Below are 123,801 nucleotides of genomic sequence, written 5' to 3'. Positions count from 1 at the left end.
ACTGCACTGAATTTCTCGTTACTAGTGTTGCCTTATTTAAATTCGAGTTATTTAAATGGTAATATTGCGTAAATAATCGATTATATCCGGGAATTTTTCATTTTTTTTTTGTCAATTTTTTTGTAAATTAATTAATGTATTAAATCGGAATGTATTAAATCAATCGTGATTGATATAGTAATTTTTCTATTTTTTAAAAAAAATATTAGTTTATTAGTGTTGCGATACGAAATGAATATTCCACTCGCGGTTTATTGTTCGAATTTATTTCGAGTAGAAGATATTTTTGTTTGTAGCCCTTCTGGCTACTAAATTGTTTCCTTTTTCAGCAATTCTTTTCACATTCTGCGTTTGCTGTAACATGTAAGTATATTTCTCTTTGTCATTGTTGAGAACTTTTCCAAATCTTTTAAAATGTCTAATTTAAATTCGTTTGACTAAATCTTTTGGCAATAATTGTGAATGTTCGTTATAACATTTTATTTTTGTTACTATTCCATAGTCATATTTATTGAATCGCTCTTTACTTTTTTTTAATTATTTTTTTAATTATATTGATCTTCTAAATAAGTAACGTTTCATATTAATTATTAGTTATGTTTAGAGAAAATATAATTTTCGAAGTTTTCATCAATTCGAAAGTAAGTATATTTTGTATAATTTTTATTAATCCTTTTCCCTTTTTTTTTAAAGACTGTACTAGTATACAATAGAATACTAGTACACAGTAATAAAGAATAATTGTGTTTTGTGTAATTCCCTTCATTTTATTGAGATTTTTCTCTAAATAGGCTCTCTAAAATTTTTATATATGGGAAAATTGTATTTTTAAATTTGTACTACACAACCTATTTAGTTAGTGGATAAAAACTATAAAAAATTGTAGGCTTAGATGAGAATATTTTAAGATATAATTTTCTTCTTGAGAATCGTATTCGAAGACTAGGATGATGTTTCTTCTTAAGAATCGAAATTATCTTTATCAATTAGGATATTTTTTAAGTTTAGTGAAGTTTAAAGAATCGTGAAATTTTAGAATAAAGGTAGTAAAAGTTTTAGAATGTAAGTAGATGGCTTTTAGAACTGCTGTTATAGAAATGCTGCTTTGGGTGGAATATATGTGATTGCATGTACAATAACATGTACAATAATAGTAATAGTAATATTACTACTATTATAATATAATTAATAGAATATAATATAATAGTAATGATATTATTATGAATACTGTTGAAATTAAAAATGGTTGTGGTCAATAATATGTTACGTAATTTTGCATTTTTATTTTGCTTTTAAATTTTAAATATCAATTTTTTATATTTTCATGACAATGAATATATAAAATATTGATATATATATGAAGTATGTATTATGTTTTATATAGTATTTGTTATTTGTATAGTATTTGTTGTTGTTGTTTGTATAGTATTTGTTATTTGTAGTTTATTTGTAGTTATTTGTAGTTTTGTTATATAGAATTATATACAATTAGATTATCTTATAATTTTATTTTCGAGTGTAATTTATCGCATAAGTTTTGCTTATAACTTCTTTTATTATTTGTTTTGCAAAATCAATGATTGACTGTTTTGCGAAGCTTATATTGAGAAGTATTTATAAGGAATGTTTTTTTGTATTTTTAGTTGTATTTTTAGTTATTAAATTATATGAAAATTAATAGCATTTAAATCGGAATATGAATTGAAATGTTTATTATAATTTTTTCTAGTATTCTTTTTATATTTATAATATATTATCGTAGCTTATTGCTGTATTCTATAAAAAATGAGGATTTTTTTGTAATGTTTATGTCTTTTTTTTCTTTTTCTTTTTGATGATAAAATGAATATAGTTTCTTTGTTGATTCCAGTATATCACAGATGGCGTAACAAACATTGTTTTTTCGTCGATATTTAAGAACATAGGACGCGGAATTAATATATAATCTCTATATAATAGACAACAAAGCTACGATAACATATTATAAATATAAAAAGAACACTAGAATAATTGTAATATATATTTTAATTCATATTCTAATTTAAATGCTACTAATTTTTATATAATTTAACATCTAAAAATATGATTTACTACAAAAGATACATAGTCTCTTAGAATGTCGTTTCTTTTCATAGTTAGTTTTGTTAAGTTAAGATGTCACTAGTAATATAGATACATCTGCGCCATCTAGTAATGTTTAAAACTAATGATTAAACATATGAGTTTATCTCCAGTGTTGACCGTTTTTGGATATACGGTTAGAGTGTGCGGAAAATCGTTGATTTCGATTAATTTTTATAGTAAATAATTTAAAATGTCAGAAGTTTCGATGACAGAAACGCCACATTTACAAAAAATAGATTTAACAACCTTAAATCTTCAACAACTTACAATGTTAAAACAGCAATTAGATCAAGAACTCGGTGTTTTCCAAGATTCGTTACAAACATTAAAAATTGCTCAAAGTAAGTTTCAAGAATCAGGTTCATGTCTTGAAAAAATTAGCCCATCTTTGGAAGGTAAGTTTAATTAATTTTGTATTATATAAATTTTAATGTAAAAATTATATAAGTTCTAATGTTTAATTTTTTAATATTTTCTTAGAGGTTAGAAAATGTGAATCTTTAACCTATATTATATTAATAAAATTGTTGAATTTCTTTTAAGGAAACGAAATTCTTGTGCCATTAACTGGCTCGATGTACGTAGTTGGAAAACTAGTAGAAACTGATAATGTTCTAATTGATATTGGAACTGGTTATTATGCTCAAAAAAAAGTTATAGATGCAAAGGATTACTTTGATAGAAGAGTAGCTTATGTTACCGAACAAATGGAAAAAATTCAACAATTGGGCCTTGAGAAAAGTAAAGTTAGAGATGCAACTGTGGATGTAATAGAAATGAAACTTCAAAATCAAGTGCCGAAAGAAGATTAAGAATGAAAACACTAATGTTTCTAAATTAAATGCTCTTATGTAATTTGCTCTTTATTTGTACAAATTTGTATTTGTATTGTCATTAAATTACATTGTTCTGTACATTTTTTGTTAGGATAATAATTATTTTGAGAATTTTAAAGGAAGATTAAATTTAATAATAATAAGATGCTTTAAATTTTATTTTATGATATTATCCATTTTTTTTATATATATACATATATTATTTATTAAATATAACAAATTTTATGCATATACACATTTTTATCAATAATATATAATTTTATATTTAAAGTACAAACTAATATTGCTTAATAACAATATAATCAGGAATATTAAATAAGGAAAAAATGGAATAGAAATAATTTTAAGGAAGAGAAAAACAAAAATAACAGAGGTGAATTATTTATTTGTTTTTCACTTAAGTAAAACTTTATTCACAAACAATAACAGCTTTTACCTATAAACGTGAGATGATATATTTCTGGCAGCTATATTTTACGGAAGATTCTTTAAATGTATCAAAATCATTGTTAGAGGATAGAAAACATGGTATAATAGTATTGAAATAAATTTTCGAACACTTTGGCGCGACACTTTGTCAATCTAATACATAATATTATGACATGTTATTTAGATTATAAATTTGTCTCATTCCAATGAGACAGCGCAGGTCGCAATTTCACGTAGATAATTAGCTAATTTTTTTATCCTATTTACACGAATAACATACGGTCGATATTTATATTAACCAAAAAATTTGTCGTTCTTTCCTCGTCTCACTTAAGTTTTAAAATTTTACAAACAATTTGCCCTCTCCATTTCAATACAGTCATATGCATATTGGGTGAATAACAGGTTCATCGTTGTTATCTGAAGTGGCGTAGTAACAGAGCAGTTGAGGCAATAAACCATTTTTCAAATGAAGTTTGTGTGAATTGCGTTGATGCATGCCCTGAAATTAGAAAAACAATATAAATTCATATATCATGTAACGATACATAATAAAAATAATTATAAAGATTTAATTTTGATATAGTATTCAATATCTTAATTACTGACGCGAACAAATTTTTTTTTTATAATTAATAATGTTTAAATTGGATTAGATAGATTTTATATTTTTATTTTTACTTGTTTATGAATTTATTTTATTTATTTATTAACATTTTCAGAGAAATAGAATTATACGATTATATTAACAAAATATATGATTCATCAAAAATTTGAAATAAATTACATTTTGATTTTTTAATTTTTTAAAATCATATTTTTTTCACACGGAATTTTTTGAAAGAAAAATAGCTGTATAAAATAGCTTTTTCAAATCAAAAAAAAAGAAATAAAAAAATCTTCAATATTATTCAATTTCTTTTTTTAGAATTTTTTCGTATTATTTAAAATAAAATCTAACTTTTATTTTTACTTTTGTTTATGTTTTTTGAATTTTATTATTATTTTCCTTATGTTAAAGTAAAATAGTATAAAAGTAGTCTATAATATTTAATACTGTCTTTAATAAAACATTTTTTAAAAATTAATTTCATGATTAATTGAAGATTTAGTTAATGAATTATTTGAATAGAATAGAAAAGGAAATCGAATGTATTTATTTAATAGTATTGTTTAGTAGTTTAGTTAGGTATATCGTGATATTTTGACGTAAATGTAATTAATTTTTTCAATACACTATAAATAATATTCTTTTATGTATCTCTTACGACTTTACTAGGTTTTTAATTTTTTTTTGCAAATCATTCAATAAAAGTTAATTTTTATTTAAACAGAAAACAACCATTATTAAATTTTTAAAAAAAATAAAATGTACTTATTATGATAAATAATTAAATTGTTGTTTATCAATAACTATTACCGATGATGGAAATTTCTTGGTTATCGGTAACTAATATTAATAATGGTAATTTTTTTCGACTACCGATAACTATTATCGATGGGGGAATTTTATTTTGCCGATATTCATTATCGACAGCGAAAAACCTTTTTATATTTGATTATTGTTGATTTTATGCGAAATCAAATTTTTATACGAATTTTTAAAAAGTAGGGCTTGAATGGATATTTGTTTCATATTTCAAAATATTCATTACTTCAAATATCATAAATGTTAATTAAATAATATAATTTAATAATAATTAGATATTTTGCATTTCTTATTATGTTATGCATTTGTATTGTACTGTACATTTTTGTACTTTCAAATTTTGTATAAATGCATGAATATCCGCACTTTACTGATGATTACTATTAATAATATTAATAATATAAAAATAATTTTGGAATTATATATTTTATCGAGAAGAAAAGAAAAAAAATTATAAAACAAAAAATAGAATAAAAGATATAGTTTAACATTTATGTAGAGAAAATTTTTTCGTATTGAATTCGTAAATTCGTATTTAAAATTTATCCATCGCTCTTTATATTAGATATAATTTGTATCTTCCGGAATGCATGCATTGCCGAAGAAAGAATTTCAGAATTACTTTCTGTCCACCTTTTGTCTATCTCCAAATTTTTTAAGTTTCATTTTAATTAGTATCATTCGGAATTGCAATCAAGCAAAGATATTTTTATATCATAAATTATAAAATTTGTTATAACAACTATAGTCATTGATTTCATCATACAAATAATTCTATTAATTAATATTGAATATAGGTAATGTGAACGTATATTTTATAAAAATTTTCTAATCTATGATGTCGAATGATCGCATCATATTTTCCCAAATGTAAGAGATGTAAAAGGTTTTCTGCATATCCGGCTTTTCTTTTGCATACGCGTTCAATACAAATGTTATCATCAATATACACAGCTGTTTTGAATTTCGTTGTCGTTTTTCGTTTTACAACTGTTTCTTTATTTCTGAAAAATCAATATCCATCATCGGATATTTCCTTTGATTTCCTTTTGATTTGTCGCATTGAACGTATTAATCCCTTCTCGTCTTTTACTAGCTGTTACAATTTACAATGGTCGTTATTGGTAAAAATAAAAAGATACATTTTTGTGTATATCTCGAATATCTGAACAGCACAATGCCTATATCCGGTTATCAAAAGAGAGTATTGTGCATATTATGAATGATCAGCTGAAAAGAGATTTAGAAGATGTACCAATATAAGAAGATTCTCGGGTTCCTAATACTGATGCCAGACGTGGCCGTTCCTCGATCAAAATAACATCGGCTTGTTTTTTATACAAATGAAAGACGTTAGCATTGCAAACAATATGTAATCTTCCGTTGTTAAAGCTATCTTGTATAGTCTCGAAGTCCAATCCTGCGATAGTCATCAATTGCTGATTGTCACCAAACTTGTCCGTAATGTTCATCATGAAGCTGGAATTTACCTGAAATATAAAATTTTATTTATAAAATGTGAAATGCAAATGATAAAAAAGAATATATCTTTTCATCGTATTTCACTTCACATTGATGATAAAATCAAATACAAAATTAATTGAGCGTTATATATAATATGTTTTAAATGTATATGTAATTATTCGTAAAATAATTATATGTACATTTAAGTAATTCAATACATAATACATAATATTAATTCTATCTCGCGATTATATTTATTTTTAATAGAATTAATTTAATTTATAAAAATTTAATAATGTTTAGATACATTTTACATTGAAATAATATTAAATGCAGGTGTAGAGTAATTATATCAAATATAAATAATTATTGAAAAGAGTTAGTGTGTTTTTTTCTGAAGTTTAAAATAATTAGGCTTAGATTATTATTATGTATAAATATTATTATGTATACATAAAATATTTTTCTTATTATCGTATTTTTTTTTTTGCAATAAAATAAAATTTGTAGAATGAAAGATATATAAATATGATGTAGAAAATGTTTTAAATCAGGAAAACATTATTAAAACATGCATATATTATTGCTGGAACGCGAAAGGAAAGAAAAATAAACAGGATAGGATTTAATACTATACATAAGTATGTAACAGTACTTGCTGCTTTTCGATTATACCATAGACATTATTATGATCTTTTTTAAAGAGACTATGAATATTTTATGGTATATTCTTTTACAAGTATAATATTTAGCGGATTGTTAGGAAATCCGTAAATAATTTCAAATTGTTACTTTGTATCGAATAAAAGTTAGAAAATGACTAAACTAAGAATAATTTTTTCAGTGACTTTTGACACTTATAACGGTATTATTATATTTGATATGAATCACATTCCATATATTTTCTCAATATTTTTTTTTTTCTTATAATTATGTTAATGCTTACATACATTTAATTGACCTCATATAATAAAAGGTAGAAAATTATATGTGAAACTTGATGATTTTGATATTTATGCATTTTTTAATTTTGTGTGTATAGAATATTTATTATTAAATAGAATATTTATTAGAAAATAATGTTAAAAGGTAATATAAATGCTTTATGTTATAAGAGAATAATGAATTTTTAAATTTTTATATTCCATTTAATTATTTTCTTGATAGAATTATTCGAAATTTGCAAAATTAGCATTGAATATAGATTTTTATGTAATTTTTAAGTAGAATAATAATATATTATTTAGATAGAAACAATAATCTTTTTTATTTCTTTTTATTATTCAATCGTAATAAAGTTATTAAAATAAATTATAGGTATTTAGATGAGTTTATGAAAAAAAAGTTTATGAAAAGTATAGATCTAAATTTATAAATAATCATCAATTTTTGGTGAACAAATTATGTTATTAATGATATATACATTTCGAATATTTGTTTGAATTTAATTATAAACAATTAACTATAATTTGTTCACATTTACGTCGCAGTTCTTTTGTTATTTATGAAACTAAGAATTTTTTCGCATTTTTCATCTTGACAATTTTTATTTAATAATTACATATTTATATGCGGAAATTTTAAATTTAAAATTTGAAGTTTATCTCTCATTTTTCAATTATCATTGACATATCGTAAATTTATGAGAACAGCAAATATCAGACCGGAATTATATAATTGGAGACCGGTATTTCAAATTAAAGACACATGTGATTTACATTGATATAGGTATGAGTTGTTGTGTGTATCTATACGCGGAAAGAATATTTAAGATGCATATAAAATTCAGTTACCTACAATTATTTATCATTTTTCTTACACGTTCATTTGTATTTATAGTATTCCAAAAAGATCTTAAAATTGAAGAATTTATTACGGTAAATCATTTGTGAAAAATATAAAAAATATTTCAAAAGATTTTCAAGAATCTTAGATTTTATTATTTTAATTATTTATTTCTTCCTTTTATGAATAATTATTTAATTTAAATTTATTAATTTTTATAATACGCAATAACTTTAGGTTGAAATTTCGATATTCTTAATTTTTATCTAGTAATTGTTACATCTAATAGTTTTATTTAATATCATTTGATTCATTTAATTAGACTAATAAAATTCGTATAGGGTAATAAAATATAACATAAATGCATAGCAAAAGTAACTTATTGATTCAAATAACAATGGCAGCTTATCAACGCTTAAAAGTTTTTATATTAATAAGCTCACCTGTACTCCATTCACAGTCCATGTCACATTCGCCGGAGGATTTCCCGAAGGAACGGTGCAATTTGCACGCACCGTGTCTCCTACCGCGTAGCGTATCTTTTCGGCTCTAATTTGAGGATCCCCTTTTGGTAAATCTGAAATTCATTGAATTATTTAATAACAAAAAAATCTTATTTGATAATTATCTTCTATGATAATTATAATATATCCTCGATCAATATGTCAAACTTCATTAGCGTATAGGACATCGATAAACTAACAATGAGAAAAAATATATTCGTTAGATATTTGCTTCTTATAAATAAATAATTTACTTTTTAAAATAACAAGTTATATTCACCTAATTTCAAGTTTTAGATAAATGTAATGAATATTATATCAACGGTACATTTACTCATGTTTATAAAATTGCACCGATTATTATTAACAGAACATATACATTGTTGGAATATCTTTCGATACGTCGTTCGATCCGATTTACTTTTTCCCTTTTTTCGCATCATCCTCGTACATTTCAAGAACGGATAGGAAGTCTATTGTTGAACGATTTTCGCCGAAGCTACGCTACATCGAGGTATTCCGAATACGTAACACGTCATTGTACATCTCGAGGGATCATTATGCCGTCCACAGAAGGCAGTCAATTTCCTGGTACCGGTAGCGAACTGTCAAAGAATTGTCTCACTTCGGCTCGAATGACTTCCGCCTGAGTATCTCCAAGTCCCTCGTCTCTCTCCTCTCGCACACTCTCAAGGACACGATCGGCCGAAGATTACCATTTTGAACTTGTTTGGTAATGTTGTGGATGCGAGACGATCATCCTGTCTCGTGAGAATGGAGAAAAGGAAGAAAAGTGGAAGAGAGAAAGAGAGAGAGAGAGAGAGAGAGAAAGGGAGGAAGGTTTGAGGGATACAAGGCGAGATTCGAAGGCTCGATCCAGTATCGAGCTTTTACGAGCGATCCGTGATCGGAAAGGAGAGGCAATCACCTCGTCTCTTCAAAGAGGAATCGCTACCGTGGTTGTGGCGTCGTTAAGTCGACGTTCAACGAGGATGCGAGACGGTGGGAACGAGGCACGATATTCTATCCTTTTCTCGTATCTTCTTTCTCCTTTTTATTTTTCTCTTCTCCCGCCTCTCCTCCCCTTTTCTATGTCTCGATTCGTCACTCCCTCCTCCTCGAATCGTGCGCGTTTCAATTAACCGCAGTAGCTCATCGTGTGGAATGATCAATGGGGAAATAACTGGCAAGAGTCGAAGATGACATCGGCGTCGAATCGATGAAAGGAAAAGGAAAAGAAAGAAAAAGAAAGAAAAAAATAATGGGTCACGATCCGGTTCTTTGGACTTGTCACAGGTATTTGAATGTGCTTCGTGCGTTTCTCGTTCAATGTTTTTTTTTTTTTTTTTTTTTTTCATTGAAAGTTAATAGTGCGTATTAAAGGATCAATTCGCGCGAGGAAAGTAGGTGAAATGATATTGAAAAGAAGCGAGCGAGGTTATGTTTATTAGAATGGGGCTGTTAATTAACAGTAACTCGGTTAAGAGAGCTGTGAAAGATGGATGATTAAATGAAAAGAAGCGTATTCGGTGATTTAATGAGACCGATTCGTCGTTCTCGATTTTATTACTTGGACGGCTTTTGTTCCGCGTTTAAAGTTGTTTTTAATTTCACTCGGAACGGTTTTCATTTTTACAAGAAAAAAAGACTGGAGATCGGTAAATAAGTAAAGGAAACAAATGGATATTTGATAATTGTATTGTATCATCGTATTATTTATCTTATCGTGGTAAAATGAGAAAAAAATATTATAGATTTATTTAACTAATGTTGATATGGATTAGGTGAGGATATAAAAATATTAAATGAGCCAGGAAACGCTTAATGATCTAACCCTTAAGAAGCGATGATTTATATATATAATTCGTATTCCAAGGAGAACTTCATTTTACATATTTTTTAGGAATATTAAACGAGCACTAATGTTGCACTGTTTTACTATTTCTTAATGTTCCTTACGAACAAATTATCCCCCTTGGCTGCATTATTTATATCACGCGTAAGCAGATACCGTGGATATCGGAGGCTGTTAATGCCTTTTCACAGCCTTAGTGTGAATATATTTTTATTTGATAAATGACTTCATAATTGCGAGTTTGCATACTAATGAAGAAATAACTCATTATTATATTTTTTCATACTTGCTCGAAGAAAAAGCAAAAAAATTATATTAACTTTAAATCTATTTATTATAAGTATACAGTATAAAATAATTAGTTTTTCTTTTTTTTAACTTAAATAGCATTCAACGAGGTAAATAAATTTTAGATAAACGGTCACGTAATTATTACTATAAAATTATTATAAAATTCGATTTAGTTGTTTATTAATGTTTGATGATTTAACAGGATAATAATGATAGTAATATTTAACAGGATAATAAATTTTAAATAATTGATTATCTAATTATAAAATTATTAGAAACCATTTAATTTTTATTGTTTCTTAACATAAATGAAATATTATGATACTTACTAGCAACATATAAGTAAGCGGCGACCGTTATAGTAGTAAACGATGGGGAATCGCCAGAAACTTCACAGCGATATTTTCCAGTGTGGCTTGGTTGCAAGTCCCTTAAAACTACGCGATGAGCATCACTTTGATTTAACTGTAACGTAATTAAAAGTAACATTAACGAAAATTAATTAACTACAAAAAATAGAGAGAATCGTAGTAATAATGGATAATTGAAGAAAAAAAGAAAAAAAAAACAGTCACAACGTTATAAACGAAGCACAATGAAATAAAAAAAATTCCAAAAAAAAAGAAAAAAAATAAACGTATATCTCAAAATTCTATAACGTATCAATCTCTCTCTCTCTCTCTCTCTCTCAGAGACGAGTTATTTTTACATTCGTTACAAATGTCAATATCGGACGCACGTCCGATAAAATGCTCTCGCAAACATGTTCTCACCGCCGTGCAATAACAAATTTAAAAGATTTCCAATTTATTGAATCTGTTTCAATTAAATATAAATCCCGAAACATCGTGTCCATCCACCTACAACGCGAGATAATTGTTTCACGCCGGGCATAACTTATTGGCGCAATTTAAATAAAATTCGACGGGACGATGGCCACGATGATAAAACACGAATATTTTCACCTTTGCGCGTCACCGTCAATTGATACCGTGTAATTAAATTAAAATTGAAAAATATGAAACGATATGAAGCGATCGGTGGCGTCGCGACTCGTCGTCCATACCAGCGGCCTGACCGGGTCAATTCAAGCGTCGATGATCATGGGAAGGAGGGGGGAGGGGAGGGGGATGGAGGATACGTACCATTTATTGCAAATCGATCGCACTTACTCGTTCCCTTTGACATCCTCGCACATTCGCCCGTTCATGACAAACAATACCTCACAACAACGATTAATTACATGTTGCCAGTGGCAGCGTATAAATCACACAATCAATTTTCATCGAGTGGTGTGTTGCGCTTACGGTGTGAACATTCTCATGATCCAACTTGCCAATCGTCGAACGATTATCTTCGCTTAACCCCTCGTCGCTTTTCCATCGAAAGAGATGTTGATGACAACGGAGAGGAGATATGGAGAGGATATGGAATTTATTAATTTGATAACGTTGATATTCGATTTTTTTATATTGATTGTGGTTGATGGAGTTTTTTCAACGGATATCATACAGTTTATCAGAATATATATATTTTATCTCTTGGATAAAAATTTTTACATCGTAAGTTTTTTGTTGTGTATTGTGATTTGTAATTAGATTAATTTTTTAAGCTGATTCACTTCGAGTCACTTGAAATTTGATTTTTGAATGAAACGAAATGCATTTTTATAATAATAATTAGTACACTATAATTAAAAAATTTGACTTTGTGCTTATTAATAGCCGGTCATATTTTGTTTGTAATTAATATTATATTGATAATTAAAAAGTTCGTAACAAAAATTTCCCTTCTCAATTTTAGCCTTTTATTAATTTATTTTTATTTTCCGTTTATTTGAATAATTAGAAGTTTTATTTTTTTATCAATTTAAATTTTCTTTAAAGAATATTCATCATACACTTGTGCACAATTGCCATAGGTGGTTGGAAAGGCACTATATCTAATTAGATCATGAGGTTGGATAGTGAATTAAAATTTAACGAGGGCAATTTTTATTATTAATCCTTTTATTTTCTCAATTTCATAATTCTAGTTTAATATAATTATCGTATATAATTCTATAATTACAGTGGTCTTCTTGAAATTGCATTAAAGATGCAATTCCAATACTAAATTTAATTTTAATATTTTAGTATTCTTATAATAGTAAATATAAAATTCAAATTGGATTTTTTATCATTATTTATTAACGGTAAAATTTAAAGAAAATTACATATACAACGAAAAATAATAACATAAATATAATCGAAGAGGTGTTTAGATAAAAAATAGCTAATATCGGTCTATGATTGGATGAAAATTTAATATCAGTACCAACAAAATTAAAAAATAAAAATTCCAAGTATAATTCTAACAAATATTTTAAAATCGCATGAAAATAATAGAAATATCATTTTTAATTTTTCTCTAATTGATCTAATTGTATTTTTAAGAAAATCTTCAAAATTGTTAATATTAAACCAATCTATAAATCATGCATAAATGCAACATTGTTAAAGCCGCGTTTATATTAACTGTACAAGCAAATTCAGCTTCAAGTTGATCAAAATCAACTGCGCAAGCTAAATTTTAGTCAGATAAAACAAACTTAAACTTATGTTGATCAATGTAAATCCAGCTTAGGAAGCAATTAGGGAGCAATAAAAAAAAAAAACGCCAGAATTTTTATTCTTAATCTTCATCGAAAAAAAATATTTCGAAATCGTGCTCGAATAGAAGAAAGTACGAAAGCTACAAAAACTATTTGTACTTGCTTTATTCCTTTTTTTATCAGATTTTACATTTCATTTTTCGCAGTTTCATCAAGTTTCTGTAATTAAATGAAACAATGAAATTTAATAATAAACTTGGATCGAATTAATTGATACATAAATATTATAATAAATGCAATATTTATTATAATACATTCAAATATTTCAGTATACACTCGAAATTAAAAGCTGAAGCTAAATCTAGCCAATACAACAATGTAACCTAAAACGATCCGCAATGCAATCCAAAAGTAATTCTAACATTCCAATTCCATTTTTTTTTTTTTTTTTTTTTTTACAAATGGAAAGAATGGAAAGAAATAATAATTTCCATCGGAGCAAGCAAGCAAGCAAGAGTGGCTAGTTTCGCTCGGAGGTTAACTACTCGTAAGAAATCTTGATGCAAGATTTTTCATCGTCGTGCCCGTACGCACGAATCGAGCGTGTAATTTCACATCGTAAGTGGAAAACACAACACCGCCAACTATTGTTTCATGCGTTCGAAGAATTACTTCGGATTGGTAGAAAAACGGATTGAGCGGAATTGCGGATGAAATGTTTCGCTCGAAAATAAGTGGGATTCGATCGGCGATGGGCGATCGACGTGCAGTCACGCATCGATGCATGGCTGTACATACTATTTCACACCATCGCGCATCTCTCATCGATTCGACAATTCTGCTGCCGGCCACGGCTACGCATAAATTCATCCCGGCTCACTGATAATTTTAATAATGTTACCGTTTGTGAAATACGAGTCGTACCCAACCCTATGCTATTCCCTTCGTTCCCTTCGTTCGTTTGTTTGTTTCGCGCGGTTGCAGCCGCACATCATCCCTTAGGCCTCGCGATACGATACAATGTATGCGTAACGGGCAATGGATTCACGTGAACAGGTACGCGGTGGAAAAATTATCAACGTAATGAGACTTCGAAATGAGAGAATAATTTTTCCGGCCGGGAAAATGATTTTAGTTACTTGAGCAAGAGAATAAACGACAGAATTCAGTTATACCTTCATTTACGTTTCCTCTTTGCTTTCACTTAATAAGATGTGCGTACGTAATGTACTCGTAGCTTGATGGTAATTTAAACAGTTGGTTTGCTTTCGAGCATGTGTGTGTTTTATAAGGTATTACGGTTTTCAGGTATCAGGTTCTGCACGATAATTTATTGATTAATGATATCTGAACGCGATATTTAATGTATAATATTATTAATTATCGTGTAATACGTTATATTTAATTTATCTGTGATGTGATATGGTAACGTGTAAATGATATGACTGAATTAAAAAATAAATTCAAAATATTATTATATATTTTATTTATATTTTTACTTAAAATAATATAAAAATTATTAGAAAATTATATTAATAAATAGTATAATCATAGATATTCAATTTTTAGATGTTTCTTGTTTACGTGAAACATATAGATTATTCATATAATTTAATATTGAAATTTCTTAGAAGTTGCTAGGATGAATAGGATTTTTACTTTATTTAATAATACGTATTACTTTATTATATGTTTTATTATTTATATTTATTTGAAAATAATAATTAACGTAAATATATAATATGCTTGCAAACGTTAAGTACAATATAAATTTTCTACGATAAACATAGAAATGAATTTTTAAACAGGTTCTATTTATTTACTTTCTTATAAGATGTTTATCTGATGATAGTATGCAAGAAATGAGTTTTAGACAATTGCTTTTTATCATTGTTACAAAGATAAGTTATCAATTTGGATGTGCATACAAAATCAGTTTTTATTGTATAAATAAAAAATCATATGTTTTTGTATCAATACAATGAAAGAATAAAAGATTCATATATACAGAATTAATTTAATTTCAATGGTAGAATTAATTAAGCAATTTATTTATTGGTTTAATATATTAGAATTGTAGAATCAATCCAGAGAATTGTTCCCAGATTTCGTTAGATTAATTAAACTGTCTAAAAGAACACAGCTTACACCCGGAAGCTTCGAATAGTTTCAACTAATCAGGATTTCTTCCAGATCAGCCGGTCGTAGCAACGGTACATTTTGCTTGGTCACCAATGTTTGTGAATGCTTTTAGCAAATTAGAATGCGACTGACGAAAATTTAACGTTCTATCGATCGTATCAAAATGAAATCTATGCGTCTGAATTCCCTTAAAAATGTCGATTTAACTTCTTCTTGTTTAAATTCTAAGTTAAATAAAAAGATCGGTCGACCACTATCAATTTATATTGAATTTAGAGATTATTTTTCAAATGTTTCTAATTATTTATATTTTTTTAAATAGTTTACATAATGATTTCAAATATATCTTAGTTATTTCAACGACAAAGATATTTCCTTTTGAAAGGTTTGTAACAAAAATAATTCTTGTTGCTCTTTTCTAATAGAACAGAAGAATATTCTAATATTTTTAATTTTTGCTTATATCGAATTAAAAAAAAAAATTTTTTTTAATAAAATATTCTTTGTAGAATTTTTACATAATTATTATGGATAATTATCCATAAATATATGTACATTTAATGAATGTATATTTCATGATCGTTATATTAATATCATGGACCAGATTTAAAATTATTGTTCTTATAATTCCCTCGATTATTTTATAAAAAGGAATATCAAACATGTAATAACAATGAGATATATCCCATTTTTTCGAATCCAGTACGAAATCTTTAACAAAATAATTAATTTGTTCATTACGCAAAGATTACAATGAAAATTATGCACATACATATGTGCATAATTCATGGCACGAAAAATAGGGAATACATTTAATTAAAGTTAAAATACGTGGTACCACCAGTATGTATAGTTTGTTAAATATAATTATATAATAAAGTAGGGCATGAATGGTAACAAACTTTCATGGTTTGGCGAATTTGGAGAAATATAATTTGAGAGACTCATTTCCGTTTCCTCGGTTCTCAACGATTGCACGTCAGGTGCGAGTGTAAAACGTGATTCGCACAGAATCGCCTTCCAACTTTTAATAAGTAAGAAATTCTAAAGGTGTTCCTAGCTCGAAATAACTCGACGACAATTCTCTGAGTAGCGTCCAGTGGATTACTGTTGTGAAACCGCCTTATTTTAACGAATTTTAACGAAGCAACTAGTTATTCGCGTTTAAAAAAGATTCAATTTTTTAATTTACACGAATCTTTACATATTTTAATAACGAAGCAACCAGTTATTCGTAAACAAAAAATTCTTAATTAAAAGTAACGAAATACATATCATTAATTTATAAATATAACAAAAACATGATAAATATAAAATAATCAAAAAGAAAAAAAGAAATTTCATTGATATTATTTTTTAATCATCAGTTACATACGAATGAAGTATAGTACTATTTAATGTAATATTTAATTTGCAAGTACGAATAGAAAATTGTAATGAATACTTACGAGAACTTTGTTACCCAATTCTCCAAAAGCACTTGTAGGTGGCATTTCTTTAGGAATGTATCGAAAAAATTCAAAACGTTTGTAGTACCATTTCACTGTGTACAAAGTATCTGATTCTAGATCGTATCCGCAACTCATATTGACGGTGGTGCCATCTGCTACGGCCAATGGAATATCGATGGATACATTCTTAAGTCCTCGCACTCCTGGAAATAAAGAGAAAATATAATTTTCATGCTAGAATTTCTATTAATACATTGCTAGATATATTTCCAAATGACTTGATAGGGGAAGTATAAAAAGAAATAATGAAAATAACTTGGAATTTCCTTGGAATTTTTTTATAATTTCAACGGATAAGATAAAGAATTGACAATTCTCGTGTCAATGATCCTGCATTTATTTGATTTCATAAAAATATTTATCCTTAAAACAACAAATTTGTTTTTTTAATTTTAGAAATTTTTTAAATAATTTTCATTACTAATAAAAAATCATGAATTTCAGAAAGTGGAACGTATAATAAAAAAAAATGAAATTTTTTCTATTTGCGAATATTGAATTGAAATTTATAAACGAGTTACATATTTTACCTTTTAAATAATCGGATTTATTTAAAATTTTCGTTTTCATTTTTTGGATAAAAGCTCGATAAAATTGATTATGAATATAAGTTAATTTTCAAAATTTCAAAAAATTTTAATTCAATCATTACATTCCTAAATTGTGCATGATGTAAGCATTAGATATTATTTAAAAATTTGATTCAATTAAAATAATTATTGTTAACATTTCAAACGAATATCTCGGACAGATAAAAAGAAATCACGTAGCATAAATCGCAAACATATCTTTCCCAAGATTTACTAAGTTGGGTGACAAGCATTTATCCTGTAATAACTTAAACAGACAAGTACTTACAAAACTTTCTACGTAAGCTTAGCAACGTCAGCGTCAGTGTTAGTCACCCGTGGGATTACGTTCCCAAGAAAAGAATTGCGTGAAAAGGCAGGGAAAACTTTCGACACTGGCGTCGACTTTTAAATATCACCCTGGGGAACTATGCGGTTTATTCTTTTCTAAATATAACGATATGCGCTTTTTAACTTTTTTTGCCTAATGTTCGTTTTATCCGAATCTCTTCGTTGTGTTACAAATTGTAATCACGGATAACCTCATTTTCGTGAAAGTTTCGAACTTAATTTATTTTTAACCGTACGAATTAAAATTAACGTTTATCTGAAATGATGACTTTCACAAGAAACATTATTATTCGTTGTGATTGCGGTATTTAATGTTGTGCGAATAGGTAAAATAAATGAAAATAAAATAATTTTATTTCAGACTAATGCAAATAAATATAAATAAATAAATATAAATAAAGGAAATGTGACAGCAAGAAATTTGTGATTCTTCTTTTAAAAGATAACATATTAAATAATTATTATATAAAATTATATTCATAAATAGTTTTTGTGTCTTCTATTAATACAGTATTCTATATTTTAAATATCTAATAAGCAGTTATAAAATTATGCGGTTTGAAATATTATTCTTATATTAAATGTTATTTCATATCGAAAAGATATTTACAGAGATTTAATAAAAGCATGTTAGTCTATATAAATAATCATAATCTCTTTATTATATATATAATCTCTTTTGATAAATGAAGAAATGATAAAATCATTTCATTGTTATTTAAAAAAAATCAAAGTATTATTGAAATTACTATTACTTCAAACAAACCGATAAATAATTAAATGAATCAAATTTCGTGATACAGAAAATATATATGAACATATATAAAAGTACTTTAAGTGATCATTTTTTTATTTCAATTTCGAATAACTTACATCTACGAAAAAATGTTACGTAACAATTTTCTTGTAATAATAATAATAATAATAATAAATAAATATAATATATATATATAAATATATATATATATAAATATATATATATAAATATATATATATATTTGCGATTAAACGAAACGGATATGCGATGTCACTGTCTATGGCAATGTTTGTACACTGGTGATAAGACGATATGTCATATTCCTAGCCCCAATTATCGCCAACAAGTTGAAAAGTTTGTCCGTTTCGTCGACATTTCGGCTTAAAAAGAGAGAGAGAGAGAGAGAAAGAGAAAGAGAAAAAAAAATCTGTCGCAAGTTAAACGTCTAGCTCGTGGATTTGCGAGATCAGCACGCGATGTACGTGAGTGGCATTTGCTATACTGGACTAACGCAGCTTCATCATTAATTAAGCGTTTTTCACGGAAACACGAAACTTGTTAATTATTCATGACACAACACACGGCCTGTTGTATCTTTAATATAATTAATTACTAATTGATCTAATTATATACTATATTAGCATGATATTTCTCTTTCTTTTATTCTTCTATGCTTCTTATGTTCGTGATACACAAAAAGCATACGAAATATTTAATACGACTCCATTATTGGAGAAATAAATGATTTAAAAATATTTATTATCGTCAAACAGAAACGCATTCAATGTAATATTCAGATACTATGGGGAGGGATTATTGTTTTATCTCATAAATATTTGAATCTTCGTTTTAAATTTAATTTTATTAGAATTTTATAGAATATTGAGTAAGTGTATATCATAAAATATCAAGCATGTATTATTAGGAATAATCAAATTGAAAAAAATTAAAAAAAATATATATATTAAAACGTAATGATATGTAAAGAGAAACCAAGTACCGTTAAAAAAGAAAATATTGTTAAATATGCATTGACCATTAGGTTTGCTTATGATTGACTTGCTAATGTATAGAAAACAGCCACGTTGCGGTTTAATGAGATGAAATTATGGATAGAAACGGAACATCATTCAACCTGGCCATTTCCTTATCATTATATCCTTCACCACTTCAACACTTGATACGTCGTATGCTATTCCTGACAAAGCAGTATGTTGATTTCATTCTATAGTTATCCAGCAATTACACGTATCCACATATAAATTATTGTGTATACAGCGTGTTTCAGAAATAGATAATCAAAAATTTTATCCTATTCTCTTTTTCAATATCTCCAAAAATTCTTCTTTTTTCAAGTATAATTTACATATTCAATTCTATTTTATTTTACATTTCCAAAATATCCTATTGATAGTCTAATACACTTTTTTTAACAAAAAAAAAAAATTTATTTTCTGCAGTCCAAGATTTATTTAAGACTTTTATGCTTTCCAAATTACAACATCCTTTTTTGAATCCTATTTTACAAATTTGCACATTTGACCATCAATCATCAAAGTAATTGACATATATACTCTACATTGCTTTCCATAAATCATTTCATTCGAATAATCAAACGTTAAATTTTATCATATCCGCCATAAAGCGTTTGGAACGTAATTAGATAGCCTGGTAACTGGTACACAGAATCGTGGATATAGCGTGGATTCCTCGCCAATCAGTTGTTTGAGCGGGGGACTGGGCAGAAGGGATGGGCACTCGACAAATCATTTCAAGGAGATTTAAATACCTGTTCCCTCGCTAATCACCTCGCTAATCTTTAATTACTGGGCCCCAGCCTCCATACCCGATCGTTATTCGCGTCACGCTGCCTCTCTTGGTACACGCACCTTCCGTTTTTAGAAGATGAGACCTTCCCATAAATAACAGTACCCATCGAGACAATGGCGTTGCATAAACTCGCTACCTATACATCACACCTCCCCTCCTCCCGCTTTCCCTTAAATTATCGCTCGAATAATAGGGCGAGCTAGATCCCAAAATCGTTTTCCTTCACGGCCACTTTGCCCCGTTCTTCGTCAAATTGCGCAGCGAAACGTTAAACACAGACCATTGGGATTAAATACACTACTGTTCTGTTATTTGGGTCTCTCGAGTCCCTCGTAAAGTTCGTGCTTTTATAATTACGGTATCGCTTTATGGGCGATCGATTTTTGTACGTGATTACAAATCTCTCCTAAGGAAGTGAGAGGGGGAAAAAAATTCATGCTGCTCGATATAATAGCTCTGCATCATCGATTTTTAATTACCGTCGATTTACGAATCGATCGCGTGCAATCTATGATTTTTGTAATTGGAGTGATTGATTGAATTTGTATCGCGAAGAATGGTGATTTTTTGTTCGATTGTAGGATGGATATTTGTATATTTCTTCGTCGAAAGTGAACGATAAGAATAAGAGGTATTCTTTAGAAAGATTAAACTGAATATAAATAGATGTTTAATGTTTACTTAGTGTAGTTATGAATTTGTAGTTCATTTGCGTAGAATGAATGTATGTGAAGGATTCAAGCATTTCTTTATTCCTCAAACTTTTAATTGATAAATTAATTAACTACATAGTTTGATATTGATTTATCATATTAAAAAATTACAGAATAAGGAGATTTTTTTTAAATGTTAGAAATCTCATAAATCTTTAAAAATAAACATGTTAAAAATTTAATGAAAATAATTTGATTACAATCAAATTAGTCAGAAGCCAATAGTTCTTTTGTTCAAAAACTAATCATGATTTCATATTTTGAAGTAATATGTTTCAAAAAATGGATCTCTCAAAATCAATCATTTTGGCATCTGAGAAACTCGATACAATTTTTATTCGTATTTTATTGTTCAATAAAATTTTAATTAAAGGAAATATTTCATTTATACGGCTTTTCATAAAAACTTTTATATTGTAAAAGTTTATATTATATGTATATTTAGATAGCATGGAATGCTATTAGTCTCTTATCAATTTTATGAACGTACATTTCCATGAAAATATCACGACAAGGAAGTTTATGTAAAATAATTCTCAAGCAGAGAAAAATCTCTGTACAGATCTCTGGGAATTGTTCTCATTCATAAACGTGGGTGTGTCAGTTCTATACTTTATATTAGTTCGCTATAATTAGCGAATGTATCAGATCTCGCAAAAGAAATCAAGTGCCATAGCGGATTAATGAATTTCTATTATACAGATTCTTCATTCAGATAGTTAATTTATACCGAATCGCATAATTGGCGTACAGTTATTCGCAGAAATTTTTCATCATCCATTATTAACCTTACCAACAATACCTAAAGTCTCTTCGACATTGTTCAATTTCTGATTTTACTTATTTTTTCATAATAAATATTCTATTCTTGGAATAGAAATTAATAAATAAAATAACGAAGATTTAACTGGATTCTAAATCTTCTTAAGGAAAAATTCCTGATTTAATATCTGACTTAAAAAGTTTTCTTGCACGTAATTGACATACCAATTTTGGAATATAAATCGTTAACAATATTCCAAATAATAATGATTCGATAGATTTAAAACCTTTGAGATCTGTGAATTCAATTTTTAATTTCAGAAATTATAGCTCGTAATAAAAATATAATATTGATAGCAAATACGTCAAATAACGAATTGAACTAGATTTGAAAATCCTGAAAAGATTTCTGATTTAAAAAATTTCCTACCAATAAAAATTCCAATATTGGAATATAAATCAAATAAACGTTTTAGTTAAATTTAAAAATCTTTTGAGAGCAAGATAATATGTGTGATTCAATTTTCGATTTCATCGTGATTATCCTAGAATACAAATCGATATCAAATGAATCAAGTAACGATCGAATTAAATTTGAGATTCTCTTGAAGGGAAGATAAACATTTAATTTTTTACGTAAAGCAAATAAGATATCTTATTATCATAAGGATTAACCGCAAACGCATCCAAACGTATATAAAATCATGATAAATTGCCTTTAAACGTATCGTTCTATTTCCGGATGAAGATGTTCCGCGATTTTAAATACCCCAATCAGAAATTAATTACATATATATTTTATTTAGGGAGCTTATAGCGAGTATCTCTTCTAAAAAGTCTTCCAAGTATTATGCATATCCTTGGCAAGATCCCCTACGGCCCGCAAAGACGGAAAAGCCAAAGGCGTAAAGAGCTTGTACTTTGAAATGAGATCCCTTTCTTTCTTCAGAACTCAACTAAATGAAACCCCATCTCTGATACACAGCCGGTTGCCGAGCCTTTTATTGTTTTCTAAAAGACGGGAGAAAGAGACCAAGTGGAAAAAGTCTTTGAAAATATTTGTTATAAAGAAAATATCATACCGAATGGTCTATATAAATCTGCTGGAAGATCAAAAGAACGGGGAGGAGACACGGATAACAATATTTGATGACGGTCATTTCTTCAAATGTATGAATATTGTATATTTTTCGGCTCTGATGATTATTTTCAATGTTTCGAATATTAAGCCAAGTAGTGGTGATAATTGAAGATGGACAATATTTGAGAAATAATAATATTTTCAATAGCGGTCAGTGGATAAATTTTAAAATGAATTAAAATTAACAATAATTGAAAACAGCAACATTAAATAATTTTTGTTTAAATTTATGAATATTATAATATGATACAATGTTCATGTACGTTTTAGCAAGATAGTTTTAAATATTTTTAATTAATTAGAATATTAATAATGTGAATAGATTATTCTGAAATGAAGAATGTTCGCGGTATTTCTGTGGTAAATTTTAATATAACGTATAATAAGATATAAGTGATTAATTAGATTAATAATTTCGTTTTATATGATTGCAATTTTCCACACAATTAAAAATAATTAATTTAAAACTAATTAAAACTCCATTAAATATGTTACTTTTTATCTCGAAATTAATCAAATGATTAATACTTATTATTTAATTGAAATAAAATATATTAGAATAGGTTTAAATATTTCGAGAATTATATAGAAATCACTTTTGAATATTTAATTTTATCTGTATTCGTTATAGCTCGTTATAGCTATGAGATATTACGATAATTGATTCATTGAACTCTCTTCTATAAAGAGATATTATATGACTTTAAATTCGTATAATTAGATCCTTTCATTTTAAATTTACATTTTATTTTATACATAAATTTATTTAAAGTTTGATGAAATAATATTATAAATTCTCAAGTTAAAATTTCGATTATATACAAATAACCAAATATTTCAAGAAAATTCAATTTCAATTTAATCATTTTTTAGTCTTTCTTACGTATGTTTTCAAACTGAATATTTTTTTATAATTCGATACCAACATTTCCTATTCCTATAGTTTTTCTGTTTTTCTGTATCAAATTTTTTTTTTCAATAACAAATTTTATAAAAATTCGAGCAAATTTAACGATCCAAACGAAAAATTTCCATTACAGATTTTTTTTTTATTTTACTCACTTTACTTATAATATCCGATACTTAAAATCAGGATTGTCAAATTTAGTGAATAATTCTTCCAATATTAGTTTTCATAGATTATTTCATAGATATTTCAATAATTTGTTATTTAAATTAATTTAAATAACATAATTAAATTTAATGTTTTAAGATTTTTTCAAATAAAAAATAATATGTAAATATGCATATAAAATAATATGTAATATGTAAATTTTAATAGCTTGCAAAATTATTTAAATTATTTGCAAAAGTTAGATCAGTATTTTTTAAACAATTTTCATCATCAATTCTAATCATACATATCATAAATTCAGACACAGAGGGAGAATTTTATTAAAATTTTAGGAATACATATATTTATTATTTATAAAATATTGTTTTTAATATTAATTGAATTAAAATTATTCTTTTTTATTATTAAATATTTCTTCCTTTCGAAATAACAAATTATAACAAGCATCAAAATATATTATCACTTCAAATAAAAATTTTCTTCTTAAAAATCACAATATACCGCACAATATATAAATCTTATTTAATTTTATCTTGTCATTAGATCCAAAAATCAAATAAAATCCTATCATATAACGATCAAAAAATTATCAAAATCGAAAAATAAATTTAAATTCCGATCGAACAAAAAAATCATACAAAAACGACAGATCAACTTTAACCTTCAATAATGGAGGGGCAGCCGATATTAACCCATGGAAAAACTAGACATTAATTCTAACGATTGGTATCGATTCGGCCGAGAAAGTATCTGCACCAGACGATCTTTTAATCCAACAGATGGAAGTGTTACGATCGACTGGTATCCGCTACGTATCCGGCCGTATTTAATTTCCAATGGAAATCGAGAAATCTATCCGGTGGGGGGGGGGGGTTGGCTCAGTTAATATTGCAAGATTCAGAAGCGGTCGTTGAATCTTTAAAGTTTTCGAGTCCGTGCAGGGCGATGGCCAGTAATCGGACGTTGAAAAAGGATTCCACCAGGTCTCTCGAAATGGAACTTGAACTTTTATATGATGCTCGTAAAAAAGTTTTATAATAAAATGTATATCTGAACGCGCGCATATATGTATAAGGGATATAGTATGGATAAGTATTCTGATGTCGTTTAGTTGTTTATGAGTATTTTTCGAACCGTCTCTATTTTCTGGATCATTTCGTATGATAGTTTGACATACTACTTTTTGTTTGATAGATTAATGTAGCGCATTACAAATGTTATATATCAGTATGTTATTTTCTTTTCACTGTTTCACTTCTATTTGATCTTTCAATTAGATCGTGTTTTATTTTATAATTTTTTCGATTTTTTTTAATAAATCAAAATAAATCATAAAAATCCAATTTGTTTTTTTAAAATAAATTTTTAAGATCATCTTGAATTTTTTTTATATAATGTTATAATTTTTTTTTTGTTTATTATGTTAAATAGATATCGAGACGAATTTATTATAAATATGTATATGTACATAGATTTAATATCCAATATTAAATCTTTTTATTATATTTGTGAAAGTTTATGTTATTAATTATGATTGTGCAAAAACATATTTAAATAAAAGAGCTTAACATTGATCTAAAAATATATAAATCTGAAGAGAATAAAAAGAGGGTAAATTACACGTATATTAAATAAAAAGTGAATTTAAATTATTTAATATAATATGTATGTAATTAATAACAAATTAATTCGATATTATCGGTTAATCGAATAACTTAGAATGAAATGATAATATGCGATAGAATAACAATGAAACAATAGTTTAAATAGTAGAATATATCGGATTAAATAATAAAATGAATAAGATGTAAGTCATTTTTTATTCTGTGTGAATTTTTGTACTCACATCTCTGATAATAGTATATTTCTAATTCGATTTTCCCTCTCTATTTTCATGGCAAGCGTATAAAAATGTTCTAAAAATCAATTTAATATTAATTTCAAGCAGATTTAATACACGTTCATTAAATACAAAATTCCAAACAGCGCGGAAAAACTTTTGGAAAGTTTTCCATATTATCGACATTTTTGAGTTCAAAAATTATCGACAATTTCATGAATTTTCTCTAATTCTTCATAAAATTTGAACAGAATTATTAGATATAGTTAAAAATTCAAAATACACATCGTAGAAATATTTTAAAAGTAATAAAATGATACAGAATTAAATAGGATAATATTGAATAAAAATTTAAAAAAAATAAATAATCTATAATTTAAAATGACATTTTAAATATTTATGAATATTTTATTCAATTTATTTAATTTATATATTGTTTTAGTGTTTGTATCTAAATTATATTTTACCTTAAAAATTATTGAAAAGAATATTTAAAATTTTAATATTTTAAATTTTAAATATTTTTGCACGGTTTTTAAAGAGTAATTTCGAGTTGCATCAAGTTAATTTCAATGTCAAGTTAATTTCATATTTTAATTATATTTTATAATATAAATTTTTGAATACTTCTTTAGCTTGGATTTTTATATTTATTAAAATTGTTTGTTCATACAATTAATGAATTTCTTCAAATACATTTACACAAAATACTAGTTTCGTGAAAAGAATATTTACTTCGTAAAGAAATTAAACGTAGCTTTGTTTATTAAAGCGTTTCTGAATATACATTTTAATACCCATCTCGTAATAGTGACGTCTTATTAAACGAGATTGCATACGCTAATTGTACAGATTTATTTTCGCGCTGTAGATGCATGCTTTCAGATAGTAATTTAATCTCTATCACGCTATTGTTCTTCTAACTTCAAAGAGGAAGTTTACTGTTTTAAAGTAGAAGTTACATGTTAATAACTTGTTATAACATTTTTATTAAAATAATATGTTTCCGTAATATGTTTACGTAAAAATTTTTAAACAAAAATATAAAAACATAATAATTTCTAATTGATAATATAGTATACATGAAAAATTAAGTTCATCTCAAAACTTTTAGTTTATAATAAAATATACATTCGATATGATTTTTATTAGTTTTAAAATATTACGTTTTCAACAAATATTCCCTTTTTAATTTGAATTTTTTAAAACAAAATTTCGACTTGCTTTCTATGCTTGACTTTTTTTTCAAGCATTTTTCGTTTCAAAGTAATAAACTCAAGGATAGTAGTCAGTGTTATATCAATCGCATAAAAACGATAATATTTCTATAAAGTTAAACATTAATTATATTGGGAGTAAGAATTTTTCAAAAAGTTTATCAGTTAATGATTTCTTTGATTATATATGGTAATAAAATTATATATGGTAATAAAAAGGGTTTAGTGAATATGAATCAAAAAAATATTTCGTTTCAATTAAAGCAAATGTTTCTTCTTCTGGTTATAAAAAATTTTCTATAACATATTCTTCTTCCATTTTTTCACAATTTTAATTTTTAATTTAACATTATTTAATGTTTAATTTCTCATTATCAGAAAATTACGTTCTCTTATAAAAATCTACAAAAGATTTCAATTTCATTTCGCATTTTTTGACATAATTCATACCATATTTTTATCAAATTTCCAAAAAAAGAAATTCAGAAATTCGAGACGATCATCATTCATTAAAAATCCAAGAAAAGAAGCAAATAACTTGAATAATCGAAATGAAAAATACAACTTTGAAGATAATCAATATACTTAAAAGTTTTACCATCTTTTATCACCATATATATATATCGACTTACACTTACACAGAAATATAATTCGATTATTAAAACGATCCTCGTTTCAAAAACTATTATTCCCTCTTTTTCGTCACGCTAAGAAACAATACGTATTCGAAACAAATATACCGCAGATAGGAAATGCACCACAATAGAGTTCCCAATTCCTTGTTGTCTTCTCTGGTATCAACTTCCCCGCGTACTCATCATTCTCCGCCTCTAGATTCAGCTGAAACCCTATTCTGAGCGAGCTTAACTTCGGAAGTATGTGCCCCGTGTTTGTACACGGTTGTGATTTACTCCCGGGTTATGTACCTTCCATGACTGGTTGCCATGAAAACGCGAAGGAGTGGAAATGCCAAGAAGAAGGCGCACGATGAAATTTGTCCGTTTTCACTGTGTAGCGTGTGAGATATAGTAAATTCGTCGATATATCAGTGGTGGTCTCGTTGAATTGCTTTCGAAGCTTTCAGTAACGCGCTTGCCTTACGGCATCGTAATCCTTGGGGAAGTTCATGCTGGTCACATTGTGCTGATACGGCTGGATCCTCAAAATTAGTGAGATTTCGGAAATTTCTGATTTCTCACCGATCCTATTTTTAAAGTTTAATCGAATATGAACTGCTGCTTTATTTTCAACTTAAATAACTTTATTTTAACTGTTTGAATGTTAGTGGAAATGTGTTTGTAAATTTTTTAAATAGGTATTTTAACTATGTTAACCTGAGAATTATAGTTTTATAGTAAGCTGTCATTTATAGAATATTTTGAGAAACTATATTTAAGATAATATTTGAGAAAAGGATAGCTTTCTTTCGTATATCTTTATATTTTTAGTAATATTGTTTGATGTTGTTGAATTGAAAATCAAAATGAAATTCGATCGTGATCATTTTCTTATAAGTAAAAAGATCTTACTTTTGTTCAAAATTAATTTTTTCTAGATTTATATAATGTTACTTGGATATATATTTTTCCATAGATTGAAATGTTAGGGGGATAAAACTATTTCGTTTTCTCTTGTTTCATTTAAGCTGCAAGTTTAAATAGTTTATAATTTAAAAAATAATCTTTAATCGACATTTTATATATCAATTTTTGTACTTTAAAATCAATCTTTTGAAAATATCTCACACTTAACTCTATTCATGTATATTTATTTTGTATTTTCAATTAATTTCTATGGAAAATTCAATATAAAATCCATACTCCAAACGAATTTTCGATCATAATAGATGTAAATTAGTTTCCATACCTTTTACAATTATAATCAATTTATGCATGCAATGCAAAATAGTATTTACATTTCTACCTATATTTCATTGTCAATAAAATTTAATTAAAGTGTGTCATACCATTCTTTGTTTTTCTCATTGTTTTCACAAATGTTATTTTATCATTTCTTTTTTTCTGATTCTACATTTTATCGAAATGATATAAAATCCTCCACTTTAATCATTTCTCTCGATTTTTCGTTCGTGAAAAAAGATCGGCTGACAGTTAAATCTCGTAAATATAATTGAATTATTAGCATAATGTCAATGTATCTTTAGCAATATGATGTTTGACACGTACAAATAATATAAAATATTGTCTACAATTTGAAAATATCTCCAATATGTAGGAATTAAATTTTTTTTTAATCATTTTACGTAAATAAACAATTATTACAATAATAAATATAATAATTCAACTTAATATAAATTTACTTTTTTTTTATCACAATGCCATAAATGATTCAAATTAAAAAAAAAAAACGCTTCATAATTGAGATCTTAGAAAATATGATGAAATTACGCGTATCGATCGAGAAAAAGTTGAAGAAATGAAATGTTAACGTTGAACGTTAATGTGTTAAAAGCAGGAAAGTCTGGTTCAACAACCACGGAAGGTGGGAATAGTCGTAGAAAACATGAGAATATGAGTTCATTGTTGACTACGAACATTGTAGGCTTGTAAGAGGATTGCACCTTATCCCCTCCAACCCTATTAGTATAATATACAGCTATTGTTGCTGCACTCGCTTCCTTATAACATCGTGTACGCATCAACGAGAATGTATATATTTCTCTTTATTACATTCTTTGTAAAATTGTTGCATCGAAACCGATCCTACGATTGTTTCAACTGGCTATATTTTATTTCACACGATCAATGTTAGAAATATAACATATTGCCGAGTATTCGAGTATTATGAATTCTATTTTTACTCGTGGTTAAATTTTTTGCGATTAAAAATTAACAATAAAATATAAATGATGAATCGTGAAAGATGTGTCAATTGTTATAAAATATATTAGAGAATTTGTTGTAAATCATAAGATGTCTCGATTAATGAATTTTTGAATCATCTTTCAAAGGATTCAATATTTCAAAATTAGAAAGATATTTCAAATGAAAAAAAAAAAACTATTCTATTTTATACAAAATCTAATCTAATTTACAGAAACATAAAAGAATATTAATAAACACATATAATAGACACATACGTGTATATCTAAATTCATATAAACACGGGCAAATTTAATAAAATTAATTATTTCTTGAATCCGCGAGAACACCACAAATTCTTAAATAGAAAAATAAATTCTTCGTCGCTTATTTTATATTTCGCAACTTTTATCTAAAAATCATTTCTCCAGCGACAATATCGAGGATATTCAAGAGTTAAACGAAATCGATAAACAAAACATCTTTGCATCGCATCCCAATTCGATGAACCCTATTATTATTTCACACCGCGTAAAAAGAAAGGGAAGCCTAATTCGATGCGTCATCACGACGAACGGATAAACTAAAACGCGTGATGCATTATCGCGAAATTGCGAGGTTTACGACGTATCGGATCGTACGGTCATCGTAAAGCTGATTACCGATACCGGATGCGGAAATAGAAGTTCCGTCGGTATCACCTGTCGTTCATACGTTACGTCGTCGATACGTAATGCCGCTTCCTTCCGTCAAGATGGCACGTGTTAACGCTCATTCCACCCGACATTCGATGTGACGCAATAGCACGCGCCCTGTCACGAGATAAGCCGATGGAATTTGACGTTTCCTTAGCTCGGTCTATAAATAGGGTGGAGGAGAACGAAACGAGATGGTTACAGGCGGTGATGCGCATCCTCGTTGCGCACCGCAATTACTTACGCAGTTCTCGCGCGTTTTTTTCCGTTACGCGAAATTATTTTAACCTATCATTCTCGTGGAAGCGTGTAACGTTTATGGTTCACGTACGGGGAGAGCGCGGTTCGATGATGATTTCGGTTCTTCGGGAACGTAGCAGCCAATTTTCATAGTAGATAATTTCCATTTTGTACGGCGATTCGAGAAAGTATTTACAACAGTTGGCCGGGGGAAATTTTACGGGTATAACATGTTTGCGTAATTTTGAAAAATTTTTTAAAATTTTATTAGCACGGTACGCGCATCTAGACTCCTAGGAATTATAAAATGTTCGGTAAATATGGAATGTGAGTAATATTTTGAAAAGTTATAATGGAATTATGCGCAAGTGAAGGGCGCAATGAGAAAAGTAATAAATTTTAATAATTATATATCAGTAATTTTTGATAATAATCAGAGGCGTGGAATATTATAAAGAAAATTAGAAAGGAAATGTTTACGTAATAATTTTAATTCTGATTTAATTCTTAAATTAATATATCTATATTAAGTAATATTTAATAACATATTTATTCATTAAATTTCGTATGATTTTACGTGTTTATGTAATCTATGATTTCATATTGACCAGGTTAATTAAGCGTCCCGAATTATTCAAATATGATTCTAATTTTGTAATAATTTCGAATCAATAATCGATGCATAGAATCATAGAATCACTTAATTATATATATAACGTAAACGTTTTTTCTCGCACCAGATACAAATACATGAAAAAATAATTTCGCAAGAATTTGTTTTTAGAATTTTCCTTAATGTTCTATTTACATATACTTTGCAAGTTTGCATTATGGAATCCATTATTTTCATTTCATTAAATTTTTATTCAATAATCGACTTATGCGAAATTATACGAAATAAAAACATATATTTATTACATCTAGAAACAATTTAGCTTTTAAAAATAAAATCACCATTTCTTTAAAAAATCGTACAATTTTTATGCTTTGAAAAGAAATATTCATTATTTTTAATGACTCTTTTTCTCTTTTAATGAGAAGAAACGAAGTCATAGATATTTTTTTTTCTTTCCTATATATATATTAAATGATGTTAAAATAATTTAAACGAACAACATTCAAATAAATCCAAATAAAATATTCGCAAAGTAATCCGCACAAAAAATTTCTTTGAGTTCAATAAAAATAATATTTTTTGCAAATAAACGTCTTGCCATTATAAGTAGTGCAAATTATCTTTTCCTCTCATCAGTTCCTCTCAACATATTCACAGTGGTTTGAATTAATAATCTGAGGATTGGAACAAGTCCAGTAGCATATACTATATGCCCCTCGCATCTCAAATGATAGATACGTTTAAATCAGAGTTAATAAATGATTTAATATAAAGGCAACGAATTAAATTCTAGATCAATAATTCCCAATCTGAATCAAAAGTTTTTCTCTTCCTGTCATTTTCACGATGTTAATGACATCGTTTATTCGAATCCCATTAATCGCCAAATTTTTAATAAAATAATAATTCTTATAGTGATCACAATTATATTATCCTGATTCCAATTTATTTCCAAAATTTTTTTTGCAAGAGAAAAAGAGGATCGCTTTAAATTATTTGAATTTAACAAAAAAAAAAAAAAAAATCCGCAAAATGCGTGAAAAAAGTAAGTTTCTTCGTGCGTTTCTTCTGCCGACATGGGAATCAAGGAACCAGATGCATCGGAAAAATTACGATAGCCATACGCGTCTGCGCGACGATGTATGCAACTTCTTTCGATCATCACCGAGAGAGTTAATGATTTTGTTCCACGTTCCATCGAGGTGAACGTTGTCCACGTTTTTCTACCTCTTCTCCTTGATAAGTGCACGCGCGAGCCGATATATATACAATGCACAACGCGGTTCCGCATTCGAGAAACGCCTCTTCCTGTTGCCACGTCTCTCTTTCCACGTTTTATTTATCGTTTCACGCAGCGCAGAACCGCTTCTCTACGGTTCTGCCCGAGACTTTCCGGGGCTGTGGTGTAATGAGTCGGGCAGACATCATCGCCCCCGCATTCTTTCGCATTCCGGTACCCACGCTTCTTTCGCGCGGAGTCGTGCCCGCGTCGAAAGTGCAGCTCACCGTAAAACGCGACCTCGCGCTAGATTTTAGATTTCGCGTAAACGCCTTTTCGTTTCCCGTGTTTGTTCCAACAATCTACGTATCTACTCCCATTTTCGTCGGTTAATTCAAACTTGGCATGTCTCGAGGAATTTTTATATCACGTATTTTTTTATAAAGCGATACGAATGTTTCGCGAAATGTTTACGTTATTATTGCTCAATGCTATTATTCATTTATTAGGATTGATCATTAATTGATCCAATATGTATTTTTAGAAAATTTTCTGTTAAAAAAATAGATTATATATATATATTTTTTAAACAATCAATTTTTAAGTTTTTATTTTTTCGAATATTCTTCAGAAGTGCTTACATTTTTAATAGAAATAATAAGAACAACTTTTGTTTTTGAAATTATTTTATCGATTATTTATTTCGTTAAATTTAGAAATAATTCATTATTTGAATTTCAAATCATTCTTAATAATTAATTTTTAACGATATTGTATATACTGTTAGATCGATGAGATTTTATTTTCTAAGATAAAATTTCGAATTGTATAATTTTCTCGAAATCGTATCATTTTGTATTTAAGAGCTAACAAAGTTAACAAATTGCCAAGTTTCGATTTTTAAAATTTAAAAATTTATGAATTATATTGAATAGAGTGTAAATGAAGTTATACTTAAAATATTGAAATCGTATCTATATTATTTGACACGAAGAAAAATGTCTTGTGTGTAGAAAATAAATTGCAAGATGGAGGGCAGCGCGCGGTACAAACTACGAAATGCAATGCAAACACGATACGAATCTGCAAAAGCAATTTGAATTTGCCGAGAGAGAATTTAAATTGCTTTCGAACAGTCTGAATTACAAGGTAGCTTCAAATTGTCTTCTAGCAATTCACATCCGGTTTGCATGATAGAATTCATTTCTAGTACACACAATATTAAAGTGAGAAATTTAACGACGTCGTTCCGAATAATTTGAACGAATCATTGCAGCCACTGTCGCTGAATTTCAGACGAATGTCCTCGATCATTTTCAAAAATGAAACGTGGACTCAACAAATATATATGCATGTAATTTTATTTTTCGACTTTAGAAATGATTAATAAAATTCAATATGAATTTATTAATATTTCAATTGTTCTCGTTTTAAATTTTTATTATAATCGAAAAAACGTATTTTAATTAAAAATGAATACGAAATAATATTAATTAACGTTATCAGATTTTTATCGCGGGAATTCTATTCCATTTTATTTCAATCGAATATTTTTATCACGGATTTTCTATTGTATTTTATTTTAATCCATTAATTGAATTTGATTCTATTAGATTGAAATGAACGTGAGTTTTTGTGATGGAAAAAAAAAATCAGAAATACGCTTATTTAAATTACCTTATACATCATAATAGCATCACAATAGTATCATATAATTTTATGAAATCTTTTCTTTTTTTTTTTTTTATGCATATAATTGTAATATTGATTTCATTCTATAATTAAAATACTGTATCTTTCATATCGAATTTTGAATATAAATTAGTTTATTTTAAATTATATAGATTGTACAGAAGAGTATTGACGGTAAAAGACGATAAAAGGAATCAAAGAAATTAATATAATAAATTTATTTAAATGGAGGTTAAAATATAAATTTCATTTAATCGAGTGACATTTTGAGTCATGATGTATAGTAGATGCTTGAATGACAATGTAACCTGATAGCGAGAGGAAGGGTGGAAAACTGAGAGGAGATAGAGTGTGCTTCAGGGTGAAATCTGTCAGTCCTTCAACCTTGTTGTGACAACTACATCTATAAACTCTGGACGCTTATGTAGTTGGTGATCTCTAAAGGAAAGTGTTAGCAGCCACCGAACAGGTGCTTTGATTGACAAGATTTCCCTACAGATGTGCATTTAATCCTTTCTAAAAACAGGATACCTTATATTTGATAAACTTCGACAAGGATGAAATTAATTTATTAAATCCTTTCCAGGGAATTTAATTTTATCATATTAAGGACTTTAATTAATCTTTTATATCTGAATACCTATGTAGAATTGATTCTCATCTTTAATTATTAATTAAATTATTTCAATATCTGGTTTCTTTGTGATTTATGATTGAAAGATTTTTTTTTTATTATTATAGGGATTTAGGGATTTTATATTATATATACTTATAATATATATTAGTATGTACTAAAGAGATATTAAAATAAAGAATTTAAAATAATTTAAACAAACATTGAAATATTTTTGAGATTTTTTAAGAGGATTAATATTAATATCAAGAGATAGAACTGAAGAGATAGATATTAAATTATATTATGCTTCAAAAACCAGATTTTTAATTAATTTGAAATTATTAGGCTTTTCTTTTTAAACTTGATGAACATAATTATAAATGACTATAAATATTTCAACAAATGTCATGATAATGTGTATAAAATAATATACTTAGAGATAAGTAAGTTATATACGTTATTATATAACATATAATAAGTGCAAGTGATTACAAATTTTTAGAATATAAAATAAATTAAAAGTGTGTTATCGACATTGAAACCGACATTGATACGTTCAATTAAAATGCACGATATTCGATTTCGTTACAACGAAAAAGAAAGAAAGGAAAAAAAAAAACAAAGAAAAAAAAATTAGAGTAAAATTGATGACGAAATTCCGATCGTTCGCGTACCAATTTTTATTGTATTTTCTTATAAAATCATTGAATCGTAACAAAATCGTTAAAAATTAATTTACGTTACTTATTCATTTGAATCTTGTGAAAAAAACTTTACAGTTCTGAAAATATTATTAGCCATGGCCCTGTGATCAGAATTCAAATAACAGATTTAATTAAATTCCATGCCAATGGGTTTTGATTTTCTGTTATCGTGCTCGCGGATGTATTCAAATTGCACCAGTTTCCGGTCCAATTGCCAATATAAGTATTGAAAAAATACAGATAAGCAAAAATGAAAACACCATTTCCGTGATAGAATAATTCTATCTGTATAACATTATATTTGATTAAAAATTAATATTGATACAAAAATATTTTCTACAATTTTTCATTGGGGTTAAAGTTTTTCATTCGGGTTTCTGTAATATATTGATATTTTATTTTATCAATTATAGTTTGATAGTTCAAAATAGATAATTATTTTAAACAATAAAGTAACAAAAATTATAAAAACTTTTTTGAATGAATGTGTTATAGTATATTTTGTAATAGGTTTTTTGTTATTTTATTAGGTTTTCTTTCTATTTTTACGATAAAAAAAATAAATTCGCTTTTATTTTCGTGACATCAAATTTCGTTTTAGATTTCTTCATATTTTTCATTATATTTAGATTGTCCAAATTATTTAAAAATTTATATATCTCTCATTAGGCAAATATCTAAAATATTTATAATACCTCTAATCTCACTTTTTTGCACATATCTTCTGAATCTTTTTGAAGATTTTCATTTTTTGATGCTTTTATTTTTAATTTCTTTGAAATTTTATCCTTTATATTTTACCTTTATAATTTTTACATACTTTGATTCTTTGAATCTGCGAATAGCTCTGAAATCTTATTGCAATCTTTTTATCTTTAAATCTTTAATTCTTTCAGTTACTAAATCTTTGATTCTTCTTAGCTTCCTACTTTTTTGCTATTACTTTATAGTCTTTTAAGCATTAGCTACATCATGTATAAAAGAATTTTTAATTATATTACTTAAAATTAAATGCAATTTATCATAGTGAATTTCTCTAATTAACTCGTGTATATCTTTATTTTTAATTCGTGAATATATTACAATGAAGTACAATAATATAGAGAATTTTATTAAATTCATTCAGAATTTTTCTAACTAATTTCTAATGCATAATAAAATTAAATATATGTCTATATATGCATATTTGTAATCTGTATTTACCAATTAATCTTTTTACATTGAATAATTTATTAAACAGTGGCTATTGGATCGCAAAGGAATGAAAAATGAAATTTTGTAATTATCCAATAAACATATCGTATATTATTTCTGATATAATATTATTTTAATATTCATTAATATTTAAAAAATATGTTTCGTAAATAAATAAAAAAATTAATGAAATAATAAAATGAAATAATAAAAATTTATTGAATTTTTATATTTAGTATTAAGTAGCTTTAAATATTTTTAAAATATATTTTTTTAAATAAATCGTAATCTCTAGCTGGATATAATCCATTACCCCCAAAAAATTGAAAAATATTCCTTTAATCTAATAAATTTTTATTATAATAAATTGCATTGCACGCATTTTGAATAAATAAATATTACATAATTTTTCTCTAATAATATCTTTTCACGAATTAAAATTACAAATGAAATTACATTTTAAATAAATATCACATATCTTTCCTGCATTCGTTTCAAAGAATATGTATACCACCCCTGGCAAAAAATATTTGATCACATTTTAATTTTTAAAATAAAATAACTTTTTTAAAATTGGTACAAACAACAAAAATATTTTTTTAAAAATTAGTATAATTAATCTACTAAATAACGTGTAAAAAAACAATATAGGATACAATATTGTAATTAATTGGCGATAGGGAAAATAATAAAGATCAATTTTTACAACATTTTTTATCTACGCCTGTAACGAAAAGTTAAACGATACATGTTTCGTGCATTTATATCAATCACATGCCGAAAATTGCAGAAATTGAATGCAGGAAAAAGCGATAGGCATTTGAAAGATCTAAAATTTTGAAGTGGTGATCGAATACTACCTTTTTCACGACGCCAAACAAAAATAGTTTCGCCAAAAAAAGCGAATTATTTGGGCGTGCAATAACCTAAAAAGTAACTGGAAATAAACGGAAGGAGAGTCGTGTATTTCTCGTGTTTCGAAAATTAATTGAAACGCTGGATATTCGATTTCATTGCACGCCATATGTCCAAATCCGCAAGTGATTGCGCGGAGGGAGGTGGGGATAAAAAGTAAAGAACAACAATACAGGGTGCTCTCTGACTGAGCAATTTTCTCTACGTGTGGCCAACGAATAACGTTTAATTGCCACGCGCGAAATTGGGACAACGGTGGTTGTCAGCTACGTCTCGTAACGCGATTGCTTTCGTTTCTCATTCCTCTTTATTTTATCCCTCTCGTCTAGGCCGTTCGTGTTTTTTAATTAAACGTTGCTTCTCTCTGCACGTTGGTCCAGAGGTAATTTCATGTGAAAATATAGGAAATACCGTGGCCAATCGTATGATGCAATTCTCCGACTGATTTCGCCCGGCTTGTTTTCTTTGATCCTAATAACACGAATGGACGAAGCGATGGGGAATAGTTTTAAGAATTTTTCTTTTTTCTTAAGAAAAATTAAAACTAAATATATATATTTAATAATGGAGATTGTTGAATATAATATAATTTTGCTTTAATTTTCTTTAACGAAATATTCATTTTTCTTCATTGCATAATTATTAAAGATATTATGCAATTATTATTGAAAAATTATAATTAATTAAATCACGAAGTTGTGGTGATCTTCGTGATCGAAATTAAGCAAATTCTCTTTCTTTCTTTTATTGTACAAATAAATTTTACGATAAAAAATAAATTAGAGCAGTGATAAATGTAATGTTCAATATTTTCGAAATACGTTTCGTATATAACGAAGCGCCGAATGAACGTTTCAACGATTCGTATGCTTTCTTTTCGACAAGAGTTTAACGATACTCGGATTAAATTCGGAGTGGATGAAAGTTCTACAACAGTGGGGAATTTTCTTCAGGTTCTGACACTTTGGTTCCCAGACCGTTACAACTAATTTCTAATTTACTTCTCAGAAACTTCAGTTTTATGACACGTAATTAAACCACTAGAAATGAGAGAAATAAACTTTCAGAAACTTCGGGAGAGTCTAACTCTATCCGTAAGGATTTACATTACTCTGCCAAACCCGTATCAGTAATCTACAAAAATATATCATATAATAAAAATTGCTTTTCTTAAATTCTCATTTTCCACGCATTGTAACTTAAGGACATATTTAAGTTTTCAGTTATAAAGAAAAAAGTAGAAACAATAACATTATTGTAGTTAAATATATATTGGAAAAATATAATTTATATATCTACATAATATATGTACAAGATACTAATAATTATATTATTATGTTTAGGAATCAATTTTTTATTATACATGCATTATACATACATAAATGAAATTGAGAAGGGTAGAAAAATCTGAATTTTACACGTTAATATTTTCGTTCGTAGAATCAAAATGATTTTAGATTTTAGAAAGATTTCAATCGAATGATTTTCGAAACATCTTGAAGAAAATCAGAAGATTTTTTACCATCGTCAATTATCTTATCTTCAATTCCAATATAGAAATATTTAAATTCTATTTTATATTTATCCTGTACACGCGATAAATAATTTATATATAACGAATGTATATTATGCTTGTAGAGTACTTCATATTTTTATCACGAAATATTTCCCAAATCCCCACGCATCAAACTATTATTTATTTATTTATTTATTTAACATATTTCGGAACATGCTACAAAAGGAATCATTTATTAGAGAATACCTTACGTGGAAAGCTAAGACAATCTTATAAGGAGCAAACAGCTAAACTGATAAATAAAAATAATAACTTACGAAGAATATACATTATGTTCATGGAACTATATATTATTATATTATATTTCCTATTTTTTTTTTTTTTTCCAATGAAATACTTTCCAATCTATACATCGAGGATCATCATTTTCACTTCAGATCTATTAGTGAATACTTTATGCAGAAAGCTGGAACAACGAGAAGCTAAACAATGCACAAGGGAATAATAACGTCAAGTATTATTCACATCGCTTCGATATTCGAAGAGGAGCGTAATTCCCCGTAATAGTTTATCACGAGCCACTTTTCGCGGCGTTGTTTCACAGCCGCGCCTGATTACCTGTTGTTGACGCGCGATGTATAATGAAGCGTAAACGAAGGTAGAAGGAAAAATGAGCTCTTTCACGGCTGTGAAGTACTTTATTACCACCAGGCCCGACGTGTGGCGTGTGTGTGTGTGTGTATGTGTACGATCGTGTATTTCACTTCGTATGCTATATCTGGCAAATAGTAGAAAATTACACGCGATGTACTTATCATATGTCGCTCCCATCATTGCCACGTTCGTTGGCGTTTCAACGTTTTAACCTGGAACACAATCAGTCCGGATCCTCGTGCCCCATTTATGAACTATTACATCGTCTTGGAGCGGAGCGTGGATGAATTATCAACCCCTTGAGCGATTATGTCGTTATATATCCGTCATGGCTGAAGTTGTTACACAATGGCACAGTATGTTATTGTGTGTGTGTATATATATATAACGTTATGTATTTTTAAATTGTGAAGATTATTAATTTTTATGCCAGAGTTGTTTATAATGTGTTTATATCAGAGGATATATAGAATGAATTATTTTCGATTCACGAAGACAAATGTTAAAAGTTGATATGCAAAAAATGTAATTGGCTAAAATATATTTATTGAATTAGCAAGTTTAATTTTTGAATGAAGGAATAAGTTAGGATGTCTCGTATTTTTATCTTTTTTAAAAATCAGAAATTAATATAATTATGAAAAATTTATGGCATTCTTCATCTTTGATGATGAAACGCAATATTATAGAATATTTACAAACTTCATAGACTCTGAGCAACAAGTTTTCCAAGAGATAGTAATCAATTCAAAAAATGTCAATGAACAATATTTTAAAAAAAGTGGAAAGTCATACTTATCTATATGAAGATAAATATTTAGATCTTCGACGATCTTTGTTATTTGTTGTTATTTTTGCAATGTTTTGAAGGAAAAGATACAAGATCTTTTTCTCGAGACGTTGATCATGAAACAAATATCGTTTCGCGATATAGATGGGTATTCGATCGCGATTTATGATTCTGGGTTAAAAGTTAGTATCCTCGACGAACATTTAGCTTAAACTTTCGTCGTTATTATCAAAAGGTTTCCCAACTTCGAATGGGTCCATCGAGATATTTAAAATTCGATCTTTCTGAAAAATGGGGAGCATTTGCGGGCGCGGAGTTCATTCTTTATCGTCGGTTGAATGTGCTCTACAAGTATTCCGGAATTTATTTGTACGAATTATTTCTCTATGTCTACGATATTCGAGTCAAAAACTTTTGGAATATATGTCGATATACGTTATCTTATCGGTGTAGCGTAGTACAATTGCAAAAACAATTCTTTGAAAATTGATATAAGATTTTACCAATGTATGTTCAACAAAGAAAAAAAAAAATTTTTTTATAGCATAATAAAATCTGTGACGAAGTTTGGAATTCTAGAAGAAGTTGTTAAGAGTTGTTAAGCTCGGAAAAAAAATTCTTTAACTCGAAAGAAAAATTAGCTAAGAAGTTCGAAGAAGATTTATAAAAAGTCAAGCAGGATAAATTTGTTTTCTTTAAAGTAAAGAGGGGGAAAAAAGAAAAAACATTTATCTTCAAGTTTGTTATAAAAATTTAATACGAGGAAAAAATTGATCTGCTTTACTTTTAGGATAGGATACTTTCAAACTATCACTTCAAAATTTAATCAGATTACTGGCATGATTAAATGATTAAAAAATTCTACAAGTTTTAATAACTTAAATAAATATATAGGACAAGATCCTATCAAAAAAAAATGGACTTATGATAACCCTGATTCGTTTAATAATAAATAATCATGTTAGAACGTACGTATTTTATTTAAACTTCAATTCTTAAAACAAGCAAAGACTTTTTTTTTTTTGCATTATTGAATCACTTGTAACTAAATTTTACTTTTCCATTTTATTAAAATCCATTAAAGAAGAACAATTCTATTTATGAACAGTACAAAGAACTTTTGCACCCACTTCTCCCTTGATACTTTCCCTTGAAATCCCACCCCTTGGAAAATGGAAACGTCTGGCCGATGTGATTTCGAATCGAATTGGAAATGCATTCAGATGGTGCTCGTTGAAGTTACAGGAATTCGTTTCCTTTCGAATGGCCGTGGAAAGTTTCCAGGGAGGCGTTGCAAGTTTAAACGATGTATAGCATAGGCTATGGTTCATTATATAGGGGCGGGGGAGAGGGGGAGTTTCTTTCAATTTTTCAAAGACATTAAAAGTAACGGGCACGAAAAACGTTTTCCAACGAGTTTTTCCGCAAAAACGACGAGTTGGCCACCATTGAATGGCCAAGACGTTGAACGTCTCCGCAAAATGCTCCCAAGTCGATTACTCGGAATATAACAAAGAAACGTTCGGGGATGCGCTAGATGGCGCTGCGACGTCCTCTTCGCGTAAAAATCGTCTTTCCGTTTCGCGATATAGCGGATAATTTCTCATAAAAGTGGTTCATTTTAAATTTCGACGATTATAAAAAGCGACATTGTAACTTAAATAATGAAATATTTTAAGCTGTGCAAAAATTCATTCGTTTTGTCTCATTTTTTTTTTAAATACGTTTCACGTACAATTCTTGCTTTTTCGTTATTTCTTCTTAAAAAGAACGTGGATAAAAGTATTTGAAATGTTTCGTTATATTTTTGCTTTTTACTCGTTCCTCTTTCTTTTTTTTTTTTTCTCCTTTTTGTTGAATACAATTAAATTTATGTTTCAATTCCGTCGATTTAGTTTCCTCTGATATTTTTATTATAATACATCTTACATTTATGACAGAATTATTTTTAAAGAAATGGAAGTTTGGTTGAAGATAAACTGTTGCATCAACGATTTACTTATAGATTTTGTTATTAGATTTACGATTCGATAAAATTGATTCATCTTACATAAAAAATATTATATATTGAACTTTAATAATCACAAAATTATATCATATAAAGAAAAATTAAAATTATATTTAATGAATTAGAAATTTAAATTAAATTAAATAACATATAAATTTTGGTATACATTCTTCAATTTAAATTGGAAAAGACAAATGTTGTAAAAAAAAAACTCGATGAACAAATAATAATTGATTTAAATATTATTACAACCTAGTTTCCGCCATTTTGAAAGAGTCAAACATCTTTACTTATTCGGCAAACTGATTTCAAATCAATTTAGCAAACCACTCAGATGGAAATAACAGGTTCACCAATGGTTCTAGAGGCGACGTTATGAAGTACGAATGCTACTGGGAAAGTTTGTTTCAAGTCAGTTTCATTGAAACGTAACGTAAAATAGTAGGGGCTTGGAGGAGTGGTTAATTGATTTTATCAGGCTTCCAAAGCTTTTGCGCTAACTGACGTGAGAAACGGAAACGTTTATAAGCAATTAACTGAATTCATGAGATCCCAGAGACCTTTTAAATTAATTAACGGTATAAAAATATCACAAATTGTAAAATTGTGTTTGAAAATCGCGATATAACTCGATGAAGATACATGTAATATATATTTCTAATACGTTCAATGCAAATTTTTTAATGAGGATGTTTATTTGATCGAATTAACTTTTATAATATCATTATAACGTGTAATGCACCAGCAATGTTGGTTACATGTTATTCTGAATAAATAAATTAGTTTCTTCGTTGTTAAGTTAATTAGATGAATACTCGATTAAGCATTGTTAATTTTTAAACAATAGTATAAAAGTCGAGTATATTCTTGAAAACTTGTAACATTTCTAATAACGAATGCAATAATCATAAATTTAAATATTAAAATATAAACTCGTGTGAAAATATAAATAACAAGTTAAATTTATCGTGTAACAAAATTTAATAACTAGTATCACAATAATATAATAATTTTAATTAGTTGTTTCACCGATGTGATACTGATAAATATTAGAATTGTAAATAATCGTACTCCTTTGCGTGTAATTTTACATTTCAAACGTATTTTGAAATCAAGTATAAAAGGATAATGTTCATCCCCAAAAATGAATGAATTTACATATTGCCCCTGGCACGAAGGGGATGCTATTCGATTTCATTCGATGTTTATTTATACTATTGCTCGTGTTCCAAAAGAATAGAAAAAATTATTAATAATATCTAAAATAAGATGCAAGGGAATATCTTATCGAATTCAATCTACAAAAAATAAATTATAAATAAAAAAAGAAAAAAAACAATCGAATTAATTTTAAACGAGACTTTTAAAAAACCTCTTTTTCCCACATCACCAAAGAATCAACGAAACAGTTGCTTTCCAAACTCATTAAAATTCCAATGTAACACCATTTCAATCACGTTAATCGGCGACAATTTGTAACGATATGTCGTACATTTACGAATCGGATCGGTGAAAACGTATCGAATTCCGGAGCCCAGTTTACGCAGATTATCCCGGCGGAATCGTCGATCCAAACCCCTAGTTGAGCCCCAAAATCGCTTGAAACGGAAACGAGGATTTACGTGAGTACACTTGATCGAATTTGCCCAACGTCTTCGATTGCGCTTCCTCCGAGGAACGTTATTTAACAGGTATCGCTTCCATGAAACTCAGCCCGCATCCACGGTGCTTGCTCTCTCCCCAAGCCATCCCCCCTGGATCAGGCCGACTTTTAGCAAAGCACGGCCAGCTATCGATCCTTCTTCCATCTTATATATATATATATCAGTAGGAGAAGTTTGACACTGTAAACCGGTTTAACGGAAAAATGACTTAACTTGAAGTAGCCCGATCCATAACGCTTCCTCGAGGATCATTATACCATCTTGGTCAGAATTGATTGTGATTTACAGTGACGGGGGAGCGCGCGCTGTTTGATCCTGTAATTGAGTTACATGGCTGTTCTTTGGGCAGGAAGAGTATGTGCGTGTGTATATATACGAAGGATCGGTTAATGGTGGTAACTTTTCAACGTGCTAGGATGGAAATATTTAGAGTGTCGTTACATGTAAAAAATATTATTTTTCGTCATTGTTTCGATGCTATATCATAAGAGGAATTTTTAAAGTCAAGGCTTTTATAAATATAATTTTAAAAAAATGGAATTTCGATGGTTTGGATATTTTTTTGTATTTTTCTTATATCGTGTGCTTTTTTTAAATTATTATATACTCAATTTTTTTTGTATTAATTTATAAATATCGGCAATCTAGGCAGTCTAAATATTATTCATGATAAATTTATAATTAGTAAATTGTTTTTGGGATACTATTGTTAGTGGAGTAGTGGATGAATATATTTCAAGCAAAAGATGTTGATAAAATATGTGTTTTAATTAAATAATTATTTCAATTTTATATTAAAATAATTTAATTAAGAAAATAGTTCAAATTATTTAATATATAATGAATTGAGATTTTCTTTCTTTTTCGTTAATTTAATTAATTTATTAATTTTAATTTTTTATTTTTAATGCGTAATGCTATCAAGAAAATAAAAAGAAACACATATTAATAAATTTTTATTAGAATTCATTTTCAGAATTTATTTATCATTTTCGTATTTATTAAAAAAAAAAAAAATGAAAAATATCGAATATTTTTAATGATTGATCTGGAACAGAAAATACATTTATTTGATTGCATGAGATAAATAATTCATATAATAGAAGTTCAGATAAATGAAATGCAATTTAAAAAAAAACTGATTTATTTAGATATTATCAAAAATTTCATTTCCAATAAATAAAATTCAAATAAATGAAATCGTCTTACTGTATTTCGAACATATTTTTGAAATAAATAAAAAAAAAAGATGGAATTAGCCGAAATTCATAGATAGAATTTAATTAAAGTTTTCCTATGTTCTCGCATTATTGATTACATTGAAACGGGTTAGAACAATTCAGAAAGTTCTGCAGAATATATGCGTATGCATATAAATGTGCTATTTAAACGAAGCAATATCGAGTTCATAGTTTTCTTCACACTATGACACTATTTCAAATATTTTAAAAATATAATAAGTTATATTAGATACAAAAATATAATTTGTTTCAATTTAATAAATTTAACGAAAAATGTATTAATTTTTAACACACAGACACATATATATATATATATACTTATTTTAATTTGCAATGATAAACCTAAAAAAAGAAAAAAAAGAAAGAATAAAATGTATCAAAATTCCTTTTTATAATTAAAAAATTAAATTGACCATTAGTTAATTGCTATCGTAATATTTCTCTATTGCTAATTCAATTACAAATATCAAAGCATATTTAGACAAAAACAAAACTATCCTTATCTATGCTTTGCTATAAATTTTTTCTAAAATTTGAACCAAGAATTCTGCTCTTGAAAACGTTACTTTTTTTTTTTTTTTCTTTTTGAACCCTATCGAAAAGATAAATCGACTTTATACAGGAAATGTTACGTTTCCTTGACGTTTGATGGATACGAATGGCTGTAATTTCAATCTTGAACGCCTCTGCCATGGAAGGTTATCCTGAAATTATTCCATGAAATAAGGGATATCTGCACGATGAAATGTGATTCAACGTTCAACGACCGATCAATTCACGATATTATATAAATTGCAATTGGGACGAGCTATTCTGATCGATGTCTAATTAGAAGAAGAAAGAATTCAACGGAGGAAATAACTTATAATTATTCATGTATGCGCATACGTGACGTTGCGAAAAAAGATTAATTAAAGGAGTCATTGTCGGAAAAGTGGAACAAGTAAATATAAATGTAATTTAAGAAAAGTGTAAGTGAAGAGAAACTTTATATAGAAAGATCGGTGTACAAGTTTTCAAACGTTAAAATATAACTACGATAAAATTTAGATAAATGATAGATAATTAGATAATTTGCATATAAAAGAAATTTATGATAAAATTTAAGATATTTATTAGAATGATTCTTAAACCAGAATCTATATCTTGGAATAAATTACGAAAGAATTAACTTTACCGTAATAAATCTTTGCTAAATTCACTCGTTTCGTATGAATAAGTAAATTTAATCTAGGAAATTTATTATCGTATTTTCTGATTCTAATAGAATCAATATTTTCGGGTACTTTTTATCAGATATTCTCTATAAACCAATAAATATTAATTAAATTCCGTTATAATAATATATTTAAGATAATAATCTTACTAAAATTATTCTTGACATTTTTACCATACAAAATTTCTTCCGAAATAAACGGTGAAAGGATTAACTTCGCTACAAAGTAAATATATATATATATATATAAATCTTTGCTATTTACCCTCGTTCCGTACCGTTTCACGCGAGCAACCGAGTAATTAGACGAAAATATCGAATCTCGAGGAAATTAATTACCACGTTTTCCGCCTAATGGAATTCAAAATAATTTTGATTGATGAACGGCTTTGCTCCACGATGATGAATTTTCTCCTCTCCTCCTCCGAATCCGCGTCAATCCTTCAAGATGTTACGTAGAAGGTTGGAATCGCGGGGACGAAATTCCGAATATCGATTTGTAATTTGGCACACTGGTCCCAGTGGCAGGTGGATATTTCATCGAAGCGAGATATTAGCCCCGATTATGGCCGATTGTTCTAAACGCGAATTTATACCTTTCTTCGTGTCCTCGTCCATGTTGGATTAAGTTGGAAATTACGAATCCGTGGAAAGTTCATCTACGCGGTGTCTCTCTCTATTAAAACTAGGGAGACGGGGGGAGGGGGGAGCGGTACATTTGTATTCGTCGAACTATTGTTACTACTCCTTCTTCTCGGTCCGGCAAATCGATAAGTTTTCGCTCCATTGGCTTCATTCAACGGGCACGTACGAAAAAGTATGGAAAAAGTACGTTTAACCAGCAATAAATATCGCCGCCCTCAAATTTATCATCTCGGCCAATTGAGTTTCACGAGGTAAAGAAAATCGTCGAACATATAAGGATTAATCGTGTGATTAATCCGTTGGGATTAATCGTTGATTAATTAACCATTGCCGCGCGAAATTTGTTGGAATTAGGAATTAATTAAATTTGATGGAATGGTAATTTATTCTGATTTTATCTCGTAATTGTATCGTCCTTATTTGTTATCTTGTTTTTATTATTATACAACATATGATTCGCGTAAAGTGTGTTGCAAGCTCGGAAACTAATTAAGATATTGAGTTTGCTCTTTTTTTTAATTAAATTATGGAAGACGGTTGATTTTTTTTTTCCATAATTTTTTCATTCCATATGCGTAAAAAATATATACGATTTTGATTGAGGGAAAATATATAAAGTATGGCATAATTCAATCTTTTTTAAATCAATCTTTTATTATCATTGAAAATTATATTAGCTAATATATTATATATTAGCTGTATAATAATTATGAATTTATTTATTTATTTATAGTAATTGATTTATATATTTATTAATGATCGATAATAAAAGATATCTTTTCTATCCTAATTAATAAGCATAATTACATTAATTAAATACATAGATAGTATATGATAGTAAATAATATTTCAGCGTTTAATTACATTAACAAAGACTGGTCGAGTGTTCAGATGTTCAGAGATACAATTTTTGTGAGATTAGATTAATTAATGTTGTATTCCATATAATATTGTGAATAATAAGGAAGATAAAATAAGCTTAATTAGCCTTAAAGCTTGTTTAAAAGATAGAATGAAGACAAAATTAAGGTGCGAACAAAAATCTTTATGATAAAATTAAAGGATAATATTACTTGTTAAATTAGTTTTAGATGTTAACTTCGAAAAATTCATTATTCCATTAAATACATTAATTTCTCTTGATTCTAACGTAGTACGTATTCATTCTGAGAATTAATTTTTAAATAGGTATGAATATAAGATAACGTCGAGAAAAAAATTTACAAGATACGTTAATTGAAAAGAGCAAGAAATTTTGAAAAAAATAAAAATATTATTTTATTTATATTGGACATTTATAATATAATCAAATAACATATATATTTGAGAAAATAGAATAAAATAATTTTTTCTATCCATATCCATCGTAATTATTAATATCGCAGCATTATGTTAATAAAATGTTATTACCATATTTTTTTTTTAATCACATTTACATATATAACTCTTATCAGGGATCAATATCACATATTTTTTTTACATTCAACAAAATACGTTCATTCGTTATGCTTTTGATTAAAAAAAAAAATCCATATAACTTTTATAAAATTATTTAATCAAAAATTTTATAGATAATATATTAAAATACGACGTGTTTTTGAAATAATGAAAAATAGATATCCCGAAGATTTTATCCCCTTCTCTTTTCAATGAACTTCGCATTGAAATATTTGTTAGCATTGCGGCTTCCCCTCCCCCATACCTCTTCCAAGAGACTTAACTTTATGCGACAGTGAATCTCGCCATTTCGAAGTACCAGGGCCGCGTAATTTACATTCTATAAAGTGTAAAATCCAATTTTACGAACGCTTACCACGGGGACTAGGTTCCTCATACCCGTTCAAAAATATATTTTCCAAAGGCTCTAAAGATGTAACGTGGCAGGAGTCGTAATCTCGGTTACTGTCGAGACGCCGCGACGCCCGCCGGGTCAATATCGACTGTACCTTAAGGATCATTACGTATCCGACGGCTATCGTGGTCAGGTATATTACCAAGCATGGAATTCGACGTATCGATTTGCAATTTAGCAAATTGATAACTGCGCACCAGATGGATAGCCCATTGACTCGATACAATGATACCGATATCAATGCTACCGAGAAAATGCGCCATGATTTTGCGCCGACAGGTATGAATAGAAATTTCAAATTTTATCAGAAGCGAGGATTCTCCTCTTTCCGTAGAAATTGATTTTATTTCGAATGTTTCTCGTTTTATTCATGGACGTAATCGATTAAAGATTTCATCATTCAAGTTTTCATCAGTCGAATAGAGATCTTATTTTTCAGAATGTTTTTTTTTTTTGATCGAAATTTTAATTATTTTTAATAATAAATAATTGATGTTTATATATGGTTTTCCTGGATCTCTTTATATGATTATTTTTTATTTGTGATTGTGTGTTTGAATGAATAAGTAAATGAGAAATTTAAGGGATATGTTATTGTATGAAAATTTTGAGTCACTTTTTTCTTCTCTATTTATCTTTTTTTTAATTTTCTTCTTTTATTCTATTTCAATGGCCTAAATTTCTTTTTTCAATTGGATTCTATGAAATCCGCCAAACTTTTATTCGATGATATATTTCTTGAATTCTTGTGATTTAACATCTTTAATTATATATATTTCATAAAAATAATGCAAAAATAGTTTTTATAAAACTAGCAGTAATTGTAAAAAGAAAAAAAAAATCATTCGATCTTTCAACTGAAAAAAAAAATGAAGAAAAATAATTGAATAAAATTCACTATGTATAAAAATATTCGTAAAATGTGAAATGTAATTGAAACATTTATCCTTTTCTTTGATTAATTCTAAACAAGTTCCTTTCATGCAAGTTGATAAGTGGGGAAAAAAGCTGTGATAGGTTGGAGATCCAGGAAAACCAGACAGCAGGAAGAACTTCTGAAGAATGGTCGTTTCCTTTTCGCCTTTTTCTTCTTCCTCGAAGACAAACAGCTTCAGCTTGTGTACGACAAGCACTGTGTATTCGTATTCTATACCCTTCCACACATGACACTTCCCTCCATCCTTCCTGGACGAAGATTGTCCCGTAATACCGAACATCCTTTCGTATAATCAAATAAGCGAATAATTCGTCACATAAATTTTACATAAGGCTCTCTCATTTAATTTCGAATGTTTCTCGTTTTATTCATGGACGTAATCGATTAAAGATTGCCATTATTCCGATATATCCGTTCCATTGTTTGTTTATTATTCGACGTACGAACATTTATTCCCAATGTAGAATTAGAATATATATATATTCTCATTCTATTCGAAATAAAACAGCCGAAATGTATACACATTTGTTAAAAATATTATCTCCACGCAGATATATATAATAATTTCACATTAAATAATTTGTATTATCGTCGTATATTTTAAAACATATTTTAAAACATTTAATATTAAATATTTTTCTTTTCTTTTTTTCACTGTCGTTTTTCTTTTATTCTTCAATATATTTTCACCGTTATTTAATTTTATTTTTATTTTTTCATATTTAAAACAGTCACTTCCCCACTATATTTTTATTTAGTGATTTATTAAAAACTGTTTATTTAACACTTTTTAAACACTTTTGCCAACTTTCCTCCTTCTAAGTTTTCACTGTGGCTTAAGAATTAATTAAATAGGCTGTTAAAATATCTCCTTATTACAATAATTAATCAATATTAATTCTAGTATCAGTACTACGATTATGATGTTTTTATTATGTTTTTATTATTTGTTCCATGGGTTAAACAACGATAGTGTAACGTCACTTTTCACGCAACACGGATTCTTGACCCCCGTTCCTTGCGAAACGCCAAAATGTCACGAACAAACATATTCGATTCACGGCCTATAAATTTATCTCCCCTTTTCCCTCCTTCTGATCTACACACCGAACCGTTCTTTTAAATCTTTCCCCCTTCCTTCCCACACCCGTTCGTCCCTTCCTCATACGCGTTCGCCGTGATTTCTTTATCTCTCGCAAGTAGTTTACTGCAAATTGAAATGGATTATTCAGGCGGCCGGTTTTCATTTCGTTCTCTATATTTCTCGACCGCTCTTGCACAGCGAGGATATCGGAACGTTTGGAGAAAAAGGATTTCAGATGGATGTAATGATAATCCTAAAGGATTCCCCTTCAAACGTGGCCAAAGTTTCTCAAGAATCAGCAACGGCTTATCGAAGGGTTTATGACACACCTTGCCAACTCTCTCCTCCCTCGAACCACCCTCGCAACTTTTTCTTTATCATGTGAATGGAGAAGTGACTCGGTATCTACTTTTCTATGCAGTAACTGTGTCATGCCGGGCTAGTCTCCTCTATCCCAACTACTTATCGGTTTTCCTTTGGGATCTACTTTGATATTTATTCAGAAATCTGAATCTTCTTGTTGTGGGGTACAATGTGAGTGAGGGGTCGTATTCAATCTTTCGTATTCGTATTGTCGATATTTAGGTAAATTAACTTTGTGTATAGATTATTCTGAATTATTCTTGCTCATTCGAATCGAAGGGAATATATATTTATTGAAATTATTAAAAGTTGAGAAACTAATAACTTTGTTTGTTATTTGAATATGAATATGAAAATAAGGAAATAACAGGCATCGTGAATGATAAATCTTTTTTGAGACATAAAGATGAAAATTATAAGGAAATTTGCTTAATTTTTATTAAATAAGTGTCCAGGGAATTTATTAAGTTTACTCATTCATTTGCTGCAGAAAATTTTGAAGAAAATTTATTAAATATTTATCTGTATCATTTATCTTTATCATATAATTAAATTTTCGAGAAATTATTTAAAGTTTTATATTTGCGATAATTTTGCGACAATGAAAAATAGATATGAGTTGAGTCTTATAACAAATATTCATCAAACTTGATAACACTCTCTCAATATTGCCGATACACATTTTCTTTTTTTTATTGAAATCAAATAATTTTCCCGTGACATTAAGAAGAATAAAATTTAATTTCTTTTCGCGATTACTTAAATCGAACGAGTTGTATTTAATTTCAACTTCAGTGGGTACTCAAAATTATTAGAGTTTTATCTTAATTCCATTATTCTGAGAGGAGATGGTTTGGCAATGCCCTCGTGAAAAGACAATTGAATTTACGATGTAAAAATAACACCGTTCTTAACGATTCGTTTGCAAGGTTGGAGGAGCCAGTTTGATAGGACGAATCGCTTGTCTCAGTTCCGGAAGTACCATCGTGAGGCATTTTATCAAAAGTTTAATACAAACGGTAACTTTCTTCGTTATTCTCTTCCTTCCGTCAACATTATTCCCGTATAATGAAGGCGAGGGGGAGGGTATAATTTTAGAGGAGGACACACTCTTATCGCACTCGCACTTGGTCCGCGATGAATCGAGACAAACATCGCGTAATTTTATGGGAGATGTACAACTCTACCTATAAATGATAATATCGGTAAATTCGAAACGCGAGAAATTGTTATAACAAAATTATAACAGTTTTTTCGTAATTTTAATCTTATATCTTTCTCATTATAATTAATTTTTTTGAATTAATTCTTTTTAAACAATTTAATTTTTCTGTATATTTCAGCAAAAATTTTATTTCAGTATATAATAATTTGTTTTAAATTAATATTTATCAATTCGTAATTTTTCCCCTTTTGTGCAATAAATGGATACAATTTTTTGAGCAGAAGTGTGTACATTTAATAATTTTCATTTAATAATTTCATCGAAATAGTTAAAATATTTTCAGCGTGTCATATTTTTGTTTAAAAAATAATTATTTGTACATTGTTTCGAAGAAATTTTCAAACTATAGTAACTTTATATATTTTCGTATAATGGAATAAATATACAAATATCAAATTCTAGATATATTTCAAATTTTATCAATAAACAATATTTTCCATATTAAAAGGAAACACACGTTTATTCAATATAAACTTGCTGACGATAAATATGTATTTTTATACGAAGGTGTCCCAGGCAAAACATAGATACATATGCACACGAAAAAAATTCAATCAAAAGAAACTCGAAAGAATATTCGAATTCAGAAAAAACTTTTACATTTACTCACGTTGATCGACGCGATATAGTTTTTCAATAGATTTTTATAATCTTTATCTCCACGTAGATAAAAATTTTCTTTTCAATTTTACAGCAATAAGATGTCTAATTTAATTTTTAAATCATCGAAGAAAAATTATACGAAAACGTTGGTTCATTCGATACGAAAGTTCATCCATTTAAATATCAATCAAGGTTTAATCGAAAAAAAAAAAAAATCTCGAACACCCTTTTATACACGCACAAACTCAGAAAACGAATTTTCCATCGCATTGCTCATCGATCACCGTAATTTTCACTGTTCAATAGACTTTCGTGCAGAGAGAGAGAGAGAGAGAGAGGGAGGGAGGGAAAAATTATACCACACAATAGACGATTTTCATCCTTGGAAGATGAGAAATTTCCCTTCGAATATAAGTGAACTGAACCGTCTCGCCTGTCAGATACATGGGATGGTGTATCCTCGTTCGTGACCAGAGGAAATAGGGATAGGTTTCAACAAGCAACAAATCAGGCCGTTGATGGTAAAACGTCGAACCGCGGTATCGATTCGCGCATTGCTACGAATTACAGGCACAGGTGCGCATTCTTCACAGGAAGCTTGAGATACACCCTATTAAGCAAGTTATGTAATTAGGTTAATAGGATTTTCCAGAATTACCAGTAAGATTAGCCTTTATATAGACGGAAAGCCTCCGAATGTTACTTGCGCGATTCACTGAGCTACTTGTTTTCCCAGGCACGAGTCCAAATTCATTTTAATCTAAGGGGAAGAGAATGCAACTAAGACTAAGTTTCTTTTTTTTTTTTTTCTTTTTCTTTTTCATCCGATAGATTAAGATTATATTTGATGAAGGAAACAGATAGATTATTCTATAGTTTTTTAAATGGAATAGAAACTGTTGTAATTATGCCGGACGATGTTGTAATGAGATTGTTTCTTTTTTTCAATAATTCAATGTGTACGCGGTTAAATTTTGTATCATTACAGTGGAACGATTATTTGAACTGATTGGGAAAGAAATTAAGAAGAATTCGAAACAATTTACAATCTCGTAAGAGAAATGCATTAGAAAATGCAATTTGTTTCTCTGAATCATTATTTAAGCGAAATTGAGATTATTAATCGGGACAGATTTTCATTAATTCCAATTGTTAGTGATTAATATCTTTTTTAATAAATTAGTAGACACTATTTCGAAGAATTTTTAAATCATTATTTAAATGAAATTGATGTTATTAATCAGGAAATTGATATTATTAATCAGTTTAAAATAACTATTTCAATGATTTTCATTAATTTCAATTGTTAGTGATTAATATTTTTTTTAGTAAATTAGTAGACACTATTTCGAAGAATTTTTAGAATGATATTTGTCATACTCTTAGAACTCTTTGTTAATGTTAAGATGTATCTTTGTAGAATTGAATACTTCAAGTGCTTAAACTAACAGTGACACGAATCTTGTACTCAAGTAGGAAAAGATCAACTTGTTCACGTGCTAACGTTAAATCAATACAACCATTTTACAAGCATGTACGTTCGCCATTTTATCCAAAGATAATCGTAACATTATTTATTAAAAATATATTGTAATAAAATTTTATAAGAAACAAAAATATCACTAAATTATATTATCCTCGTTTTATCAACGTTTTACTTCCATCATATATCTTTCCAATTTCAAACAATCGATAATATTCAAACACACACGTTAATTCAAGCTTCGACGAACAAATATCTTCGATTATTATTTAACGACTTGAGCTCGATAGTTGGCGAAGAAATTAAGATTAAACTCATTAACAAATTGCTTCAGAATAGGCAAAATTTAATTACGAATAACTTATTCCATAAGTTCTTCCCATCCTCTTTTTTTTCCCCCTCCCTCCTTTCCCTTCTGCCCTCCCCCTTATACAACTATCTTTCCGCTTCCGTATCTTTTCCTGTGATCCGCTCGGCCAATTCGCATCTTCCCTGATATCTTAATAAAGCCTCGGTCGCTCACGGTGTACTCACGGTCGTGGCAAGCAAGCCGACTCTCCTCAGATCGGAAGACTTGCTCACGGCTGGGACTTGGATCTCCGGTAGTAAAATACGCGGCTTAATTGCTTAATTTCTCACAAGTAAGCCCTCGCTCAGCGTCAAAGAACAAAGGCGAGCACCCGTTACTTTGGCCTTCTTACTTTTACGCGCTATCAACGTTGCTCGTCGCGTGACACTTTAATTATGCCGGCGTGTAAATCCAACTAAAGCCAACTTCCACGGTGAAAACTCGATTCGATTGGCAATTAACGTGTACCGCGATACAATCTTTCCTTTACACCGCCTCCTCCTACGCGGAATTTCCCCTCCCTTTCTTCTTTTAATCCGGTTCCACGAAATATCGAATTTCCTTCTTTCATTCTTCTTTCAAACCGTTTCCGTCCCGCGAGAAACGAAACGAAGTTTTTTCCTTTTTTTTTCCAATTATTGATTAATTTCTCTTTGTATTGAGCACACAGAGTTATTAGCGGAATGTAAGGAATATTGGAGTTGATTGATTAATTTCGTTTCTCTTTTATTTTTTTTCTTTTTTAATTCGTTGTTTTGTAGGCTGAATTTTTGTTGTTTTATTTTGTTATGTGTGAATTTGATGAATATTATATTATAGTTAATATAGGTTTTTTTTTAATTGTGTTTAATTTTTTTTTCGAAAATAAAATTCATTAAGTATATCGTTCTCTTCGAAATAAATTATTGAAAAATTTTTGAAATTCATGTTTTCAGTCATTGTTGCTGTTTATTGCTTGAAATTTTATTAAATCCTAATTTTTCTTTTTTTATAAATCTTATTTATAATAATTAATATTAAATATTTAACGAATAGCATTAGGATATCACATTAAACATCAGAATTCATTTCAATTCATCGATACAATGTTAACATGTTTAATAAAGAAATGTAACAAATAAAAGATATGTTAATATTTCTTCTACGTGTGTTAAAAGTATCATGAAATTATACAAGTATTTGGTTTTAATTATTCTTTTTACGGTAATTAATAATTAACTCCTCCATTAAACAAAATTTATATTAAATTACGTTCTACTTCAATGTATAAATAATTTAATATAATTTTCATTCTCTTATTAAGATTTCATGATATCTACATATGCAACTGTATTTCATTTCAGTGAGGAAATAAATGAATGAGCTTGGTCTCGTAATGAAGTACAAATGCTAGTACTTGAAAAGCAGTTAGCCACAGACAGTACACGAAGAATCCATTTCCCAAGTCTCGATACTTTCCAATCTTTGCTAAGTGTCTACGTACAGTATTACCATAATGTAGACGGAATTCAGTCTTTCCGCTATTTCTGAGATTAAATTGCTTCTACTTCGATTGAAGTTCGTAATGTCTTATCCTCAAATTCTATTGCTTGACCTAATCACTTCTTTTTCTCTCAGTTTGAAACACTTTTCCCATCAACGTTGGCACTATAATAATTACAATTCGTAAATGAACTCGTAAATATTTTCATCCAATTTAAAAATGTCAATCATTGTAAAAATGTTAAGTGATTCCTCGAAATAAATGTGTGAAAATTTATAATTGTAACAAATTGAGATATTATGAGATAGAATTTTTTAAGAAATTTCAAAAATTTATTATCAATTAACCAGAAAGAAGAAGAGAAAATTTATAATAAAAATATTAAACTTTTTCGTGAATTTTTAATGAAAAATTATAATATTCATGATTTCACTATTATAAGTTTAAAATTAAAAGTATCTTAATAAAAACAAAAATCATTCAAATAAGTGAAATGATCGTGTAATTAATAATTTATTTTAAAAGAAACTTTAAATGAATAAAGAATTCTAAAACTGGCAATTTTTATAAATTTAAAATAAAACTATTAAATTGACGAAAAATTATTATAATTCAATTTATATTATGTTTAAAACAATCATATTTTATATACATTAATTATCACTCGACACTTTACAAAGAACCATTATAACCAGATAGATAGTTCTAATTATTTTCACTTCACAATTTCGAAAATATTAATTATAAAAATTTCAATTGTTTTCTTTCCATATAATATATAATAATAATTAAACTTTTATGAAACATATTCTACATCCGACGGTATTCTTCTCGAATAAAAAATATTTTTTCTCGAAAAGTATACATTTTATTATCGTTCTATATACAAATAAAATTCCAATTTTAATATTCAAGCATTGCAAACAATTCCACAGTTTTGTCTTTCTTTTCCTTCTCGCGGAACTCAACAATTTTCCTTATTAAAATTCGAATTAGATAAAACTAGACAAATAAATTTTTCAAAGATTTGTGATATTAGTTCACAAACGATCCACGACCTATATATACGGTCTTTCGAACTTTTATGAGCTTTTAAAAGAATTCAACTTCACACTTGTCCGCGTTATTTTACTTTATTTCCCTTCGCCATATCAGGATGTATGCATTGACTCGTCCTGTCATCCGACGATTACTCTGGGATAGAAATAAAAAAAAAACTATTTCTCTTGTTGCTGATTGATTGGCGTGTTAATATTTCTTTTTTTTTTATTCGTCTTATCGAAAAAATTGATTGATATTTCCTTCGAAATGAAAGCTGTGAATTTTTTTTTGCTAAGGAACACTTTTTTGATCTTCTTCTGTCATCAACACGTTTGAATCGATGTTGTCAAGTTGTATTAATTGCATCGTTTAATATAAATAATTTTGTGGTTTAAGCCGGAAAGTAATCGTTGCTTTTTATTTATGTATGATTTTGAATATGACGATTTTTATTTGACGATCGATAGAAAATTGATAGACTGAAATTGAAGTAAAATCAATTTTAGAAATTTAGAAATTTAGAAATTTATTTTTTTGAATTGTTTAATTAAATAAATAAGTAGATTCGAATTAAGTTAATATGATCTATTTAATGAATATTTATTATAAGTAATATAGTTGTGATATAATATATAATAGTATATAATATTTATTATTAGATAGACTTCAAATAGTGTATAACGTCATTTTAGAATTTCAGTTTCAATTGTATGAAGAATTATTTATTGTATCAATGTGTTTCAAGATCAAGATTAAATTATTCAGCAAAAGTTTACAGTAAAGAATCAAATAAATCATATACAGGTTTGATAAATGAATAAATATAGTTAATAAATTATATAAAGAAATTTTAGTTTGTTATATATTTGATTACGGAAAACGATACTCAGCGCAGAGAATTAAAAAATAAAATAAAAAGTGACGATAAAATTAAAAAATGAAATAAAAACAATTCAATTGAGTATGAATATAACGTATCCATCAAATTTTTTCTGACACAGTACTAATGAATTACCAACGATTCTGTTTGTTGCAATATTTTCGAAACTGCAAGCTTTCTCATTTTTAAATTGAAAAGAAAAAAATCATTTTTCGAAAAATAGGATTAAAAAATTGCTTAATAAAAAATTGGAAAATTGAGGAATAGTAAACATTTTCTTAATGAAAAAACAACGAATAATTATTTATGTAAATGAATGAATAGTGAAACAGAAACAACTATTAATTTAGTACATAATTGCACATATCATATGCCATATATATACAAATATTTGTATATCTGTGTATGTATGAATTGTTAATAAATCATTATTATTATTTAATGTATTTGTTACATTAAAACTGCTCTATTTATTATTAAAGTAATAAGACAAAATTTATATTGAATAAATATTTTTATAAATGTCATTGTTGCTAAGTAAATATCCAGAAAATATTATATCTACTATATGGCATGTCTATCTATTATGCTATATGATATATTTAATTATGTACTAAGTTAGTTATGTACTAAATTGGTTGTTTGTTTCAGTGTTCACATTTATATAAATAATTATATTTAATAATTTAAGCACTCGAATTCCAAGCAAAAAAATTTGAGCTCTTATCATAAAGACACGAAATGCAACGAATAAGAATTTTTATGAATATATTAAAGTCTAGATTCTATCTTGGTTTATGTAAGAGGGTACTATAATACCGCATTTAAATATCAAATTTAGAAATAAAAAATAAAAAGGGTGTATAAAATAATACTTTTATTTTTTACGACTGCCATTTAAAGAAATTCAAGTTTGAGTTCATTTAAAAATTAAGAATATAGAAGTATAGAGTATATAGTTTTCAAGTAACTTGTTGAATCGATTCAAAAACTGCTTAATATCAATAATTCAAAAAATTAATTCATATTATCATTGATATAAAATAGACGATTAAATTTGACGATATCAAATGCAAACATCACACGATTTCATCAAAAGTTAAAGCCCCAATAGAACTAATTTCCATTTTATATTTTCCTTTGAATGATTTCTTTGCAGTTGTATCGGCGCACCACATTATATAACATCCACCAAATAACCATCTATCTTTCAATGATTATGCGACGAAACACTTTTTATTTTCCTCCTTTAACTAAAATAAAAATATCGAGATCTACGAGGAAGCGAAATTTTTTTCTCCCTGTCATTCGCGAAATATAAATCATCGTGTACGCATTTTTCCAATCTATCGATGTATCGATACGTAATATCGAAAGCGTAACACAAGAAACGTAACATCGAAAAAGAGATTCTCTTCATCGTCCATAATGTATTTCCTATAAAATAATTTCCAACAGGACCAATTCGTTCGATCCTCGATAAATACACAAGTGCATTTTCTCGATTCACTTTTCTTTTCCTTTTTTTTTTTTTTTTTTTTTTTTTTTTTTTTTTTTTTTTTTTAGCATCCTGTAATTACAATCTTCATTCGCTTTCAATATTAATTGCCGCCTGCCACAACAATTTCGAGCGGCAATATTAGCGCTATAATAACGAGTTAATGGCTTCATCGCGATACAAAGGGTGGAATTCGCAATGGCGTGATTTTCCCCGGATCTGAAGATCAGTTACTGGTGAAATCAAATTTTTAATCGGGTCTAGACGCGATCGTAAATTGATCCCGAAGTTGATAAAGAGATCGGTAAATTTCTTACTTAAAATTGTATTAATTGATCGTAAGAAAAATTGATGAAGATAAATAAAATTAAAGATAAGCCTTCACGGAACGATCGATTAAATGGCGAAAGAAGGAAATTATGCAAGTTTCGAGAGAATCGTTTCTTTTAGGTTATTTAATAGACACTTTGGAGAGATGGCTCTCTTCTACTTTGATTAATGTTTTTTACATTAAATTGCACCGGCTCTCAAGTTAAAAAACCTTCATTTTTAAGCTCGTTTCTCCGAGATATATTCGCTCAATCTGCACTTTAATTTCTTTTTCTTAATTACGCTAATATTTATATTCGTTTAATCGAGTATAGGAAAGATTTTTTCCTTTTCTCCAACTCTATTTTATTCGATTAAAACAAACGAATGAACATCATGTTATATTGGATAACGGAGGAAAAATAAAATAGAAAATTTCTAAAATTTCTATTCGTTTAATCACGTATAGAAAGAAGTTTTTCAGCTTCGTTAGAAAAACTATTTAATTCGATTGAAATATCTATAGCTTTATATATATATATAAATAATTAAATAAAAAATTTTCAACTCTATAAGCAAACATGTATAATCCAATGTATAATCCGAACGATTACAAGTAACTCGAAAAACAAAATGTTATTATCAATTCTTCATTTACATAAGCACTCATCGAATTGAAAAACAAAGTTTTCCTTCATCTTAGAATTAAAAATAATACACGATAAAATTCGATAATATTTCAATCTTTTTTCTACATATCCACAACATTACTCGTACTCGTCATATTTTAGAAACAAATATTAAATTTCAATCGCGAGAACGAATTAAAAAACGGCGTACACGATCATTTTGAAATTTAAATCTGCTTTAAATATATGCATACGTACGCATAATTTTATCGCTTATATATCAATTTTTATCGATCTCTCCCCGAATTTGCATAACCACGTAGAGCACCAATGATTATTTTAACTCGAGGTGAACGGATCGAAACGTAATACCATTTGGTCGCGCGTAAAAACTCGTTCGAGAAACGCGCACGATAGCTATACACGTAGCTAGTTCCATCTTCTTCTTCTTCTTCTTCTTCTTCTTTCCCGCGATCAAAAATTTTCAAGCATGGGAAAAAACCGTTCCAATCCTATTCGAGCGTGGTTTTTGCCCCGCACAAAAGAAGGAAAACGTGTAACGTGCCGTGTCGAAACGGACGTAGAAAGGCCCTTCTTCTTCTTCTTCTGTCTCCGCAAATGGATATCTCGGCAAGATTCACGAGAAGCACGGACATCTAATAAAGGTATCTAATAAAGGTAGTTTGAAATTCTCCGCAAGTGCACTAGCTCTCCCCGAAAAATCGAATAATCCAAGGTGGTGTATATATGTGTGTGTGTGTGTGTGTGTGTGTGTGTACACACTCGACGTCTCTCTTTCCTCGTCGTTGCCATGATACTTTATCCACGAAGTTGGAGGTTGGTGGTTTAAATCAAAACACGGATACGTGGCACAATCACCGGGGGCGATTTCTCAAGTCTCGAAACCGAGTTTCAAATACTTTCACGAAGACGAATGGGTTTGGAAAAAGTCAGCCGTCGCTTTCAGCCAGGAAAAGCGCGCCAACGAAAACTGATTGAACCTTTAAAAATCACCGAGTCTTATGGGAGGGGGAAGGAAAGGAGTTGTTTCGGATAGATTTCCATCAGAATGTTGATGGAAATACGTTTTTATGTTTTCCTTCTTTGGTTGGACAGCAGATTCTTTTTGATTTATTATTTTCAATTTGATTTTGGAAAGAAATCGTTTATTTAAGTAAAGAATTGCGCGTTAGAAATTTAATAATTCGATTCGAATTCGATTTTTAATAAAGATTTTAACGAAGATTTATTTATTTGAAGATTATTTGAAGTAGATTCTAAAAGGTATATGCCGTCTTCTTTTTCTTCCAATCGTTTTTTAAACTCCCTCTCTATTTAATTTCAAAATAAACGAGAGATATTGTTTATAAAGATAAAGATTTAAGATCGTGTTAAAACGAATAAACTTCATCTTTTTCTTTATATTTCCTTATGTTTAATCACTTTTTAAATGATGATTAATTTAGTTTTAAAACAAGAGAGTGAAATTATTTATTGCGATTTAAATATTTCCTTTTTTTTCTTCTTCTTCCTCTTTTCTCCTTTTCGATCCTTAATGATTCATTGAACGTTTCTAATTTGATTTCGGCAAAGGAAAAGAGGTTATTTATTAACGAAGATTTTTGTATATTTGAAGATATCGAACGATTTCACCTTTTTTCTTCCCCCTTTGGGATATCGAAAAATGCTGATTGTTCTACGAGGCCAGTTATTTGATTGCAAAAACTGAAGTAGCGATGTCGAAGAGAGAATTACTATCCGGGGAGGGAGGATGAAAATGTAAAAGTGTGCATGTACATCCAGTAACACGCGATGAATTTCAAATCGATCGCGGAAACCGTCGATCGCTTGTGATAAAATTTCATCACACGTCTACATCCACTGTATCGTCCGACTTGAAGATCAAAGATAATTGGCAAATAAATATTTCTCGTAAGAAGATTGAACAATCTTCAGAATCGTAAAAAAAAAAAGCACTTGAATTCATCTCGATTCCATTCATCTCGCGGTTATCCTTTTTTGGACGATCACTCGATTCCAATGCATATATATATATCTTCAAAAATATTTAAATATTTTTCATCTCGAGATATCCCTTCCTTCCCTACACCATCTGTGCTTCATTTTTAACATTTAATCGAACATCCGAGATCCATTTGTTATTACAAGTCTCATTGTAATATCCATGTTGTTGCAGCGCGCACATTTTTAACGATCGAAACCAAACAGTAGGAAAGATAAATATCGCGATGGATCACTGCCGTCTCTTCACTAGATAGGGAGGGAGGGGGAGAGAGGGGGGGGATTCCTTACCGATCACGAAAACGGCGAGGACGACAAAAAGGGACGCGAGAAGAGAAGATCGCGCTTCCCGATATCTTGTGTCACTTCTCATCGTGTCTCCTCTCGTATTCTCGTTCAACTCTCGGGTTTTATACACACATACGCGGTTCACGGTTCACTGCTCCGTGTTCATATTAACACTTCCTGCTCCCCCCCGCGTGTGTCACACCTATCCACGGCGATTCATTCGACCGGACCGGAGAGGAGGGGGGAGAGCGAAAAGAGAAGAAGGAAACCAAAAAAAAAAAAAAAAAAAAAAAAAAAAAAGTTCACACACACTTCTCCACCAAAATTTACAAAATCCCTCTTGTTTGTCCGTTCGTTCATTCGTTTCTTCTCCTTGTAAAAGAATGAAAAGAGTATCCACCGCTCGCAACCCCTTGCAACACCTTTTTTCACCGTACAAACGACAATGTCACCGGAGGGTCGAGGATCCAGCCGAGGAGAGGAGAAGAGAGAGAGAGAGAGAAATAGAAAGAGAAAGAGAGAGAGAAATAGAAAGAGAAAGAAAGAGAGAGAGATAGAAAGAGAAAGAGAGAGAGAGAGAAAAAAAGAGGAAAGATAGAAAGAGAGAAAGAAAAAAAAGAGAGAGAGAGAGAAAGAGAGAGAAACGAAAAAAATTGGGACCAAGCGACGTCGAGATTCGATTCGTCGATCACTCGGTCGACGATGGCGCGCCGCGCGTCTCGGGACCGACGTAAACGCGAGGAGCTCTTCCGGTCGACGTACAAACGGCTACTGAGGCTCCCGCCGCAAGCACGGAAAGCTTCCAGTGCGTCGACTCGGTCATGCAACCCGAAAGCTCGCCTCCCTCCCCCTCCACGCACCCTGTCGCCTCGTTCTCTCCTTCGCCCCCTCCCCGCCTCGTTTCACCCCCTCGGCCATTTTAGCGTCGTCGTCGTCGTCGCGATCAGCCGCGCCAGTGCGGGCTGCGCGCGCGAGGAAAGCTTTCTGAAGCTTTCGGGGAGGGGGAGGAGGGGGAAGAAGAGGGGAGGGGGAGGAGGGGTGATTGATTGGCGATGAAACTTCGCGACTGATTGAATCTTTTTTTCTTTTTTTCTTTCTTTCTTTTTTTTTTTTTTTTCTCCTCCTCACCTTTTTTTTCTTTTCACGTTTCAATATCGATATCCCCGCGCGGGATGGGTACACACGACAGGGTGTGTATATCCGCGTGGATGTTGAATCTTTCTTGAAGGATGGTTGAGGAGGGGAGGGAGGGAGGGCGATGGTTAATTTCGAAGGGGACTCTTGACTCTTGGACGCGATTACGGTTCAAGTTTTGGCCGCGTGGTGGCCAGTTCTTGATCGATTGTTCTTTCGATTATTCGTGGACAATATGGTCAATTTCGGTCCTTTGACGAGAGAGATTCCAACACGAGAATGATTTCGGTTCCATGTTTGTAAGATGGAAGAATCGAGTTTTTATTTTGGTTTGTCTTTTTTCGTGATGATGTTGGAGAAAATATAGTTTTTTTTTTCTTTAAATTATTCAGATGAGATTGAAATGTAATGTTTCGTGGAGGTTATAATTGTTAGAAGTGTAAGTTGGATGCAAGAAAGACGTCTTTTTTTTTTGAGTAAAATGCTTAATTAGATTCTTTNTGAGTGAAATGCTTAATTAGATTCTTTTTTTTTTCTTTTTTCTTTTTATGGATACTCTGTAAATTTCAATTGTTGTAGATTTAAAACTGTTGAAGTTATGTTTCGTAATTTAAACTTGCCAATAAATTCTTATTTCTCTAAAGAAGAAGAAACTCACAATTATCACTAAGTCTCTTCTTGCATCCAATAGTACAATTGTAACTTGTTAATTGGCAAAGATTTAATAGAAATGAATTACGAATGAGATATTGGTGGATTTTGGCTTCTTTCTTGCATTTCTGAAACAAATAAACATAATTGTGAGATATAATTTGTTAATTATTAATTCGTATTATTTAATTATTAATCAGTGAATTATCGTGCAAAATATAACAATATCTAATCAAATGGATTCTAACGTTTTTTTAAATTTTTATAATCTTTTTTTTCAAAGAAATAATAATAAATATAATATAGTAAGTAATTATGACGGTAATTATTTTTATTTCAAGTCATCAATTATTTAATGCCATGAAAATGTCCTATATTAGACACTTAAAATGCTCTCCAAACATTTCATCATCAACATCATCCAAACATTTACATCCTCTCGCCTGAATAAACTGTTATGCTGAAATCAACATATAGTATAAATTATACCACAAATTTTGCTCGAATTTTTTCAAGAATTATATAGAATCTTATTGTGTCCAAATAAAGATCAGGATTATAAGATTGCAAAAAGGAAAAAAAAAAAAAAGAAATGAAACTTGAAAGATAGATTCATTTTTGATTCGTTATCTCTAAAATATTCTTCACATTTGTGTAATATTTTTGTGTAGCATCGCTTGAAACAGTTTACATGATTTACTTGATGTTTTTACGAAACATGAAAACCAGAAATACAATTTTCCATCCCATCGCTACGCTGAATATGAACTAACCAAATTAATTTAACATTGATAGAAGATAAAACAATTTGTACGTTTACGAAAAAAGTTTATCAAATGGATCATCTATCTCACTGATTCTTCTTTTGTAAAAACATCAATCAATCGAAAATACTCAAAAAAAAAAAATTATGGTATCATTATTCTAAGTGGAGGCTGCACAAGATCATCTTGTGATCTTTTAAAATTTTCAAAATGATATGAATCACTACTAGAACGTTCTTATTGAATAAGATTGCTAGATATCTAACATCATTCACATCATTCTACACGAAGATAGCCCGTAACGACGACAGTTCGCCCACTTTTAAATCTCGTACAGCCAATTGAAGCCAGTTTCTATCTTGGATTTATCCATATATCAACCATATTTCTTTTCATCTCGTACAAAGCATTTTATTAATTCAAGTTTATTTTCGTCGTTATTATTCATTTTTTTATCGAGCCATTTTTTGAAAAGGGTATCATAACAAAAACATTCCGATTATTGTATTTTAACACTAAAAATAATAATAATAGATATAATAATAATAATAATAAATATATCGTCCCTGAAAAATTTTAAACAGTTGGTGCAATATTTATTTGAAGTAATGAAAAATTTAAATAATTATTAAACGATGCAAAGGAATATCATTTAATAATTTGATAATGTGTTTATAATTTTGTGAAAAATATTTACTTAATTTTATGTTTATTATTTTCATCAAATATAAATGTTTTATTTCGATTAATATATTCGATATATTTTAAGAATTTTAAATTACGTGTATAAAATTATTTAGGTATTATAAAAATAATTAAATATATAGTATATAAATAATTATATTTCTTTCAAATAAAAATCAATAGTTGTATTACAAAAAAAAAAATCTGTAACCAGAATTTGACTTATTTGACATATTCATAACATGACAGTTAAAAGTAGATTTTGCTTATTTCTTTAAATACGATATTACTCCTTTTATATAATAAAAAATAATTTTTATAGCATAAAAAAATGTATTTTTATATTTACGTGAAATTTAAAATATTTGCTTTATATGAATTATAAACTCTGTGAATGATATGAAGATCTCGATAATACATTGGAAATACATCTCGACTTTGATTTTAATACATCTTGACGTTGATTTGACATTGATCCGAAACATGCGTAGTAATCATCTTAAAAGAGTTAGTAATAATTGACCGTAATACTACATAAGTGGTATCAAGTTCAAACGTCAAGGAGAGGCAGTATTTCCTGTACATCAATTTAATAGATAGTTTATCAGTTATATTCTAAACACACATAATTATTTTCTTAACTATTATTAAAATATCATTTATCTCAATTTAACATGCATGTATTTATAACTTAACGACTATCGTCATTGAAAATAAAATATCGAGATAAAATATTTTTTAAAATCATTTTTCACAAAATCACGAAATATTTCAAGCAATATCACGATATAAACTGATTTTTCTTAACTTAACCGTCCAATTTTTTATTAAATTTTTTATTAAATATCGTAAAAAGAAACGTTAAAGAAATTAATATAACGTTATAATCCTATATATAAGTAATATATAGGTAATAAATATATATAGATAATAGTGATTTTTTTAATAAATGACGTGGCAATTTTTTGCTACCTAACATGATGCCACAAAAGTGAAAACGTGTAGCCGATGAAGCGTCGAGAACAGGGACGTGAAATGCGTTCATAATGTGAACGTGACTTCTTCACTATTTTTATAACCTAGAAATTCTACAAAATTTTTATTTTGACATTTTTAATGTCAACCCTCTTTTACATTGAATAAAATTCTCCGTATCTCCGTCTGAAATATGAAAAGCTTAATTTCAACAGAATTTAATTACAATGTATTTTAATTAAAATTCAAATAAGACGTTAATAATAATATTTTACGAATATATATATATATATTTTAAATAGAAATATTTTAAATAGAACGTAGAATAATTACGATCTTTAAATTCCTATTATATCATAAACATATCTAGAAATAACATTTATAGTGTACATTCCATTACGTATAAGCTCAATTATAAATATAAAAATTCAAGCAGAAGCATAGCAGAATAAATAATTTTATTCATTGAATTTTATAAATGAAATAATAAAAAGAAATTATAAAATAACGTAACATAAAAATTGGTTTCTTTCTAATTAAACAAAAAGAGATAAGTTATTTTTGCATCGATACGATAATTATCGCGATAGTCGTTCTCCTTCGATTTGATTGATTTGACATGTGTGATTTAAATTGATCCTAAAGGAATCTGGACGATCACGATCGTATCGTTTAAGAGAAAACAAGTATATCACGTACAGTTAAGGTGATTAAGACCGGATGGATGAGCCATGTTCCGGTGAGTGACCTGCATTCCAGATACAGTATTAGTCGAATCGAGACGTGATTGATGTATACAGGATAACAGCATTTCACACATAGCTATCTATGCTTAATTTCTTAAAGATAGTTATTTGGAAATAATTTTGAAATTCTTTTGACATTCCAAATGGAAAATAATCATATTTTTCAAATATCAATGACGTTGAAAAATCCATTTATATTTTATGTCATGAATAAATTGTAAATTTTTACGCATTTCCTTAGAATTTAAAGAATAAAAATGTATAAAAAATATTTAAAGTAAAGTTTTCATTATCATTATCTAATAATTTTTCATTATCTAATAACTGAAACAAATTTTAATTTCCAGATTTCATTTCCTTCAAGTTCATTTTATATTTTTAAAAATATTGGATAATTTGTATAAACTCATATGTAATTGTTAATTTAATGTGTTATTTTAATGTTTGAAGATGTCATTCCATAATTCTTCCTAATTATTTAAACAGCAGTTTTTTCCTTAAGAATTAATGAGTTCTTTATTATTAATTCGTTAATAAATCAAGAATTCATAAAGTTTATTTTCCTTAGAAATAATTAATTTGTAACATATTTTAAGCAAAACTTGCAAGAAGGAACATAAACTTTTATATGAATATTAAATGATGAGAAAAACCTTTATGGGCAAAGATTCATATATTCAAAGGGTAATATGAGAAAAGTTTTATTGTATGATTATCTACAAACGCTTCTAAATTAAATTAGTTTTCCACAATCTGAAATAAAAAAAATTTTGATTCATTTCTAGTAGAAAAAAATATTTCATAATTACGTGGATTATAATGATATACAGTCGATGTTATTTCTCTTTCAAACGTTCGTTATTACTACATTGATTTATCAATACGCAAATACGAATATTTTTTAGGATATACAAATAATTCTGCATAATGTTTCATATTTGTTGATACGATTTTTAATAACTTTTTATCGATAATTTTGTGAATTCACTAATATTTTATTGTATTCAAAATATTGGAAATTTTCGGTATTTTTCAGAATTATGAGTGGTACATCATATATTCGATGTATTAAATAATAACGAAAACTTCACTTTGTTATTTGAGTTTTATAAAATATTTATTGTAAAATATATAATATACATAACGTATATTAAAAATATAATTCTACATATATTATACATGTAAATAACATGTAATAATAATTCTATATATAAATAACATGTAAATAACACGTACTAATTATGTATGATTACATTATCCATCAAGATTTTTTCGAATTATGATATACGACATCAGTGAAATTGTAATATTGTATAATTATATAATTAAATATATATTATTTTTTAAAAAAGATTCTGTAAAATTAATTGTAGTAAGGAACGATAAAACAATTAATTTTCTAAATTTTTTTTAAATTAATAATAAAGAACTCATTAATTCTTAAGGAAAAAAATTTTTTTTTTAATAATTATTTTTTGATAAAATATTATTATTTATTGTTATACTAATATTTCAAGTTAGAAAAATAAAAGTTTTATATTCTAGTTTAAGATAAAATTATATGTTAATTAAATTTCTAATAAATCATTCCTTAATGTATAATTCATTTGAAGAATTTCTCATTAGAAGGATAATTACAAGGGAATTAATATAAAATAAAAAATAAAAAAATAAAAAGAATTGTTATACTTAACAAAGAAATTGTGACAATTCATACTATCATGGTAGTACTAGTAGTATAATCATAAGATTATCTAGGTTAATGTACTAGTTAAAATCAAATATTTTTTAAAATTAAAAATATTCTGAACTTTAATAATAATAACCAAAAAAATAATAATTTAAAAAATAATGATTTTATTTCTTTTTCAATTCTATTTCATTCGTACTGGCAATGTGTTTGTATAATTCGTTATTAATTATTGCATAACATGGCTGTGCACCAACATAAATTACCATTTTAAAAAGAATTTAATTATAATTTACGATAATGAATCTGTATAATAATAATACAGAATTTAAAAAAATTTTCAACTTTATAATTAATAATTATTTTTGTTATTTAAAAAAAATATAATATTTAATTAATTTGGAAATAATTTATAATAATTATATATATATATACATTATTGCACATTAATTCATTCCATTTAATTCAATTGTTTACTCGAATAAAAATTACTTTAAAATAAATTAATAAATTGAAAAATATAAAAATCATGTATATGATTGGAAAAAATCAAAACGTATAATAAAATTTTTTAGTGCGATAAATGGTCGTCATATGATACTCTACCGTTTTATTTTTAAAACTCATAATAAATTCATAAGCTCTGAAAGCATGAAATGCAATTTTTATCGTGGACTTTTCAACGGTATTTTCGTGCCGTACTAAACATGATTAAAATAAATAGAACATTCTCTTTATCGAATATACATTTAATAAAATTACAATTAATATAATATTTAAAATAGAAATTATTTAATTTTTAATATTTCCAATATAAAAAAATATATTTATTATAATTCATAAACAATGAATTATGAATTAATGATTATGAATTATGATATATATGATAATAATCATATATTAGCAAATATTTGTTTTACATAAATTCCTTTTTTTTTTTTTTTTTTTTTTACAAAATAGTAAAAAATATTTTGACTTTTTTTCTGTATATATCTCCATTATATGATAGAAATATGTTAACATGATATTTGACTTTTTTTGACGTTAAACAAAAATTTTATATCTGCTATGTATTACATTGCAATAAAATTTTAGTAGAGTCAATGAATTTAAAATTGTACGAGTCTTTTTAAATTTGTAACAATCATTGCATTATGCGTCGAATCGCGACGCTTCATTTTATCTCCATCTTATTTCCTCTCGTTTAAAACTTGAAGAATGATCCCCGAATCGATATTTTTTAATAACAATTTTTATGTTTGCTTCACTGTTTAAAATCGATTTTCCAAGCCGATCCTTCAAAGGTATCCCCATATACATTCCAACTTCTATACATAACTTGAAAACTTTTATGGAACTAGAATTTTATTCATTCTTTTCCTATCCCATTGAAAAAACTTCTACAAGTTAAAATATAAGTTATATATACTCTATATATAACTTAAATTATTTGCCACGTATTTAAATGTATTATTTTATCTTTATATATTTTTACAATTCAAAAGAGAAAAGATTTTTACTTTTCTTTATTTGAGCCCTGATAATCTGATAATAAATATCAATGTTCGTATAGAATCTCTACAACATCAAATTTTCATATGTATAAATCCTCTTATTTGAAAATTTCAATAAGAACTTCCATAAATCAAACATTTTCGCTCTTCTCTTAAGATTCAAGTCTCTCTCTCTCTCTCTCTCTCTCTCTCTCTCTCTCTCTCTCTCTCTCTCTCTCTCTTCTCGATCATTCAGGATTCAATTGTATTTATAATCGAGTTATCGAATTTCCATAGAGTCTATATAAAATTTATCACATTCATATAATTATGTACGAATATTATCATTTATCATTACATATAACCCCATTGTTCCCAACCAGTGAAGAAAAAAAAATCAACAAAAAATACATTTCCAACGAGATTGTGCAGTTACGACGCAAATACAATTTACTTGCTTAGAGAGATTTCGCCGTCAAATCCTGAGAAGAAAATTTTCTGCAAGAACACCCAAAGGCACACATTCAGTCAAAATATCGACCAAAGGAATTTGTATTTCCGTATGATGGGACGCGAAAGCATTCCTCGTCTCACAGAAGCTTATTCTATATCGGCGGACAAACATCGCGCTTAAACTTGTTCTCGAGTCTCTTACCTGGTTGACGACCCACGGAATTTCCGCACGAATTTTCCGCTAATATTCGTCTGCACCCTTTTATCAGACGAGGAAGAGGCGATCCGGATATCCCAAAGACAGGTTAACGCGTCACTCTTCTGATTCGTTTATACGATTCCTCTTTGAATCCCTAATCTCTCGCTCGTTACATCGTCGACAACGAGAAAGCGAGGTACGTAGGTTTTGTGCAACGATAAACATGGTGTGGCTTCTTTCTCTGGAGAGTTCTCTCTTGAGTTGAAGTTTATTATTATATATCATAAGACGATAGAATAATCATGTGGAGAAGAAAAATTGGAGGAGCGTTGTCGTTGCTTAATAAGAGAATTGCAGAGGGGAAATGGAAATCTTTGTTTCGTTGGATAATGAGAATTCGTGTGTGAATAATGTATCTTAATTATTTATTGAGAAAATTGATGGTAATTATTATTAAAATAAAATTTGATGTTAATTAAATGATGAAATCGGAAATAAGAATAGGTGAAAGTTGAGTTGATCGAGTATATCTAGATTAGTCATTTGATTTCTAGAAATTTTAGATGGGTGCTTAGATTGAAAATTAGAAAAAAAGTATAATTTAATTTTTGAATCTGTTCTAAAAATTTGAATCTGTTCCGCTTTGGCTTTAATATATAAAATTATAATACGTATAATGAAATGATAAAAATTTGATATTAGTTTTTTAATATTTTTTAATGAATTTTATTATCATCATTATTGATAAATTTATCATAAAAACGTATTAATTTTCATCCGAGAAGATATTGAAGATCGATGTTTTCCTTGATTTTTTAAGTAGATAGAAGATCAATAAAGTCAGAATGAGATAATGCAAAACTAAATGCAGAACTAACAAGAGATTCTAATCTTAATTTGAGTCAAATCTAACTCATCATTCTGTACTTTGATTAAGTTTAAGCTGATCTAAGATATATACTTTAAAAGCGACTCATTAAACGTATAACTCTATGAGAGTCAAATCTACGGCCAGTAGAGTAGATCAACGACAACTGCGACCAAAATTAAGCAGACATTTGAACATGAAATGGACGTTAATTAAACGCTGTATCTAAAAAACTTCTTAACTTAATATTGATACATTTTCATACGTTTATTTTTCTCTTAAACAATTTTTATTTTTTGTCAACTTTAATTTCATCCATCTCTATTTTTTTCCAATTTATTTCACAGAAATTATATTTTGTACACTTAATCAGGAAAATTATATGCAATTTTTTCTCATTATTAGAAATTAAACGATCTTTTTATTTTTTATATTTATTTTTCGTCTTCACATTATTTCCCTCTCTTATCAAAAGACTCACAAAATATTTACGTATCTTTATTTCGATTTATCTCACATGTATAAACTATGTTTTTTTTACGCCTGATCCGAAAGCAATTTTTTTCACTCTTTTTTCAAATAGTTAAATCTTTATTTCTCGCCCATATTATTTTTCCAACCCAGAAGACTCCCCTCCCAAAAAAAAAATATTTATCTATTTTTTCCCGTAAAAACAAATTCACGCCGGCAGAAAAGGAAAAAAGAAAAAGGAAAAGCTTAAAAAATTTTTTCCCCGGTCGAAAACGTGGGCATTTTTCCGTCGCTTTACAATTGATTACAACGTTTAACCGGTAAACCACGGGGAATCGAACCACGGACCACCGGTATGCACAAGATGCGCACGTGTAACTTTTGCTTGTGTACACATCGGAGTGCGAGGTTTGCGGCCCGGGCGTGTGGGCGAGAGAGAAAAATTTCGGTGGCCCCAGATGCGACGGGTCCGCACCGATCGAACTTTAACGTCGTTTGCAAGCGGAATCCTCTCCCTCCCCCTCCTCTCCCTCCTCCTACTCTTCCTCCCCCTCCCACCGTGGCGCCGCATTCTCACGTTCCATTGCGAAACTGTCGAAACTGTCGAATCGCGGACAAAGGGCGTATAATGCGAAAGTTAGAAACAGGGGCGCAGCGCGCATGCGCGGGAGGACGTGCATCGCTCGCGCGATACGGTACAAGCGGAAGTTCTTCGACCGTATAATATTCCACGTACGAGTTGTCACTTCGCGACCGCATTTCAGTGACTAATGAGCGCTTTCGAAAGCACGTTAGGTACTGTCAGATACACGCTCTGTTATACCGTGGACCTCTGTGAAGGGATCTTGATACATGCACATCCACACACAGAGGTAGGGGAGGGGGAACGGTAGTCTCTCCGTGCGAGGACTTATCATCCTTCCGCGCGAGTATGGAAAGGGAGATGATGGCACGAAGCGGCATCGTGTTTGCTGAATTTCTGTTCAATTTCTCTGGGATGAAGTTAATTTTAAAACGAGGGAAAAAAGAAGAAAGGAGAGTGGAGATTCTTTTTTTTTTTTTTTTTTAAAGTTACACGAATTGGATGTCGAACGCGTGGGGAGAAAGTATTTTAATTTGGGAATCTGTGGAATCTGATGTGTTGTAATTAGTTTTGGATTGTTCGAGGATAAGGGATAAATAGAGCAAATAATTAGTTCGGATGAAATTGATTTGGTTTTGGGTAATGATGTTTATTTTTTTTTTTTTAAATAAATTTCGAAAGTTTGTAAATACAATTTTTTCGTTTTATTGGAAATAAGGATTGGATACTTTTTATTAACATGAAATAAAAAAAAAAAGAAGAACAAATAGAGAGGAAAAATATTTAAATAAAATATTTGAACAAAATGAAAAACAACTATGTGTATAAAATAAATTTATTTGTGAATTATTTATCTATCAAGTGTTTAATTATTTCAATTAATAAAGGTTAAATAAAATTAATAAAATAAAATTTCATTTCACAGAAATGAGAATTAGAAAAGTATATAAAAAGAATATACTTTGATCTGGATAAAAGAAAAATAAAGAAGGAAAGGATAATAGAAAATAGAAAATAATAGAAATACTATATAGAAAAAAATCTTTATTTTTTTGAAATAATAAATAAAATAGTAATATAATAAAAAATAGATACAAATGATATTAGTCAAGATAAAGTAATATAGGAAATTTATTTTAACACATTTATTACACTTTACAACAAATTGTATAATAAAAATAAAAATCATTCCATGAAAAAGACATTTACTTACATAAATCTGTAGTTTTCATCCAATAATTAGATTACATTAAGACAGTTCAAACAACATTAAAAAAAGAAAAAAAAAAAGGAAAAAAATAGAAGAAAGGAAAAAAATGACTGTATTTCTTTTGTAAACGTCTTTTATAGCATGGATTTTCAAAGTTTTATAATTTGTAAGAAACACTCTTTTGTTAGAAAACACGAGAACGTCGACTACAAACGATGGTCTATTTTAAATGTTGGTTGCTTATTTTAAAAAGGAGAGAAAGGAAAAAAACAAAAGATAAAGTATGATGGCTTGTCTCTTTAATATGAAAGAACCTTTCATTTCGTGGTAAATCAAAGTTTTCTCCGAGTACAGATGGTGCATTTGGAATTTTTAAAAGGAAGAAGGTATGCGGTACACTCAGATCTTTGCTACTTATCCAGAAACATCTTCGAATAAAAACTCTTTTCGCGAATCTTTGTCGTTCATAACAAAGAAATCTCTTTCGCGCTATTCGAATACCAAGTTGGGGAAAAACTAAAACTCAAGAATGAGGATAGAACATTTTTTTTTAAATCAAATTTTGTTATTATAAAATAAATAAATATTTAAATATTAAAAAAAAAGGAAACATTCAATTGATGCGAAACTTAATACGTATATGAATACGAAGTATTAAATAAAATTTTGTAATGTTATTCATTTTGTTTAATTGTCAATAAGTAAAATAGTAAAACTTAAAAAAGGATTAAAGTACATTTTATCAATTATTGAATTTATTTTAAAATTGTGAGAATTAAAAAAAAAATCTTTCACTTAAAATTTTTAAAGTTTTTAATTCTTCTTCGATAAATAGAAATTTTTTTTAACAAAATATTTATTCCACGCTATTACACAAGTGCTAGTGTTATTAAAAAAAATTATAAAATTGTGATGATCTTTTTAATATAATGTGAAATTAATCAAGAGTCATTAAAAAATTAATTAATTATTTTTTCTTTAATTATATTTTACATATAAATTCTTTTAGTGTAATTCTTTTGACAATTTTTGAAAAAATATTCTTGGAATTTCATTCCAATGTAGATCATAAATGATTAAGATCAACCAATCACATCATTGTCAATTAATCAACAGTCTAAGAATTAACAAATAGGTATACATGGGTTTGATTAAAAATGTGTACCACTTTTTAAAAAATACAAGAAGAAAACGTTTAATATATATATAATATATTGCGAACAGTGTATACAATGTCTCCGCTGAAATAAATGTAAAATAGAATAACGGTATAGATTTATGTTCATATTGTTCATATAACGGGGAAAGAATTATGTAACAAGTTGGACGCAATTTAATTTGCATTAAAGAACAAACTTACATTCAGATTATACTCTACAAACGATATTATAATCCTCATCGGTTTACGTATAATATATATAAAAAAAAAAGAAAGATATTAGTCTATTAGTGGAGCAAAACACAATCGATCTATATATTTTATTAAATTCTACTTTTGAGATCAATGAGATGATTAATCGTGTACAAACAAGACGAATCACTGTTCATTTAATTATTAAACGAAATCTCTAAATCCTCAATTGGATAAACCGATGATGTTACAACAATTATATATTGTAATTAATTCTATGCTTGAATACCAGTGATGATTTACAGTTTACAAAACTTAAATGCTAAAAATAATATCATTTAATTATAATATATCGGTTTCCTTTATAATAAAGAAATACTAATCGTAATTATTCAATATATATATATATATATATATATACCAAAATCCATATGTAACATTTAACTTATCCACAAAACGTATCGTTTCCTTAATTTTGTTAATCATAAGCTTACGCTAAATGATGATCAAAGGACTCTGAGAGGGAAAAATGTGTTAAAATATAGACCACAAGAGTGAAACTTGATGAATCACATTTTCCAATTTTTACATAATAAGATATTTAAAGTTGGACTTGTCAAATTATTACATTAAACGGATATGATTTAAATCAGAGATGAATCGAAACATTGAGATTTTGAGATTCGTAAGATTTTATGGGATCTCAAAATTCTCGAAACCTAGGATATTTATTATTATTATTATTATTATTATTATTATTATTATTATTATTATTATTATTATTTTTAAAAAGTATTTACAACAGTTTCGAAAATTATTTTTATTTCGTTTCACTGGATCGTGGAAACGTGGAGAGAGAAAAATATTTCCTACTGAGATAGAAAAGTATTCTTGTCTCTTTTATGATATCTTAAGTTTTTATATACGCCTTCAGAGTTTCCATAGAGATTCCGCGACAGTTAATCGGGCACTTTTATTTTATTATTATATTTTGCTACATATTTAAATTTTAACAAATATTTAGAATTTTTCAAAATCGTTATCAGCTTAAATGTAAGTTTTATACAATTATTACCTGGATTTCGAGAATTTCGAATTACAAAAATAGCAAAATATTTCAAAGATTCGAGAAATACGAATCTTTTTGAATTTCGAAGAGTTTCGAGTGATCCATCCCTAATTCATATCATTATACCTTGAAATTTTCATTTCTTTTCTTTTTTTTGCATTTTTATCATTAAAGCGCCCTTTTTAATTATTAAATCACATAAAAAAATAGAAAATGGACAAATGGTTATATTATCAAGTTTTCCTCCTGTTGTCTTCAAATATCTCATACAAAAGCTGATGAAATATAAAACAAGGCCGCAAAGAAATTTATGATCATGATGTATCAGTGTCTTGTGTGCTTGTTGTGTATTCGAATTAACAAAAACACGTATCAAAAATATGAAAAACTATACACGTTGGCATTTTCGCATATTATTGACAAACATTGTCATAAATTTCTATACTTACACTTAGAGCCCTTCGATCTTGGCCCTGTATTCCTAGAAAGCATTCGCTTAACAACTATTGTGCAATATGGCGTTGTGGCCATCTGTTATTAAATTGTGCACAAACTAAGAGATATAAGTGGATATATAATATGTAAAATTCAGCACAAATTTTTTTTCCCATAGTGAATAATAAACGAAAATTATAGAAGATACGATGTATGAGACATTTCACGTGAAATTATACATAAACAATTTCTTTCGAACTCGGTGTAATTTGTATAAAGTTTTATTAATCTAAATAGAGCCCTTAATATTTAAAAATATAGCCTCTCGTTATACATTTTAATTACTGCATTAAATTCTCATATTTTAGTGAATAATTATGATAAATATCGAAATCGAACACAATCTCTCAATTATTTTTGATAAAAATTACATATATCACGATTTCGATTCTATTCATGAAAATATTATAATTTTTATGCATTTTTTAATAGGATGAATAAGTTAAAGATGTAATAGATTTTTACGTGCTTATCAAAATTAAGAATATATTTCAGTGATGAAATTTTGAATTACATGAGAATTCTTTTATTTGGAAATTCTTTTCTAAAAATCGATGAGGTATATTTTTCAAAGTTATCTTTATTAGGTCCACTGTTTTATAACATTTTCTATACCGTGAAGAAAATAGAAAGATTTTTAAAAGGGGATATATAATATAAAATAAAAAAGAAAAAAAAATAAAAAAAACTAAATATATTCAAAAGTAAAAAAGGCATAAGTATTTCATAGATTTAAAAAAAAATTAATGAAAAGTAATTGTTCAGGAATATTTAAGAGATATTTAAGAGATATTCCTGAAATTGGGAAAAAAAATTGTTAGAAATAATAAATAAATTGTTAGAAAGACAGATTTTGTTTACACTGATTGTATTATTACGTTTTTTATTTTTTTTATTTTTAACGAATGATATTTAACAATCATTCTTTTTCTTTAGTTATAGTCTTATTTTCAAATAAAATTATAATTAGAAATTGTAATATTAAAAATAATTTTTTTATTTTTTATTATTTATTATGATTATTAGTATAGTTATAATAGAGAATATCTATTATATTATAAATTTTATATATAATGAAAAATAGCAATTTTTGAGCAGAATTAAAAATTGGCAGCACTAATAATAATTGTAAAACTATTAGCTACCAAAAATTAATAATTAAGTTAATATTATATTACTTAATATTAGATTAGTATTAATGTTAACAATATTTTATCTTAGATTATTACTATATTAATATTAATGAGTTTATAATTGAACATTTAAAAAAAAAATTATATATTATAATAGACAGAAAAAAGTATGATATTTAAAACATTTAAACGTATACAATTTTTGAGAAAGAAAATGTGACACATAATTAAGGGAAAAAATTTTAAGGATACGAATATTACGTTACTAATTCAAAAATATGAATTTTGAATATAATTGAAATTCTTATTGTTATAACACTTAATACAAAACAATTCAGACACTGATCGATTTTCAATAATTGCTGTAAAAAAAAAAAAAAGAAGAAATGAACAAGGCAATTCCTTGTTTAAAAGGAATACATAAAGATCGTCATATCTTTTCGAAATAAATCAAGTGTAATATCAACCAGAATACCAAAAAGCTCTGTTATGGATTATTAAATTTATATTTAAAACCGTGAACTGCAATGCGTAAGAAGCTCGCAAGATATCAGTCTATTCGCATCGATATTTAATAATTTTATTAATAACTCCTTATCTTGAGCTAAAATATTTAAACATTGAACGAGCTATTATTAAATATCACGAGTTCGAAATTTATCAATCATACGTAATCATATCATATCGAGCGTGAAATGTCTCGTATTACGGATGGGTTAATTATTCATTTAAAAAAAAAAAAAAAAAAAAAAANAAAAAAAAAAAAAAAAAAAAAAAAAAGAGTAAAAAGAAATATAAAGTCGAGAGAAAGTATATATTATTCGTCACGTAATCGTCGATCAAACTTTGTATAATGCAATTTACTCAGTATCAGTATTAGAACTTTATTGTGCTTCTCCGTTTAAAACGAGTACATCCACTTCCGCCCTATATCAGACTTACGATAAAAACGTTCAAAACTCGCTGACGTTGGAGAACTTCGAGTAGACTCGATTTCACGGTTGCTTCGGCAATTAACAAACTTGTTCTATGGACCGACTCACACACGGATAGATTTTTTCTTTNTTTTTTTTTTTTTTTTTTTTTTTTTTTCATTTTCCACATCGAGATAGTAACATAGAAAACATTGCTCGTGACCCGTGTGATTAATCATCAAGATCGGTTATAAACGAATCAGAATTTTTCGTTCAATCGGGCAATATTTTTCCGTTAGATCATTTTAAAAGTTTCTTCTCGTTTCTTCATTGTACAAATCTTTTGTAATACTTACACGCTAATATTACATCGTTTATAAAATTTTATACATTTTATACACAGAATATTCTAATATCAGAATTCTATCTATCTAATTTTTTTTTTTTTTTTTTTAATACCGAGATTTTCTCTGATTCCGTTTAAAAATAAAATCATTTATAGAGACTCGTATCGAATCATTTGATTATTCTATTTAATATACAGAGTGACTCGCCGTTATTCACTGGGCAAAGAGTGACTCCTCGTGAAAATGTAAACCAAAGAAAAAGTATAAATTTTTTTTGAATTTCAATTTTAATATAAATACTTCATAAAAATAACCTGTTAATAGTTCATTCTTATTGAAAATTTCTTATCGAATAAAATTGATTGCATCGTATATACAATATGATATAGAATAACGATAAATATATTCCGTATAATTACTAAAACTGTAATAATAATCTGTAATCTAATCGACTTGTTAATTCTCTAATTTAATATCGTTTCTTGCTAAACTGCACCGAAAAAAGAAACCATTGTCGAGTTATTGGAAATAACTTACATAATAAAAATAAACGTTCAAATATCAATGAAAAAGTATTTCTCACGAATCATGTCAAAAGAAAAAAAGGAAAAGCTCGCATAGAAACAAACGAGAAGAAATTGAAAGACGATCTCACGACGAGTGTCGAAATTGTGTCGAGCCAGATGAGAAAGAAAGAAGAAGCAACCGTGTTTTATAGTTTCTCGCGAAAAGTAATCCAACAGGAGCGATCTCGTCTACCGACACAGACGATTGAAACGATTGAAAAATAGTCTCTTAGAAGTAAAAGGAGTGTATTCTAGCGAATCTCGAAAAAAGGGGATAACTACGATAATCTGTTCGAAACGTGGTTCGAAGTGAGGAGGAGAGGGTTGTGGGGCGCCGGTATTACCCTAAAAAAAGGGGGAGGGAGGGGGGAGGGGAAGGGGGGAGATCTTTACAACCTTGGGGAGGGCAACAATCAGTGCAGTTTTATGTACAATAATAATCCACCGTGGGTGAATTTGTTCATCGCGGTAGCCACGCTTTGTACAATCTCTGGAAATGGTTATTTCTTTACAAACCCGTGCGCCCACAACCCGCTGATTTTTCAGTATCCCGCACCGGTCTGTCCTTTGTGCTCTCGACCTCTCCTTCTATGGAGCTGCGCGCCACGCTCGGGGATTTTACATTTCTCGATTCGACGAAAGTTCATTCTCGAAACGAAAGAACAAGCTGACCTTCGTTACGCGAAACAATCGTCTATCCTGGGATTGTTTGTCCTGTTAAACATGGTCGCCCCATATTGTCACAGTTTTTGCACGGTCCACAGATGCGAAATAGGTGCCGTGCGGATGCCAAGAAACTGCTGTCACCACAGCTCTGAAAGGTGTAACAGATCAATTAGATTACTCTGTTTCTTGTAGCTTTGTTTTCATTGTTTTCGTTGTGTGTATTTCGTTGTGGCTCGATTTGCATTTTGCGAAGAATAAATTTTGAAAAAAAAAAAAAAAGAAAAATGGAAACTGTATTTCGAAATTCATGTAAAAATGAATGAATTTTTAATAAATTCGAATTCAATTTCGTAGCTAATGGGAAGAGGAATAACGTTTAGAATGTTAATTATAGTCTATATACGTTAACACATATACTCCATACACTATAACTCTATACTACATTATTCTGTTACCTAGAGCCACAGTAATTAATTTTTGGTACAAGCTGATTTATCGTAATTATTTTCGTTATTAATAGTTTCCTTTTTTTTTTTTTTTTTTTTTGTAAGTAAATTTTATCTTTAACGTTTTCAAAAATACAATCATAGAATTACAATATAAAAAAGTCAAGTTAAAATAATTACAATTATTAATTCCCCTTACACAATTTATTTCTTCATAACAAAACAATTGATAAAATAATATTTAAGTGATATTTAGCTTAACGATAAATTGAATTATATATATTTTCGTACTTTAAACAAGTCGAATCAAATCGCATCACAAGGATATCGAAACAATGGAGCAGAGTCAATGCAGCGTCGCATTATGCTACGTAATAATATCGTAACAGCTCTCGTTAAATCCTACTGAAAGTTTCGACACGGCAAAGAGAAGAAAAAGAAAAAAAAAAAAAACAACAAAGAAAAGCAAGATCGACAATGCGAGAGCAAAAGGGAATCTCAAGCTCTGATTACTACTACGCTCTGAAAGGCGTTAAAAGATCCCTCCCCAGTTATTGAAATTCGAGATCAATTATGGAGAGAACGTATTTTCGAATCGTAATGGGTCGTACGAATTAATCGACCACCGACTAACTGTTGCAAAAGATCACGGAGCTTTCCCATGTGAGCAAACCCACCACCGAGCATCTCGCCATTTTGTCCGTGAACCCGCGAGAAAGCATGTCGGACACAGTTGATTCGAGTTGGCCGGTCATACCGTGGCCGTTTTCCTCTGTTTTCTCGTTCCTATTGTTTTTTGCGCGGTAAATACGTGGCGGGGGATTGTCGTGGAAACTCCGTTTCGATCCGACAACTGTGAATCGACATAATGCGATGAAGGACACGGTCTTAATTAGGATGACTGAATATCATTGTTCCTGTACCGCTCTGCCTTGTGGCGAATGGAAAAATGGAAGGGGAATGGGGAGGGAGATTTTCACAAGATCCAATATAGGTTTTTATTTGTACACGCAAAGACGAACTGGTTTAGGGATGGTAATAATTATCGGGTGGATTAAACGAATAACGTGTAATAGAATAATAAGGGAGATTAAAGGGAGATTACTTTTAATTGTTTGAACTAGATACGAATAATTGGAATTAGAATTAAATTATAATTATTATTCTCTATATTGTTTTTTTTTATTTTACGTTGGTAGTAATCAGAGATATGGATATATAGGATGTCTATAATAATAATTGTTCAAACAGAAATTGAATACTCGTTTAATTTCTTTTATGTATTCGAGTGTATATGCAAATTTAATTCTAGAGTAAATTCGTATTCAGATTTAATATTTGTGTAAAAATTGGAATATGTATATTCAAGATAACTTTACATTTAAACTTTTAAATGTAATTATCTCAGAACTTGTTACTATATTATTTTAATGTAGATTTTTTTTAATGTTATGTATTTTTCAATCCTTGTTCCATTTTTAATACTTTATTATGGGTGATAAAATCAATGTTAACATTGTTCTTAATATTAACATTGAAATATAAATTTTTTTAGATTATATATACATTTATTGGAGGAAAATAAAATAGGATTAACCTATTTAAAAATCTGCTTAAAATTTTTTTTTTTTTTTTTAAATTTTCGCTAGTCTTATCTAAACCAAATAATTCTATATATATAATCTCACATCTCAGAATACAACGTGGATCATTTATCACGGCAAAAGAGTGTCTTTCTTATTACACACTTACAACTTTATATATCCACCGAAAAAAATCTCTATCATATCGTAAAGAAAAAAAAAAAAGATATATCATTCCATTTCTTGGAAAAAGAATAAATATAACTTTCAATATCTAGATAATATAAATCCTCTATAAAGATGTTATTAACTCTACACATACGATACGATATTCTTCTTCCCTATCTTTTAAGAAAACTTTTATTCTTAAAAATCAAAAGGTTTCGAAATTGTTAAAAGCGGCCACGTTTAACGCGCCACCCTGAACGTGGAAATCTGGGATGGCGCAAACCGCTAAAGATTTCATTTGAATGTGGAAATACACGGTGGCGCGTAATTTTCTGGCCGGAGCGGCTTCGCCCATGCAGCAAAAGGTCTATAAAACCTGAATTCCCAAGGGTGATTCACGGGGCTCCGTGGAATCGTAAAAGGGTGTTTCTATGCGAGGACAAACGTGGTGAAAATGACATACCTTTTGCGTCTCGAGTAAAACTTTGGCGGGGAACGCATAAAATGTGTTGTGTATTTTGGGATATACTGTAAAGATATACTGTAAAGATCAAGCGGAAATGACGTGTTAAAGAGAAATTTGATTCGTGAAAATATGATTAAAAAAAGTTTACATTCATTACATTTGGAAATTTATGGAATATTTGAGTTATATCTGAGATAGAGATATGTATGTATATTAAGTTAAAAAGTAGTTTGTTTGTATATGTTCGATTATATTACTTGGTAAATTTGACATATATATTTTTTTGATAATTTAAATTTTTTTTACAATATTGTGAAAAATATATATACGTACAGGTCGATTATTTTTTTGATCTCGATGTTAGGAGGAAATTTCTGCTCTTTATGATGTAGAATGTAGACTGGAATAAGTGAGGTTTCAATTATTATTTGTTCAAATACAGAAATTTTGAGTTCTTTCGTTTTTTTGTTATAAAAACTAGTTTACTTACAAATTTTTATTAAAGAATGAAATTTGCTGAGTCGAATTTTTTTTTTTTAATATAATATGATTATGAAAGGGAATTTTAAAAAGCAAATCAGAGATGAATAAGATGTAACGATAATTTTTAATTTAAGGTCTCATTTTGAAGTAAAAAGAAATTTAAAAATTTATTAAATACACGTAAATTTGATTAATTCTTGAGTAGATATAAATGAATAATCGAAATGAATAACGAAAATGTTCCACGTGTAAGAATAAATATTAAATGTGAAATAGAATATATTCATTTTATTACTCAAATCCTCAAAAAATCAAACTCGACAAAAATTTAAAAATTAAACACATTAAATCCTCTCGAAAACAAGCCTTGACCTAAACAAAATTTCATCCTACATTTTCGATTTATTCTTTTATAAATAAAATTACTCTCTTCTTAATTGCATCACGAATACAGGAATGCCTTGTATTTTGATTTAAAAAATTTAAGATGACTTTTCATTTTGTAGGAACATAAATTACTTTTGAAATATTTATGATTTCCTCTCGCTGTGTTTAATTCGTTAACGAATTAAATAAAATTGTGCAATGAGCATTTATTTTAATATCTTAATTATATTAAAATAAGAGAATTCTTTATAATTTTCTTTGTAAATATTCTCGCGTATATATCTTTTTTTTTTTTATCCTGAACTTATGATTAAGCTGTTAAAAAGTCACAAAGCTCTAGTCAAAGTAAAAATTTCGAGTTCAGTTGCTGACAACATTCTGCATACTAAACCAGGTCACTTGCAATATGATGGATTGATGTTGCAACGTAGAAAAACTGACCAACAGAAAAACATTTCGGTACGCTATTTTTTGACGACATCCACACCATTCCTTTTTGCATACACTTTTATATATTTTATTTATGCATAAATAACACGCTGCTTGAAAAAAGAGTAAAGAATATTTATCAATTTCAAATATATTTTTCATTAAATAATATTGAATATTATGAATTATTAAAATGTATTCAATAAGGAAATTATAAATAAATTGTTATAAATAGAATTTTTAATAGAAATTGTATAGAAACAAAAATTAAGAATATTTTTCTTCTCTTCGTTTCAAATCTCATTTTAAATAAATCAATATTAATTTGTAATACATATGGTTTTTATGTACGTTGTCAGTCGATTTAATATCGTTGTCATCTATTTGTATTGCTATTTTCAATATTCGTATCGTAAATAATAAAAGGAAAAGAATAAAATTAATACGAAAATTATTGGAAATAAATTTCTTTACTCAGAATTTTATTTATAACGTTTGTACGATCACTTTTAAAAGAATATTATATTATATTGAAAAACGTGAATAATTTTTTGCTTGGGTTATAAAATTTCGGTATTGTACTAAAGAATAAATAAACATTATTTAATTAATAAAGCTGAAAAATTAAATGCTTTTCAATTTTAATATCTTTCAACGATCACGAATTAATTTATTGTACAAGAAAATATGTCACGTCGATAACCAATTTAACTTTTTTAAGAAAACTTGTTGAATTTACTATAGAAGATGTTGAAGTTTGAAGGTATTTAATTCAACACGATGAAAGGTTATCACATTTTAGAAAACATGTTGAGGAGTTTTTAAGTAACCGATATCTCTGTTGGATCACAGGCTTAAGCTTGGCACCAGACTTTTATATTTACAGAGCCAAGTTAAATTTCTTGTGTAAGAAAAACCTGTTTAAAATTAGATAGATCTTAAGATATTTAATTAATTTATTATTTTTTAAAAATCACTTCATTTTTTCGAGTAGCCATTCCGTTTTATGTCAATAATTTTAATAATAATTTAAGATATAATAAAAATTTAGATAGAAGAATCATTTTTAAAATATACAATATACTGATTAAAATTTTAGATTTATAATTTCTTAAGTAATAAAATAAAAAATGTAGTTAAAAGGACAAGTCTAATCAAAATTAATATTAAATTTAATATAACTTGTGAATTCAATTATTGTAATTCAAATTATCATATAATTTTATATATATAAATATCATATATACAATTGAGTCTGCAATTGCAATTATTCTTTAAATAAGATTCACAAAAGAAATACTATAGACATTCATATTTCTGATTTTACATATTTCATACATTTTCTTTCATTGAGACTGGAACTACAATCTGTTCATTTTCTTTTCCAATTACAAAATATAATCCCTAATAAAAATATTGAACAAGATTCAATTGAACATAGATTGACGAAACGAAACTAAATCCAAAATTTTTTGAAAATCAAAAAAATATGAAAATATTGTTAAGCAAAAATCGAAAACCATAAATCGTATTTTTTTTAAAAAAGAAAATATAGAACCGTTTGTGCACGGATATGCCTACACGAGTACGTAAATTTCGTGTTACTGACAAAAAGGGAGCCTCTTATAGGATGAAACAACAACTATAGGTTAGAAAAGGAGAAAAAGTGTTGTTCGCGAGGAACGTGCGTCGCGACGACCGCCCGTCGTGCACAACGATGGCCGTCGCCGCCCGCAGCCAGTGCTACCAACCGCGACAGCTATATTTCTCGAAGTGTCTCGGCTCCTGGATACCTTTACGAGTAGGTAGCCACCTATGTGGTGTGTATTGCGAGCGTGATAAAAGGGACCTATCCATTTTTGCCGAAGGAGCGTGGAAATAAGCTTTCTCGAACGACATTTCCAACCGTCTACCTCACCCTCCACCTCCATCCTCCCTTTGTTTCTCTTTTCCTTTCATTGCGCTGCATTTCGGCTCGGTTGCCCTCCCTCCCTCCCCTTCTCTCCCTCGTGTGGCGAGCGCGATACCGATTTAACCGAGAGAAAACGGCGGGGTGAAATGGGAAAAAGGGGGTTGGTCTAACCGAATGGAAGGAAACGGGGAAGTAATATCGTGACAATTATCCAATCGCTTCGTTTTAACTGGACCGAGTGTTATTCTATAATTGCCAGTGTTTTTTAGCGAGAAACTGGATCGCGTTGGGATAAATGAAGTATGGAGTTTGATTAACTTTTTAAGATTCTTTTTTTCTTTTTTTTTTTTTAGAATCACGCGATAATTTCAGTAACAATTTTTTTTTAGACAAGTTGATTCGTAAAACGATGGGATTCGCGCGATTTGAAAAAGAATTAAATACGAAATTTCACGCGTAAAAATTTTATTATTATCTTTTTATTATTGATTTTAAATTTACGGATTTTATTGTATTTTACGATTAATTTATTAAACAATGCTGCTTTTTCTAACTCATTTATATGATCTTATCAGATATCAGAAAAAAATTCATTTTTAAAAATCTACCAACTTCTGTAGAAGGAAAAAATTACCATCACCAATGCGAAAATACAAGCTATTGAAGAAAAAATTCTAATTTTCTTTCTCGCGAAAGAAATGTCCAAAACAAAGACACGTACAATCCTTCACAGTTAGATCTTTATAAAACCACCATAGATTATCATATAAAGGTCAACGGACAATGGCGTACTACGAAAACCACTAGCAAACAATTAGAAGGGAATGAGGAAGGGAAATGCAAAGTGAAACGTATCCGCGAGGAGAACCACCCAGGATTTCAGATTTCACCTTGGGGCGATGGATTATGCGGAGCGCAGAATTGCAAGAAATAGGATATCGCTGCCGGAGGATCGCAGGAGGAAAGAAAAGCATCGGAAGATCAACGTCGTCTATTTTTTAACGTAAATGCGTTTTCGTTCATCCGAGAGAATAATTAACGCAATTGGAATAACATCAATTGTTTCGTGAATACGAAAATTCGATCGATATAAATCAAGAGAGATCAAATGCTACGGTATTAATATATGAAACGGAAGAATATTATTAAATATTGTAATAATCAATCACGATATATTGTGATTCTAAAATATTTTTTTCTATTTGTTGGTTCCATATTCTTTTTATTCCAAATTATAATTAAAATATAATACGTGATAATGCGTATATCTTTACATCTTTCTGTCAAATATTTTGTTACTATAATAATACAAAACAACATAATTCTTACGGGATGAATTTAGGTAATCAATAAAAAGCATCTTCACATTTCAACATTTAACAGTAAATTTTAATTACAAGAAAGAATTATTGCCGATGAAATTATTGCCGGAGTGAAATTCATATGGGATCGGTAATTGTTAAGTTTGTTGATTTACAGAAGACAGTCGAGACGTGTTATTAAAACGATCGAACGAAAAATAGGATTTATCGCGTGGAAAGATTGTCGAAACATTGTTTTATAAATACTTAACAGGCGGGAGCTGGTCAATTTACTCTTTGGCAATGCGTCTTTTATCATACTTAACAGCTCCTTTGTAATATGTCAGTGCAAAATGATGAGCACCACCTGTTGACACAGTCGACGTAGGCGATGCCTCAAGGCGATAAATTTACAGTACAAGTAAAATGAGAATCTTAACGCAACTAACCGTAAAACGTAATCGTTCATTGCATGGGAACATGTTGACATGGAATGTATTTTAAATTTTCATGGAAGAAATTGTGCTTTTTTTTTTATTTTTAAAATATATTTTATCGTTAATAAAATGGATATCATTTAGAACATCTGTTATAATATAAGCTCCGTTGTATTTTTCTTTTATTTATTAGGAGAATGAATTTGTATTAAGGATCATTAAAATCGTTTTGTTAGGAATATTTATAAACGAAAGAAAATTATTCCGTTTTCGTAGTATTTTAATTTTTTTTAAACAAATTTTCTTTCATAATTGTAAAAATAACAGATATTCAAGATAATCAGAATTAGTCTTTCACAATATTCGATTAAACAAAATCAAATAAAATTTTTTTGATTTGTATGAATATATTTGAATATTTTGATCAACAAATTGATTTTTAATTATATTTTACTTTAAAGGAAATATTCATTTTACAAGCATGATAAAAATCAATTTCGTAATTCTATTTATGGATCTAATTTATTTATATTTATACGTTGTAATTTAATCAGAATGAAAATGTATGGTGACATTAAATACATTCATATTTTTTATGTAGATGTATATTTAAATGAACTATATTCAAATGTTAATTTTAAATATTAAAAAAAAACGTTAATTTCAAACATGTTTCTATTAATGAATTCTACTATTATTGTACAGTATTAATATTAGGAACTTTAAATATACACGCTTTCCCATATTCCAGTATATTTCGGTATCTTTGAAAGATAATTTTACGTGAATGAGATTTAAACAAGAACTTAAATGAACCTTACTTCTGAAAACCAGATTTTTAATTATTCTCAATTCTGCTGTAACAACGAAATATTAATTTTGAGCTATTAAATATTATATATAAAACTTACTTACAACATTCAATTTGCAACAAACAATAAAAATTTCCCGAATATACATTCTTTTCCAATGTAAAATCAAATCATCTTCAACTTCGATACTGTAATCTTAACTGTAATTTAACGATCCACCATGCAAGAAAGAAAGAAAAAAAAGAAATTTAAATTCACTCTATATATATATTCCTAAAAATATCAACATCAACACACTCGTCGCGAGGAATATCTCTTCCTACAATCGTATTAAAATAGCCGTATTATTCTCATCCCAAACATCTTCCCTTACATCCGACGCTCAATGAAATACGGCTAGGGAAATCGAGTGGATCCGACGCGGCATTGAATCGAACAAACGAACATCCTCGCGAACACAGCGCCCTCCCATAAGTCGCTACGACCGATTACTCCCCCCGCGCGTGTTTAACACGCACGAAAGAAGAAGAAGAAGTGAGGAGGAGGAGGAGGATTCGTAGATGGCGTAGGAGTAGTCTAGCGACAATTCTGCGAGGAATTCCGCCTGTTTATCGGGACAATCGTGTGTATCACTGCCATCAATCTACGTTGGCCGCGAGCGACGCGCATCTGAATGCTCGCTCGGCCACGAACAGTGGCGCCTAATGGCGCGCTCATTGACGTACAACCGCACATAGGGCCACGGCATCGGCCGGTAGGACGACAATACGTACGATGATTAGATCGGCGTCGTTCTCACGGCCAAATGACGCGAAACCGTCGCCGCAAAAGAAGGAACCGTCGCCTCCTCCTCGACACAAAACGCGACACACGAGGCGGTCGCTGCTTCGGCAGCCACCTTTTGAATAAGCTTTTGAATAAATCCCCCTTTAGCCGTGAAAGAGGGAGGAGGAGGGGGGATTGGTTATTATTAGGGATAGGTAGATTTATATTTGGAGAGATGGTGAATTCTTAGATCTAAGAATCCGGTACACGTGTGCAGGATGTTCCTCGTTGATGTCAATACACGCAGTGCACGCATATACACGCGTTGATAATCATCGATATAATCCCTTTGAAAGCTCGCGGAAATGGCTCGGGACAGATTTTATTCGGAATTTTATTGTTATGTATGAGCGTTCGGAAGCTGAATCTGTGGAACGAGCAAGAGAATGTACGTCTTTGTTGTAATAATTTCTCGCGTGATCAATGATGTTTGTTAGAGAATTCTTTTAAATTTCTCTTGCTTCGTGTGAATACGCAGGTATATATTATATCATTCTCGAATGGTGTACTTCTTATTAATAGAATTGTGAGAATAGTTTCTATGAAATTTTTAAATTGTTCGAAGAAAAATTATTTATAAAATTTGTCGATCGAATTTTACATACAAGAACAATTTTATTTCCATTATTCAAAAATCGTGAAAAAATTATTGGTGAAAATACTAGAGTCCTATCTTGCCCGCGAAAACAAAATTTAACGCGAGCCAAGCGAATAATTATCATCCGCAAATATCTCTATAATTCTCATACATAATTCGAAACGGAGGCCGAATTTCCATTCAAACATAACCTGTGTAACTGTGAGCGCATACAGTTCCTTACGCCGGCCACGTATTTGTGTGTGTATTTAAGCGGTTCCGGTTCCAGAGAGGCCAAAATCCGAAAGCACAAGGCGAGGTAAACATATTACGTACATAAACGATCAAACGGAACGATCGTGACAATGAATCCCCTCTATAACACAAACTCCCTTACTTAACCCGCCGCTCGCTCCGGTTATGGGTCCATATTTGATTCGAATTCACGCCTAGCCGACCGATCTTCTCCTCTCCCTTCCATATTGAATATTTTCCAATTTTAGTAACGGAAAATTCCACGGCCCCTCCTCCTTTAAAGTTTCGCACGTCTTGCGAAATAACCGTTTCACTTCACTTCAGGCGATGCAAATTTACACTTTTTGATAATGGTTCATCCACCCAACGAATATGAAAATATTTGAATTCAATTTACTAGTTCTCAAAATGTCAGCCAGTTGTGTGAATCGTTTCTATTCCTTTTATATAATATTTAATCAAAGGTACGTCTTTATATGATCTTCTTTATATGATTTCTTGTGGATGTTTGTTTTAATTTCGGTGTTGTCATTTTAAGAAAAATGTTAAAATAAATTTGCCAGCACAGTTGCACGGATTGTTGAATATCATCTGTCACTGTTGCTTCGCTACGAAAGTAGAAATTGGTTCTACCCTGTTCATTCGATTAATTTGGATGAAATGCGGATAAAAATAATCTTTACATCCTTCACTGTGGATGAATCAACCGGATGCACGTCTAAATTCGCCTTAAAGTTGTTGGCTGCATGAATAGCGTAGATGGTTGAATACTTGTGCGAGATCGATGCGGTGCATACATCCACGTTGCTCCATTATTTCCACGTTAGTTTACCATCCACTGGCGAAACTTTTCGGTTTATCTCGCGTTCTTTTTAATTCCTTAACATGCGATACGCCAACGTTTCGGTTTCTGTTTAACAACCTGTTTCTTTTTCCCTTCTCTTTCTATCTTTTTTTTTTTTTTATACACGAAATGGAGGAAAAATCCCGGATTGAGTTGTGAATGGTGCAGTTTGTTGAAGAAATGGTAAAAAAAAGAAAGAAAAATTCCAAATAAAATTCGAATAACGGAGAAACTTTATTCTCGTGAGAAATTGCGCGGATTGAAATCATTGAGATTTAAAAAGAGAAGACGAGTTAAAAAATTTTGTAGAAACGTAATTATCCTGCGTAAAAAAATAAAAAAAATTCAAACACATCACAAGAATCACGAGATAAAATTCGATACACGATTTACGATTACACGGTTTACGTTGTTACTCACGTAAAATTACATTTTATTTCAATTTTGAATACATTTTACCCCCGTTGCATTACATTTTATATATTATAGATACGGAATAATTACAGATACGAAGCAAACGACGACAAGGACTTCCTTCAATATTATAGTTATCGGAGTCTCCTTAAGCACGAGAGACGAAACGAATTCAATCATAAGATTTCATCCTTAGGTAGGGTTAACAGGAAGCGAAGATCTGACGGTTAATAAAACTTCCTACTTGATTATTACGTATGTAACGACGTGGATCGAAAGGGGAGATTTATGCTAATCTGATAGGAATATAATATGAGGATATTGTAGAATCGAGTATCATAGAAATTAGCCTCATCGCCCGTGATAGAGATAACCATGTAACAGTAGCCTTTTTAGCAACTTTTTATCTCGAAAACACCGAAATTACGGTAAATTATAAAGTGAAACGAGGAGGGGAGGGGGGGCCCTTTGGCGTTACTTGGGGTGAAGTAGCCCCGTAACTTTTATCGATTTATAGCAGTTCTAAGTATCTGAGCGAAAGATAAGAGGGAGATACGTGTATCTATGATACGTTGTTAATTCACGGTATTTATTAAATATTAATATACCTTCCTCGAAGAAATTCCGTGTATGGCAAACAGAAACAACTGTTATCCAAGCGGAGAAAAGAGCACGGTACTTCTTGAAGATTCTTGAAGATCTTTCTAAGATTTGAAGAGTAACAACTGTGTGTATGTAAAACAGCTTAATCTTAGTAAGATCACGATTTTCTTTCTTTAGACGTTTATTCCAAAACTAGGAATAATTACGATTAATTTGTCTCTTATTCGTTATAACTCTAGCTGAAAGTATTGACGCGTTTCATCAATTAATTATACTTTTACTATTTTCAAAAAAGGAGAGAGAAAGAGATCTAAAATCGCATTAAAAATTAATCTTAATTAATCCACGTTTGCACACGCGGTATTAAAAACCAAAAACGTCCAATTATTCGATTACCTCGTTAAAAAAAAAAAAAGGGGGAAAAAGGAAAAAAGATTTAACCCGATGCCAGTTAAAAAAGATAGTCTAACCGGGCTAACTGGAGGTTTATATCGAGGGTTGATCATCAATAGGGAAAATATAACGAGCAAAAGGAAAGGGAAGAATGGTTGGAATGGAGGGATGGAAATATGAGGCAGCGAGGGTGGAAGAGGAGGGCTGACGTGTATATCCGTACCAGCTGCCGACCCCTCCTTCGCGAAGAGGAGGGCAGGGAAATGGGAAAAACAGATAAAGAGCTCGGCCGTCTTGCCAGCCTTTCGAAGATACGACGAAGATAAATGACATAATATCGGTGGCTCGGATCCGATCATTGGCCCAGAAAACGAAATCGAGTGTTAGGAGGGAGGCAATTGATCTGGCACGATGCTTCGTTACATTGGGGCGACAATGAAATCCGTTTGATACTCATCGAAATGGCCGGGATTTGTACACGTGTACGTTGTACACCTATTCGTGTATAGCGTAATCTCTTTTTCCACCCTGACGTGTTTACCGTTTGTCTTTCTTCGAAAAGAAGGAGGAGGAGGAGGAAGGTAGGTGAATTTTCATTACGGCGTTCGTATCGACTAACGGTTTGCGTTTAATTCCTTGGTGATATTGATTTCTTCGACTGTTACTGTCGATAGAGACGAGGGATAAGGGTTGGAGGGCGGATAAAATGTGTTGTGAAATAGATTGGTGTGATGATTGTCTTATTGGCAAGCGAGTTGAGTCCATTTTTGGAAAGAAATAGGAAAATTGAGGATTTATGTGTGTAATTAAAGATAAGAAGCGAATGATAGTATTGAGTAATTATTTAATGGTAGTTATCTAAGTTGAAGAAATTTTGGAATGTAAAAAACAATAAGTAATAAGTAAATTTTATTTCTTGATTTGAAGTAAGATTTAACTTGAATAAAATATTATTAATTTTTTTTTTTTAATATTATGTCTGAATCAAATGCAAATAAATTTTAAATATTTGAACATAAAAAGAAACGGAATAACATCATTTTTCTAATAAACAGATTTAATTAAAAACAGAAAAAAATTGAATGGCTTCATGTTTGAAGTTTTCAGATACTGATTCAAATTTTCTTCCTCTTTTTTTTTCCTTTTTTTTTTTGTTTGAATTGAGAACTATGAAACGAAAACTTGATAACCACGAATAGTTCCGACATCTCAACATTTTTTTATGAAAATCTAAAACGTTTGCTTAATTTAAAACCAAACAATCCAACATGTTGCGAATTGACCGATAGTACCAACAGTTCTCCACAAACTATTCTAACAATCACTTGAAATAAATGGAAAAGCTTTAAAAGTTTGAACACGTTTTAAGTGATATCAAGAATGTTTCTGTTTGCACTTCGCTCAAAAACACTTTTTAAAACGTCCACTTTTTAACTTAATTATCACAAAAAAAAAAAAAAACGAGAAATATCTGTCACAAAAATCGAATGTTTTGGAAAAATCTAATTTTTGGGAAAATGTATAAATATTCTTTTCATCTCCGAGAAAATTATAAATTTATTGGACAATCTAATAGGATAAAATGTCTACGTACAATAAACAGAAAAGAATTGTATACATGTATATAAGTACACAGTTTTGAGCGACACACTGCTACATTTCATTTGACAGTGTAATAACAATCGATCCAAGAAAGTTACGAATACATCAAATAATTATTATTGTTTTAAAATTTACGACATCTGTAAATATCTATTCGACAAAGTCGTAAAACATCGCCGTAAATCGTTGACCATTTCGTTACTGTCAGTTTTAGCATTATCAACAACACATTTATTAAAAGGACCTCAGGGTTGAATAAGAGAGAATAACGAGTGTTAAAATGATTTTCTTATTTATGTGTTTGATGACGCATGTGTACAAAGACAGAAACTCGATCCTATGTACACGATTAATATCGACTATGATATTAAATTTTCATCGAAATCTGTCTGAGAATCATTCGTTGAAAATTTTCTTCCAATATTTTCTTGAATAATTTTAAATTTTATTTATACGTTGTTGATATTTATCAACAACGTTTAAATAATTTGAATAATAATTGGCAACAGCCTCTGTGGCCTAATGGATAAGGCATCGGTCTCCTAAACCGGGGATTGTGGGTTCGAGTCCCACCAGAGGTAATCACGAATTCTAATTTTTGAAGTTTGAGCATAAAATATGAAATTCCTATAATATTTCTAAAATAAGATAATTACTTGAGATAGTTGAAGTAATTCGTCGCTTCAAATTTATCTAAAATCTAGACTTTAACTTTACTTTATTCCTTGTATGTAATTTTTAATTTCATTCAATTTTGTGTATTTTTCTCACATTGCTTCCAATATCAATATAATTTACTTCGTCGTCCATACAATTTAATTTCAAAACCTGTACAAGTGAAAATTTCTAACTAATCTGCCACAAGGGTGTGGCATTATTCATATATCGCATACCTTGTATTAACCAATTTTATCATTTTCAGGTTATGCGGCAATTTATGAATACGTGGTAAATATAGAAAACTATGTCCTGTGGCGATAATAACGGTAGAACTTCGAAGTAAATCGTTGAAAAAAATCAACTTCTTCGCGTCACATTCCAATATGTGTTCCATCTATCCAATGCATTCGAAACATCTTGCGTGGTATCTCGGTAACATTCGTTTGATATTAAACGAACCGTTGATTTATACATCGCTTCGAGCATCATTTATTCATATTTTCCAAATTCCTTGCACAGAAATAGACATTGTAATTTATTCACAGTGACCCAACTACTGAAACGTTAACTCTTTTCAACACTTCACACGGTTAATCGTGTTTCCCTTCCTCAATAAAATCATGGGAATCAATAATAATTTCCCGTTTCGAGAATTGGCGCGAATTTTGAACAGAGGCATGTGTCCTTTCGTAGCATCCTTCCTTACACCTGCGATAAGATCGGTTCGAAGAGAACACTTGAAACGCAAAAAAAAAAAAAAAAAAAAAAAGACCATGAAACGTACTAATCGAACCACTTCCTTAGGGGTCCAGTTATACCCCTCTAACTATCGCGGTAAGCCATCGAAACTCGTAAAGTGCAAGACAAAATCGCCATAAATGCGTGCGTGACTGAAATATGGCGCAGTAATGTTTATGAGATGCTGTTACTTGTCAGTTACCGCTGAAAAGAATAATAACCCGCGCCTGTTACCACGCCTCGGTACGCACTTATTTATTAATAACAAGTTACACAAATCAAGGTATCGCTAGGCCGGCATGGAATGATAGCTTTTATTCCCCTCGACTCCTCGAGGGTACCCACGTGGGAAAAACCATTGTGCAAAGCAGAACACTTCCTCCCATTTTCCGCATTCTGGTATACAGTTAACGATTATTATTTTCCTTGGAATAAAACACACTTGGCTGAGGACGATCGATCGATGGAACAATTTTTCCTCGATATTTCCAGATCTAGCCATTAATGTTTCTTATTAATTTTTGACGTTGCACGATTCACGCAAAAAGTGAGGTATTATCCGTTTCCAAATGTTTACATTCCTTCTTCATTCTTGCATTGTAGGAATTTATTAATTTTCGATTTATTCGAAAAAGGTTGGACGGTGAACGATGATGCACAATTTCCGGCGATCGAACATCAAGAAGAAAAAGATCGCCTGCCTCCTCAACAATTTTTCTACCCCCTCGAAGAAATCAACGCCTCTGCAAAGAAATCCGATTCCGTAAGGGAAAGGATTGCGGCTCGGTAATCTGTTAACTCGCAGTTGCATATCATACATGCTTGCTTGCGTGCCACGAATCTGTTCCTCCACGAATCTCGCGCGTTAATCCGACTCGATACGTACGTATCCCCGGCATCAGTGTGCACATCCGCAGTTTCGAGGGGCGCGCCGATTAAATATCGGTATATCGGTGGTTACGTTTCCAAGTTGTGAGTTGTCGATCGAGGGAGGAAGGGAGGGATCGTATGCGTATGTGTGTGTATGTGGAGAGAGGGCGAGGCGGTTATTAAGTTAGTCTCAGGGATTCGTTGGGCGGCGCAACGTATGAATTACACGATCTCGGCTCCGTATCGTCGAACGATCATGGGAAATATTTTCCCGTGTGTGGGGCAGGATAGGATGAGGGGGGGGGAGGGGGTGATGAGGACCGAAGGGTGGAGGAGAGAGGTGCTCCCCTTCGACGGGTGAAAGTAATAACAGTGAAACGTGCGCGTACACAACGGCGGGATCACGCACGCTGGCCAGCTCCAGCTCCAGCTTCAGGGACCAGGCTCTCCTCTACGTGACCGGTGCTCGAAGCTATTTTTCGATACGACCGGTACTTAGGTGCACGCCGGGCGCAACAACCGCCCGCCTCTCCCGTGGAAAGGGGATCCTCCTCCACCGCGAGGGGGATCCGACACAGCGTCCTTGGGAAACTCGAGGGGGCGAGGCGGTCAACGACTGGGAGGGATAATTGTGGAACGGATGTATCTACCGTGAAATTCGAGTGAAAACGATCGCACCGGTGCGCGCGATGACTGAGAGGGCGGTGAATGAGAGGAGAGGGTGGTTTAGCTACTTTTCGCTCACCACACTTTCTTCATCGTCTCCATTGTCGAGAGAGCGATTTGTAGAGAGGGGAGAGTGTTATTCTCTCGAAACTTGGGCTCGATGATGATGTCGTCGCGATATCGTTCAGATTGTATCATCTCGGTTTTGATGATGAAAATGTTGGTTGATATGTAGGGGGCGGAGATGAAGAACGGTTGGAGGATTTCTTTTTTTTTTTTTTTTGGATGGTGAAATGTTATGATGATAGGTGAAAAAGAGGGAAAGGGGAGTGTAAAAATGATGAATTCTTATTCGCGGTGTTTCAACGCATGTAATATTGTTTCGTCGAGGGGGTGAGAATGTGGGCGAAAAGGTGAATGGTATAATAATCGAAGAAGTTGTTATATACGTTGCTTTTCATAATATTGAATCAAAATAAAATTTTTTATATATATTTTTAAGTGTTTTTAAGATAAATTTTCATAAATGTTAGTATCGTTGGAAAAATATTTCTGAAAATCGATGAAGAAGATTACGTTCGTTCATCGTCGAAAAGTTCTTAGAGTTTAAAGACACTTTCGTCCATTCGATTATGAATAATTTTGTCAATATTAACATTGTCAAAGAAAAAAAAAAATAACTATTTTTACTGAAAAAATTTCGAAAATTTTGATAATAAAAAAATTGTAGAATATGCCAAAATCGAATTCGAATGTTTATACGTATTAAAATATTAAATTCAAAATAATATCGACAAAATTTTTCTCGAGATTAAAGATAAAACTGTTTGATAAAACCTTATTCAAAATAATTTGAACGCGTTTCAAAAATCCGTTTGTACCGCAATAATATTTGATTATACAAGAAATGAATCTTACGCAGCTCGTTTACATTTGCGCCTTAAACGAAACGTTCGATGCGACAGTTTGAATTGCGACACTGTGGCTCGAAGAAGTTGCTGGCATCTAAACTATCGTATAAATTTGCGATATCGCCATGTATCTTATATACATATATCTATATTATATATATATATATATATATATACATATGCATGTATAAAAATATTATGTGCGCAGGATATACGGTGGAATAGGCGGGCGTGTCCATGGATACATATATATAAGTGGAAAGCTTGGAGGAGGAAATCGGGTCACGCCGAAATATTTTTGCGCGCCTTTCCACTTTAGGTTAGGTACGATGTGAGCGCACGAATTATAGAACGTATACGACGAAGTTTCCGCACATGTGCAAAGCACTCGAAGATGCTTGCTACAATTATGATCGGTTTGACGCTTTTATGCGCAAAGTTTTGCGGGGGATGGTAAATTTTAATGCTTAATATATATCGATAATGGAATTTTGTAAACTCATCGTATTTCGCGAATTGATTAATTAATTTTATACGATACGCAAAATATTGGAGGATTTTAATCTTCTTTAATTGTAATATAATTTATTAATTTGTATGTAAGATTATTTTTTTTCATCGGTGTTAAAGAAGATTCGTTTGTTCGAATGATTTTTTTTAATTGGTTGGAATTGAATAATTTTAACTGTAAATTATATTGCTTTTAAGATTAAATACAATGACCTAATTTAATAGTAGAATTAATGGCTTATGTATTGATTAAATATTAATTTAAATAGGTATTTTAAATATAAATTATGGTAATTGGAATATTATAATGAAAACAAATATATGTAAGTAATTATTTTTGTTTTCCTAATAAAATACATGTTAATCTCTTAACTTTTTCAAAAATATCTACATATTTTCAATAATTATAAATTATAATTATTGGAAAATAATATAATTATAAATTATAATTATGGAAAAATATGAAAATCGTAATTTTTATAAATTCTAGTAATTAATAAGGAGAGATACTTACGAATGGTTTTTCAACACAGTCTCAATCGTGTTAGTGGCGACAGACCAAATGAAAACGGACCCGTCTGAAGAACCAACCGCTATGTACTGACCATCTGGACTAAAAGTGGCTCGTGTCCAGTCGAAACCGACTTTAAACCCATCGGCGCTAAAAATAAAAGTAATTTCACTTCAATAATTATTACAAAGTTAATTTTAAATATTTTATCAATGAAACTTTTGAAAGACTAATAATCTTGAACGATTAAAAAATAATTATTTATTAAAATTAATTTTCCTTTTTTTTCTAATATTTTGTTTTATCGTCATTTATGATAAAAATCAGTAGTATAATAAATATATAAATTATTTAAAATATAGTAATTTTAATTATAAATGATCCACAATTGGCTAAAAAGAATTTATTAAGTTATTACTACGAAATATAAAATAAGTAAAAAATAAAAATCTGTTTTTATCTTAACATCTATAAAATTTTTCTATAAAAACCACTTACCTAAATGATCCAATGATCTTCTTCATCCGCAGATCGATGAGTTTCAACGTATCATCTCTGACACAACTCAAAAGGTAATTTGCATCTACAAACAATCAGATATCGCTACTTAAATCAAGTTAAAGTTTAATTAATTGTGATAATATGATTATACAAGGATGATAAAAGAAAAAAAAAAGAATTTATAACTTCTTCATATCAACAATTCGTTTGTTGAAGATTACTTTCGAGAAATCTCTAAAGAAATTCAAATCATTTTTCATATCTTATTTAAAGAAATAATATATTAATCGAAACAAAAAATTGTTTAAATATATTAATTATTAAAATTTTCTTTCATTATTTATCGAGTATTATTTTGAAAGTTACGAATTCTTTTTTTTTTTATCACTCTGCATATAAAAAATTGCATATGATCAATTTGAATAAATAATCGATTAAATTCAATTGTGATAAATTTTTTGTGAGTTCGTGTTACAATAGCAACGAAGAAATACTTTCTTCTTGAAATTTATAAAAAAAAAAGTAAGTAAGTAAGTAAGTAAGTAAGTAAGTAAGTAAGTAAGTAAATAAATAACTCTTTTTTCGAGATATATAAATCTTATAGGGAGACGTTCGAGAAAGGTTTCATTGTGAATCTAGCGGCCATTTCCCAAGGAATGGTATATTATACTTTAATGGAAGTATACATAATGTATTACGGTGAATGATAAAGGAAAAGCATTAGAGTGGCGCAATGTAATCGAACAGAATTTTACAGTCTTAGCGATATCGTTTCCTTCGAATTTTAGTTTTATATCACCGAAATTACTCGAGTGCAACTTTCGAAAGAATTCTTTGACAAGTTAATCTTTCCAAAGAAAGCATGATTTTTCCAATTATAATGTAATGGTTTTAAATCATCAATTTAAATGTGGCCTAAAATTAAATTAATTATAGCAACAGATAGAATAAATTACATCACAGATATTCTACAACAATCTATGTGAGAAAATAAATAAAAAAATATAAAATAAAATTTTTCCACTTATAAACTCATTCTTGAAATTTTGGAGAAAATTTTCTTATTTTAAGCGATCATATAATTCGTTCAATCCATTATTATTCATAAAAATTTGAAATTTTAGTAAATGATAATAAATTTAATTTTTTAACATTTCACAAAAAAATACGCAAGATTTGGTAATAAATTTCATGGGAATTTTCAAAATTAATTATCAAAGTGTATCAGAGTATAATATTTGTGCTTTATAGTTTATTCAAAAGCTAAAAAAATTACAAAACTTAAGGTATTTTATTTTTTAATTATTTCATTTTACCCATTTCTATCGATTAAGATTTTCATTATTTTTAAGATTTTATCGAACACAATAAACCGTTTAACTGCGTGTAACGGTAACGATAATGCTCAGCTTTAATTAATTCCAGATTAACAGAAATACTTTGAAACCTCATAATAGCGTAATTCGAATAATAATTCAAGTTGAATTACAAGTTCCGCGAATTTCGAACAAAAGATATTAAATCTCCCTCGGGATAATATTTTTAAACAATGATAAAATCTTTCCAATGATAAAACCTTTTAATTATGAAATGTAACGTAAAAAAAAAAAAGAAAAAAAAGAAAAAGAAAGAAAAAAAAAACAGTTAAAAATTCACGATTTATTTCCCTCTTGGAGAGGAAAATAAAAAGATCATACAAACTGAATATCATTTTTAACGCGTGCTCGCTGTATATCTTAACATTCCTACGATACAATTTCTTATAGTGCTTGCAGCCTTTTTTATGTCCATGCTTCAAATGTTTGCATGCAATACGATTCCTCGAGTTCTACAAGTTGAAACATTTTCATAATTCAACATCTGTCCGTCTCCCCACAAGTTTGAATATTTTCCTTTGATGCCTGCATCAATGCACAAAGTGCATTCAATATGACTGATTAACAATTTCGCGAACTCCGATATATTTTCTCTTTGTCATGAAGATGATGGACCGAGGTATTATTTATTCTTCTCTACGTTTCTCTCTCATCGTTTCATTTCTACGTTTCAAATGCTTGGGATTGTCGTAGAAAATTTTATTTATTATTATTTTTTTTTTAATAATTATATTTAATAATTACAAAAACATCTGGACACTTTTATTTTCAAAGATTTCAATTTTATAAATTTCGAAAGTTTTATTTATTTTATTATTTATCATTAAAAAATTTTAAAATAATAAAATAATTTTAAATAATTTTAAAATAAATTAAAAAATTTTGTATAATAATCAAAATAAGTGATAAGTCGTTAAATCAGAAGAATATGACATTTATTTTTTTTTCTAATTATTTTTTTTATAATTGAAAGCATATATAAATGTAATCTTTCTGTTATTAATTTATCACATATACTGGCTATTTGTTTAATCTTGCATATCATCTGATTAATTATTTCCTCCAGTTGCACTTGCCATGATTTAATTTTATGTGAAAAGTTTATGACAAATGATTCTTCTTTGCAACTGGCTTTCCAATCTATCATTATTTATTCAGATAATATCTCAGCCGATAAAGTTATATAATTTATATACGTATAAGTTTATAAGATGAAATATTCTGAACATACAAAAACGAAACTTACCACGAGATAAATCCAACGAAGTGACCTTTCCTTCCAATAAAATGTCATTTGAGCTGGACTCGGCTCTTGTATCCCAAAATCTAATTCTATGGTCAAAATGGCCGCTAATTATTGTAGAGCCCGCACCGTCTGAAGTTACAAGATCGTTGCAACTCGAACCCGCAAACTTTGTTTCTATACCTGCAAACAAACAAGATTTAATTCAACACCAAATATCTGAGTTCTTATTCATTTATAAATAATCATTCTATCATTCAGCAGTATTCGTATATTATTTTATACTGCAACGTGAATAAAAACATTTGCACATTTTTCATTTTGCGAATAAAATGAATAAAAAAATTTTCATTTCAATTTTCTAAACGGGACAATAATTATAAATGTACCGTTACATTGGCGCGTGTATTGGCGTGATAAATCTTAAAATTACAAATTTATAGAGCCATTCCAATTGGGGAGCGGTGTGAAAAGAACGAAATCTCATTTCTCGGTTCGAAATTTCAATCAGATCGCGTCGTGTTCCCGCGTATTCACATAAAATCTGCTTACGTCGGTACACCTAAGTTGACGGGTATGATGCATTACCACCAAGTAATTGGACCCAGTAATTCCATCTTCATAGGAAGCACGGTTGCCTCAAGCGATATCGATAACCGGCGTATCGTCGCTGTAAGTTCGACAAGCTAATTGATCGCCTAGTAAATCACTTTTGATTTAATGTAGATCATCGGCAACAAAGTAAAACGGACAATCGTATGCGAAATTCGTAATCGCGCGTCGGATACGGGCAGTCGTTTCAACGTTATTTATTATCGTTTTCGAAACCGTGGTTATTATTTCGATATACGATTTATATTGTGACAAGAGTGTTTTCAAGTGTAACAAAAATTTCTTTGATAAGTTTTAATTGCAGCTAATTTTTAACAATTCTGTTATAATACTTGAAAAGTAATTGAATAATTGTAATTTTTTTATAAGAAAAATTTAAGATGAGTTTTCAAAATTAAAATGAACAAATTCTTTTAATTGTTTTATTTTTGATTATCATCTCTTATATTTTTTTGATATTTTGTACTATACTAAAAAAAAAAAAAAATGAATATTTGAAAATATATTATTTCAAAATCTGTTGACGTAGAAAGAAATTCATTTAATGGCCATTTAATATCTGATTTTGAAATTTTGTTTGAAAATTCAGAAATAGTTGGACAAACTTTTTCAGTAACTTTTTCAGTTATAATACAAGTTTTAATCTGTGTTTAGTGTCGCGTTTACTTTAAAAGATGAAGATAGCAGTTTTAAGGTAAGCAGTAGATTTGTAATTTATCCGATTTGCAATTTCAGTGTCAAAGAGTTTCTATGTTGAAGCGCGTTGATTCTCAAGAGTTGCGCGGAAATGCCGACAGAAACGTCGTTTCCTGAAGTAAATTAAGCTTGAAATCTTGCTTATTACTTTGTGGATATCGATGGAAACGACTGTAGTCTGAGAACTACAATTTAAAAGAAGAAAGCATTTGTAATTTTAAACACATTTAATCTTTATCTCCTCGGATAAAAACATTTATTGCCTAAAGATTCTTAAATCAAATTAAATTATCCTACCTATTTATCATGAATTTATACTTTAAATTTAAAAATCGTGTTACTGTAAACAAATTCTCTAATCTCAAAAGTGTTATCGAGAATTTTAAATATCAAATTCTATTTATTAATAAATGTGGATTGATAAAATTCTCAATGTGTATTAATTACACGTTTATTGTCTTCTAATTGAGAAGTTTAAACAAAATAATAACTTGTTGTTATTTGTTATATTTATTGCACAGATTTCCATTTCAAATTCAAAACTGTTGAAAATATTTACAGAATGGGTTAATTCGTCAACAATGTTATAAACTATTGAATTGCACGTATATCTAATTTATACACATTTTCTATTTCCTTCGTTACACGTTGAATCTAAAGTACCTAAACGTTTCTCGACGTCGATTCACTTTTCCTGCTTCTACTCGTATTAACCAAGAAAGCCTCTCAATGGATTACAGTTAACTATAAGCACAAGCGCTTTCAATCTCGCAAACGTGCTCCCTTTTTGTCAGTTTTCGAGACTGATCTACATCTTTCCAACTTCAACTTGTGTAAAACGACGACGTAAAAGCACATACTGTAAAACGAATGAATAACGAACGCTTCAAATATGAATGATTCGTATATACATAAACAATTACATAGAAATAAATGGAAAAATACGAAGTAGAATTTTTTAGTTATTTGAAGTATCACTTCATCGATCTTCGTTTCTCACAAATTCATAAATAAATAAAAATATAAATTGATCTTGCTCCATATTATTAAGAATAACTTCATACGGGTATAAAGATTAACTGTTGCAATAATCTTGAGAATCATTAATACACGATTCTTAATTTCTTTTGAATGTGATTATATATATGAAGAGACGGAGGAGATACTTTGAGTATCAAATCTGACCCAATTGTCGCCAGATTTCCCTCTGTTCATTAAGTATTTAAACGTCTATAAACAGAAACAACTGAAATTTGAATGGAATAAGCATTTCGCGGCAGATGTTTCCGTAAGCCGACACAGCTGCGAAACGTTAACAAGATGATAGGGAGGTGTAGCGGCAAGGAAGGATAATAATAATCCGATAGAAAACAGCTGATCCACTTTAAGCGTAGTTTTTTTTTTTTTTTTTTTTTTTTTTNTTAAACCGTGCCGCGCTTTAAACAATAATTCACGGTTAAACGCGCTTTCAGCAGCGCCCCCTCCCCCCCATTGTCCTCTCCTCTTGCGAGATTTATTTGCGCAAAACTTTTGTACACCTCGCCCACCTTCGCCCGCCTTTCCCTGATAGCGAAGCCTCGATTTTCACTATTTTGCGCGTGGAACGACAAAAGCGTGGGAACGGACGTCAAGTGTGACGTTTGTATATGTCAGTGTGTATCAAACAGTTTATCCCGGATCTACGAAATTAATTTTATTTCATTAGAGTTATATTATTTTATTAGAGTTTTTTTTTTTTTATTATTTTATTAGAGTTTAAACTCGTGGGAAAAATGTACTAATTTTTTTACGGGAAGTAACGGGTTCGAATTGCGCGCCATGTTGGATTTATTCGAAGCCAGTTTTTTATATTTATATCGCGTAAAGAGAGAGAGAGAGAGAGGGGGAAGGAGGAGGGAGAAGGAGAAGAAAGATGAGAGAAGGAAAGGAGCGCTCTTGTGCCTCTCTGTTGAAAAAGAAAAAGAGGAGAAAGAAAAAGAAAAGAATTGAAGTTTCGCGTCTAGATTTCGTCGAGTGCTCGTATTCGCCTGGGACAAGTTAGCAAAAGGGCTTCACTTTTTGCCTTCAACGAGTACGCGACCCGTTCTCCATTATTGCACAGAAATGATTCTGGAATGATTCTAGAATTGTCTGCAAAAGTTTGGATGATATATTATATAGCTGTACCGTGCAAACGTGTTCTTTCGATGCGAGAAAAAAAAGAAAAATATTTGAAAATATTTTATTTCGAAAAATTATTGAGAAGCTTCGTGAAATCTTATGCGAAAAAAATTTTTAATTTGATTTAAATTCCAAGTTGATTCAAGTCGGTCGATCAAAATTATTGCAGTCAACTATGTATCATTTTCTAGACGATAATTCTAATTTTTTTCAAATTGGAGCATTTTTCAAAACATTTCAAATAATTAGATTAACATAAGAGGTAATTACATTCGAAAAGATTGAATATCGAATTGGTCACTAATATATCATCTTTTCTCAAACGAAAATAAGCCAATAATCTGAACGAGCCACTGAAGGATAAATTATACAATATCATCCTTCCAGTCAGATCTTGCGAATTAATACGACCGTTCCACTATCATCCGCGACAGGCTACACCGTGTATACTTTGTCAATAGTGCCCCACCCACGTTGGCCACCCACCAAGTTCGATTGTAGCAATGTTGACCATAATGTAAATCGATATCTCGAACGGGTTCTTCGAACGATATGGTTTCACGAGATTAGTGAACCGCCTGTTGGGGAGGGGGAGGATGTAAATCCCGCGTACATTTGCAAACCGTCCACCTTTCATTGGCTCGGCTCATATCAGTCGGTCACATCCCTCCCGTCGTTCAATTTACTTTTCTCACCCTTTAAAGCTACCCCTATTTGCCGAAAGCGATTCACGTCGCCTGTACCCTCGCGGAATAGCCACTTTCGCCGAAAAAATTATCACTTTGCCACCCTTTTCTTTAAAGCGCCGCTTATCACGCGAGGATCGCGTGTGCCTCGAAAATTGTTGGAAAGGGGATAAGGATCCCTGGATGCGGCCGTAGATCCACACGAACTACGATCTGTATATTTCATTTTCCTCGGTCCGAATCGGTTGTAAATAATCGGCTTATCCTTCCCTTTTTAAATCGTCAATCCGGTAATAAAAATCCTGCTCGACATAATTTCTTACGTGGATATATATATACATATATATATATAAGGTGTTTCCAAAGAGATTCTGCGGTAGCAAAATCATTTTTTACGATAAAAGGCAGGGGATAAAAATTGGGTGGTTTGAGGAACGTCAATTTCATCGATCGAAATTCGATTTGAAATTTGATTTCAGATACATTGATTTAAATATTTTTTATTTATTTTATTTTATTTTATTTTATTTTGTTTTATTTATTTTTTTTTTTTATTTTATATGTATTCAGCATGGAAAATATAATTTATTGTCGTGTATCGTACATTTTGACGGATTTAAGCACTGAAACGTAAAAAATGAAATATATTCTCGTTTTTTTACGAGAATTATTTAGAAAAGTGTGGGAAAAAAAGTGATTTGCTTGAATTATTATTTAATTATCTTATGGTTCATGTATATATTAATTAGCTAATTAATATGAAAATTTAATATCTTTGTGCACCGTGGAATTTTAAAATGGCCAAAATATAAAAATTTTTATTATTTTATCTTTTATATAGACATGAATTGTCATTTTATATGAGAGACATAAAATGGTGAATTAAAAAATTGAATTTATTACAGTAGTTAAAAAGTTTTCTATGTCACAAGCATCATTTTTGCACAATTTTATTATGAAATCCTATTAAAATTGTATAATTTTTTTTTAAACTTTGTAAAAGTATTATTTCGTTAATTCTATATATATATATAATAAGATTAATCAAAATGATAGAAATTTTATATCAAAAATTGAAATATTTAAAGTTATTAAGTCCAAAAAAAAAAAAATGTCAGATTGTCAAATCTTGAAAATCAGAAAGAAAAATCACAAGAATTCCTTGTTTTCTCAAATAACCTTTTCTAAAAAGTTCTAAAATTACTGCAATAAAAAAGATATTTTTTTCCAAAAGACTCTTTCTTTTATGACAACCATGACTTTTCGTGTAAAAATTTTACAAAATTTTCCTTCGTTTCTTTCTATAATTCCATCTTCCACCTTCCAAAACAAGTATTTGCAAATCTTTATAATAAAATCTCGCGAGAACTTTTAACTATTATAAAAAAAAAAAATATACAAAATCCGTAATTGAATATGAATCTTGTCACGAATCATCATTAATACCTCGCCTCTTCTTCATTTTTATATCCATAAAAGTTGAGAGTTTAATTTGATATTACAAAAAGTGACGGGCAATTGAATCCCGACCGGAATACGAATAGTGGAATAGTTCTTTTCAAAGAACTCTGCAACGGAACATATATCAAATCGAAAGATAAGGGATGACATCTAATAAAAGAAATCGTGTATTGAAAGCATTATCGAGCTGAATATTTCTCGCGTAAACGGCTGACAATTTCCGCATCCATACAAATTGATATTGCGCATGGTTTTATTTCTATGCGGTGTACGTTCCCAAAATAATTCCCAATATTTGTTCACCGTTGTGATGTAAATGTTTGAATAGTAAATATACCATGGATGAATTATTTTCGTCCACGAATATACACATATAATCGTGATCAATTCAATGGAAGTGATACGAGTTTTTTCACTATTCTTATTATCATTATTATTATTTAGCATCGAAATACGCTCGTATTATTACTTTTTCTCCATGTATGCTTTTCCTCGATACGCGTTATCGAAAAAAAAAAAAAAAAAATAAATAAATAACTCAACTCGTGTATAATCCAAAGTAAATCTCTATTTTTATAAACGAATTACATAAAAATATTCACGTAACTAGGTCCGTTTTGATAACTTTGTAAATATTGGTTTTACAAAAATTGATACAAATCGAAATATACTATACAAAAGGCGACATTTGGAGTAATACGATTATACGTTTTCAATTTTTCGTTATTTTCAAATTTTCAATTTGTATATATATTTTTTTCGTTATGGAACTATTAATAAATCCAATAATTATTTATTTAAAATAAAATAAAAATAATTGATATTGATTATTATATTAAGTATCAATAATGTTAGAATGTTATGTCACATATAAGATGTTAATAAATAGCATAATATTTTTAAAGAATATTTAACCTGTTTCTTGAAAAAAAAAGAAAATTTCTTGTTTAAAAGAAAATTAGCATTCTTATACATTCATTCGTATATAATTTATATATTATATATATTTAATACCAGGAGAATATAAAATAAAATATAAAATAATATAAATATAGATACAATATAATTAAAATATATTAGAATAGAATTCAATGCAATTAATGATATTCATATTATTATACGAAGAATCATAAACATTCAATTCGTGTGAAAAGAATATATTTATATCGCTTTTTTTAGAAGAAAAAAAAATATTACGAGAAATTTCAAAAGTTCCTTGTTGCCTCCGGTAAAAAATTAAAAACAATGAATATTAAAAATATCGCGTCGCGCACTTCTTTTTTAAGTTCTACAGTTTTGAAAGAAAAGAAAAAGAAAAGAAAGGGAGGAAAAAAGAGGAAAGAAGAGGAAAAAAAATCAAATTTTCTTCCCAACGACAACGACACGTTATTATACATCTTCGTTAACGGTCTGTGTACAAGCAATTTGCATTTCATTAAAATTTTCTTCTAGCGAAATTACACAATTTAAAGCAGTGAACGGACGATTCGGAATTTTTCGGAATTTCAAAAAAGAAAAAAAGAAAGAGAGAGAGAGAGAGAGAGAGAGAAAAACTTCGCCAACTTTTGCATTGAAGAATTAACGGCTGTCTCGTTACAACAACCGGATCTAAATTAAATTTCTTCTGTTCGCAACTTCCGTTTAATCACCGATGCCATCCACCATCAGAATGGAGAGAGGAGGGGGGGGGAGGGGAGAGGGGCATTCATCCCGCATGAATTTACCAATTTCTTATCGGCCCCTTCTCACCGGCAAACATCATCCGTTAGGGCCGTCAACGATCAGGAACAAAGAGGGCCGACCCGTGACAAGAAAACTGCACTGTTGGAGCAGAGTTAGAAAAGATTTCGTTAACTACCGATAAGAGCGTTATCGTGTTAATTAATCTCACGAAGTGACGACGGGACGAAAAATCGAACTTTTATTCGATCCCTTTTACCTTGGCACCAAGCTCATCGATTTGAAACTTTATTATCAAGGATCGTCAAAGGCAAAGTTTCATATCGATTCTCTAGATAGTTCGACCAATGAATTTTAAAATATATGCGTTATAAATATAGCGTAAGTGATCTTTATAAACTCATCTTATCACACGTTACACCTCGCATTATTAACTTTAATTATCCAATAAATGATAAAACTTGATTGCGCACTCTTTTGTACATTACAGCTTTTATATTTGTCCGTAGAAAGTTTCCGAAGAAATACGGTTCCACAAATATATTAATATCCTATCATCGGGGATATTACAAGAAAGAGGAATATCTTGAATCGATCGTGATAATCTATGAAAAAAGGGGGGAGGAAAAAAAATGATTCGATGTTTATTCGTTATTAAATGAAATAGTGAGTAAGAAAAAAAACAAGTGGTCATTTAGAATTGTTATTTTTGATTTTTTTTTTTTTTTTAAAGATACTGGGGGGCATCTTTGGATGGAGTAATACCTCTTTTATGTACCATATCTTGCAAAGTTATCTTACAACTCCGTCGACGCTATTTTAGATTCCTCTGTTATGGCAACGTTATGCCTCCTGATGACTCGAATTAGGCGTGTAATGGTTTTACGAGCGCTCGTAAATAAGGGAAAGCAACGAGACGATGCTGAGAATCGAGTATAAAGGTGCGAGGAAATTGAACTATCTAGTTGCAAAGAATTTTTTACGTTAATAGGCTATTACGTCAATATGAGGCGGCTTTGTAATTTATAACATTAATAAATAGGGAAAGATAGCTATCAAAATATGTTAATCTCAAAATATCCTCGTCATGGTACTATTAATTTCAAATGTTTTATATATATATATATATTTTTTTTTTAATTCAAATTCAAATTAACAACTATAGACGAATAATTTATTTATACTTTCATGTGCGAGGAAAGATTATATTTTTAAAATAAATTATATCTTATGTGCCCAAAAATATAATGAATCTAAGATTGGATGTAGAAAAACTAGAAAGTATCTTTAACAGTTTAAAACGCGTATAATTAAAATATTAGACCGTAAAAGAATTTAAAACGAAAATGACTAGATAATAAGTTATACATTCACATGTATTAATTTCACGCTTTAACGCTTAGAAAACGCCTGTAATGTTAATTCCTTGAACTATTTATTTTATTGAAAATCGAACTACCAGGTAATGATACAATATTTTAGTCGCTTAAAAAACTGTGTAAAAAATACAGTGTCTAATTACAAAAAAAAAAAGACTATCTATATTTCTATCAATATTTCTTTTACTTCTTTTTTATTTTAATAGTCTTTTTAATAAAGCGTATGAAAATTTCTCTTCAATATTCTTAATAATATTTTCACAACATTTGTGTAATATTTGGATAAAAAAAGTTGTAAATCTAAATCCAAAATTTAAAGATTTAAAGATGTTATATTTTTTTCTTCTGTTCCTCTGCAAAAATATAAAACTTAACAAAATCCTTTTTTATAATCTGCTAATAACTTTACGACAAATCGTAGCAGCAAAATTTCACATAATTTTTCCTCTTATTTTCACTCGTGCAAAGCACTTGTTGATTATTCAAAAATACTTTATATGCATAAAAACACTGCGTATACACGTACGAATATTCAGATTCATGATTCTTTTAAATTCCAGTAAATATATTAGCATTATTCATTTTTGGAATTATTGGATTAATGGAAATAATGAGGAACGTGATTACCAGTAATACTGTGCATTATTTTCTGTCTACACATACATATATATATATAGTGCAACAATGTTCTGATCACGAATAAAATATCAGAGTATATACTGATTATATACTAAACGTTTCCTATTTATTTGGCACCGGTTACTTACACGCTTTGCTACGCAGGTCCCAAATTTTTAGGGTACGATCGTAACTGCCAGTAACTACTTTTGAAGGCTCGCCAAGAAACTTCGCAGCCATCACCTTCCCGCAGTGGCCCGTTAGAGTGTGCTGAAACAGAAATGGAAATGTCGTTTTGGAACATTTACCAACACGTTCTGTGTGATAATAGGATCATTTGTATTGTACGTGACGTATTAAAGAAGATTGTAGTAACAATTGGTACTTGGACTTTCCACTCGATACACACACATTATCACAATGGTTGCAATGATGGCCAGGATTTTATTCGAATAGAATAAAATTTTATCCCTGGCGAATAAAGATTATGAAAATAATAATATGTACACATATTGGTTTTTGATATAACTATAATATATAATTTTCAACCTATTTCAGTTTAAACATATTAAACAAGCTATATATAGAAAAAGATTTTAGTTTTCATAAAATTGATATTTCAAATAAAATATACATGTACAATTAAAAAATATATGAATACATAGAAAATTATTGAGAATATTAATAGAATATTTTAATTGATAATAATTGTATCAATTTCGATTATGTAAATGCGATTATGTAAATTCTTATTAATCATGGTTGACACTCTCAAAGATGTATGCTTGTATCCTAATATACAATCTCCATTAATTATTTTTATTTAAATGATATGACTTTTAATAATAGTAATTCTAATAATAAATTTCACTTAAGTTTAATATTATCAATTACTTAATAAAATTATTTAATAGAACTGATTCAAATATTAAAAAATAAAATTTAATACAAATTTTAAGAATATTATTTTCGATATTCTTCTTCTAAAAGATATATAATTAATTAAAATTAAAACTTCGTAATACAAAACCCTTTTCCAATTATCCAACATGAATTACAATACAGAAAATCTTGCGCATAAAAACATCACAAAATGGAAAAATCAGATGACAATCTTCCATTGACGTTTCCCAGTGTGAACAATAAAAGAGCAGGAAATAAAGGACTAACAAAATTATCCGAGCGAAACACACGACACTTCTTTCGGTGTTTAATGGTAAAGAATTCAAGCGCAACGTCGACAAGGGAAACACGAACTCGGGGGCGTTCCTTTCCCGGGGAGAGAGTGGCGTGAAAAAGAAGACTTCACCAATTTTAAGGTACACGGGCGTTGGGAGCTCTTGAAAAATGTCCTAATGTAAATTAATGGGCCAGAAGTTTAGCCAGAAGGGCTCTAACGCAAAAGAAACACAGGTAGGAGAACGTAGCCCACCCACCCACGTTATACGAGTCAAGAAAAGAACTTTTTCCACTTCCGGAGGTGGAGGTGGGTAAAGGAAAAGAGAGAGTGAATCGGGCTATACTATAATCCAACGTCTCGAGAAGTTGGTCTAAAGTGCAGAGGTGAGTTCTCCCCCCCGTTTCTTTACAGGAACATTAAACGATCCTCTTTCCCGATTGTCCTCCACCCAACGAGATTCAAACTTACGATTGCACGCCCTTTCTCGATTCTTATCAGATTCGACATTCCTTTTTCTTCCCTTCACGAATGATGTAGATAATACACACGTAAATTTCCAAGTAATATCTAAGTAAATTCTAAAATGGGTATTTGTTATATCACCAATGTTTTGTCTTATTCTCAACTTTTCTCTTACAATTATCATTAATGAATAATTGAATATAATCACACAAATAATATAAAATACAAATATCTATAAATTCATGTCTTATATGGATACTTGAATATTTCATGATCAACGATGCAAAGATCGCAAATATCGGCATTATCATTTAATTAGAAGCTGAACGAAGGGTTACAAGATCGTTCGATCGATGAAACTGCTTGTCCACGTATTGCTTACTAGGCTATATTAATATTCGGCAAGCATCTATTACCGCGAGCGAGAATCGATTGTTCTACGCATTCTAGCGGTGTTTCCAGGTATTATGTTCGGTGGATCAAATAATACTACGTTATTTAAATTTAATTATTATTTTTCTTTAAAATATTCATACGTTATAATTAATATAATATGATATACGATTTTTATACATTGGAATTAAATATTTACTCATCATAATTTATGTTAAAATATTTAACAATAATTTCTTAAACATTTTTTTAAAGTTTTCTGATAGATCGATATTTTATAAACGAAATTATGTATGTTCAGGTAAAACTGAATACGAAAAGAAAAATATTTAACATATTTATTTATGTCGTTTATATAAAATATACAAAACACTAATGTGAAAAATATTTGCATGAAAATCAAATGTAACTTTTTATCCTTGTCAGTCCAATAACAAAGAATAAATTGATTGAAATGTGAATGAAAATTAATAATTGATATAAAAAGAATAATTCCATAATAAAAAAATTTGATATTGCAAAATGCTTCAGAAATAAATAACTTTAAAAATTCTATACGAAATACACATAATATAATTCCATTGTTATTAAGTTAATTAATATCGATTTAACATTTCTAATTTTAATTTCGCTATATCTTCTATATGTAAAATATAAGAAACATTATGATAGAAATAAATATGTCGTTTTTGTGCAGTTCGAAATGAAAATGTAACATCAGATAATGCAACAGTGTTTTGAAATTGATTTACCATGGTTATACAGGAGATAAAGAAGAAATATATGAAAGAACATGAAACATGTAAGCTAGATAATAAGAGTTCGTAGACGGTAAATCTCTGACTAAGATCTTACATAATCATGTAGTTTAAAGAAATAGATAAGAATGGATTTGTAAGAATAATTATAATAGAAAGATAATTTAAGATTATATTTGAATAAAATTATGATACAATGATTAATAATATGAATTAATAAAATGTTAATGAAGCTTATTACACGTTATATATATTAAATTATTTCATCTCGTGAATCACATTATACTGTTAAAAAATGTTTAAACATATTCAGAAATTAATAATAAGACAATATATTCTGATAAACGTACATAGTACTTTATTTTTTTTAATACTATCATATATAATTTAATTAATATTATATATTATTATCAAGAATATTATGAATACTTGAAGAATACTTGAAAAAGTTTGTCAATGAATCAATTACAAATAAGAATTTCCTTCTTCATAAAATTACAGTAGAAAAAGGACACGAAACATATCGCAGATAAATAAACGTGAAAAATAAAAATTGACCATTGACTATTACATTGGATTAAAGTTTCACACAGTTTCAGTAAAAAAAAAAGAAAAAACTAATAAAGAATAAAGAATCGGAAGTAATTTCGTTTCAAATCCAAGCTACCACGAAAAGAGGAAAAATAATATGGCGGTTTCAGTGAAACCAATGGCCCAGTTAACTTACTTAATATATATATATATATATATATAAAAGCGTTACATAGCCTTTTTTTCCAATCGTGGGATTCAACGATCGTGGCCATTTTTCCACCAAAGAAAATCACAGGGCAACGATTCGCCAAGTGCTTTTATCGTCGCAGTTTTTACTGCTCTTCCCTTCGACGTTGCACGTTGGTAAGCAAGAAAAAAAAAAAAAAAAAAAAGAAGAAGGAGAAAAAGAGGTTTTCGAGTGTTTCGTTCGCGTTTCTGTTTCGCCTCTGAACCGTGTTACATTGCCTACAAGAAGCCTCCTCTTTCGAATCCATCGCGTTATACAACGTTCCTGGAATCTAGAGACCAAGATTCACGAAATATAGCTGATATCGTCTTTTTACGACGAACAGGGAGAGGAGAGGGAAGGGGGAGCAAGACGTGTACCAGATGCATCCTTGCAATAAAGGTATAAACTCTTTCGTAGAGTTCCGTGGAGGGTGAACTCGGCGAGATTCGAAGCAGAAGAGAGGAGGAATACCGCGAAAGGGAAATGGATGGATCCTCCGAGCTGTACGAAGGTTCAATTAAAGCCGGTAAAAACGGGGAAAGAAGAAGAAGAACCTGGTAACCTTCCTGGAAGTAACTAGCGACCCCCAGCTTTACAACCAGTGCGTTGACTTCGTTTTTAAAGCGCACAACCGCCAATTGTATTCGTGTTTTGCCACTGTAGACACTTTTGGGCGTGCTCTCGCGTATGTAATAAATGAGGATGAGATTTTATGAGATTTTTATCGCTATCGAAGTGTGAAACTTTACGCTTAACTGATTAAATGAAACGATGAGATTGTTTTGAAATTAGAATTTGAATTGTGCATGATTTATTTTATATTGTTTCAATAACTTATATAATATCAAAATTTCTTTTCATGTCAACAATCAAAAATTCATTTACAATAAAATATATCGATATGATATAATTTCCATGGATAAGACATTTTTAGATTGATTGAAATATCACGCGAAATAATAAATCCAATGATGATATATTATTTTAATTAATAACTGTTCCTAATTGTAATCAAACCAAAGCGAAACGAAAATTAATAAATTTATCACGTATTCAATTCTATAAACCGAAAAAAGAATCGAATAAATAACATATATATATACAAAACCAACTCTATCCGTCGCGTCGCTAATTAATGTAACACACTTATTTTACCAAATACCCAATCAAGTACGCCCGTCCAACCGTGACTCGACTGGCATCGAGCGCGTTAAGGATGTTACCGTTAATGAAACGATTCCAATTTTCCCGAAGACAGGAATGCGATACAAGCACGGTTCGAGTACAGTTGGATCGCGTCCACGTTACACGCAAATCGGGTGTTGTTAGCCGCAAAACAAACTATCAGCTACTTTCACGGGAAACATCTCAGGTAGGACATAGAACGTTATATATGCGTTGCTCTGAGCAAAGTTTACACATACTTGGACGTGCAAAGGGGAGACAGGGGACAGGCGGTTTCCATGCTGTTCTCATCGTTTTTCACTGCCACTTCGTTAGTGTACACGGACACGGGGCACGGGAGTGTTTCCGCGAAGCGGAATTCCGCCGCCTAACGTCCACGGCCATAATTACAACACAGCCGAGCCGATGTTTTCGTTTTGATTGGCCAAGGTTCTTCTCGTGTCACTTGGCTCGATACTTGACTCGTGCAACAGCGAGGGAGAATCGTCGTATTCAATCGTGCTTTCCCTCGCTGCTTCTCCCTCTCTCTCTCTCTCTCTCTCTCTCTCTCTCTCTCTCTTTCTCGAGAAGAAAAATGAAAAGAGACGCGACGAAAGCGACGAGATATCGGTTTATCGGTTTTATCCTCGAGGATTATAACACGTTGAACTTATTATACGGATTTTTGCGAATGGCAAAAACTCTGTGTCGGGTGGAAAGTGACACCGGTTTGTAATGGGACAGGTGAATGGAAAAGGTGGTACGCACAGTCGATCGCGGAAATCAAATTAATTAGATGGCGCTGCGGTAGAGGGGGATCGAATTAATAACACGATCGATAAATTAACGTATGCGCGCGCGGTTCTGGTTATACGTAATACGTGGTACGAATTTATGGTACGGATTTAAACCGCTTTGTATGGGTACCGTGAATGTAAGAAGATTGGAGAAGTTAATACGGTGAACGGTTAAATATCCGTTTGATGCTTTATTATATTTAACAGTGGGTATTTTGTGCTGCTTTGTAACGAGAAGCGGGCGGATTACAACCGTGGGTAATTCGTTTGAATTAATCCTCTGTTCCATTACAAATGTTCCGCTATTATAATTATTTTTAACATAAGTGAAAAAAAGATTGAGAGCTTTTGAAAATACTTCAATCGTGTACGAATATTCATTATACCGTGTACTTTATTAGATTACAATAAAGCAGCATATTTCTTAAAAGGCTATTTAATAAAATCTATCTAATCGAGATTTTTCTTTCGTGATTTATGATATTTGTTCCTCGAGAATTTTTTAAATTTTGAAAAATTTTTACGTTTAATTTAACGTATTTTACGTTAATTCTTCTTCATAGAATCCTCTTTGATCACGATTTTTATTTTATCCCGTTGGAAAATAATATACAAAATAATATATTTCTATAAAATATCACGCTAATATCGTTTCGTACATCGACAAGTGTACAATCTCAATAACCAAATAATTTACATTGTAAAATTGTCGTGTCACGAAAACCAACCCCGATCTCCATTGATGCACACGAAATAGTCGTACGATAAAGGGAAAGAACACCGAACTCTCTTGTATAGGGTGTGAGCCATAGCATAAAGGTACTTGAGGGCTTTTATCGAAGAATACTTGGGCGCGACCCAAGTATTCAACTGTTCCACTACTCCTTCAACTCTTTTAGGTGCAGTCTAGTCAATCTATATTTTCAAGACTGCAATACCAAGAACACGAAGAAAGCCATTTCTTTATCCCCATTCTTTCTTGCCCCCCCCCCTTCTCCCTCTGTTTTCTATCCTCTCTGCCAATTCGATATTGGTCCACTAGCCGCATCTTCGATTATCAATGTTATATATTTCGAAAAATATATATATATATATATAAGGATACCGTGAAAACGCAATAAATTACGGTTGTCAGGTAAACATTCCAGTTTAATTAATCCCATTAACGGACCGCCATTTACCGAAATTGAGACATCCCGTTCGTCCCAATTGGATTATCATAACGGAATTTTAATAAAGGTATTACTGGTATAATTATTGCAGTGAAACGTGGATCCTTGAACTGTGATCACAATAAATGGGTCAGATATGAAATGAGTAATACGGTAATAAAAAATAATAAGGGATATTTTTACGATGTTCAATTATTATACTTTTTAATTTTTTTTTTTTTTTCAATCAAGACATGGTTTTAATCGAGAACTATATCAGGGCTGAGAATCACAATGGCGTAGATCTAACTGAACGGAATTTGTACGTCATTCAATCATTGTGATTCGAGTTTTATTATTTCATAAGAAAAAGGATATTTACATATTTTTATAAATATAAATAAACGTTAAATTTGAAAATTTTAAACAGAGATTTATTATTATTATTATTTTATTATTTCATAAGAAAAAGGGTATTTACGTATAAATATAAATAAACGTTAAAATTTGAAAATTTTGAAGAGTTTTATTATTTTTTTATTTTATTATTTCATAAGAAAAAGGATATTTATATATAAATACAAATAAAAATTTGAAAATTTGAAAATTTTGAAGAGTTTTATTATTTTTTTATTTTATTATTTCATAAGAAAAAGGATATTTACGTATAAATATAAATAAACGTTAAAATTTGAAAATTTTAAACAGAGTTTTATTATTATTTTATTTTATTATTTCATAAGAAAAAGGATATTTATGTATAAATATAATTAAAGTTAAAATTTGAAAATTTTAAACAGATATTTTTATTATTATTTTATTATTATTATTATTTTTATTATTTTATTATTATTATTATTATTTATTATTATTTTATTTTATTATTTCATAAGAAAAAGGATATTTACGTATAAATATAAATAAACGTTAAAATTTGAAAATTTTGAACAGAGTTTGTCGTCCATTTGTCTGAAATATTCTTCGTAGATTTTTCTATCGGCTTCATTCATACACGTTGAGTTTGTCGAATTGAAACGTAAACCAACATTGCGTTATCCCACGTCGTCAAGAGTAATTTGTTCCATTAGTACGCGTGAAAAACACAACGCGAAATTACGCGTGATTAAGCCCTAAGTTACGCAATGTGTGCAATTATTCCCTTATTGCATTATTGCGTCAATCAAGCTCAATGGATTCAGAAATAAAATAAGCCCCCCTCCGTAATAGCGTGAATGATTGAAAGGCATCGCCCCAAGCGTAAGAATGTAACAAGATTGTATAATACTAATGTTGTTGCTGGTAGTTTTCTGATTTCGTTAATTGAACCGGGCATTAAATGTTGGATGCGCGTGTCACTGTGAATAATATATTAAAACGATGCAAAAATTTCCCGCGGGACATTAGCGGGATGATTGCAATGAAAGTGTAATTTTATTATACAATACAATAGAATAGAAAAAGTGAGCATAGACAAAACGCAAATGTCATGCACGATGTAACTTTTCAGAATTTCAAGGAAGGAGAAAAATTAATTATTTTTTTATAGAAAAATTAATTAGAGTTGAATATATTTATTTTATTATTTTATTATTTATTTATTTTATTTTTTATTATTTATATATTTATTTTATTTTTTATTATTTTATCAGGAATTATTATTGAATTATTATTCTTCGTTAATATTTCAAATTTAAGCAATTAGTAATTGTACAATTGAATTGAGAATTGGTAAAATTTAGAAGAAAAGAGTTCTTAAATTATTTATGATATATTACAAGAAAAAGAACGTTTTTCATATGTTTCTATCTATCTTCTGATAAAATGTTTTACAACCTTATAACAGCAAACTATATTGTTCTACATATTTTGGTTTTATATTCTATCTTTTCATGTAAATGTATATTTTCTCTCACGAACGATTCTACTTTATCTTACATTATCACATGCATTCATTCATAAATTACACAGTTTTCATATTAAATATATTAGGCATAAGATAAGAGACTATTCAAATTTTTTATTTTACTAATTGTTCTAATCAATTATATTGCTTCAATCTTCAATTGTTTCATTTTTATTCAAACGATTATTATAACACTGTAATAACGTAGAAAACTTAAATATTTTATTCATTTTTTATTGTACCTGATTTAAATCTTCGTGAGTGTGATTTATGAAAGAAATACTCATGATACGTGATAGGTGATGTAACATGGTATGTATGAAAAAAGGAAAAAGGAAAAAAAATATGAAAATTTAAGCGAATTTGAGAATTTATCGTGAATATTATTTTTACAGTAACCTTTCGATCATTGGCATCGAGCCATACGTTACTTGGCTAACACGTCTCTCACGCATCAATGGAAACGAATGCTCACTGTTTCGTAGAAAACTTTGGCGAAGTGCAGAACGTAACGGAATCTTACGTGCTAAATATAGAGATGTCAACTAAACTCAGGGATGTTATGAACAGTTAGAAACAGAATGCATGATCGTAAATACTGTTTTATCTAACGTGAACTATAGGTTACGTAAGTTAAGTTTTGTAACAACCTATGCAGTAAAAACATTGAAGATGAAGAAGGACAGAGAAATTTATATGGCTGAGCAGATAATCTTTGCGTGTATTTATATATTTTATCATATAAATAATTTAAAGTTAAAACAAAATTATTATTATTATTGAATAAAATAAAGTACCATTTATGAGATGTACCATTTATGTTATTCCAAATAGATAAATGCAAATGATTATGGACTTACAATTGAAAGTAGATTGCGCTTAGAATGATATCTTGGAATATTATAATAAATTATACAAATATTTCAGTTGTTTTAAGATTGGTGAAAATTTCTCGTGCATTCAATTTTCATTCTTTTGAAGTTTGTAATATACGTAATCGTAAAATCTGGGATGCTCAAAAATAGTATCGAAGAAGAGCCTTTCATTTCTCGAAATCGTAACGTTTTACCTTAAAATCGATATTTATTATATTTTCCTCTTCCACCATAATGGAATGAAAAATTTTCTCGATTTCCACTCGATATTTCTAAGATTTTTTATTGAATGATTTGTGCTTCGATTTTAAAGAGGATTTTAGTATCGAGGTTAATAGTGTTATGACTTCAAGACTAAAAGCCATCATGCTAGAACTACATCCGTACTCAACTAGGGGAGTGAAATATCTCGTAAAAGGATATGAAGTTCGTTTCGAAATATAGAAAATCTTGTAAATCTTGTCCTTAATTCGGAAAGAGAAATTTTGAACGATTTTGAAAAATCAATAAATAAAATTAATCTTTGCGAATAATGAATTTATATTCATTCAAATGAAAATATATAATTCTATTTAATTAAAATACGAACTCAGCTTCTCATAGATGTTTTCTTTTAACTCTTTCGAAACTAATAGAATATTGTATTTCCAAAGTAATTTAAAAATAAAAATTATTAATTGAAAATCAGATTCAACCTATTTTTAATCAATTTATTATATTTTCTGCTATAGTATTGTATTATTCATTGCTAAATTTATAGATTTATATCCATTAAAGATAGCAAGTTCTATTCAAAAAATTTACTCGAATAATGAATATATTATATGAATTATAATAGGATATTTTATCAATATTGTTTATTAATTAAGATTATATTTAAGATCTGCTTTCAAAACAAACACAAACAAGGGGTACAAGATACGAGGAACGCATCATTAAGTAAGATAATACTTAAAATAATGGGTTAA

At 29.2% G+C, this 123,801-nt stretch overlaps 3 protein-coding genes and 1 non-coding gene across 6 annotated transcripts in view; 2 read left to right on the top strand and 2 right to left on the bottom strand.

The window, feature by feature from the left end:
• Nucleotides 1-2,240: 2,240 nt before the first annotated feature.
• LOC122713163 (prefoldin subunit 5) lies at nucleotides 2,241-3,038 on the top strand. The gene is made up of 2 exons (XM_043933365.1): nucleotides 2,241-2,519; nucleotides 2,668-3,038. Exons 1-2 carry the CDS (start codon nucleotides 2,315-2,317, stop codon nucleotides 2,934-2,936), a joined length of 474 nt encoding a protein of 157 aa, XP_043789300.1. The 5' UTR covers nucleotides 2,241-2,314; the 3' UTR covers nucleotides 2,937-3,038.
• Nucleotides 3,039-3,325: 287 nt separating this feature from the next.
• Nucleotides 3,326-64,451, bottom strand: LOC122713162. Of its 2 annotated transcripts, XM_043933362.1 has the most exons (7): nucleotides 64,371-64,451; nucleotides 63,714-64,132; nucleotides 16,900-17,105; nucleotides 11,046-11,181; nucleotides 8,511-8,644; nucleotides 6,074-6,308; nucleotides 3,326-3,891 (listed from the first exon to the last, which is right to left on the bottom strand). In XM_043933362.1, the coding sequence occupies exons 2-7, from the start codon at nucleotides 63,793-63,795 to the stop codon at nucleotides 3,806-3,808; spliced, it is 879 nt and encodes a 292-aa protein (XP_043789297.1). In that variant the 5' UTR covers nucleotides 63,796-64,132; nucleotides 64,371-64,451; the 3' UTR covers nucleotides 3,326-3,805. The 2 variants fall into 2 exon arrangements, with proteins under 2 accessions (XP_043789297.1, XP_043789298.1); XM_043933363.1 differs by lacking the exons at nucleotides 63,714-64,132; nucleotides 64,371-64,451 and adding an exon at nucleotides 61,659-61,791.
• Nucleotides 64,452-80,467: 16,016 nt separating this feature from the next.
• LOC122713166 (autophagy-related protein 16-1) overlaps nucleotides 80,468-123,801 on the bottom strand; it is a 552,150-nt gene continuing 508,816 nt past the window's right edge. For both annotated transcript variants that reach the window (XM_043933368.1, XM_043933369.1), the window contains 5 exons: nucleotides 113,537-113,657; nucleotides 104,099-104,278; nucleotides 101,474-101,558; nucleotides 100,979-101,125; nucleotides 80,468-82,320 (listed from right to left, as the gene is read on the bottom strand). In XM_043933368.1, coding sequence (XP_043789303.1) covers nucleotides 82,224-82,320; nucleotides 100,979-101,125; nucleotides 101,474-101,558; nucleotides 104,099-104,278; nucleotides 113,537-113,657 — 630 coding nt within the window. In that variant the 3' untranslated portion in view covers nucleotides 80,468-82,223. The remainder of the gene's footprint in view (nucleotides 82,321-100,978; nucleotides 101,126-101,473; nucleotides 101,559-104,098; nucleotides 104,279-113,536; nucleotides 113,658-123,801) is intronic.
• On the top strand, nucleotides 96,618-96,690 carry Trnar-ccu. The gene has a single exon. It is a non-coding gene; the product is annotated as a tRNA-Arg (tRNA).

The sequence above is a fragment of the Apis laboriosa genome, unplaced genomic scaffold, assembly GCF_014066325.1.
Source record: "Apis laboriosa isolate Shangri-la unplaced genomic scaffold, ASM1406632v1 scaffold231_cov149, whole genome shotgun sequence".
Classification (NCBI taxonomy): Eukaryota; Metazoa; Arthropoda; class Insecta; order Hymenoptera; family Apidae; genus Apis; species Apis laboriosa.
This window is presented reverse-complemented; position numbering and strand designations above follow the sequence as displayed.

What these genes read in the sequence shown, in the direction of transcription:
- LOC122713163 (XM_043933365.1), top strand. Translation starts at nt 2,315, where the DNA reads ATGTCAGAAGTTTCGATGACAGAAACGCCACATTTACAAAAAATAGAT. An exon ending in AATTAGCCCATCTTTGGAAG is followed by an intron (nt 2,520 to 2,667) that starts GTAAGTTTAATT and finishes ATTTCTTTTAAG; the next exon opens with GAAACGAAATTCTTGTGCCA.
- LOC122713162 (XM_043933362.1), bottom strand. Translation starts at nt 63,795, where the DNA reads ATGAGAAGTGACACAAGATATCGGGAAGCGCGATCTTCTCTTCTCGCG. An exon ending in CGCTTACTTATATGTTGCTA is followed by an intron (nt 8,645 to 11,045) that starts GTAAGTATCATA and finishes AATGAATTTCAG; the next exon opens with ATTTACCAAAAGGGGATCCT. An exon ending in CCGAGAATCTTCTTATATTG is followed by an intron (nt 3,892 to 6,073) that starts GTACATCTTCTA and finishes TTCTAATTTCAG; the next exon opens with GGCATGCATCAACGCAATTC.